The sequence below is a fragment of the Manis pentadactyla genome, chromosome 4 (assembly GCF_030020395.1).
Source record: "Manis pentadactyla isolate mManPen7 chromosome 4, mManPen7.hap1, whole genome shotgun sequence".
NCBI lineage: Eukaryota > Metazoa > Chordata > Mammalia > Pholidota > Manidae > Manis > Manis pentadactyla.
Genome location: NC_080022.1, coordinates 98,604,679 through 98,745,801, shown reverse-complemented (window position 1 = coordinate 98,745,801; position 141,123 = coordinate 98,604,679). Strand labels below are relative to the sequence as shown.

The window sequence follows — 141,123 nt, the reverse complement described above, 5'->3', positions numbered from 1 at the left end:
TAGTTTCTAAACCTCTTCATCATCCTTCAAACAGGAAAAAAAAGCAATCATGGTTTTAATGGATGTCTGGGCCATTAAAGTCATTGTGTAATTTTTATCTTTTCTTGCTCCTTTTGCCAGAAGACACGACAATATCCTCTGCAGTTAGTCAATTTCCTCTGTCTCTGACAAGCTGTGGGGTGCAATCCTGGGCCAGCCACCTTCCTTTTAGGACTCAGTTTCCTCATTTGGAAAGGAAGGAGTTGGTTCTTAAAGGTCCCTCATTCTGTGTTTCTCTCAAAGAAAACGTTAAGCTAGTTCTAGGACATGGATTATCATATACCATCCATTTGAAGGCACTTAATTGTAAGGCATATCATTATTTTCTATTTAACTAAGAAAAAAAAATCCTGCCAACTGAACTATGACACAACACCTTAACCATAACTCTGTGACCCAGGAATTAGTCACAGCACTCTCATGGCTTTGAAATGTGGGACAATTCTCCCTGCTTTCAATTGTATTCTTGATTTATCTTAGGTCATTCTTTTGTGTGTTTACCAGTAACAGACCATAACACAATTTTATTTGTGACTATTTTTTTCTTTTGTGAGTCCAATAAAACACTTGGTTCTTGTTGTTTGCAATGACATTTGGAATTGTGGTAATTTCTCCATTGACAAATACAAGCTTTACTAATATCAGATTCATGTTCCACTGTATCCCTGCCTCTGTAATACAGTAACTTTTCATTTCAGTGCCAAATGATAGTGTAATTTTTTTTGTTCTGTGTAAGAAGTATCCCACTTGATTTCAAAGAGATTTTAAAAATTGGGGGTGGAGTGGGGGGATGTGTATATTTCAGAATTGATTAACTGAGCTGTCTTGTTCACCTCCACTGGTGGGGATCTGGCACATAGTGCATGCTCAGTAAACATTCAGGTTTCTGAAGGACTGGAATGAAAGGGTGAATGAATAAACAAGCAGCAAATTGGCAATGCTGAAAAGACACCTCACTGCCTTCTTTCAGATTGTTTCTTACTATTTGGTGGCAAACTACCTTGCAGTTTTGAATCACCGGAGCTGGCTGGAATCATCAGCTTCCCAATCTTCACCTAGAACTTAGCATCTGGTTCACATTCCTTCCCCCACCCTCCCAACCCCACCTTATGCTTCTATCAAACGGACACTCCAGCGTCCATGTGGAACACTAATTCTGAAACAGGGACCACGGGCTTAGACAGAGTAGGGTGAGGACCTCTGGAAAAAGTAAGGCTGGATAATTACAGTCAGAACAATGTAACTACGTGCAAGGAAACCCCCTACCAAAACTCTGTGTTAAACATTAAGCTCTAGAGTCATTCTTCAGTGAGATCAGTTAATATTCCCCAGATAAAGAAGAGTAACACATGTTTTTATTTTGCTAATCATTTGTAGTCATGTGTAAGTTTCACCTTAGAATGCTAAAAGGCCCAGGCCTATGTGCTGTCTTTCCTCCTTCAGATCTGATGAGGTGATTTTGCAAACTGGGCAACTAATTTAGCATGCAGACCCAGCTGTAAACAACATAGTAACAGGCAGGAAGGATTCCACCTTAAAGATAAGATTGCATTTTAACACCCAGAAGTTTAACAAGTAACATTCTTAACTTACTCTTTAGCAAAAAGACAATACCTCAGCCCACCTTGGGGGCTGGGCAGGCAGCCTTTTATATGCTCCCAGACCACACCGCCAGTATCCCAAAGAAATCAAGGCAGGAAATTCCTTCTGTTAAGTCAATTTTTAATATTCAGAGACCACTTAACAAGTCCACACCCCTAAGCTTTTTTTTCACATTCCCAAATATCCTCAACTGCCTGTAAAACCCCTAGACAATGCACCACCACGGGCTCTCTTGTCCCCACCTGGCGAGCTGGGAGCTTTGTCTGTCCTCTCACTGTATCTCTCAATAAAAGTCTCCCTGGCTCTCCTACCTTGACTGTCTGCTAAGTTCATTCTTCGACTCTGCAAACAAGAACCCCAGCATCAATGCCACATGATCTTACATTTCCTTGACTCCTCAACACCAGTGACCTTGCCCTCTTATGCTCTCCAGCAGCCAATATTTCTTACTCGTCCTTCTATTTCAACCATTCTGTAACATTCCATCCTTGATGACTGACTTCCTTCTGCATTTGGGCACCCAGGTGACTATGAGCCATCAGGCAGATTCATTCGCTCCAGCTTCCACCACCGGTTCTCAAGCTGCTGTTAACCTGTTCCCACTGCCATTCTTCTCAACAACTCTGCCACCCTTTCTCTTTTCCCTCTTTCCCTCAGACCTTCAACACCTTCACTTGCAGCAAATCATCTTACTTTCTACTCTATAAGAAAATGAAAGCCATCAGTTTGGAACTCCCTGAGCTCCCTCCCCAGCACCTAAACACTAAAAACGCGAATTCTATCCTTTCTTCCTTCTCTCCTGTTTCAGAGTAACTCTTTATCCAGTTCACAACTAATCCCTCCACCTGGTCTCTGCCTCCTCCTCAGGAAACTCTTACTCCATTAATCATCCCCTCTAGCTCCTTTACTCCAAGCTTGCCTTTCACTTGATCCTCCCTGACAGCATGTAAATATTTTCATCTCTAATCTCCTTAAAAACAGTGTCCACCCTTCCCCACACTGCTCTCTCTTAGCTCTCACTTTTTCTCCCTCCTTCAAAGCCAAGTTTGAAAAGTCTACCATTATTTTTGTCTCCACTTTCACCTCCCATTCACTTGAAGTTCTACAGCAATCTGGCTAACATCCACCACGCCAATAAAATTGGTCTGCAAGGTCGTTACTCACCTCCATGTGGCCTAACCCTGTCTCACTTTACCTCTCTACAGTACTTCACTGTGGGGCATCTCTCTCCTTGATATTTCTTCCCCTTGGTTTTTGTGATACCAATCTCCCCCTCCTTTATTTGTGTTATTCTTTGATCAAACAGAAGAAGCTACTGTCTTTGGCTTTTTTGCTCTCCCAACCTACTTAGGAACTCTCTGGTGGTTTTCAATCAAATATACTATTTCAGCTCCCACATGTGACCCTCAGCCCAAGTCCATCCCAAATGTGTCCAACTCAAACTTCTCTCCATATTAATGATAACAGGGCTCGATTAAACTCATCACCTCCCACCCCTCAAACTACTTCTCACCTGCCTCAGTGATCAACATCACCATCTACATAGCTGTCAAGCTGGAAATGTGGCCATGCCCTTGGACCTGTCCTTCCCCTGCCCATACATCTCATCAGTTACTTAGGCTTCTAAGAGTCTGCGTTCTACCATCGTTTCCACTGCTTCTACTTTAGTGAGCTCTTTATCATCTGTCACTCAGGTCATTATAGTGGTCTGCTAATTGCCGCTTCTCCAATTTCCCTGCAACACTCCTGCCAGAATTATCTTTCTAAAATGCAAATTGAGTCATGATTTTTTTCTGCTTAGAAATACTTCCATGGCTCCTCAGTAGCTCAAGATAAAAATTAAAACACCTTAACACCTAATCCTTCCTGTTGTGGCCCTGCCTACATCATAGGCCTGTATTCCACTAAGCACCCTAACACTTCCTTTTTTCTGATCATACTTGACTAATAAGCACAGGATGTTTCATGTCCCATATTTGGTTTCATATCACAGTTTTTGCTTATCTAACATTTTTTCAATTCCATGAAGACAGTATAACTCTTAATGACATATTTCAAGCAAATATATTTTATGTACAAAGAATAATATAGTAACCACATTGATACATGATAGCTTTAAATCATGCATTTTAACTGTTGTATGTTATTCCATTGTATAAACATCCCACAATCTATTTATCTGTTCTTTTACTTCCAAATTTTTGCTATTTTGAAAAAACAAACACATTTGAACAGAATCTCTTACATACATGTAAAGGAGGGTTTTAGGATACCTTCCTGTGAATCACATTCTTATGAATGGAGTATTGGATTATAGGTATCTTCAAAATGACCAGTTCTTGCCCTTACTCTCTGCAGTGCCAGGCAATGTTCTAGGCACTGCAGATTATGCCTGTGAACAAAAGGAAGTCCTTATTCTCATGGAATTTACATTCTAATGGTGGAGGAAAGACAAATAAGCTGTATGCACACAACCTCCCACATCCTCACTAACACTCAGACCTTTCTTCTTAATTTGACTAATCTGGCAGGTATAAAGTGATACCTGGTTATGTTAATTTATCTCTAATTACTAATACACTTGACCATTTTTCTTACATTTATTCACCAGTTTTAGTGTTTCTTTTTGTAAAGCATCTGTTCATATATTTTGTGCATATTTCCTCTGTCAAGTTATCTTATTCTCAATAATTTATGAGATTTATTCTTCATAATGCTAATTAGGGGGGCTATACACTGTAAATATATACTGCTAGCTGCTGACTTAACTTTTTGCTTTAAATCTTTTTGTTGTAAAGAAGTCTTAATTTTAATATCTGAAATGTATCGACCTGGGCCTTTAGGATTTCTATCTTTTTGTAGTCTATTTTTAAAATAATTTCTTTTCCCAAGGTCATAAAAGTATTCTTCTATATTTTCTTCTTGAAGTTTAAAGTTGATCTTAGACATTCAGGAGTCTAATCCACCTAGATTTAATTTTTGTACATGGTATACAGTAACTGTAATCTTATTTTATGCTTCTTTGTAGAACCCAATTGCATTAACCCCATATCTTGACTGATTTGCAATGCCACCCACTTGTCATAGGTAAATTTCCATGTGTGTTTGGGACAGTGTGTGGGCTCTCCCTTCTGTTTCATTGGTTATTCACCTATCCCTTGGTCAACCTCACACTATCATAGTTGTTATTGATTTGTAACTTGATATGTAGTGGCATAAGTTCTTCCAACCTTGTTTTTCTTTGAAATTGTGTTCCTATTTATGGCCTTCTGAATGTTCTACTTTCTGAATTTAGGTTGAGCTTATCAATTGCCATTCAAAAACACAAAATAAAACAAAATGAAACAACACTCAGATTTTAATCAGAATTGCCCTGAATTTATAAATTACCTTGTGAAGAATTGACATCTGTATTGACTCTTCCTTTCTCAAAACATAGTACCTCTCAGTAGTTGCCTGATCTTATTGTCTTCCAGTATGGTATTATAGCTGTTTCCACAACTGTCTTACATATCTTTGGTTAAATTCAGTCCTTTTTATTTTTTTCAATTTTTTTGCTGCTAGGCAACATCATTTTCTTTTTGCAGTTTCTACTTATTTGTTTCTCCTATATGGTAACACAACTGATCTTTGCATTTTGATTTTATTTCTGTGATTTTGCAGAACTCTCTTATATTAATAGTTTGTAGATTGTTCATATAATCACATTGATTGTGAATAACAACAGTTGGTTTCCTCCTCTCAAATCCTTACATATTTAATTTCTTTTTATCCTATGGCTGCTTACGAGGCCATGTCATACTCAGTTTGGTAGCCATCTTGTCTTATTCTTGATTTTAAAGGGAATGCTTCTAACAAACATTAACCACTAAGTACATTAAGTATATTGTTTGCTGTAAATTTTGAGTGGACACCCTTTATCAACTTAAGGAAGTTCTTTCTATAATGAATTTGCTAAGAATTTTTACCCTGAATTAAATTTTACCAAATGTTTTCTCTGCACCCAGTGAGATGATTATCTTTTCTCCTTTTATATACACACATACATAGTGAAGTACATTAGTAACTTTTCTAATGTAATATTATTGTATTCCAGGATAAACCCAAACAGATCATAAATATTAATTGTAATGCATTGCTGGGTTTTAATTTTCCACTGTTTTGTTCAGGATTTTTACATCTGCATTTATGAGAAATTGGTCTATAATCTTCCTTTCCCATCTGTCCTAATCTGGTTTTGATATCAAAATTCTGCCAGCATCATAAAATGAGTTGTGGTCATTCTTTCATTTCATATTCTCTGAAATAGATTGTGCAAGGTTATGATTATGTTTTTCTTACATTTAGAACAGAATTTGCTTAAAAACCCTTTTGGCCCTTGTGTATTTTGTTTTGTTTTTGTAAGCAGATTTTAAACTACCAATTCAAAAATAGCTGTAGCTCTTTAATTAGATTTTCTATTTCTTCTTGAGTTAGTTTTGGCACATTTCATTTCTCTAGGGAACTGACCATTTCATATAAGTTTTCAAATTTAGTTGCCTGCAGTTTATAACATTCTCTCATCTTTAAAAAGTTGTCTTATTTTTTTAAAATTCTATCATATACACAGTGATTTTTCCCTTTTAATCTGTCAATTTTATTGGTGTTTTCCAAGCACCAGCTTTTTGTTTTCTTGATCATTTCTGCTGTAATTTTGTTTTCTATTTAATTAATTTTAATATTATTTATCTTCTTCTACTTTCTTTGTGTGTATGCTGTTGCTCCTTTTTCCTGTGTTCTATGTTGGATACATAGCTCATCAATTTCCTGTCTTTTTTTATTTTCCAGGTAAGTATTTTAAAGCTTTTGAAAATTTTTCTCTGTTATTTCTCTGAAGCTTTTGTTACACAAATTTTGAAATATATTTTATTATTTAGCTATTATCTAATTTTAGTTTTGATTTTTTTCTTTGACCTAATATAGATATGCTTTATTCCTAGCATTATTTAGAAGTGTTTTTAAATTTCCCAATTTATGGAAATTAAAGTGTTTTACAGATCACAGAACGTGCTCTATATAATACTGATTTGTTGTTGTGAGATGGAGGCATGATGTAATCAGAATCCTGGATCCTTCTATCTTTCCACTCCAACATCCTAACACATGACTTTCATCACATACCTTTTTTATATTTCTCACTGATTACAGTAAAACGGTTTGCATATAGCAGCTGTTGAGTGCAATCTATGGTTTTAACATACTATACTGCATAAGAAGGAATTAACAACCCAAATTCAGTAATCATAGAATTTGTCATGAATCACACCCCCTCTGTTCTCATCTCTCTCTCAGACAGAGTTCTCGATTGGCCACGGGAAGCCGGGGTTCTATCCCATGTCCCAGCTCAGGACCTACGGGTTACCTCCAACAGTGGGCACTTAGGAAATATTTCTCAAATTAAAGAATGCATAATTAGAAAGGAATGAGTACTCCCAGCATACTGATCTTCCCAAACCAGAAGTGGATGGCAAATGTCACAAACAGTAGTTCAGGGTTCTTACTAAAGAGATTGGAACTAGAACAAGGCGGCTTACAGTACAGCAGAAGCGTCACGGACTGCACAGTCTTGGGGGAACAATTTAAGGAAAATTAATTTCTAAACAACTTTCTGGAAACCTCTAAAGCATATCTATTCATGAGGCTTCTGGCTGACCTGTCACACATGATTTTTCCATTGTTCACAACATAAGCAGTGTCTCTCTACTTAGGACAACAGCAATCCCACACCCGATATTGTCCACAAAGCAAATCTAGATAGTTGAGCCAAAGGCCCGTGGATGCTGGGGAGTGGGAGGATGAAATTTAGGGCAAATAATTTGGATTGTATTCGGTGGTGCTTGTCTGTCCTGTGACTGCACCTTTCCACCTTTGGCCGAGTCAACATAACTTGGGTGCGGCTGTTTATAAATATTCCCAAAGGGCAATGACGATTCTTTTGGACTCCTGAACACACCATGTCCCTTGTGGGGGAACCCAGGGGTGTGTGTCCAGGCCTCTCCATGAAGCACTGTTTCCTTCCCACTGTCGCTTTTGTAATGGCCTTATTCTCTGAGTCTGAGCTTTGACAGCAGCACCTCCGCGGAATTTTTCCACAGCAGCTCTTGGATTTCTGCCCCACCCCCTCCCTCCTGCACGCCCCCATTTCCTCTTTTCTCTGTTTTGGTTCTGTGTGGCTCTTGGTAAAGTGGCTGAAAAGTAACAAACCCAAAATACCTAAGTAACAAATGAGTCACCACATTTCAACAGCAGAGCTCTGAAGATCAGCCGGTGTGTTGGGGGGTAAATAGCAGAGGAGGTGGCGGCCCAGAGAGACAGGGAGAAGGAAAAAAATAGAAACAAAATGAACAAGTTGGCAGAGGTGGCTGACAGCAGCTGAGTGGGCCGAGGGGGCAGGGAACGTGGTTGGCTTGCGAAGGTGAGATCAGCACTGAGACTTGTCACACCCTTGCTGACTCAGGCTAATCGCAGGCCCCTCAGGAGCTGCTAACACTGGGCTGTCTAGTAAAACTCAGCTGGACAAGTCACCTGACTGCTCTCCCCTTCTGTTCACAAGTTCTGAGTCCTAGGGCCTGGAATTCTTGTTCAGGTCGCTGCAAGGCCGCTAAGCAGGAACACAATGATATTGCTCCAGGGCCATTCCCTTTCTGGTCATATGGTATCTCGGTGACAAGAGTTAGGACATAACTTAAATTACTTCTTTGTACTTTTCTGTTTGTTGGGATATTTTAGGAATGCATCATTTTTCCATTATCTCTTGAAGGATAATAGAGGAGGTCGACGGCCAGCTCCAGGCAGCACTGGAGGTGAATGTGGGGTGCAGTGAAGGCTGTGGCCCTGCTCAGAGACCCAGGGACCCTGCTCCAGCACAGTCAGCTTGGCCTAGAAGCCACTGAGCATGTGTGCTGGTAGCTTAGGACATGACTCCTGCTTTTTATTCTTTTCTCTTTTCAGAGTAAAAAAGAGGTAGAGTAGGCTGAGCCCTTGGAACATGTCAGATGGTCTAATTTCACGGAGATCTGCCTGGCCAGCCCACAGTTCTTCTTTGAAGACATTTAAACTGGCACAAGAAGCCAGAAAGAAAAAACACATATGCAAGGAACAAGAACCAAGAGGCATCCAGGGCTGTTAATATGGTCTTGCTGCCAGGAGAGTCTTTTGAAAAAGAAAAAAATTTAAAAACATCACCTGAGATAGGCAATGTCAGGTTGTGAGGATGACAGGATTTGTTCACAAGCTGCCTGGTTCTCATTTTAGGTCAAAACCAGGAAGTTTGGGGACTAGCTCAAAAACAGAGGAAAACAAAATAAGTTGATTTGGGTTTTTAAGCCTGCAGCAGCGTTCCACTTCACTTGACCTGGGAGTGAGGGCTGTTCTCAGCCTTTGGTCTCATATCTCCTACTGCCCTCCACCCCTATCCCGCATGAGTGCACAATCAGATGCCATGACTGGAAAGAGCAAAACTTCATCTCAAGAGGTGTTGGGGAGGGAGACTCAGTGCTAACAAGGCTTGGCAGCTACACCCCCTGTAAAGAAAGACCAGAACCCAAGATTTGATCAAGGCAAACTTTCTGATTCCCACTAAGTTCCTCAAAGATGCTGTGTCTGCCCACTGTGACTTACACCCAGGACAGCCACTGGTGAATTATTGAAAATCCTCTTTGGAAATGATTTATAAAAATCATCTCAGGGAAGTCCAAATTCTTAGCATCAGAAGTCTTCATTTCAACATAGTTTTTAAGATGATATAAACAATATATGCTTGTTGTAAAAATAAAAGTAGAAATAAAAAATTAGCCACAGTTACAACCCTCAATATGTTAACATTTTACTGTATTTCTTTCCAGTCCTTTTATAGACATAGATTTATTCTTTTAATACAGTTGCTCTCATTCTGTACCTAGAATTTTGTATACTTCTTTTTGCTGAATATACCTTACTCTTTTTCTCTGGTATCATATGGAAAATTATGTAACCATAATTATTAATGGTTGACTAATAATCCATAGTTAATTTAATCATCCCTATGTTTTAGACATTACATTTGTTTCTAGCTTCTAAAACTGTAAGTCTTTATTTAATTCATGTACAAACTTTGGAGATTTTCACATCAGCCTATCACTTAGCCACATGATAAATCATACCAATATCTGAATTGGGAACCTGAGAGCTTCAGGAGGAACTTGTAGGACCGATGATATGCGGACACTACCAGTTAAGACTTCTTGGTGGCTCTAGCCCCTCTTGAGCTATAAGACTCATGGATTTCTGACAGGAGTCTGGAAGGCATAGAAATGGCTTAAGGCAATGTCACCAGTGTCTAGCAGGTGACTAGTACATTTCCCTCTCAAATGTGACCCACAAGTTCCATCTCTAGCCCAATATTTTAAAGCATCCTGGAAAGAAAAGATAATATTTTCAATGAGTGAAAAGAACAGTAAACTAAATGACAGGGGCTACACTTTCTGTGATAAAGCTGAGGATATATAAACTTTTAAAATATTTATAAAGTTATGTCACTCTCTTATTATGATTTCTTATTGGAACATTCTGATTTATTCTGGGCTTCCCTGGTAGGGGCACTTACTGGAGAGGTATGTTTTGAGCTGCAGAGTTAGGGCAGACAAACCAGAGAGAGTTGGCACCAGGTTGGGCAGAGTCAGCTATCAGCATAATTCATTATTTGCCAAATAGCTCATGCTTGTATGGCTGTCATTAAATATCTCATGCAACTGCTGTTTTCTTTCAAAGACAAGTCCTATGTCATACAGAGCACACTTCCCAAACATAATGGAGAATGTACTCCATGCCAAGCACTTCTTAGTAATTATTCATATAAGAATCTCAACAACCCAGAGTTAAGTACTCTCTTCTCCATTTTGCATAGGAGGCAATTATTTTCTTGTTGTTGAAGTACAGTTGATATACAACATTATATTGGTTGAAGATGCCCACAACATAATGATTGAACAACCATATACACCACTAAATGTTCACCACAGTAAGTACAGTTACCATCTATCACCATACAAAGATATTATAATATTATTGACTATATTCCCTATGCTCTACTTTCATCCCCATGATTATTTTGCAATTGAAAGTTAGAACTTCTTTATCCTCTTCACCTATTTCATCTACTTCCCCTGCCCCCAGCCTTATGGCAACTGCTAGTTGTTCACATATGAGGCAATTAAACCACAGAAAAGTAAAATAACTTGCTACTTGCCCAAGCAGAAATGACTAAAAAATGTTTGAGCCAGGATTAGAACCCAGGGCTGACATCAGTCCGGTTTTGTACTGTATCATGCTGCCTGCCTTGTTAAATATAAAAAGTAAACATGCTTACAATAAAAAATGAATTCATATTTACTGATTAAAGGTGGGGCTTTCTCTGAGATCCAGAAGTCACCATTATGGTCTGGCAGGATCTCTTGAAAGGCCCTAAGGACAACCCACGAAGATTATAGGGGTCAACCAAGTCAGCTGTGGGTAAGCTCCTCCATGCGTTAGTCCTGAAAACCCATGGAGGCTCTGGTAACAGGAGGCCATAGGGAGCTTCCACCTCCCATTTTCTCCAAGGCCAGTTCTTGGGACAGATTATGGTTGATGGAAATGGAAACTTGGTTTACTGTACTTTTTAACATGTGTGTAATAAAATGATTAGATCATAACATAAGTTTTGCCACTAGTCTTGAGTTTTGTGAAGTCAGGGACCATATTTGTCTTCTTCATTGCTATATTCCCTCTCCTAATAGGGTGCTTAGTTCACAGTGGATGCTCATAAAAATGGTGAATGAATGAATGAAAATAATATCAAGTCTGGGCTAAAGGTGTGGGCTGGGGTTAAGGATGGTTTGTGATTATCTCCCCAGGTATAGATGTGTTTCTTAGGCTGTGTAGTTTGAATTGAGGTGGCCCAAATCAGGATTAGTAGGGTGCATGTGCAATCAATTTCCATATTTTTAATTTCCATAATAAACTCTTGGTCATAAGTGTGAAGCCATCTGGCATGGGAAATGAAGGGCTTCCCTTTCTCCTGCCCTTGCAGCATGCAGTGAAGATGAACTTTACCTTTTTGTGTTCTCCTCAGTTCCTCAATCCAACTGGATTTATGATAGGCTTAGGGAGAGAATCCCTCCTACAGAGAGGGCTTACATCATCCTGCTTTTTCCCAAAAGGGAAAATTTGGGCTGAAAGTGTACATTAAGCAATTAATATTGTGCCCAAGAAACAAAAGCAAGAGCATTACAAGTGGATTTTGTCATAATCCCACATCTCCCAAATGTGTGAACTCCAGGGAAGTCCAGATCCCCAGCAGGAACCCATCTGTTATATTTCTAGTGTGATACTCTTCTGTTTATATTTGCTCATTTCTCTCACAGAGTGCCAGGAAAGAAAAAAGTGATATTTAAAAAATTCATCTGCTAGTATTTATGCAAACACATTTCTCTCCAAGTGTGGGTTGAGCAACGTGAGTAAAGCAGATGCAAATGCCTCCAACAGGCCACAGTATAACTTTATTGTAAAGAAGGAAGAAATATATATGCCTAGGAGGTCCAAAGGTCAGATGACAGGAATTATCCTCTAACCAGCTGCACTTGACAGGGAGAATTTCTGGGTCTTGAGCCCCAAATTTGGAGGCTCATTTGAACCTGTCAACGAATCTATTGGGCTTCTCCTATGCATTAGCCAGTTAGGGGATTATAAAAGCTTAAGATTCCTGGTTGAGGACATAATGGTAAATAACTACAAGACAGCATGTTACTGACATAAGGAGAAAAGGGAAGAAATATTGGTTGAACCTTAGTTATATGCCAAACTCTTTGCTAAGTGTTTCTTATGCATTATCTCAGTTAATTCTGACAGCCATCCTATAATATTATCATCCTCATTTCCCTGACCAAGCCTCACAGTGATATAATTTGCTCGACATCATACGACTCAGGCTTTCTAGTTTGAACATCCATGCTCTTCCCCTATATCACCCATAAGAGGCTTCTAAAGCTTAAAATCTAATGTTATGTATGTTTGGAATCTAAATAGCTAACAGCTGTTGAATGCTTACTGTGAAATAGGCAAAAGTCTAAGTTCTTTATATAGGTTAACATATTTAAACTTTGTAATTACCCTATGAGGTAGACACTGCTATTATCCCATTTTAAGGATGGGGAAACTGAGTTTACACATAAATAAAGTTGTCCAAATCACAGGCAACCAATAGAACCCAGTCTGGATCTTGAGTCCCTGCATTTAAAAATGCACTGCACCATACTGTCTCTCCCTTGAGGAGCACATGTAAGCACATTATAGAATCCCTGCTCCCCTGCAACCACCTTAAGCTGATGTAATGGGGACAGTATTCAGGAAGCACAATACAGTAGTGCCCCCTTATCTGTAGTTTCAGTTACTGCGGTCAGCTATGGTCCAGAAGCAGATGATCCTCCTGACATGTTGTCAGTAGTAGCCTCACACTACAACACAGTACCTATATCATCCCCCTTACTTCACCTCATCATGTAGGGATTTCATCATTCTATTTTATCATTGGTTATTGTTGTTAATCTTCTTATGTAATTTGTAAATTAAGTGTTATCATAGGTAAGCACATATAAGAGAAAACACAGTATGTTCAGGGTTCCATACTATCCATAGTTTCAGGCACCCACTGGGGATCCTGCAATGTATCCCCATGGATAAGAGGGGGCTACTGTACTTCAGTTTCTCTCTAACCCTGTCTTCTGGCAGCCCACATCCCAGAGGTCTTGCCTGGAGGGCTAAAGCCTCAGGCAGGTCAGGACTTTACAACAAGCTTGAGAAAAATGAACTGGGTAATCTGCACCCTTTAGAAGTTCAAGAAACAAGTGCTCTGATTTTAGAGTTTCCCACATAGTATAAAAAGAATATTCTTCTGCCTATGATAGAGGCTAGCAGACCTTGTTCCCCAGCCCAGTGCTAGGAGATAGAGCAGATGGCTACCTGGCAGGCCCAGAATCCCCTTGTTTTCTCCCATCTTCTCCTCTTCAGGTCTCTGCCTGAAGGGGAGAATGAAATGAATTAAGAGATTGTCAAGGGCAGGAGCGCCCCTTTCCCATTCCCCATGAAATCCCTTGTTAGGGCAGCACATTTAAGAGGGAAGAGAGTTGGGTGAGGGAGAGCGCAGTCTCAAAACCACAGCACCATTAGCAGAGAAGCAAGCAGGAGGAGGGAGGGATCTGAAAGGCTGAGCCTTAACCCAACAGGCAGCGAGTTAAACCTAATGAAACAGTTTAAATAATTGAATGACTAAGTTTTAAAACATATTGAACTAAAATTAGAGCTTTTTTCTTTTTGCTACCCAGCAGGTGCAGGCTCATAAGGGATATCAGAGTGATTTAGTGAAAGAAGAAACTATGTTCTCTTTACACATCTGAGTTCTCTTTACACATCTGAATAGAGTGAGTAATCTTGCCATCCTGGTTTACATATGGATGGGTAAGCAGATGTTAGTTTCAGCCTTGCAACCAACAGCAGAGGCTCCTGTCCTCTCGCTCATTCCCTCTCCATAGCAGCAAAGGGGGATCCCCAAGACCTTTCTTTGAAAAGCTGTTCTCTCCCCCACTGAGGTCCCCATACATATATTTAGACAATGCAAGAAACACATTCGTGAACCCCACCCTGCCTCTTGTTGGTGAGGTAGATGATGTGAGATCCTTTGTGTCTTGGGAGCAAATTTCAGCCACTTTCTATTGCTTTGAGTGTCCAGATGAGAAAGACCATCCTAGCTTACCATTGCCCCTCATTCCCACCACAAGAGGAAGAGGCTGAGGACCAGCTGAGAAGAAGGAAAGAGTGAAACAAGCCTGTGCAATGAGGGACTGAGGAATTGAAGTCTCAGCAGGCTCCTCTTGCAGTCTAAACAGTATGTGGGCATAGGACCAGTGCCTTATGGGGCAGAAGGCTTGTATCTCTCTGGAAATGGAAAATGAGAAAAGAAGAATCTTCTTCTCCAAGTACAGAAATGATCCTTCCTGTCTATGTGTAATCTTCCCTGATGACGGGCAGCAGAAGGTGCAGCTGATAGTTGCCCAGGTTTGGAAGTTCAAATTCCAGTTTTGCTACTTCCTTCCTGTGTAACTTCAGGCAAGTTACTTAACTTCCCTGTACATTTCCTCTGTACTTCCATCTGTAAAACAGAAAATAATGGTACTTTCCTCATAGGATTGTTGGGGGGTTTAAAAACTCATATAGAGCCTAAAGAACAGTTACTGACACATAGTAAGTGCTCAATAAATTCAGCTGTAATTATTTTTATGACAAAGATAAGAGGACGATTTTGAAGATCCTCTAGTTAAGGTTTCCCTATGTGTATTGACAAGTGATTAAGGGTAAATTCTAATTGGGTTTTTCAGTAAACAAGGCATAAAATATCTCCCTCCACAGGCTGGTCACCCTTCACAAGCACCTGCACCCCATACCCTGGAAAGAAAGGTGTTCATTCAGTGACTTAGGACTTTTAGCCAAACAGGGTTTTGAAACAAGTTTGACATCCTGATCGCTAAGGAGACAGTCTGATAAGCATGTTGTGTAAGAAGACAGCACCTGACTACCACCCTTTCGTCCTGTAGGCTGTGCTCAGGGTCAAGTCAGTCTTCATTTAAAATGGACACTTCAGCATGATAACAATATTTATGGAAAGAAGGTGGTCAGGAAACCCTGGGTTTTCAATTCTGGCCTCATGCTTCCTAACTTCAAGAACCTAAGAGATTAGGTCTTTAAAAATGGGATCAATAATAATACCTATATAGTAGGTTCTTGTGAGGGAGAATTAAGTTATTTATATAAAGTGACCAGCATACATTTGGCACTCAATAAATATCAGTGCCTACTCCCTCTTTCCCCCTTCTGCTGAAAGACAGAGCTGGACCACTCTGTGGGAAGGGGGCCTCCATCGAATGATGTGTCACTGTATTTTTCTCCCACTTTTCTTTGGCAAGAGATCATGAAGATGGGAGGCAACACGCACTGTTGTAACCTTTCCTACCTCATGGAAATCCTTCATCTTTCTCTTCTAGCACTGTAAAAAAATTATCAAAGTCCAGTTGATATCAAATTATCCGGCTATTCTAAAGACCATCTGGCTCAACCTAAGAATAAATGTCCTGTTGATCTCTATTGACAGTGGAAACAAATAAGGCCTCAATAAAATCTTCCCTCACATGGCCCCTTTCCAAAGCTTACAGGATGTGTGCAACACCCAAGGGGGCAGGACAAGTGAGGCTGGGGGTCAGGCTTAGCCAAGGAATTGTGATGCTTCGTTATCAAGGGAGGAGGCACTACAAAGCCTGCCAACTTCTTATCAGTTTTAAGGACAAAACTGAGGCTCCAATCCAATCCCCTCTAGTTATATTAATTCACAAGCACAGAGCCCTCCTTCCCTGCTATGATCCATTCAAGCACCCAACCATTAAAGTCACCAAGGCTTCACCTTACCTCTGTACAACCCCACTGCCAGAGAGCTTATCTGAGATGAAGCAGGAGCCAAGAACCTGGGGCCCCTTGGACAGGAGTCATCTCAGCTGCTGACACACACACACAAGTGCTGACATTGGAAAGCACCACTACTGAATCAAAAAGCCACTTCCCAGAGATGACAGAAGTGCTCAAGGCTTGGTTCCTGGAATCCCACTGGTTTGGTTCAGAACCCTGAAGCCTTCCGTGCCTCAATTTCCCAGAATGTGGGAAGGGTAATGATAACAAAAGAAAACTGCTACCTACTGCCCAACCTGTCATCACTCTACATGTGAATGAGTTGACCAACTTTGGAACGCTGTGAAAATTAATTAGTATTTACTGTGCATTCTGAGATGAAAGGTGCCCAAATGAGGCAGAGCTGAGAGATGCTGCAGGGTGTTAGCTGGGATGCAATGAAGATTTGACAGGCTGTTCCTTCAGCTTGCAAATTGAACTTTGATTTTTGTAAACAATTTTAGATCATTATTTTATTTTTTTCCTTTGTAAAATGCTTTCACCTCCCCTCTTCCCAGTTTGAGGCATGAACAGTTGTGTTGGAATACAAAACCTACTCCTCCCAGTTGAACTGCTCAGGACTGCAATTTTTAAAAAACAGTGACTGTCTTTTAGATTTTTCTTAATTGCAGGTCAACTAAGGAGATCTAGCTTCTTTTTTTCTTTTCTTCTCTTTTTAAGAAAAATAAGTAAAAAATCTGTCAGATTGAGAGTCTATGAGATTGTCTTCAGCTTTTGCCCTAAAAGTTGTCTTTCCCTCCAGTTACGTCTTCAAATGAGATTCATTTCAGACTCATTTTGGAAATGTAGATATTTATTTGCTCCCGGGAAAGTTAGGCTTTGCCTTTCCACTCAGACTTCAAGAGCATGAAAGAAAAGATTGCAATGCTCATTTGCAATCCACTATGCCCGACCTCTGATGTAAAAAATGCAAAGCAGGCTAGAGTGGGCCTTGGCTTCTGTGCTGAGAAGAGCAGCGTGAAGAGGAGGAAGTGGGAAGAGGCTCTGTGGCTGCGGTGGAGACTCTGTCAGCAAAGGTAGCACCTACAGACTGAAGCAGGCAGCCAACGAGCATGTGTCTAGCACTCCACAGTGAAACTGCCCTATCAGTCAATACCAGGGACTGGCCAGCCAAGTTTTTGCATGCTGTCTGCGCTCCTAAGTACCCTCAGTGACACAGACATCCTTTGAAGTCAGGCGGCTGCTTCTTGTAGGACTAACACCTCTGCCTCATTCTCCCCTCCTCACGTTCCCCTTCACTGCCGTGCTTTCATCCACATTCTTCTTGGAGGCCCCTGTTACATACAAGTTCTACTTGAATTCAATCCCCAGTGGCCAGGATGTGCACACTTTAGTTTATACCCTTAAAAACAAAACCAAAGTGAAAATAAAATCGTCATCTAAATAAACAAAATTGAGTCCCCACTCCTAACATAGTTTTGATTTTTGTTTTGTTTACGATGTTAAGTTTTCTACCCACTTCCCATCTTGCTTTGTTATCTGCCTTTTTAGTGTCTTTTTCATTCTTCCTCGTTTGGGGCTAGCTCATTGACAACCATCCCAAACAATGCCTGGGTGGTGAAGTCCCACTCTTCTAAATTCATCCTCAAAACAATTATTTAGTTAAAACAGTCTTGGGCCCTCTATCAGGAGGGATCAGCAATGTGCTTTGAAAGATCCAGGCCTATCACCTCTCTGAACATATCTAGGACCATGTTTACATCTATTTCTGTGGCAGTCAGACTTGTCTGACTCTCTGATTCCCATACTGTTAGATTGCTTTGGGCTGAGATGAAGACTGGCTGCCAGAAATTCAAGTAGAAGTTCAATATTCCATTGAACCTCAGAGAGAAGACTGTCATGGATTTTTACCTGCCAATAACCAGAAACCACAGGACTGAAGTCATTTCCAAGATTCAGGATTTGCTGAGTGGTCCTTATAACTAAAGCCAATAGAAAAAGGTGGCACCCCAAACCAGCCTATCGTATTTTGTTTTGTTTTGTTTTGTTTTGTTTGAGAAAGAAACCAAAGCTTTGGTAAAGGACAGGGACAGTGTTATTGGGTCCCCAGGGCCTAATGGTCTCAAAAAATATTTACTGAGGTCATTTGATTCCTCTGAGGGGTAATCATACATGATTTTCCAATCATTTCAGTCTTGAACTGTGCTTAGAGGGTAAATCTGTGTTTTAGATGACAACCAGGTAGGTAATGGATTATGGGCAGACTAAATCATTAATTTTACAAAATGTGGTAAAGAGGAGAGGAGCAACTGGAGGCTGAGCCTCCCACCTCCCACATGCTTAGAAGTAATTGATTAGTCCACTGAATATTTGTTGAAGATGTTTCTCTCTAAAAAGTTGAGGGGAAAAAAGGAGGATACAAAGTGGTCACCAAGATGGCGAGAAACCCATATGCTTTTATAGGCAAAACTCGTGGCAAAAAGAGAGAAGAAAACTGGGCAATAGGATTGGCCTGTGTCTCAGAGGTCATGTCAGCAGTCCCCAGGTCACAGCTTTCACTTGCTCAGAATGCAGATGGCTCAAGGCGGCGCAGCTGTGGGCAGCAGGGCTTCAGCTACAAAAGCTGGCTGGTGAGAGAAAATCAAAATAATCCCCATTAAGTTCCCATTATCTTAAAAATTAGAAACCCTAATAAGAGGCTTCCAGATCAAGCAAAGCTGCGGGAGAGCACCTCTGATGGATGCTGTCCTCTGTGAGGATGTCACTGTCACCATGGGAGAGCTGAGTGCTCAAGTGCAGCAGGACAGTTTCCCTGGAGGCAGCCAAGATTGATTAGGCACCCCAGGACATGGAGGCCATGAGGAAGGGAGAGAGGCAGCTTGGAAGCAAGGCTAGCACCCTGAGGAGACCCTTGGCCTGCCGGGTGATTTTCTTGAGCCCTGCATTGTGTCAGTTGTTCCTCAGATACTCTGAATAGATTTAACTTTGAAGGCCCCAGTTTCTTTTAAGGGTGCTTCTTAAAAACAGGTAAAATGCTCTGCAGAGGACTCCCTCACCTCTGTTTCTCAAACTGTGTTCTCATTGTATGAGAAGAAGGTAGCTGGGAACGCTTATTCGCCTGAATGAGCAACCATGGAACCACTCCTCTCACAGACGTGGCAAATAGCTTCCAGTGTTTTCTGTCCAAACACACATCTCCACACCAGCTCTGCATCACATCTTGGCGCTGCACAGCCCAGGAGGAGCACGTCATCTCGTGGCACTGAGCCAAGAGCGTGCCCAGCCGCACTTAGCACCATACAGAGAGTCTTTGCTCCGGGGCCTCCAAGCTCCCCTCCACCGCGCTTCTACTGGGGCAGAGAAGGAGATTTCAGGTGGCCAGTCACAGTGCTGTTATTATTACCCTGATATGTAGTAAATCTGCATGGTGCAATAAATTAAGGCAAGTCTCTGTTGTCACTTTACAGGCTGCCAATAGTTTTATTGTAACAGTCAGTTCGAAGATGTGAGTTTTCCTTTTTAGGCAGAGCAGAAGAAGCTGTGAAAGTTGAAGAGAGAACAAAAGGATACTTGAATGTAGTTTGCTAGACAGGTATTGCTCTTGAGCCCCTCATCAGGACGTCCAACATTTACCATTTTTGTTCTTAATGGTGTTAGGAAGTTTGAGGCCTGACAATGCCCACAAGAATTCACTTGAATTCATTTTCATATCATGCATCCACAGTCTGTGGAGCTGGCCAAACAAGACTTGAGTGTTTTCTTTTTGGTGGTAAACCTGAGCTGATTGCAAGATCACAAATTGGTACTAGAACTCACTAAAGTCAGTAATGAGCATTAGTGAGTTAGTGCACAGGCTGGAATTGTGATAATCTGTTCCTTTTGGCAAGTACAGCTCAGGGGGATAAAGACAGGAGCAGTGAGAAACCCTACAACTCCCAGCAGGATGATTCTGTACAATCCATTTCAGATGTCTGTCCAGAAGTACTCTTGCCCTGGCTTTTCTTCCTTACACCATGTACCTCAGTTCTTCAGGAGGCAAAGGAAGGGCTTGAGAAATGCTTCCTCTCTACTCTTTGCCAAGTTCAAAGCCTAAGCAAAGCCTTCAATCACATCTGCAGCATATCTGATACTTAATGAATTTGTTTTGTCAAGAGTCCAGGTAGGAAATTCTATTTCTAATCTCTGTTGCAGAATTCAGCCCTTACTCTTTTTTAACTCAAATGTTAGTCATTCAAGATTTCTTAACCATTGTCTTGCCAATGGATTTCAGCCCCGGGCAAGTTCACTATGTATTCAGTGTGACCAAAGAAATGACAGTACAACGTTCTTGGGGTGAAAGGGTTATACCCAACTTTATTTCCACTGTGGCAAGTCAATCAGTAAAATCTCGTTCACTCAGAGCAAGTCTGCATGCAACAAGTCCATCTTTGCCTCTGGGCCTTTCTACCCACACAGCTGTCCTCTAGGCCTCTGTCCTCGGTGCTGCCACCACTCCAGACTCTGCTCTGCTCTCCTACAGCCTTGCAGCCATGCCACTGTGTCACCCAGAGCACTGGGTAGAGCTCTTTACATAGAGTCAATAAGGATGCATTGCCCACACGTGTGTAGTGAGCTAGCCAACCAGGGCCAGGTGAGAATCCTGGCCACAGGAACCTTCATTTTATCCACAGCTGTGTAGTTCCAGAGCATCTCTTTTATCTTCTTCTGTCTCACCAGTGTCTGCTTTATATGTCATTGTATCCCCTGAACACTTATTAAGCTGTTGAGCACATAGTTGATACTCAATATATAAATATTGATTAACTGACTTTCAAATAGTTGTCTAGCCCATTCTACAACTAGCAGCTCTACTCCAGTTACCATCATCCTTGTATTGCCCTGCAAAACTATGCATTCCTTACAACCTTCCAGCCCAAAGCAACTGACTGGCTTGGCAATCCCCTTGGCAGGTCCTAATACTCATTCCTTCACTCTTCCCTAGATAATACTACACTCTTCTGCTTGAGTCTATTTATTAGCAGCAAACTCTAGGACAGGAAATTTCATTTTCTGAGTTTAAGTATGAATTCTATTTTTCTTTCCTATGTTTTTCCCCTAATACATTCTACCTCTGGTTAATCTGTAACAAGCCTAATCAGTACAAACTTTGGGAAAGCTGAGGTCATAATTTCTGAATCTGGTTTGAATTTGCAATTTGCTCCCTCAGCACAAAATTAATATTGTAAATTTGCTGGAAGTGTGTTTTCTACTTTCTGGTCTCGAACTATATCTTTTTTACACAAAAAGTTTGGTATCTGGTTCAACTAGTTATCAAAATGAAAAGGAAATTTTTACTCCTTTTTTGGCCTTTCCCTTATATCGCCACTTGCCCCCCCCCACCTCCCCCGCCTAGTACCTTCCACACACACACACACACACACACACACACCACAGTCACTGGAGATGGGAAAGATGAAGTCGTTGCTTGAATTCCACTTAGGTTGTATCATTGTTTGGAAGCTGTTGGTTCTCATCCAGATTCAGGCATGGAGAGCAAGGAGTTACTGTTTTAGCTCAGCCATATAAAGTAGCACAAACCCCAGGCTTTCATCCTTCTGTAGGGCTGCTCTAATATAAGGTCTTCTATGAATAAACAGATTCATACTTAAATTGAGCATGTATTTTGTTTCCAGTACTGTATTGTCCATTATATTATCTCAGTTAACTTAATTCTTGCCCTTTGAGGTAGTATTGATGTTTGCATTTTATAAATGAGGAAGCAAATGCTCAAAAGTATTAGGTGACTTGTGCTGAGTGGTAGAACCAGATTTTTAAATTCCAGATCTACTGTTCTTTACATTTCACTACATTTCCTTTTTGATTTGTAACTTTGTGCCAATAGAATCCTGTATGCAAGAACTAGAATTCTATGTACAAGGTGGTTGCTCTAACCTATAGAGCAAAGAAATCACATTACCACAAATAAAACTCTAACAAAATGCCATGCTTGAGCTGGCATTAGCTACTGAGTTTCATTTAATAAATACTCAAGTAATACTTTACTGAAGTTTACCCAAATTTCTCAGTGGAAATTTGAAACTTAGGACGTCTTCAAGACTGGGTCCAGATATTAGGCATCAAGGGAAGGAACAGGAAGCCTGATGATACTCTAAAATGTTGGTTGTGTGTTCCTTCATGCCATAGATAGTGGTTCTAAAAGTTTTGTTAATTTCACTGTTTTAAACAAAATTGAAAATACCATAAAAATAGGGGGGAAAAATAATTTCTCCACCTAGACTTTTTTTAAAGGCGCTCGGATTCATAACATCAATTAAAAAATTTTTTTTAGTAAATAGCCATTTATCTTTCCTAATAAATGTAGCTAATATTTTTTCAGCCTTTTTGATGTTAGTTACCATTATATATATATATATTTTTAAATTTTTTATTAAGATATGATATACACTCTTATGAAGGTTTCACATGAAAAAACAATGTGGTTACTACATTTACCCATATTATCAGGTCCCCACCCACACCCCAATGCAGTCACTGTCCATAAGTGCAGCAAGATGCCACAGATCCACTATGTGCCTTCTCTGTGATACACTGTTCTCCCTGTGATCCCCCACACCATGTGTACTAAACATAATGCCCCTCAATCCCCTTCTCCCTCCCTCCCCACCCGCCCTCCCACACCCCTCCCCTTTGGTAACCACTAGTTCCTTCTTGGAGTCTCTGAGTCTGCTGCTATTTTGTTCCTTCAGTTTTTCTTCATTGTTATACTCCACAAATAAGGGAAATCATGTCTTTCTCCACCTGGCTTATTTCACTGAGCATAATGTCCTCCAGCTCCAACCATGTTGTTGCAAATGGTAGGATCTGTTTCTTATGACCGAATAGTATTCCATTGTGTATATGTACCACTTCTTCTTTATCCATTCATCTACTGATGGACACTTAGGTTGCTTCCATATCTTGGCTATTGTGAAAAGTGCTGCGATAAACATAGGGGTGCATATGTCTTTTTGAATCTGAGAACTTGTATTCTTTGGGTAAATTCCAAGGAGTGGGATTCCCTGGTCAAATGGTATTTCTATTTTTAGTTTTTCAAAGAACCTCCATATTGCTTTCCACAATGGTTGAACTAGCTTACATTCCCACCAGCAGTGTAGGAGGGTTCCCCTTTCTCTGCATCCTCACCAGCACTTGTTGTTCTTAGTCTTTTGTATGGTGGCCATCCTTACTGGTGTGAGGTGATATCTCATTGTGGTTTTAATTTGAATCTCCCTGATGATTAGTGATGTGGAGCATCTTTTCATGTGTCTGTTGACCATCTGAATTTCTTCTTTGGAGAACTGTCTCTTCATATCCTCTGCCCATTTGTTTATTGGGTTATTAGCTTTTTGGGTGTTGAGGTATGTAAGTTCTTTATATAATTTGGATGTTAACCCCTTGTCGGATATGTCATTTACAAATATACTCTCCCATCCTGTAGGATGCCTTTTTTTGTTGATGATGTCCTTACCATTATATTTTTTTATGTGTTATTTAAGCTTCACAACTCTCTGATGTTATGCTCTCCTCATTTTAAACACAGAAAAATTGAGGCTTGGAAAGGTGAGTAATGTGTCCAAGGTCACACAGCTGGTAAGTGGCAGGGTCAGAATTTGAACTTACACAGTACAATTCTGGAGTCTACATGTTTCACCACACTTAGAGTTGCCTGATAAAATATAGGACACCCAGTTAAACCTAAATTTCAGATAAACAAACCCCAAATATCGCATGGAGCATATTTATACTAAAAACATATTTGTTGTTTGTCTAAAATTCAAATTTAGCTGTATATCTTGTACTTCAATTTGCAAAATCTAGCAACCCAAGCCACCCTATATTATCTTCTATAAATTCATATGCCTCTATATATTCAGGTGGCTTCTTTTGAGGTTTACATATGCTTGAGTTTTGTCACATAATAAATGATGTTAATTCATATCCACAAAGCTAGGGCAAGCCCTCTTGGATTCCTTTTCCCTCTATTTATTGAAGGCTGGGTTGGTCTGGGGACAGTTTTCTTGGTAGCACAGTGCAAGCTTTTCTCTTCTGATGAGAAAGAATTTCACTTCCTGTTGGCATATTCTGGCCTTCCTCCTACATTGGGCTTTCTCTTCAATGGTCAGCAGTGTCCTGCCTGGTGCTCATCCTTATCCAACTTCCTTGTTGCAGAAATCCTTGATTCTTTCTTGGAGTTGCACAGCTGCTTGCTTGAGTAACCGCTTTCTTACAGATGACAATCTTTGCAGAAGGAAATGAAAAAGAATAAGCTGGCTACAGCTTAGCAGAAAGGGACCCTGCATATAAAGTCTGTCATATAAAACATATAAATAGGCAACATACACAGCACTGACCAAACAACTCTTAATTACTTGTGCATTCTCCACTCTATTGCACTTACTGCAATGCACAGCATGCAACCACCAACCGGCCTTCTTTCACCACCCATATAATCTGAGCTGAAGAAATAGTAACTTCTTTTAATTGCTACCTCAAAGACAAAAGTATTGTAGCCCAGATCACAATGCATTAAAAAATAAATATAAAGGGACTTTGGAATTAGCTGGTCTTTATTATCTTTTCATAATGTGAATAATTGAAAAGTGACTATGTATTTACAAGCCTGGATAGTAGGAGAATTGTCTCTATAGTCAAAATTTTGAAAAATTTCAATCCACTTGAATTTTTATGGACCCCCCAATGATAAACAATATTTATCATTATGCATAAAAACAACATTTTGTCATTATATGCTAGGCTCTATGAAAAGCACTTTATATACCTAATCTGACTGCTTAATTTTTGCCAAAACTCTATGAAATTTTGTACTTTTATTAGTACTATGTCCAAGAAAAGAACACTGTGGCTGCAAGAGATTAAGTAATTTGTCCAAGGTTACATAATTAGTAAATGGCAAAACCTTCATTTAAACCTATATAGACTCACTCCAGAGACCATATGCCTAATTACTGGGCAACAACACCCCCATAGCATAAGATAGGTAGATATAGCTTCTGTGGTGAAAAAGCAGGTTTAGTTTTTTGGGTTTTTTTGTTTTTATTTCAAATTTTTTGTTGACTCTTTCACTCCAAAGGTATGAAGTATTCTCTTTCTGAGAAAGAGAATATCCAGGAGAAGAAGAGGCTGGGTGGCAAATAGTCAAAATGGTTAAGATTAAATTAGATGATTTATTAAATTTATCTTTAATAAATAATTAAATTAAATTAATAGCAAGACTGAGTCACAAAGAAACAGAAAATCTGAACAGACCAATTACCAGTAAGGAGATTGAATCAGTAATCAAAAACTGCCCCCAAAACAAAATTCCAGGACCAGACAGAGTCACTGGTGAATTCTACCAATATTCTAGAAGAATTAATACCAGTCCTTCTCAAACTCTTCCAAAAAATAGGAGGGAACGCTTCTAAAGTCATTCTATGAGGCCAATATTACCCTGATACCAAAATCAGAAAAGGACACCAAAAAAAAAAAAAACGAAAATTGCAGCCTAATATCCTTGCTGAACATAGATGCTAATATTCTCAACAAAATATTAGCAAATTGAGATCAAGTAAGATTCATTCCATGGATGTGAGGCTGGTTCAACATCCATGTATCAGTCAATGTGATATACCACATTAACAAAATGAAGGATAAAAATCATATGATCATCTCAACAGATGCAGAAAAGTATTTGACAAAATTCAACATCCATTTATGATAAAAACTTTCAACAAAGTGGTTATAGAGGGAACATACCTCAACATAATAAAAGGCATTTCTGACAAGCCCACAGCTAACATTATACTCAATAGTGAAAATCTGAAAGCTTCTTTGCTAAGATCAGGAGCAAGAAAAGGACACCCACTCCACCACTTTTATTCAACATTATACTGGAATCCTTAGCCATAGCAATCAGACAAGAAAAAGCAATAAAAGGCATCCAAATTGGGAAGGAGAGATAAACTGTCTTTATTTGCAGATGACATATTAATGCCATAAAAAGATAGCTAGGAATGAATTTAACTAAGGAAGTGAAAGACCTATATACTGAAAACTACAACATTAAGGAAAGAAATTAAAGAAGACACAAATAAAATGGAAAGATATTTCAGACACATGGACTGGAAGAATTAATATTGTTAAAATGTCCATACTACCCAAAGCAACCTACAGATTAAATACAATCCCTATCAAAAATTCCAATGGCATTTTTCACAGAAATAGAACAAACAATCCTAAGATTTGTGTGGAGACCCTGAATAGGCAATGTAATCTTGAGAAAGGAGTACAAAGCTGGAGGCATCATGCTCCTTGACTTCAAACTCTATTACAAAGTTATAGTAATTAAAACAGTCTATTATTGGCTTAAAAACAGACACCTAGATAAGTGGAACAGGACAGAGAGCCCAGAAACTAACCCACACATATATGGTCAATTAATTTACAACAAAGAAACCAAGAATATGCAGTGGGAAAAGGAAAATCTCTTTAATGAATGGTGTTGGGGAAACTGGACAGCCACATACAAAAAATGATATTGGAGCATTATCTTACGTCAAATACAAAATTAACACAAAATGGATTAAAAACTTGAACATAAAACCTGAAACCATAAAACTCCTAGAAGAAAACATAGATGGCTTTCTTGGCGTAGATCTTGGTGACAATTTTTAAAATCTGGCACCAAATGTGAGGGCAACAAAAGCAAAATTAAACAAACGAGACTATACCAAATGAAAAAGCTTCTGCACAGCAAAGGAAACCATCAACATAATAAAAAGGTAACCTACCGAATGGGAGAAAATATTTGCAAATCATGTATCTGGTAAGGGGTTAATATCTAAAATACATAAAGAACTCAAACAATATAAGAGCAACAAAACAAATAATCAGATTAAAAAGTGGACAGATCTGAACATTTTTCCAACAACATACAGATGGCCAATAGGTATATGAAAAGATGTTCAAAGTCATTCATTGTCAGAGAAATGTAGGCAAAACCACAGTGAGATATCACCTCACACATGTTAGAAAGGTGTTATCAGAAAGACAAGAAATAACAAGTGTTTACAAGAATGTGGAGAAAAGGGAACCTTTGTACACTGTTGGTGGGAATGTAAATTGGAGTAACCACTATGGAGAACAGTGTGGAGGGTCCTTAAAAAATTAAAAATAGAACTATGATAAGACCCAGTAATTCCACTTCTGGATATTTATCCAAAAAAAACAAAAACACTAACTTCAAAACATATCTGCACCCCTATGTTTATTGTAACACTATTTACAATAGCCAAGATATGGAAACAACCTAAATGTCCATCAAAGGATAAGTGGATAAAGAAAAGGTGGTACACACATACACATACTGGGATATTATTCATCCATGAAAAGGAATGAAACCTTATCATTTGCAACAACATGGATGGGCCTTGAGGGCATTATGATAAGTGAACTAAGTCAGACAGGGAAAGACAAGTATCAAATAATCTCGTATATGGAATCTAAACAAGCAAACAAAACTAAGCACATAGATACAGGGATCAGACTGGTAATTGCCAGCGGCAGGGAATGGAGAGGGGTGGGAGAAATGGGTGAAGGGGGTTAAAAGGTTAAAAAAAAATTAGATGTTATGTGACTAGTACACAGCTCATACCACAAGTGACTCACCACATGAACTGGACAACACTGGTCCTGGTCTATGCCCTGCTGTACTAGACAAGTCTACTGATCACTACTTTTACGTCACAGCAATGTCAAATTGCCACAGAAGAATCTAAATGCTTACTCTCACTTTTTGTACTTTCTTAAGGTCAATTGGTGCTGTGGACTGAATGCTTGTGTCCCCCCAAAATTCATGTATTGAAATCCTAACTCCCAAAGATAATGGTACTAGGAGGTGGGGACTAGGAAGTGCTTAGGGCAGGAGGAGGGAGCCTTCATGAATGAGACTGGTGCCCTAGTAAAAGAGACTCGAGAGAGATCCCTAGCCCCTTCCACCAGGTGAGGAGTCAGCAGGAAGACACCACTATGACCCAGAAAGTAGGCCCTATCCAGAACATGACCATGCTGACAGTTTGGTCTCAGACTTTAAGCTCCTAGAACTGTTGAGAAAAAAATTTTTGTTGTTTATTAGCAACACAGTCTGTGGTATTTTGTTATAGCAGCCCAAACAGACTCAACAATTGGTAATAAACAATTCATTGATGGCACCAGTCTGAACCACACTTTGAATAGCACTAATATAGAAAAGATCAGCTTAGCAGGTAATTAGTTAAAATATACAAGTATGCTAATGAATTAGATGGTTGACTTATATTTTTTCTCTGTCTCTCCACAGCGCGCACACACACACACACACACACACACACACACACACACACACACTCCTGAAATATTTATTGAGAACCTACTATATGCCTGGTACTTTTCTAGGCTCTGGGAATATAGTAATGAAGAAACCAATCAATTCCCTGTTCTCAAGAAATTTAAATACTAATTCAACCAATGGTTTGGTTTGGCACCCTAAAATCTGGGTTCCAGTTTGAGATCTTGCCAATTAATAGCTCTGTGCTTTTGGGCAATTCAGTTAATCTCTTTGAGCAAGTTTTCCCCTCTGCAAAATGCAACTTATACCTACTTTAATGATGTTGTTGGTAAGATTAAATTAGGTATGGTAGAATCATTTTGAAAACTGTAATATGACAGACCAATATCAGGTCATAGTTTAGCTGTGTGTCCTTCCTGAAGACAGGGACCATTATCTTTCTGATCTCTGTATCCTCAGCAACAAGCATAAGTGGGTGGCAAGCAGTGAGCACTTGGTTAAGGTTGCTTGAATAAATGTGTGTTAGGTAAGGTATATGTATGTGAGGCATATTTTTTATGTAAAATATTATAGCTGCTCTTCAAATACTTAAAATCACTACACCAATAAAAGGATATTAGGTATTGCAGGGCATAGCATATGTAATTCTACACTTGGGTTATAGGTTTCTAAGAGTCTGAGGTCTAAAAATACATTTTCTAAATGATTATTAGATGGAAGCCTCTGTTATTGATTTCTATCACAACGTGAATGCTTCTTAAAGGCCTTTTCCGTAACTTGACCCTCAGAGTAGCTATGCTGGTCCTGTCAGTTCCAAGCATACCCACACTCTCTAGGATTACACACTAGGACTGAGTTATGTAAGTACCCTAAGTCTGGGAAGCATTTGGAAATTATCAGCAAACAGTAACATGAAAAGAAATATAGTGTGTTTCTCTTCAAAAGTTTGAATCTCATTTTTCTGCCTCTGATGCCACCATAGCACCTGTGAAAAAGCTTGCAGTGAAGGGGGACAAAAGAAAGAAGCAGGTTCTGCAGTTTACTCTTGACTACACCCACCCTGTAGAAGATGGAATCATGGAAGCTGCCAATTTTGGGTAGTTTCTTCAGGAGAAAAACAAAGTTAAGGAAAAGCTGGGAATCTCAGAGGACAGGTAACCAGTGACAGGAGCAAGAGCAAGAATCTTCTAATTTTGGACATGTCTTTTTCCAAAAAGTATTTGAAATATCTCACCAAGAAATATTTGAAGAAGAACCGACATGATTGGCTGCACCTAGTTGCTAACAGCAAAGAGAGTTACAAACTGCATTACTTCCAGTTTTAGATGAGCATTAAAACTCATTTATTCAGAACATTTCTCATGAGTTCTTGAATAAAACTTGGCAACAAAAAAAGAAGTTTGAGTCTCATATTAGGAAATTGCATGATTTTGTTTTTGTTTTAGTGTTAAATTCAGTTTATTAATTTCAATGATGAAAGCTATCAGAATACCTTCCTGAAAATTATTTTTTCCTAGAAAACAAGAAAGGCAAATCAGTATTGTCCCAGCGTAGCCATAGATGCCATGGCAGTCAAGCCTCTCTGTAGGTGGGGACAGTCCATTAGTTGGTGAAGTCACGCTCTGGATCTGCAGGATTATAATCTGTATCATCTTCATCCTCCTCCAGCTCCAGTCATCCATTTTCTGGAACAAAGACTCATCTACCTCTACATTGTTTCCAGCATCCTCTAAGAGCTGGATATCAGATGTGTCAAGATTATGGTCTGTTTCAAAAACTTTTCCACTTAATTTACTTTTCCTGCTCGTTCTTCTGATTTCATTTATTTATTTTTAATTTCCAAGAGATCTGCATCAGCTTAATACCATCAACTGGTCTTTCAACTTAACGAAATTCTCAGTTGTAACAGGAGTGCCATGAAATAATTGCTTTTTGGCCTCTGCTTCTTTTTCTTTTTGTTTTCCTCAGGGTATGAAGACATTGTCTTTGAGGACTAGTGATAGTCCTCTCTCATTAGAGAGAGGCATGACTGTTCAGATTCCATGAAAGTGTATAAGTCACTTCAGTGGCTAGTTGAGAAGTATCTTGTGTATTTATAAGGTACAAGATATACTGCAAGGGGCACTATCTTAATTATAATATAGTGATCTGCAAAAAGTGGTATGTTGTAACAGGAATAAAATGAATACACAAAATATAGGACAAGACAGCATATAAGTGCCACAGGTGAGGTAAAAACAGAAATCGTGGGATTTCAGAAGAGAGTCAAAGTCAGAAAAGATTCCAGGTAGGAGCTCCAATATGAGACAGGCCTTCAAGGATTTCAACAGATTTGGGGTTTGGAAGAGGGGATCAGAGACACTGTTCCAGGCAGAGACAATTTAGGAAAACTAGTTGGGTCCTTTGTAAAAGGTTGGTAGGAATTACGGCAAGTAGTTTAATTTTGCTTGAGATCCAGCTCTCCATAAGTAAGAGTGCAGTGCAAGGTAAGGCTGGAAAAATGAGAGGGGGACACATAACAGGGCAAATGCCAGATTAAATAGTTTGTGTCTGACTTGACAGGGAGCTACTACTAATTTTTAATATAGGGTGGAGTTGTGATCTGGCCACTGCTTTAGAGAGATGGTACTGGGAAGAACACCAGATGGACTGAAGGGAAAGCAACTAAGCAAAAGACCAAATAGGAGGCTACAGCAAAGGTCTAGACTAGAGGTGGTCAGTATCTGACCTAGGGGAGGGGCAATGGAGCTACAGAGAAAGGGACAGATGGAAGAGATATTGTGTAGAAAGGATCTATACTGTGTGCCCAATATAGTAACTCCCAGCCACATGGGGCTATTTAAATTTAAATTCATTAAAATTGGATTTAAAAGCTGGTTCTTCAGTCATATAAGCCACCTTTCAAGTGCTCAGTAGCCACATGTGACTAATACATTGGACTATGCAGATAAAGAACATTTCCATCATGGCAGAATGTTCTGTTGAACAATGCAGTGCTACACTTTGAGGACTCAGTGGATGAAAGGATGGGGAAGACAAATTAAAGGCAGCTAAAGTTTGGTGGTCGAGTAACTCAGAAAGGTAGTACCTTGAGCAGAAAAGGGCAATTCAGGAGGAGGAGGACGGGTTGAGGAGGAGTTACGTCTAGTAGGAAAGATGTCTTTTAGTTTCTGTCCAATGCCGGGCAGGGTAAATTGTCTGCACAAATGTTCAGGAGTCTGCAGGGAAAGGAAAGGGCAGGTAAAGCAGAACACCCAGCGGGCTCTCCCGAGGCTTGTAAAGGGGCCCTGAAGGATCTCGTGGGCTTATCCCCTCCTGCACTCAGTCTCTCCCCAGCTTTCACAACTCACTCAGCCTCTCCCAGACCGATGGCTCACTCAGTGCCAAGAGAGCCAGAGCCTGAGGGCTTTGCTGTTTCTTCAGCTCCATGGGCCTGTTTGCACCCTATATTCTCAGATACCTTGACTTCCTCTCTCCCAGCTGCCTTGCTCACCCTTTCCCATACTCGATTCTTGGAAAGTCTCCTTGCCCCACTTATTTGATTGCTTCCTCTTGAACTATTCTTTCCCATAGGGACCACCAAACCATGGACCCCATGACTTTTCTTTACTTGCTTTCTCTTCCTTCCCAGCTTAGATTCCAAGATCTATCACTACAATCACTCCCTGGCATACATCCTCCCCCTCTCACAGACTTTCTTCAGCAAAACCCAGCCTTGGTAAAATCCAACTTTCAACCCTCAAGCAATGGCATGTGGCTGGAGAAAAACCACACAAACTTGCTGAATGGTCTCACTTTAAGTATAGGACCAACTCTGGAGGGCTCTCAGCTTTTGTCCATACTACACTTCTCCAGTAACTGTTCCACCCTTCAAGGGAATTCTTTCTCACCTCCTATCTCCTTTACTAGCCAATAGCTCCTCCCACTCCTAGCTTTTTCTTGTGTGAAGGAAAGCACACAGCCCAGATCTACCTCTTCCAACCCAGTGAGGCATATGCAGTACCCAGTGCACTCTGGGAAAGGTATGTGTGTGTGGTATGGTGCATAGGACTGCTAAAAGGCACCAGTCCTCCAGGTGCAGCAATTAGAAAAGGTGCCCTTCTTCCAGGCTGATGTGGCCTTACAGCTTGGTTGGCAGAACTCCTGGACTTCAGCTGGATTTCAGCTCCCACCAGCCCCCTTCCACTCCTTGGTGGCCTGAGCATGCCACCACCAAATATACCACCTGACCTACCTGCACTTGCACCCACAGACTTTGCCTTCTCTCCAAAAAATAGGGTGACCTTACTATCCTTGTTACTATCCAAGGTCAACTCCTTCACTTCTGTGCTAGGTCCCATTGCTTCTCACCTCCCCAAGGACAATCTTTCTCCAGTGTTTCCTCTTATCTGCTGCACCATCTCCTCATCTCTATAAAGGATCATTCCAGCATACCAACATGAGCAAACATCTCCTTTTAAAATACCTCCCTTGGTCCCAAGTACTCCTCTGGCTACTGCTTGTTTCTCAGTTGCTTTTTACAGGAAAACTCAAGAGCTGTTTAGACTTACTATAAACACTCTCTTCCTCACCTCCCATTCTCTTGTTAACACATCCTTATCATATTTTCTCCCCTGACTCCACTGCAACTACTTTTGTCAAGACTTCAGCAAGCTTCCTCAGGCCAAATCTGGTATTCAAACTCTCAGTATTCAATTCATTTATTTCAGCAGTATTTGGTCACTCCTACCTTCCTAAAATAATTCTCTTTTCTTCCAATACCCCACCCTCTCCTGGTGTTCCTTCTACCAAACTGGTAGCTCATTTTCTATTAGTCTCTAAGTGTTAGAGCTCCTTAGTCCTTTCCTCCAGGTATTCTCCCTCCCTAAGTAATTCTATGTATATCGAAGGCTTAAAAAGCCTCTATGTGCTGGGAATCCCAAATTTATATCTTTAGACTCATATACCCAATGGTTTACTTAACATCTCCACTTGATGTATGTAACACATACAAAACAGAACTCCTGATTTCCCTAACCCCAAATGTTTTTGAGTCTTTCCCCATCTCATTAAATGGTACCACCATTAACCCATCCTTCAGGCCCTGAAGCTAAGAATCATCCATGATCTTTTGGTTCCTTCACACACTCTTGGTCAAATCCATTCCGATTAAAAATGTATCCAAATAGCCCTCCTCTGTATGTATCTCACCCCTTCTCTGATGCCATCTTATTCCAAGCTACCACAAACAGCCCCTAACTTACTGGTTTCCCTGGGAACATCTATGCTACCCTACTGTGTATTTCACACATATTAGTAAGAATAACTTTTAAAAGTGTGAATCACTTCTACTCACCCTCCCATGGCTTTTTATTGCTATTATAACTGCTCATAGGATCAGGCAACTTCCCACCTCTCTGCCCAACTGCTGCTGCTCTCTGGCCATCTGACTATTCAGCCATACTTATCTTTTGTTCCTGCAACAAGTCAGGCGTATTCCCACCTTTGAGCTCGTGGCTGATTTTCTTTCAGGTTGGAAAGGCTGCCCTCCTCCCCAGGTATTTGCTAGGCTCATTCCTTTGTAGCATATGTGTATGCACTCGCAGGCAATATCTGACTGGCTATAAAGTCATTATATTCCTGGCTCTTATTTTTTCTCACAACACTTCACACTACCTGAAATTTCGGTTTACTTGTTGTCTGTGTTCTCTCCCACCCCGTAAGAATACAAGCTCCACGAGGGCTTTTGCTTGCACATGACTTTATCCCCTGTGCCTAGAACAGTGCTTGGCACCTATTAGGTGCTCAATTAGTACGTGTCGAATGGTATCATTCCCTCCAAAATTCTGTTCTTCCTGAATCTTCGGACGCTTCCTCCTTTCACTTCCTGCCTTAAGCACCTTTCTCCGTCCTCCGCAAAGCCGCAATCCCCCACTCTCCTCTAACGTTCTTAGCTCTCCCAACTCTCTACTCCGCCGTTGCTTTAAACCGACTCCCGCAAGCCGCGGGGAAGGCGGGGCCAAAACCTCGCCGGTGCCGACCCGGAGGGGCGGAGCGGAGCCAGGGGGCAGGGCCTGCGTGCTGCGTGCGTGCGCGTTCTGGAGGCGCCGCCGCCGCTGCTCCCGAGGCCGCCGCCGCTCTCGAGGCTGCTGCCGCCGCCGCCGCCACCGCCGCCGCCGCGCAGAGCCGGAGCAGTAGCCACGGCTGAGAGGAGGGAGGCGGAGGAGGAGGAGGCGGAGGAGGCGCCGGACCCGGGGGGTGAGTGAGGGGCGGGAGCGAGCCCGCTCCAGGGAGAGCGGGGGGCGCGGGTCTGCCGCGCCGGGGTTGAGGCGGCTCAAGTCGCCGGTCAGTCCCCTGGCTCCCCCTTCCTCCTCCGCGTTCCCGGTGTCCGGGGCGGCGGCCTGGGGGCCTGGCCGGCGGGAGGGGCCAGGGCTCGGGGAGGCCCGCCGCCGCCTCCAGGGCCGGAGCCAACCACGCCCGCGGACCGAGCCGGTCGACTGTGGCTGGGCCTGCGGGAGACGGACGGGAGGGGCCCAGGCCGGCTGTGGGAGAGAAAGAGGACATTGTGTCCCCCACCCTCCAACTCCCGGAGGTGCCATGGCACAAGCCCATTTCCCTCGCCATCTCCCCGGACACAGTGCCCTCGGCCCTCAGTGCCTGAGTGGTATAAATTGGACGTCGCTGCCTTTTTCCTCTTGCTTGCCCCCAGGCTAGGGTCAGATTTTCAAATCCAGCCCTCCCTTTGGGGGGCACACGAAGAGGGGGTTGGACGGTTGGGTGAATTTCCGACCTCCCTCCTCTGCTAGAGAGGTGAGGATAGACGGAGGGTTGCCCTCTCTGTGTGCACTTCTGTCAGGGTTCAGGGTTTCCTTTTTCTTCCTTTATTACCCCTACTGTATAGGGCCGACATCTCTACAATCCACCTCTCAGCCCCTTTCCCGCCCTCCTTCCCCGTGTCTTCCTTACCATGCCATGTGTTCGCTTTTTCGGCGTTGCTTTTCTTGCGTCCTCTTCTTCCCTGAATTTTGTTAGGGAAGAGGTCATCGTGTGATTCTTCCTTCAAATGGGGCTGGGAGGAGTGTCGCTTGCCCCCACTCAGGAAGTTAAGGACAGTGTCTTCAGCTGAATTGTGTAATTCACTGCTATGGGGAGAAGATGAGAGGAAGACATTTGTACCTAAAAAATGGTATCTCCCAGGGCTAAGAACCAGAGTTTAGGGGATCTTTTGACCTCGTTGAAAAAGAACTAGTGTTGAGGAGTTACGTATTCCTTTTTGAGAGGGAAGATAGTTTTGTCACTGCTTTGGAGAGAGAAGGGTGTAAGAAATGAAAGGCAATAACAGGGCAGGAGGTTAATGGGCCATAGCCTTACAGGTGGCCACAGTTTTTTGCTTCCTGGGTGTGGGATGATGATTCTTCTGTTTTTATTACAGTTAAAGTATCAGCTCTTAGTTTTAACATGGGGCTCCTACCTTCACAAGAATGCTGAATGTCAGTCTCAGAAGGGATGCTGCTGGAAACAGGATTTGGAAACTTTCTTTGGGTTTCCTGTCAGTGTGTGGGGGTGGGCATGCGCATGTGTAATTTTTCTTTTCTTTTGATGTAATTGATATCTGCGATTATTTTGACATTATAAGCACTACATCTGGCTGTGGGCTCCTTTACTACGATTTCCTTTAACGCTTTCTGTTTTGAAATTAAATTTGTGTTGGTTGAAATTCTTAGTCTGGGGTTTCAGTGAATCTTATTTGTTTAGTATTTTATGTACTACAAAATACAGTTATGTGTAAGGTGTGAGGATCATACAGCACCTGGCGTACAGTAAGCACTTGAGACTTCTTGAATGAGTTGTAAGATTCCAAAGATGTGTCTAGATATTATGTCTTCCATCCTTTTGAGAGAGATATCATATTAGAATATTACATTTGCCTTCTAATATATAAAACAGTAATTTTTAACCTTCTCTAGGCCACTGACACCTTTGAGATTATAATGAAATATATAGACTCTCCCCAGAAAAAAAAAACAGGCATTTATGCCCCAAATTTTGCATTCAGTTTCAGAGATCCTCTGAAGCCAGTCATGGATACCTATCTCAAGAGTAAACTGGAATCCCTGAGTGTTATTTGGTGTCATGTTAGAACTATTCAAAAGCCTTTATTCACTTTCTGTGCGGCCTAGAAATGACAGTGTTTATACTTACAGACTAAACCTGGGGTCTTTAGGAACAAGATTTAAGAATGATTGTTATTACAGTTTTATGGTGAAAAGTCCTAAATAACTTTTGCCAGTCAGTTTTAAACTAATACATCATGGCTTTCAAGGAAATAAGATTGTTAGAGTCACTTTGGGCAGCTTAAAATCATAATCATGACTAATTTATGACTTTTATTGTACAAACTTCTTAGCGATATGTCTTGTACTTGAAAATGTTCACAAATCAAGCTTTTCATTTTTCCTGTTCCCTTCTCAGCTTTGTTCATATGTATGGTTTTTCATGTAGTTAATAATTATTTTATCAACATTCAGTATTAATTCAACAAGTGCTGTTTGAATGCCTATTATGTGAATAAGACAAAGTCCATGCTCTTACAGAGCTGCTATTCTAATAAGGAGAGATGGGCCATAACCAAATAAATACCGACTATGTCAGATGATAAGAGCTATGCGGAAGAGTGAAGTAGGGTGAGGGGATAGAAACAGTGGCAGGAAAGACATGTGGCTGGAGCAGAGACCTGTAAGAAGCGTGTGCTCTCTTGGGGAAGAAGATTACAGGCAGAGAGGACTGCAAGTGCAAAGGCCCGTCTGTGTATTTGGCCTTTTTGGGAACAAGTAGGAGGCCGGTAAGCAAGAAGGAAAGCAAGAGTTTGGGGTTAGAGTAGCTGAGGCCACAATAAGACCTTCTAGGCCATGGTAAGAACTTTGGGTTTTACTTTGAATGAGATGGGAAACTATTTTGGAGGGTTTCCAGTAGAAGAGAGAATTCTTTCTGACTTGTTTGTGAGAATTATTCTGGCTGCTGTGGTGAAATCAACTTCTGGGGGTGGGTTTAGAGGCAAAAGTGGAAGTAGGAAGACCAATTAGTAGGTTGATCTCCTTTTTCAGTGGTTGCAAAATAATCCATCTACCTGCTGTTGGGCAAATACATAGTTTCCTTTTCCCCCATTAAAATAATGAAATGAACACTTGTGTATAGAACGTTTTCTTTCTTTTGGAATATTTCCTTGGGATTAATTTCCAGAAAAAGGACTACTGAATCAAAGTATATGAGTATACTTGTCTTGGTGCATCCATGAATTCCTTCAAAGATTCGGTTTTACTATTTAAAGTGACAGCCACAGTTGTTCTTGTTTCATGGCAAGTCACTTGCATTGAGTATTATTTAATACTTTAAAAAATAATATGAGCTATTAAAAGAGATATTTTAGATTGTTGTATTTTTCAGTAGCTTGGATTTAGAGTTCATATGTTAGCTCACCTCTCCAATATTTGACAACAGGGTGCCAATTTTCTTGGAGATACAGAGATGAACTAAACAGGGTGTCTGCCCTCAGGGAGTTATACATTCCATTATAATTGTAATCTAATAGTTAAATAACTTTGAATCTTGCCAGTGTTTACTGTTACCAATGAACTTTGTTAGTATATAGTTGGTGATCTTTTATATAAAAAAGGCATTCTAATTAAGCACCTAGTTTTTCATATTGATAGTTCCTATTCTCTTACTTACAAAAGAATTTTTTAATGGTATCTGCAGTTTGATTTTTGTGTTGTATGTCTTCAGACTCTTACAGCTCTGTCAGCCCCATGTTTTCTTCTTTGCAATAAATTATGCAACTAGTCCTTAGTTGAGGACTCTCACAGTTGCATTTTTAAATTGTTGTAATTCTTTATAGTTATTCAAAACACAGACTGTTTCTGTTAAATAAAGTCAGCATTTCATCTTTGAAATCTTAGTTTATTAGGGAGGTTGATATCAGTCTGTTTTGATAGAAGTTATACCACTTTGAGAGCATTACTCAGAATTTCTGGATCTGAAATCTAGACGACTTGATCTGATGTGAGTGGGGAACTCCAACATCTATAAAGTGAGTTGAACTAATTGAGTTAGGTGCAGTCACCTAGCACTCACTGTCTGACACATGCTAGGGACCCAGCAAATGTTCACCGAACCTTTTAGATAACCCTCTAAGCTCCCAGTTCTAAAATACTCTTATAAGTTCAATTAAAATATCTCATATAAAGTGTTTATGTTATGGTGAGTTTAAAATTGTGAACATAAACTTCTTCATAATGTTCCTTTTCAAATTAAACTCATCAGTTTTAAAAAGATTTATGGCATATTTCCAAGTTATATTCTGCTCATTCTGATGTCATATATTGCTGTATGACTTAATGCCAAATTCACATCTTGTGGAAATGATTAGTGTTAAACAAAAATATTGAACTTTCATATATTACTGAGACAGATGAAGCATTCTTCCTTTGATTTTGTGCATGAAATTTGGAGATTACAAGTGGTAGTTTTATGTGCTTTTTGGTCTTTCGTTTACAGAGATAATATTGGCCCGTTAAGGTTTTAAATTTTTGTAATAGTGGTTATGAGTTTGCAATGAATTATTCACACATTCTCTCTCCAATTCCCTTTGCAGAGTTTTGAGATGACTCATTAAGAAGGCAGTTTGTTTCAAAGTTAAATGAACCAGATGAATATTGAACCTTATAAGCTTATCCTGGTGTTCTGATCAACAAAACAGTTTAACAGAGAACTGTGCCATGCTCTCATTTCTGCTTGAAAATAGGCCTTTTAAAAGAGGTGTACATGCATGAACCAATAAAAACAGGAAATTGTGTGTGATGATTAAGGTGGAGTTGAAACAAGAAATAGTGTACTTGTTTAAAAACAATCCTTTAAATGTTATTTTCATAAGTATGTGTTATACACATGGAGGATTAAATACATGCTATGAAATTAACTTCAATCATTAGACAAGTTAATGGCTTTTTTTTAGGTACTAATGACTTATTTATTTAGGCTATATAAATTTAGGTTAGATAAATCTGGAAGAAAAAACTTCTTTGCATATCCAATTTTCCCAGATAGAGATAGTTTCCTATCTGTATTTAGTTCACATTGATAGATAGTGGTTCAAAGTGTGTAGTGGTAAAGTTAACCAAATTTGGAATTAAATATGTAATTCTATGTTTGGTTTCAGGATATATTTAAATTAGGGCATATTTCATAAGAATAGGAATATACTAAACTATACACTGTAACTGATAAAAGACACTGGTGGATTAATCAAAACTTGAAGTGCCTTACTTTGAACAAGGTAGTTATATATAACATTCATGGTTATTTGCAGTGGTATGTTATTCTCACTTGTTCTGGTTGTAAAAAAATAACTGCTCAGCATAGAACTGTGGTTTAGTTATCAATGACAAAAGTATAAAGTATATGCTTTATATAAAAGTATAAAGAACTGGGTACAACAGGGTTTTTTGGACAAATCCCAAACGCAGCTTGTAAGATTCTAAGTTAGTAATAGGTAATTCTCTCTTATTGCAAACTGAACATTTCAGATCTGTCAGATGTGTAATCTGGAGAGTATAAATAAATTCACTTTATTTTCAGTGGTACTTTAAAATTCATTTATAAATAGGATCATTCTGTTCTAGACAAGTTGTCTGTATTACAGAACACCAAGCAAGCAACCGTAACTTACTTTAGCAATTGAAACTTAACACTAATCTTTGGATTTTATGTAGCTTTCAGTATCTAGCCCAAATCATTGATGTCTTTTGACCTACCTTTAAAAAAACTCCATTGTATGCTTGTGACAGTGTTGCCTAATTTCATTAATAGATTTCAGATTCAGTCATTGAACAGAAGTTTGAGCAACCCACTATTAGGCTCTGATGGAAACTGAGATGTGAGACTATAGTTTCTACTTTAAGGAATTTGTAGTTTAGTAATTTATTTTGCTTGCCAGAACCTGACATATGTTCTATAAATAAATGTTGCGTTTTCATGGTAGAGTAAAAATAGAATGATACTAATTTTCTAAGTAAAATCAATGTGGTATTTTAAACTCTTAGTTCCTCAACAACTGTTTCTGTGGTCTTACTTTCTAGTAGCTTTTTAGTATTAGAGCAAACCAGTTTTCCAGTTGCTTAAAATACAGTAAAGTAAGAATTGTTTGGTCTACTGCCTATCTTCAGGCCAAGGCTTTTTTTTTTTTTTGCAAATTACTTTTCTTCGTATATGCCACATTGTAGAGAAGTTTTTTCCTGTTTCAGCTAGCAATTTTAATTGTGTTTAATGTGAGAAGTTTTTTGGGGGGTGGGGTGGGCAAAACAGCTTAAATTTTTTTCTACACTGATTAAATCATCCTTTGACACTAAAGTTAACTATTCGCTAGAGCAGTTTTCTCCCACTCCAAACCTAACTATGATGTGCTTATAAAGCAACAACAGTATATTTTGTCAATTTGAAAAATGAGAATAGTTTTACTGGATTTTCCTTTTTATGTGTTTTGAATTAGGATTAATTGGATATTTTTAAATCTCAACAGACATAAATAAAACAGTTCATTTAACTGTGGTGCTTTCTGATGGAGCATTGGCTGACTTCTAGCTAGTGAGCCTTGTGCGATTTCATGGATACTACAGAGTTTTGGATGAAATTTTTCGCACCGTCTAATAAAAGTAAGCAGTGAGCATAATAAGAACTAGAAACAAGTTTGATGTTTTCTTTGCACTAAGAAATGTAGTTTCTATTCCAAGTAATATGTCCTTGTTAGGCTCAGGATCATTTTCAGTGGTAATAACTGCTTAAACATTTTTTTCCTATGGGAAGTCATTCAAATTTTATTGTGACAAATTTTGAAAAGAACATAATGTAAAGAAGAAACTGAAAATCACCTGTAAACCCATCACCCAGAGATATTACTACTGACATTTTAATGTACATTTTTCTAGTTCTGTACAGATTTTTAGATTTTTTAAAAATTAGAATTTTACTTTTATATATACTGTTTGACTCCTCCTTTTTTCTCTGAACAGGAGATCGGTCTCCTAGTGTGGGACTCTAGGTTAATTTTTTATAATACTATTTTAAACAACATTGGAACAAACATTTTTGTACATTTATCTTTGAGTGCATCTCTGTTTGTTTTTTTTTTCTTCTTTAGGATAGATTCCCAGAAGTGGGATAACTGGATCAGAGGGTGGTTACCCTGTATAAGAAGAGTGTGTGTTTCACTGCACCTTCAGTGGCATTGAGTAGGTCAGTTCTTACACTCTTGCCACTTTGTAGGTATCTATTACAGTTCTTGGGTGGTAGTCGCAACATCCTCATATTATGTAATAATATCTAAAAATATCATAATGTGCGATTAGTAATTACCAGTCATCTTTTAAAAAGTTGGTTGTAATGAAAAAATTCTTTGAAAATATTTTAGGTAAAAGTAATCTTTATGACAAAAAAGACATTCCCTATGCTGCAGTTTGAGCATTGTTCTTTTATTAGGAAAAAAAATCACTTGAATGTTCTCCCTTTCCTAAAGTGACAAACATGAGAAAGTTTATTCTCTATTACATAGGTGTAAATATGTAAAACTAAATTATTTCCCGTAGATAGTTCATATTTAAACACACACACACAATCTCTCTCTATGTCTCTCTCTTTCTCTCTCTCTTTCCCCATTAATGTTTAGAGCATTGGCTCTAGAGTCAGGCAGCCTGGGTTCAAATCTTTGCTTTGCCACTTACTAAATACATGAGTTGAGGCAACTTGGTGAGTATAGAACATGAGGTCACTTAGTAGATATACTATTCAGTGTTTCTGAATTTCGGCTTACTCATCTTTAAAAGGAGAATAGCATCTACTTCATAGGGTTGTTGAGATTAAAAATACAGTGTAAGATTGCATGGCACATCATGGGTATTTAAGAAAAGATAGTGCTTGTATGTGTGTGTGTGTGTGTGTGTGTGTGTGTGCCAGTTTTGGGGATGAGCCAGGAGATATCATTTGTGTCCTTATTTACTTGAATAAATGCAGAGATGCAAGAGGTAGTGAGCAGTGGCAGCTGGAGGGGAGTTGTAGACATTCTTTATGGTAGAAATGGCATGAGCCAAGAAAGTTTAGGACAAGTTGAGGACAGGAGATTGATTGACAGAAGCCGAGGCTTGTAAAATTAGAAAATATGACAATAAGGGCATAAAGATTGATTGGGGCTAGACTTTGGAAGTCACTGAATGCCAGGTTGAGAAGTATGGACTATCAGGAACATAGTAAGTTTTGATATGAAGAAAATGACCTGATGAGAGCACTCATCTTTTGGAAGATGAATCTGACTACAGAGTATAGAAGGAATTGAAGAAGAAAGAGACTGAAGACAGGAAGGCTGGTTTAATAACACGGGCAAGACAAGATCTTAGGGTTTAAAGGAAAACAAGAGGGAAGGTTTTAGGAGGAATTGTTGGGCATCGCTGTTGTGAACATCTCTGGATATTCAAGTGTACCCAATTTGGAGATGAAATTCTAAAGAGTCTGAAATCTAAGGGATAGCTGCATGGAATTAGACACAACCTCTGGGAGAAGCTAGGGCTCAGTATACTTTGGTGGTTACTATTTTAAAAAAAAAACAAAACTGAAGGGTTAAAGATTCCTGTTATTTCATCAGTGAAAAGCTTATGTTTATGCTATTCTTTGACAAATTTATAGTTTACGGGAGAAATTTTGTTTAGCATTTTGAGTTCTTAGTCAATAGGGAATCCTCACTTTCAGACATATTTCTGGAGATATTATCTTAAAATACTTCACTGTTAAGGTGGAATTCTTCTGCATGTCTTTACGGCATTTGTTAATGCAACTGGACTTTAGAAACATCAGTTGTGTGAGCACAAGTGATCAAAAATAACGAGACTTCTTGTTAAGTAGCTTAGAGTATCGATGGCAGTGAAATACGGAACTGTGAAAAATAGGGAAGAGTATATGATCTTTAAAAGTAAATACTTTTAGTACTTTTCTCCCTTTCACCTTAATTCTTTAATTTAAAAAATGAGTTTGCAAATGCCATTCTTAGTCATTTTGGTACCTAACTCTAGCTCTATGCTAATTATAGTTTCCACTTGGCTGAGTAATATGTAAGCAAGTTAGCCTAAGGATTGATACTAGTATTTCTTTTGACTGTAAGTAAATTCACTTGAGTTGTGAATTCTCTGCTTACTCTCTTCGTTTAATACTGCCAGCTGAGAAATGAAATATTTTCTAAACTCAGAAATAAAGTCCTTATTATTGGTTATTTTTATTCAGATCTCTTCCCTTTAAACGTATCCTTGAAAATATTTTTAAATTAATAAGCAAATGTAGAACATAGTATTGGGGATTGTGTGGGTGTTACTTTTTACAAATACTGTGTTTTTCTTATGTGAGATATCAGAAGCCCAGATCTGGTCAATTGAATGGTGTTTTGTTTACTAAAGAGACCTCCCATATTCAGAACAATGACTAATGTCACAAACTATTAAGATTCTAGTTGAATCTCTTTTGAATTGGTTTGAAGATATTTCTGTTTGTATAAACAGAAATGAGAACTATAATCATTCTCCTAGGAGTGATCCCTCTTACCCTTCTCTCAAACTTCTCAGCCATAACTGAGAACAGGGTCTTTCCTGGTTTAGGCCCTTCTGGCACCGTCACTATGGTGGCACCTGTGGCCTTATCACTCTATAAGTCTTACATTCTTAGAAGCTTGCTTGCATCTTGACAGGAAAAATAAGTTATTAGATTAAATGACTAGCAGCTTATGGTATACTATTTTAAGAAAATTCACAATTTTATATTCCATTTATACCTCAGTAAGGCTGAAATAAGAAAAATTCATTCAGTTTTTATATGAGGTGACAAATGAAGTGTGAAACATGAATAGGCTTTCATATCATTCTATCCCAAAGGATTGAAGTAAAAGAAAAGAAAGCCCCCTGGTTGACTGGAATATTGTATACATTTTTCTTATTCTTTTTATCAAAAGAAAGGGGGGAGTTTCTTATCCTTGTGAAGAAGCAACTTTGAATGCCTAGTTAAGTTCCTGACTAAGAAATTAGAGTCCTTCCCCCCAAATAATCTTAAATAGCTTGGCTAATTATCCAACAAATGTTTATTGAGTGATTATTGGGTTCCTGGTACTGTCCTAGAAACTGGGGGTAGAGCAGTGAATAAAACTCAGTGTCATGGAGCTCTTTATATTAGTAGGGTTTAGTGGTTGTGGAGATACAGTAAACCAATAAATGAACAAGATAATCTCAGAGATCACAAATGCCATGAAGAAGCTTTAACAGGATGAAATGACAGACAGTTATGGAAAGGTTTACACTGAGGAGGAAAAGCTCCCTGAGGTGATGTTATTTAATCTGAGACCTGAATGACAGAACAAGACATGTCACAATCTGTAAGAAGAGTAAAGCTGGCAGAGGGTCCAGTTGGTACAAAAATGTTGAAGTGGGAAACAGTTTGTCATGTTTGAGAAGGCATTGTGGTAAGCTGAGAAGAGACTGGTAGGTGAGACTGACAAGGCACAAATTATCTAAGTCTTTGGTGAGGGGTTTGGATTTGTTTTTATAAATACAAAGGGAAAACATAGGATATCACTACCTGTGTCTACTGCAGTACAAAGTACAAAGTAGGTAATCAGTAAATATTCATATTTTGCATACATGCAAACAATGAATGAGTGAATGACAGATTGCCTCTATCTCTGTAATCCTTTCTTCAGTGAAGCATACCATTTTTCTTATGAGTCTAGAGAGTTCAGAAATAATCACCCCACCTTTTTTCTCTACAAAATTCTTCCTCTCCCCAGAATAAGTTTTAAGGTACTTAAATCACACAGTAAAAATCCTGAGGAGGGAAGTAAAGACCCAAAACTTGGAAAGTGATTTTAACTGAGTAGTGTAATGTTTTCATCTTAAAAAAAAAAAAAAACGGCTTTAGACCCTTGTATTCACACTCAAGATAGCATCTTCTTTTGGTCCTAACTGTATCTCTTAATTTTTTTAAAACTATTTAAAACTTTACTGTAGTTTTCTGACATGAAGTGGTGGAACAGTAGTAGTCAAAATGTTTATGTAGCCAACATTAGTTGTCCACCTAATAATCTACAACAGTGTCAGTGGGGCTGGGGGAGTATGTATTTGTTTCTGTCTTCAATTAGTACCTCAGAGTGTTTTGTTTGTTGTTCAGTTATATGAACTGATGATTCTGGGGCATTTAATGATTAGCAGGGTTGAAAAAAATACATAATAAGGTGTTTTTTCCCCAACTGATGTAAATATCCAGGCAAAATAGTAGGAGATCTCTAAATTACATAGTTCTAAAGTTTCTAATCCTTCAACTGAATTAATATCTTAATAAGTTTAAGTTTAGAGTTCTTTTAAATGAATATGTAATAGGAATGGATTCCTAAGGGATGAAGTAAGTACAGATAATCTAGAGATTGAAACTGTTGTAGTGGAAGGTTCCAAAAGGAAAGGATTATGATACAAGATTTACCAAGGGGCATGGGTAACACATGGAAGTTGCTGTGCTTGACTGGAAAGAAAATTTATTTTCACAAAAAGAGAAATGAAGTGGATGAAATGAGGCCTATAAGAAGATAAGTTAATGTTAAACAGATAGAACATTTTAGATACAGTGTTCTTGGGGGCCTTCAGAGAGGGTATTAGAAATCTCACAATTTGTGGCAGTATCATCACATCACTACTTCATTAAGCATGAGATCTGTTTCAGTTTGAGTTGGGAAAACAGTAAACATAAAATGAAGAGGTTTGTTTTGTGAAGAAGAAACATTTTAAAATTTGTTTCTACTTATCTGAGACTAAGGTTATAAATGACAGGTCTGTAAAAGATAATTTCATGTGATACTTTCGTTCTTGATGTCCTCCAGGTGCTCTTTTATTTTTTCCTGTTAGATTTCTGTATGACAGCTTTTAGATTGCACTGTTGTATCCTGCTGCTCTCCATTCTAATCATATAATCGGTTTAATAATGACATATATAACCCCCTGGTATGAAATCATGCTTTAGAAAATAGTTTTGCATATGAAGTATAAATATCAATTTGCCCTATAGATGTGGTATATCTAAAAATTGACATGGGTGAAACTTTGATAATTTAACTTGTATAAGAATGTCAGATTAATTTAGGAAAAAAATTGGCAAGTGAACTTGGAAGGTGAATTTTATATCTCAGACCCACCTTTATTTAGATTTTCAGATATTAGACTGTTTTTACAGTGTTTCTTTTACATGCACCTGATAAATCTGTAACTTAAGTAACTCAGCATTGGTCAGCTAGTATACCCTTTTTAAAGAAAGTTGAAAGTTTCTGTGCCTTTTGAGTATTGAGTTTCACACTTAAGACAAACTCCATGGTAAAACATCCCCTTGAATTTTAAATAAATGTTTAGTAACTTCTCACTAGGACTCAAATTTTTGTTGTAATTTTTACATTAGAATACGACAGCATTATAATTTAAAAACCAGCTAAAATCTGCAGCTGAAACCATGGGGGTAGGGGGATTTAGATGATGTAGTCATTCTTTTATGCCCATTCTGCTTTAGACTTGGACTACTGTCATTAGTAGATCAGGCTTGAGATTGTGTCACCATTCAGTGCCATCTGCTTGCATGTATAGTAAACAGTAGGCCTTAGACACTCGTTATAAAGAATCATTGCTTTGTCGTGTTCTTAGCTGGCTCTGCTTAGGTTCAGGTACACTGGTCTGAGCTTGTGTCTACAGTGTGTCACAGTTTTGATCTTTTGCAACCATAACACTTCCATAGCCATGTGTTTAATGTCTTCTGTATGTTGATGTGCTGAGTGAGGGTGGACATGTAAAGTTTTTTAGTAAAGAAGATGCCTGTTAAATAGTAAAACCACTATTGCCTATTAAAAATGCCTATTAAATCAATAAAATTTAAAAATGATTTTTAAAACACATTCAAATACTGTACTTTTAAAAGGGAGAAATTCTTTATATGAAGCACCCACCATCTCTTCTCCAACTATGGTTAATTTTCAGTTTCTTGACCTATTTGTTTAGTCCTATAATAAGCCAAAGTGTTCTGTATAAAATCAATCATATAATTGCATTTGTCTGCACTATTTTTAAAAACTGCTGTATTATTAAGGGAGAAAAGCAGATTACCAGTTTTACATACCATGATTTCAGCTGTTACTTCTAAAAAATGTCTATTTATATGTTGAATATAGGCTAAAAGGAAACACTAAAAGGACCCCAAGTTGTTATCTTGAAGTTGGGATTACAGGTGATTTTTTTTTTCTCTTTACACCTTTTATTTTCTGACTTTTATACATTGCTCATATATTTTATAATTAGAAAATGAAAGTTGTAAAATTAATTCATTATAGAATATAAGATTAAATTTAATAATAAAAGTTTTAAAGATGGAAGATTCTGAGGGGATAGTGAGTTAAAGGTTTTAATGAATTAATAAACAGGATGCATTCCTCAGGTGGAATTGTGTGTAATGATAAAATCTGTACTTTAAAACAAAAACAAGCAAAATTAAGTTGTCTTTTTCTGGATGTAAGGAGTGAGAGAAATGGGAAAAGTGTTGTACTACTCAGGTAATGACTTAGAAAACTTTTGTTTGATTCTTCTAATTCAGGTTGCCTCATTCACATTCATTTATATATTGTTTTATAAATAATTGTTTAATTACAAAATTTAAACTTATTTATATAAATGATATGCCAAATTTCACTTTGAATATTTGGTCATTTAATGATGTATTTGTGGTCAGTAGGCAAAACACCTGGTGAACATTTGCATCTTTATTTCTCAGTTTTTTCATCTGTAAAATGGAAAAAGAACAGCACCTATTTCTTACACATATTGGAGGATTAAATAAGTATGTCTGGCATACAAAAAGCACTTAAATATTTTGCTGCCATTATTATCACTACCATCAGCACTTGGTATTGATGTCTGTAAGAAATTGGAGTAGATCATAGGAACTAGAGCAATTCTTACACTTTGTATCCATTTTTTTGACTAATCCCATATATTCTTTTTTTTATTTATTTAAGGTATCATCGATATACAATATTATGTAGTTTTCACATGAGCAGCATTATGGTTTCAACATACACCCATATTATCAAATCCTCCCCCACACCATTGCAACCACTGTCCATCAGTCTAGTAAAATCCTATTACTTGTCTTTCCCAAAATCAGCACCTGGTTTTTTTCTTTTTCTTTTTCTTTTTCTTTTTTTTTATTTTGGTGTCATTAATCTACAATTACATGAAGAATATTATGTTTACTAGCCTCCCCCCTTCACCAAGTCCCCCCCACAAACCCCATTACAGTCACTGTCCATCTGGTTTTTAACAGAATCTTAATCTAGTGTTTTTGCTGGATTCAAGCAGGTTTCTTTATAGAAAATCATCAATCATTGCAAAAGAATTATGCTTTTTTTCACTTTGAGAGTTTACTAGGGAATATCTAATACATATGAGTGATTTTTATAGCAGAATAATAGAAATTACTTAATTTGCTGAAAATAGGAGATGGGACATATAATGATTTTTATACATGGGATGGAAATACAACCAAGCATTTAGAATGGATGAATCTCATTTAAATATATCAATATAGGTAAATCCTAATACAATGATTTTCAAGGAAAACAGGAATTTGTAAAAAAAAAAAAGCATGGGACCATATTCAGTATTTTAAGGAATATGTGTGTGTGACTACATATACATACACATAAAGTTTAAATTATTATTTATTTTTATGATATCATTAATATACAATCACATGAGTAATGTGGTTACTAGATTCCTGCCATTATCAAGTCCCCACCACATACTCCATTACAGTCACTGTCCATCAGCATAGTAAGATATGCTATAGAGTCACTACTTGTCTTCTCTGTGTTATACTGCCTTCCTCGTGCCCACCTCCCTCCGTCCCCCCCACCCCCACTACATTATGTGTGCTAATCATAATTCCCCTTAATCCCCTTATCCCTCCCTTCCCACCCACCCTCCCCAGTCCCTTTCCCTTTGGTAACTGTTAGTCCATTCTTGGGTTCCGTGAGTCTGCTGCAGTTTTCTTCCTTCAGTTTTTGCTTTGTTGTTATACTCCACAAATGAGGGAAATCATTTGGTACTTGTCTTTCTCCACCTGGCTTACTTCACTGAGCGTACTCTCCAGTTCCATCCATGTTGTTGCAAATGGTAGGATTTGTTTTCTTCTTATGGCTGAATAATATTCCATTGTGTATATGTACCACTTCTTCTTTATCCATTCATCTACTGATGGACACTTAGGTTGCTTCCATAGGTGATCTACAGTATTATATTGGTTTCAAGTATACAATGTAGTGATTCAGCAATTAACCCCAACTAGTGTGGTTACTATCTGTCAACATAGAAAGATGTTACCAAAAAAAAAAAAAAGCAATATGATACCATATTTAGTATTTTAAGGGATATGTGAATACATACACATATACATAAAGTTTAAATTATTATTTTTTAATTGAAGTATAGTTGATCTACAATATTATATTGGTTTCAGGTATACAACATAGTGATTCAACAATTAACCCCAACTAGTGTAGTTACTGTCAACATAGAAAGATGTTACACAACTATTGACTATTTATATTCTCTATGCTGTATACTTTGGTTTTCAAAGTAAAAACATTTTTAGTTTTTAAAACGAAACACTAATTTTGAGGCAGTTTTACCTTTAAATTTAATTGCTCACACCATTACTAAAATCTTTAAATATTGATTATGATCTTTGTAACTATGTTTATATGAACTAACTTTATTTTTTAAGACATGCTCTTAAGTGAGACTTCCAAATGCTTTTACTGTTCAAATGCTCTAGTTTATCTTATGAAAAATCTCTCCTGAGAGTATTATACTCAACACTAGGATGAAGACTAACATAATAAATATAATAGGTGATCTTCAGTACCTAGGCAGTTAAGACAGCACTATTTTCTAAGAGTGGCCTCTCTTAGGGTTGAGTTGTCACCGCAGCGAGCCTAGACTCAGCACAGAGGTTCACCTTGCTTTGGGTTATGGTTCTTCATCTAGTGAAGTGAAAACCAACTGTTTTCTTTTGTGGTAGTGGTCATCCTTTTACATGGTATGTCTAAAAAAATTAACTTCTCAAATAATTTGGTCTGTTGAGGCTAACCACTTAACCAAGTTGCAGATTTTATTCTCTGGTGCAAAATTTAACTTAAAAACTTTGTGAATGGGCTTGAAGCTAGGCCCTTCCTGCAGAATCACAGCAGCAAACTAGTGACAGCCTGTACTTGAGCATTAACTCATGATGACTTTAGACCTGTGGCCAAACCTGTGTGATTGCTTGGATACTGCCTTACCATTCCCATTGGCGTGCTGATTTGTTTTCTGAAGCCATATCAGAGACTTCAAATTCATTTAAATGAATAATCCATGTAAGGAGTATATTTGATTTTAACCAAATGTTGTCTGAGATTATTGTAAATGATAATAAAAATCAGAATGTGTGATAAACATTTGTGTTTTTAAAACTACAAAGTATTTCCATTTTATTATTTTTCATTATTTAAAATATTTTCCCCGTACAGTAAATATTGTGATAAATTAGTACCAGTAAGACTTTAGTAATAGCTGTCTGGTGGAAAAGATTCTTAATAGGTTTGTTAGAATATACATCTCCACTGCACATAGAAGTTGGGAGATTTTGTTTTGTACTTGACAAAAAGCAAACTTTTCAGGAAAGCATCAAGTAATTTTTACTGGCTCTTTATATAATAATTTTCCTATTCAAAGTATAATTAAAGTAATCCTTGAATATTCCTTTAGTCACAACTTTAAAAAAAATATTGTGATTTTTACCTGAACAGGTAATACATTATAAAAAGTAATAAAGGTTAACTTAAAAAAATACAGATCAACTAAAAAATACCAGATAAGGCAAAAATAGTAGTTACCAATTTGCTATGTATCCTTATAGAAAATTTCCTGTGTGAACATACATATATGCATATGTAGAAATAGTTTTGTTTTCATACCTGCTTTTTTTTTTTTTTTTTAAGTTTTCGGATGTAGAGGTGAGACACGGAGACTAGAAATGTTCTCTACTAACCTGCTGTGATACCAAATCAAAATTTCATTCTTAAAAGACAAATTTTGGCAAGTTCTCCCATGTCTACCTTTGCTCCTCACCTATATTCTTTTCTTTTAATCACCACTCCTTTTGAGAGGAAAGAAGTATGTGTGGTGGGTCTCAACTCTGGTTTGGCTGTATTTTAGAATTAACTCAGGAGCTTTGAGAAATAACCCACATCCTGGCACTACCATAGACAGATTCTTATTTTTTTTTTTTTTTCAGTTTAACCAAAACACATTTATTACATCTTTGAAACATACTTCTGTGGGTCAGGAATATGGGAACAGCTGAACTGGTTCTCTGCTTAAGGTCTCACCAGGCATAGTTAAGGTGTCAGCTGGGATGAGATTTTCTTTTTTTTTGCTATCATAAATCTACAATTACATGAAGAACACTATGTTTAACAGGCTCCCCCCTCACCAAGTGCCCCCCCCCACCCCACTACAGTCACTGTCCATCAGCGTAGCAAGATGCTGTATAATCACCACCTGTCTTCTCTGTGTTGCACATCCCTCCCCGTGCAGCCCCCAACACTATACAGGCTAATCGTAATGCCCCCTTCCTTCTTCCCCGCCCTTATCCCTCCCTTCCCACCCATCATCCCCAGTCCCTTTCCCTTTGGTAACTGTTAGTCCATTCTTGGGTTCATAGACAGATTCTTATTAATTGGTCATGATGAGGCAAGACGTGGAAGGAGAATATGCTTTATCTTAGCTTGCACTTAGAGGCTTGCTTGAGATTCTGAGTTCAGGTGTGGGTTGGGAGAAGGCAATGATTAAATCCAAGGGGGCATATTCCTTAGTTTCCTGCCTTCAAGAAGGAAGACAGGCATAGGTGTCTTTGTGATCTTTCAAATTTTCTAAGGAATGGTCTGCCACAAACTTCTTCATTTATTCTAGTGTTGGTTCATCATAGAGTTTGTAATACTTTAATTCTAAGGAAAATCAGTATCATTAATGGGGTGCAGATTAGATAGACAAGATAAATGATAAAGCAGTATAGTGTTGTGGTTAGCCACACAGATACTAGAGCCAAACTGCCTGGATTGTAATCCTGGTTCTGTAATTTATGTCCATTGAGCTTGGACAAGTTTGTTTTAGCCTCTCTGCCTCATCTATAAAGTGGGGATAATATTCCCCACCTCGTAGAAATGTTGTGAAGATTTAAAATATTAATATATGTAAAGTACTCAAAATAGTATTTTATACATGGTGGTAACTACTCAATAGGTAATAGTAAATTTATTTCTTTTCTTGTATTCTCTTTCCTAACATTTCCTACCCTTTTCTTGATCAATCCTCCTGAAGATAAGCTTTTGCTTTCTCTGATAAACTAGAGCAGGGGTCAGCAAACTTTTTTTGTAAAGGACTAGATAATAAATATTTTAGGTCATATGGTTTCTGTTGCAATACTCTACTATTGTAGGGCAAAAGCATTCATAGACTGTAAGTAAACAAATGAACATGGCTGTGTCCGCTTGATTCGGACATTGACATTCTAATTTCAAATTTGAATTTCGACTGTGTAATTTTTACATGTCACGAAGTACTATATTTCTTTTGTTTGGAAAATCATTTAAGAATATAAAAACAATTGTTTATAAACCACACAGAAGTAAGCTGTGGACCAGATTTGACGTGTGGGTCATAGTTTGGTGATTCCTGAACTAGAGTAAAGGAACCTGCACATTCTAACAACTGTTTCAGACACCCTTTCTTTCTTTTAAGCATACTGTCATTCTTTAATTTCCCTGTACTTTGGAGGAATCCACAAAATTAGTTCTATTGCCATCAGATTTAGTATTTAAAAATCTGCACACTGCACTGATCTTTAACTGTTAGCACATGTGTTAAACAGTGAACTCCTGTGGACTTTTTTCCTCTTGGTGACATATAGGCATATTTAATGTTCTTTGGTTGTAAGTGACAGAAACAGACTTTCTTGTTCTCAGCACCAGCACGTAGTAGGTGTTTTTGCATTGGGATTCTCCAGAGAGTAGGATGTGTATATGCGCACACACACACACGCATTTTATTATGTATATATATATTTGTGTGTGTGTGTGTGTGTGTGTGTGTGAAGAGTTTTGCCTTTAAGGGCTTTCAGCTGATTGGATAAGGCCCCCCCACACACACATTATTTTACTTAAAGTCAATTGATTATAGATGTTAACTATATTTATATAATACCTCCACAAAAACACCTAGATTAGTGTTTGTTTGAATAACTGGGTGCCATAGCCTAGCAAGTTGACTCATGTAACTAACCATCACATAGTTCAATATTTTTCCAATAAAAAGATGAGCAAATGGCTAAAATGGTTAAGTTAAGCAGAAGAAAAGTTATTTATATGAAGGATGTTGAGTAACAGAATTTAAGTAAAAAATGAACCAGGGAAGTTTGCAAGGGTAGCAGGCACAAATAGTGTCTTTAGTGTACTGCAATCAGAATGAATCACAGCTCTAACTGTTTCCATCTTCACATCCTTCTACTCAAGATTCAGCTTCTTAGGAAATTCAGCCTGATTGGCCTAGCTTGAGTTTGAGTGACATGTCTCTTTTGCTCACAGAGGGTGGCACACCTTGTTTGATATTCCCACCAAAACTTCAGTGAGGGAGACAAGGGTTATTTCCCTGTGGTCAGATAATACACCAAAAGGAGTAGGAAGGAATACTAGACATACAAAAATAACAAATACCCACTTCACCAACTCTTGATGTATGTCCATATAGAGGGGCAGCTGGTGAGGCTGACATGGAAAAGGGCCAGATCATGGAGGACTTTACAAGCCCTGATAATGAGCTTGGGCCATATCCTCTAGAATAATAAGCTTTTTGGGGATCGTAGATCCCATTGAGAATTTGAAATTTTTAGACCAAATTTTGGGCCCTCTTCCTCTCTTCAGAAAAATCATACTTAATGCTTTAGAAAGGGTTTGTTTTCTTTTATTTTTTTCATAGTGTTCCAAGAGATTCTTGTACCTCTATGGTCGGTGGGAAGAGGGCCTAGTCTCTTAACCCAAAAGGTTAAGAGCCCATAGGGAGAGGGTATAATATATACTATTTAAGGATTTTAGGTAGGGGAACCACAGTAGAGTTGCATTTTAAGGAAATCATCTTGGCTTATATTGGAGAATGGAGTCTAGGGATACAAGCCTAGAGGCTAAAAACAGTCATCACATCTCCTCCCTCAGCTTCTGATATTTGCATTTTGCTGAATCTCCTTAATCCCTTTGATTGCTCATGGAAGGATTTGGTTAAGAGATAATGAGGGCCTTAATTAACACGGTGGTAATAGGGATGGAAAAGGGTGAACAATTTCAAGAAATATTTAGATAAAATCCACAGAGCTAGCTTGGCTGTTGATTATGTATGGGAACAGAGTCAAGTATGGCTTACATGTTTCTAGCTTGAATGACAAAATTGCAGCGGGAATTAGTAGAGGGAGGGTGGAAGGGTCAGCCTTTATATAAGGAGGAACTTTATCCTGAGTGGGATTTGAAGAAAAAAGATGATAGTGACTGGGCTTGATAAGTTCATCAAGGAGGGAAAGGAATGAGAGAGGAAGTAGGGCAAAGATTGATAAAAGAATTGATGTGTGCAGTATTGGGGGCCCAGGTGAAATTTCAGCCCAGAAGTTTATAGTAGTGACATCAGTTACATAATGGTATTTTCCCCAGCAATGGAGAGAGATTTTAAGATACATTCATGGTTGATGTTGTTGTACTGGCTGATTCTGTGGGCAACACAGGAATGCATGGAATCGAAGGATCTTTGCAAAGAATAACTTAAATAAAGATGGTCGTAATGATATAGAGCAAACATATGGAACCCTTACTGTGTGCAAGACGCATTTATAAGTGTGCTTTAAAGATACTAACTCATTTACTCAAATTAACTCTGTGAAGTAGGCACTGTTACCCCCGTGGTGAACCTGAGGCACAAAGAGGCTGAGACGTGCCTGGTATGCAGAGCAAGTAAGTGACAGAGCCGGACTTGAGACCCAGGAAGTTAGGTCCCAAAGTCTTTGCTCGATGCTGCACTGATGATCGCCCTTGGAGTCAGAGAGGAGAGGAGGTGATGGGCTGGGAGATGGTGAACAGATCAGGGTGTGAAGTTTCAGTGAGTGGAAAACTGGTACTGGGTGGTTTTCCTCAAATCTTTCTTTTTTGTTTACCAGTTGTTTTTTGTTAAGGTATTATTGATATACACTCTTATGAAGGCTTCACATGAAAAAACAATGTGGTTACTACATTTACCCATAATATCAAGTCCCCACCCATACCCCAATGCAGTCACTGTCTATCAGTGTAGTAAGATGCCGCAGATTCCCTATTTGCTTTCTCTGTTCTATACTGTCTTCCCCATGAACCCCCACACCATGTGTACTAAACATAGTACCCCTCAATCCCCTTCTCCCTTCCTCCCCACCCGCCCTCCCACACCCCTCCCCTTTGGTAACCACTAGTTCCTTCTTGGAGTCTCTGAGTCTGCTGCTATTTTGTTCCTTCAGTTCTGCTTCGTTGTTATACTCCACAAATGATGGAAATCATTTGGCACTTGTCTTTCTCCACCTGGCTTATTTCACTGAGCATAATGTCCTCCAGCTCCATCCATGTTGTTGCAAATGGTAGGATCTGTTTCTTTCTTATGGCTGAGTAGTATTCCATTGTGTGTATGTACCACTTTTTCTTTATCCATTCATCTACTGATGGACACTTAGGTTGCTTCCACATCTTGGCTATTATTGTAAATAGTGCTGCAATAAACATAGGGGTGCATATATCTTTTTGAATCTGAGAACTTGTATTCTTTGGGTAAATTCCAAGGAGTGGGATTCTGGGGTCAAATGGTATTTCTATTTTTAGTTTTTTGAGGAACCTCCATACAGCTTTCCACAATGGTTGAATTAGCTTACATTCCCACCAGCAGTGTAGGAGGGTTCCCCTTTCTCTGCATCCTCACCAGCACTTGTTGTTCTTAGTCTTTTGTATGGTGGCCATCCTTACTGGTGTGAGGTGATACCTCATTGTGGTTTTACTTTGCATTTCCCTGATGATCACTAATGTGGAGCATCTTTTCATGTGTCTATTGGCCATTGAATTTCTTCTTTGGAGAACTGTCCATATCCTCTGCCCATTTGTTAATCTGGTTATTTGCATTTTGGGTGTTGAGGCATGTAAGTTCTTTATATATTTTGCATGTTAACCCCTTGTCAGGTATGTCATTTACAAATATATTCTCCCATACTGTAGGATGCCTTTTTGTTCTGTTGATGATGTCCTTTGCCGTACAGGAACGTTTTAGTTTGATGTAGTCCCATGAGTTCATTTTTGCTTTTGTTTCCCTTGCTCGAGGAGATGCATTCAGGAAGAAGTTGCTCATGCTTAAATTCAGGAGATTTTTGCCTATGTTGTCTTCTAAGAGTTTTATGGTTTCATGACTTACATTCAGGTCTTTGATCCATTTCGAGTTTACTTTTGTGTGTGGGGTTAAACAATAATCCAGTTTCATTCTCTTGCATGTAGCTGCCCAGTATTGCCAACACTACCTGCTGAAGAGGCTGTCATTTCCCCATTGTATGTCCATGGCTTCTTATCATATATTAATTGACCATATGTGGTTGGGTTTATATCAGGGCTCTCTTGTCTGTTCCATTGGTCTATGGGTCTGTTCTTGTGCCAGTACCAAATTGTCTTGATTACTGTGGCTTTGTAGTAGAGCTTGAAGTTGGGGAGCATAATTGCCCCTGCTTTATTCTTCCTTCTCAGGATTGCTTTGGCTATTTCAGGGTCTTTTGTGGTTCCGTATGAATGTTAGAACGATTTTCTCTAGTTCATTTAAGAATGCTATTGGTATTTTGATAGGAATTGCATTGAATCTGTAGATTGCTTTAGGCAGGATGGCCATTTTGACAATATTAATTCTTCCTATCCATGAGCATGGGATGTGTTTCCATTGATTGGTATCTTCTTTTAATTTCTCTCATGAGTGTCTTGTAGTTTTCAGAGTATAGGTCTTTCAGTTCCTTTGTTAGGTTTATTCCTATGAGTTTTATTCTTTTTGATGCAACTGTGAATGAAATTGTTTTCCTGATTTCTCTCTCTGGTAGTTCATTGTTACTGTATAGGAATGTCACAGATTTCTCTGTATTAATTTTGTATCCTGCAACTTTGCTAAATTCAGATATTAGATCTAGTAGCTTTGGAGTGGATTCTTTAGGGTTTTTTATGTACAGTATCAATTCATCTGCAAAAAGGAACAGTTTAACTTCTTCCTTGACAATCTGGATGCCTTTTATTTCTCTGTGTTGTCTGATTGCCGTGGCCGGAACCTCCAGAACTATGTTGAATACAAGTGGGGAGAGTGGGCATTGTCTTGTTCCTGATCTTAAAGGAAAAGCTTTCAGCTTCTCACTGTTTAGTATAATGTTGGCTGTGGGTTTGTCATATATGGCCTTTATTATGTTGAGGTACTTGCCCTCTAAACCCATTTGGTTGAGAGTTTTTATCATGAATGGATGTTGAATTTTGTCGAATGCTTTCTCAGCATCTATGGAGATGATCATGTGGTTTCTGTCCTTTTTGTTGATGTGGAGTATGATGTTGATGGATTTTCCAGTGTTGTACCATCCTTGCATCCCTGGAATAAATCCTACTTGATCATGATGGATGATCTTTTTGATGTATTTTTGAATTCTGTTCGCTAATATTTTGTTGAGTATTTTTGCATCTATGTTCATCAGGGATATTGGTCTGTAATTTTCTTTTTTTGTGGTGTCTTTGCCTGGTTTTGGTATTAGAGTGATGCTGGCCTCATAGAATGACTTTGGAAGTATTCCCTCTTCTATTTTTTGGAAAACTTTGAGGAGGATGGGTTTTAGGTCTTCACTAAATGTTTGACAAAATTCAGTGGTGAAGCCATCTGGCCTAGGACTTTTGTTCTTAGGCAGGTTTTTGCTAACCAGTTCAATTTCATTGCTGTTCAGATTTTCTGTTTCTTTCTGGGTCAGCCTTGGAAGGTTTTTTATGTATTTTTCTAGAACGTTGTCCATTTTTTCTAGGTTATCCAGTTTGTTAGCATATAATTTTTTGTAGTATTCTCTTGTATTTCTGTGGTGTCCGTAGTGATTTTTCCTTTCTCATTTCTGATTCTGTTTATGTGAGTAGACTCTCTTTTTTTCTTGGTAAGTCTGGCTAGGGGTTTATCTATTTTGTTTATTTTCTTGAAGAACCAGCTCTTGCTTTCATTGATTCTTTCTGTTGTTTTATTCTTCTCGATTTTATTTATTTCTGCTCTAATCCTTATTATGTCCCTCCTTCTACTGACTTTGGGCCTCATTTGTTCTTCATTTTCTAGTTTTGTTAATTGTGAGTTTAGACTACTCATATGCGATTGTTCTTCTTTCCTGAGGTAGGCCTGTATTGCAATGTACTTTCCTCTTAGCACGGCCTTCACTATGTCCCGCAGATTTTTGCGGTGTTCAAATATTGTCATTTGTCTCCATATATTGCTTGATCTCTGTTTTTATTTGGTCATTGATCCATTGGTTATTTAGGAGCATGTTGTGAAGCCTCCATGGGTTTGTGGGATTTTTCATGTTCTTTGCATAATTTATTTCTAGTTTCATACCTTTGCCTTCTGAGAAACTGCTTGGTACAATTTCAGTCTTTTTGAAATTACCGAGGCTTTTTTTGTGGCCTAGTATATGATCTGTTCTTGAATATGTTCCATATGCGCTTGAGGAGAATGTGTATTCTGCTGGTTTTGGGTGTAGAATTCTATAGATGTCCGTTAGGTCCATCTGTTCTAATGTGCTGTTTAGTGCCTCTGTCTCCTTACTTATTTTCTTTCTGGTTGATCTTTCCTTCAGAGTGAGTCACGTTTTGAAGTCTCCTAGAATAAATGCATTGCATTCTATTTCCCCTTTTAATTCTGTTAGTATTTGTTTCACATATGTAGGTGCTCCTGTGTTGAGCGCATAGGTATTTATAACGGTTATATCTTCTTGTTGGATTGACCGTTTTATCACTATGTAATGTCCTTCTTTGTCTCTTGTGACTTTTTTTGTTTTGAAGTCTATTTTGTCTGATACAAGTACTGCAACTCCTGCTTTTTTCTCCCTATTAGTTGCATGAAGTATCTTTTTCCATCCCTTCACTTTTAGTCCATGTAAGTCTTTGGGTTTAAAGTGATTCTCTTCTAGACAGCACATAGATGGGTCTTGTTTTTTTATACATTCAGTGACTCTATGTTTTTTGATTGGTGCATTCAGACCATTTAATTTAGGGTGATTATAGATAGGTCTGTACTTATTGCCATTGCAGGCTTTGGATTCGTGCTTACCAGAGGGTCAAGTTTAACTTCCTTACTATCTAAGATTTAACTTATTTCATATAATATGCTATTACAAACAAAATCTAAAGGTTTTTTTTTTCCTCCTTTTTATTCCTCCTCCATTCTTTATATATTAGCTATCATATTCTGTAGTCTTTGTCTATCCCTTGATTGACTTTGGGGATAGTTAACTTAATTTTGCATTTCCTTTGTAATTAGCTGTTCTACTTCCTTTGCTGTGGTTTTATTACCTCTGGTGACAGCTATTCAACCTTAGGAACACTTCCATCTATAGCAGTCCCTCCAAAATACACTGTAGAGATGGTTTGTGGGAGGTAAGTTCTCTCAGCTTTTGCTTATCTGGAAATTTTTTAATCCCTCCTTCAAATTTAAGTGATAATCTTGCCGGATAAAGTAACCTTGGTTCAAGGCCCTTCTGCTTCATTGCATTAAATACATCATGCCACTCCCTTCTGGCCTCTAAGGTTTCTGCTGAGAAGTCTGATGATAGCCTGATGGGCTTTCCTTTGTATGTGATCTTATTTCTCTCTCTGGCTGCTTTTAATAGTCTGTCCTTATCCTTTATCTCTGCCATTTTAATTACTATATGTCTTGGTGTTGTTTTCCTTGGGTCCCTTGTGTTGGGAGATCTGTGGATCTCCATGGCCTGAGAGACTATCTCCTTCCCCAGATTGATGAAGTTTTCAGCAATGACCTCCTCAAAGACACTTTCTATCCCTTTTTCTCTCTTCTTCTGGTACCCCTATAATACAAATATTGTTCCATTTGGATTGATCACACAGTTCTCTCAACATTCTTTCAGTCTTGGAGATCCTTTTTTCTCTGCGCCTCAGCTTCTTTGTATTCCTCTTCTCTAGTTTTATTTCATTTGTTGTCTCCTCCACTGTATCTAATCTGCTTTTAATACCCTCCACTGTGCTCTTCAGCAATTGTATCTCCAACCTGAATTCATTCCTGAGTTCTTAATATCTTTCCGTACCTCCATGAGCATGTTAATGATTTTTATTTTGAACTCCCTTTAAGGAATATTCATTAGGTCGATGTCATTTAAATCTTTCTCAGGAGTTGTATTAATAATTTTACTTTGATCCAGGTTCCTTTGGTGTTTCATATTTGTATATGGTGCCCTCTAGTGTCCACAGGCTCTACTCTTTGGAGCTGCTCAGCCCCTGAAGCAGTGTCAGTGGTCGCAAGGGAGCGGTATTGGTGCCTGGTGGGAGGAAAGAGCTGTTTCCTGCTTCCCGGCTGCTATGCCTGTCTCCACTGCCTGAACCAGTGGGCGGAGCACACAGGTATAAGCCTCTATGCTTTGCGTTTGTAGTTGCTATAGACAGATCTTCCCTCTGACTGGCCTAACGCCAGAGTAGTGTTTGCTGGTTTGCGAGCCAGGTGGGGCTGGCTGCAAGAAAGGTGCAGTAGGCTGTGTATCACAGAGGGGGTCTTTGGAGCTGTGTAGCCAGCCAGGGAGCTGGAGCACCTGAGATCGTGAAAGCTCCCAAGCTGCTGGGCAGAGTGAACCCAGACAATTTTGTCTAACTGTCCTTTCTCCTGAGCAGTAAGCTCTGTACAATCCTTGCCCCTTTAGCAGCCCTCTTGCTGAGGGCTTCCTTGTTAGGAAGTCTCTCAGACTGCCCACCTTTCTTTTGTGCCAGAGCAGCCAGATATGGATCCCTGCCTTCCACAAGCTGCTGGAATCTCCGTCTCTCCCGGAATTCTGCCTGTCTTAGCTTTCCAATCCCCTAATCACGGGAGTACCATGCAAGCACCATGAAATGTAGGTTTGTGCTGCTAGAGCAGATCTCCGGAGTTAGGTATTCAGCAGTCTCAGGCCTCCACTCTCTCCCTGCTCCGTTTCTCTTCCTCCCGCCCGGTGAGCTGGGGTGGGGGAAGGGCTTGGGTCCCTCTGGGCCACAGCTTTGTTACATTACCCTGTTCTATGAGGTCTGCTCTTTTCTCCAGGTGTATGGAGTCTGGCACAGCCCTCTTTCCTGCTGCTCTTTCAGGATTAGTTGTATCAATTATATTTTCATATTATATGTGGTTTTAGGAGGAAGCCTCTGTCTCACCTCTCATGCTGCCATCTTTAATCCTCTCTCCAAGGATTCTCTTTCTTCGGGTGGTTTTTTATTTGACTGTAAATATTTTATCCCAGTTAACAAGCTTAGGCCAAATCTGGGCCTCAAAGTAAGCACTTTGTATGTTTGTAAATAATTATAATACTTATTTCTTCTTGATTGTTTTCTTTTAACTAATGTGAAGTTAAGTTGGTAAATTATCAACAGAAGATTCTAGTAATTTATTTTGAAGAACCTTGCTAATTATGTGAGTCCAAAGTATTAGACTCAAGTAAAATGTCAAGAGTCAGTAATTTTATCATTTATTTGTATGTAGCACTTTCCACATTTCACAATTTGTATATGCTGTTTGTTCTGATACTTTCATACACACCAAAGGATTAAGATAGGTCTAGATACTGAGAAGTTTGTCCTTATCAATGTTAATGTGTACCAGTGTTGTAGACTGTCAGTCTTTTAGTCTGTATTGTATTGAGAATTACTCTTCAGTGAAAATAGCTAGTATACTTGGAGCCTAGAACTAATTCTACATAGAAATTCCTCTATAGTCATTATATCCTAAGGTATATTAACAAAGTCACTGCTTAACTGTGATATAATTTGTTTACTTGTGATTGCTTGAAATTTCATATATCATGGGAGTAATTCTTTTTTTTGACAATCTCAAGATTGTTGTTATACCCACATATTTTGTTTTTATAATTTTAATTATTTTATTAAACACTGTTTCTTTGGCAGTGGTTCCAGCAGTTACTAATTATGAAATCCTCAACCCCCACTAGTGCAGTTACTACTGTCTATCAAACTTAGGAAGATGTTACAGAATCATTGTATAACCTCATTATGTATTAGATCTTGCATTAATCTATACATAGGTAAAGTTGGAAATAGGGAAAGCAGGGGTGATATTAGTTGGTTATGCTGAGAGAAAGTGGGTAGACCTGGAGATATTTTCCTGGTAATCATTTCTGCCAACAATATTTATGCACTCCTACATTGCAGCAAGGACTCAGCACATATCAACCACAGTGACTTAGATTTAAAGTCATTGATTGGAATGGGCTTTCTTAAAATAATTCAGCCACTGTAAGCAAATGTGGCTTAATTTTGAACTTCAAAGAATTAGATAGAAGCTGAAATTAGAGTGAGAACACATGATGTGTTATCTCACCCTTTCCTTCATCTGTTGTGTAGTCTTCTGGTCATTAACTACTATTTATCAGTTTTGTAGTATTTGAGTATGGAAAGAAATTGAGATGAAGTGCACATCTGGACAAAATTTTGTCTTTTTCTTGTATTTGGGTTTTTTTTCTTTTTACTGTAGGAACTGCAAATAAACATCATTTAGGAAGACAGCATAGGTTTAGGTTAAGAACATGGGTGCTGGAGGCTTGTTTCCTGAATTACCATTCCAGCTATGCAAATTACTGTCTGTGACTTACAGTAAGATAATTTTCTTAGCTTTACTTAATTTAGCTATAATATAAATGATAATACTCCTACATTATGGTCATGCAAATCAAATGGTATGGTCTGTATGCATAGTTAGCATGGAATAGTAGATATTATCATTGTTTTATTACCCCTTTTCTGTTGATCAGAACTTCACTACTGATTCCAACTTGAGTTTTTGAGATTACTATTTGGTTCCTTTTGAAATTTTAGCAGACAGTTTAGGAGTACTTAAAGGAGTATTTAGTACATAATTCCCTTTAGCTAGAATAAGCTAAAGATGCAAAAGATGAATATTGTTTTAGACTCCTAAGACCTGAGGAACAGTTCTGAATACTTTTATTTTCTTAGTTAATCTTTATGTCATTCAGAGTAAGACTAGTTTGTGCTGATTTCTCTTATTCTGTTAGAAAACCTTAAAAATTAATCAGGACCATAGAGTTCATTGATATCATTAGGAAAAATACTTGTTATAACTATGAAGATCCTATAAATAGACCTCTCGTTTATACTTATTTTAATAGTGAAAACTTCCTTTGGTTTAGAATTCTCCCAAAATATCTAATATTATTTGTAGAGTACTTTTTACAAACTTACATAAACTTTGTCTCATTTGATCTTCACAATTCTGTGAAAAAGGACAGATGGAATCCCTTCTATTGTTAAATGAGAATTCTGGACTTTGAAGAAGTTCATTGATTTGCCCAGAGATAAATAGCTTATTATGTCTGCTATCTCTTACATTAGTTTGCATTCTTCTCTATCAAAGAGCTTCTATGTAGAATCAATTCCTTCTATATGATCAACCTGTAATTTCCAGAATGTAAAACTCAAATTGTTGAAATTACTAGATTTTCACATTTGCCAGAAGTATGTACCTTTTGCTTGATTTTTTTAATCTACATATCAAGCTCAGAGGAACACATTATTTTCTGCCATATTTGTATAATTTTAATCTTATTTGTAGCTTGAGGATTTAGAGATATTTGATTCATAAGTATGTCCTTAAAGTACATTTGGTGCCTGAAAGTAATTTTAATGAGCTAATTGACTCTAAATATAATTATGATGCAGAGGGCATTATGAAAGATTTTTTTCATTGATTCTTATGATAATCTTGGGCTGCTCGATTTCAAAAGAAAGATGACATTTTACTGTTAGTAATCATTTAAAAAATAGTATGCTTTAATTATGTAAATATCTATAGGGAGATACTTTTTTTTTTAATTGAGGACAGTTTTTATGCAGGAAGTTCAGTTCAAGTATTTAGAACTTCTGCTCCTGTATTCATGGGCTCTGTGCAAATCACTATGAAGGAATTAGTCCTTATGTTGGTTCAACAAGATTGATATTGATAGAGAAGGCAAGGCTAATTATGAATCAGTCAGAGTAGAAGTTACCAAACTACTATCTAAAGGCCTGTTTTTGTATGGATCTCAAGCTAGGCATTTGCTTTTGTTGTTTAAAAAACAAACAAAAAACAGAGGAGACTAACATAGACCATATGTGGCCCACAAAGTGTAAAATATTTGCTCTCTGGCCCTTTGCAGAAAAATTTGCAGACTATGAATTAGAGAAATACGTATCACATAAAATGTAACCGGAGACATTAGGAAATACAAATCAAAACCACAAGTGAGATACTGTTGTATACCCACTAGGAAAGCTGTACTCAAAAATGGACATTAACAAGTGTTAACAAGGATGCAGAGAGATTAGAACTCTCATACATTGCTAGTGCAACTGTAAAATTGTACAGCTGCTGTAGAAAACAATTTGTCAGTTCCTCAAAAAGTTAAACACAGAGTTACCATATGACCCAGCAGTTCCACTCTAGGTATTTACCCAAGAGAATTGAAAAGATATTCACATAAAAACTTGTACATTATCCACAAACTTTGTTAGTCTTAATAGCCAAGAAGTAGAAAAAGCTCAAATATCCATCAGTTGATGAATAAACAAAATGTAGTATAGTCTTACAGTTAGTAGAATATTATTCAGCCATAAAAAGAAATGAAGTACTGATACATGCTACAACATGGATGAACCTTGAAAAACATTATGATAAGCCACATCTGAAAGCTCACACATTCTTTTATTTCATTTATAGAAATGTCTAGAATTGTCAAATCCATAGAGACAAAAAGTAGATGGATTGTTGCCAGAGGCTGGGGGAAAGAAGGAAATGGGGAATGACTGGCTACTAATGAGTACAGAGTTTCTTTTTAGGGCTATGAAAATGTTATGGAGTTATATAGTGGTGCTGGTGTACAATCTTGTGAGTGCAGTTTAAATCACTGAATTGTACACTTTAAAATGGTGAATTATCTTAACAAGAGAAAATATAACCAGAGACTGTTTTTATTAAATAAGTAATGAGAGACCAGGTAAAGAAGAGAAGACTACAGGCCTGTGTTAATGGATTTAACTTTGATATTGGGGCTTGAAATGCACCCCAAAGGGCATGGAGGATTGGAATAGAAAAAGAGGAAGTGGGTATGTGTCATTACAGATCTCAGGAAGGGGTATAAACCAAGGTATTGGTGTTTGACAGAAGAGGAAGAAGTGGCAAGACGTAAGAGGAAGAGAGACAGCTGAGTCTCTCATTTTTAATGGGACTTCTAAACTGGCACTAATTTGGACTTCTTAACTAATTTGTCCTGCTAGGGGTCATGCTCTGTGCTATCATTTTCATGGAATAAATTATATATTCTTTCAGCCTAAGGCAGGAGTTTTTTAATTCCGGCCAGAAAGCAAGAGCCAAACAGCTGTCTGTCATGATGCTTTTAATGGGTCATTGTAAGGATTTTAGTTCTCAGTATATGCTTTGAGGAATTTGCTACTATCTTTTTTGTTTTGCTTTTAACCAATTTTAAGTCATTCAAAGTATCTGTCTGATTTTTTTTTGTTACTCAGAATAAAAGTTCTTAATAATACTGTTCCTTATACTTTACACTTTATAAAGTTCTTTCACATGTATTGCCTCATTTAATCCTCTTACACTCCTATGAGATAGATGATCATCGTATCATTCCCATTTTAAACATAAAAGCGGTAGTATGACAGAGTGATTAGGAGCCAGGATGGGGGCACTAAGGTCAACCGAGATTCAAATCCTGGTTCTGCCGTTTACTGATTGGGGGCAAGTTTTGAGTTATTTAAACTCTCTAGGTCTTTTGTTTTCTCTTGTGTAAAGTGTTAATTATAGTATCATAGAGTTGTATTTAAATAAATAGACAAAAATACAACTCTTAGACTCATGCTTGGCCCTAAGTGTTATACTGTTATTTAAAGGTCATTAGAATTGAGTGCAAGGTTAAGTCCAAAATTTTCTAATTGATAAGCAGTAGAGCCAGCACTTAATTAAGGTGTTCTGAATCCAAGTCCTATTTTTCTTGTTGCTTTTACCAGATTTTATTATACATATATTTATTGGATATACATTTGCAAACCTTTTAAGCTTTCATTTAAATGGAGACCAGTGAACCAGATATTAATAACACTAGTCTTTCTGACTTCCTTACAATAGAGCTTTCATTCCTAAACCCCATCTTTTTGCTTTAATCCACTGATATCCACAGTTATAAACCAGATTATGAACTATGAAGGAAAAATGACAAAGGAAACATTGATATAACATAATTAACAAAAATGAACTTGAGTATGATAACATAAATAATTAAAAGCAAATAATGCCTATGGGAGGTGCCTGGAGTAATCAAAAGGTGTCTGTCCTTAATAAATAGAGCAGACTGATTGATAGGAAAGCAACTTTTTTCAAAGACAAGTAAGAAAAGAATAGTCAGTTCACCAAAGAAAAAAGATGTGACTGATAAATATTTAAAAAACAGATTAACCTCACCAGTTAATCAAAGAAGTTTAAAGTAGGATAATACATTTTTGGTGATACAGTTGACAAAATAACATTCAGGTTGAAATAAGAAAATTTAAGTTGAACTTCCATGCTGTTAGAGATACTGTGAAATGGCATCCATATATTCCTGATGGGAATATAAATTGATAAAACTATTAATAATCTCCGTGAAGAACCTTAAAAATGTTCCTGACCTTACATCTAGTAGTCCCATTTAAGAATGTAATCCAGAATAAAAAATGATAACTGGATAAAAATTTATGCATAAAGATTTACTGCAGCATTATCTATAATAACAGAAAACATTTGGATATACCCAGCAAAAATTAAATCATCATACATTTATTGCAGTAGTGTTTGTTAAGGAATTTTATTAAAAATTTTAATGACCTTGGAAAAAGATGAGATTATGTTTGGGGTGGGGGAAGCAAGATTCAAAATTGCAACACTGTAACCTCTAGTGTCAAGCAGTAATGTAGTCTTGAAAATAAATGGTTCATTCTGGACATTAACTGAGTAGCTCTTAAAAGTGTTTGATATACTGAACTTCTACCTGCTGTAAAAATAAATAAAACCTCTTTTTAACCCAAATTCTCTTTCCCTTGTAGTGGTGGCCATCACTTTCTCTTCTTTAAGCAAACTTGAAAAATTGTCTACAGTGCTGTTACCCATTTCTCACCTCCCAGTTTTTCTTGAACCTAATAAGGCTTTTTTGTTCCTAGGTATTCCACTGAAATGAGCTCACCTAGTCTCCAGTGACCTCCAGTGGTTAGGTCTCAGTCCTCATCTTGATTTCTCAGCAGCATTTAACAGTTGATTACTACTTCCTCTTCTTTGAAATATTTTTTCACTCTGTTCCAAGAAACCACACATGTGGTTTTCCCTTACCTACTGGCTGCTGCTGCTTGTCCTCCTTTACTTGCTCTTCTACCTATGATTATTTTAACAATTAATATGGTGAATTATGTATTTTTTTAATTGTGATGAAGTACATCTAACAAAATTACCATTGTAATCATTTTTAAGTGTATATTTCAGTAGCATTAAGTACATTCACATTTTTGCAAAACTGTTAACCGCTATCCATGTCCAGAATTTATTTCATCTTCCCAAACCGAAACTCTGTACGCATTAAACTGTGACTCCCCATTTCTCCCTCCCCCCATCCTCTGGCAACCACCTTTCTACTTTGTATCTCATGAAATTGCCTGTTGACTACTCTCATTACTTGTCCTTTTGTGACTGCTTGTTTCACTTAACAATGTTCTCAAGGTTCATGCATGTTGTAGCATGTGTCAGAATTTCCTTCTTTTTTAAAGCCGAAAAATACTCCATTATGTGTATATGTGTACATGCAGACCATGTTTTGTTTATCCATTCATCTGTTGGTAGATACTTGGGTTACTTCCACTTTGCAGCTGTCACAATACTCTACTCTGAATGTGGGTGTGACAGGTATCTCTTTGAGTCTCTATGCTTTCAGTTCTCTTGGGTAGGTACTAACAAGTGGAATTGTTGGATTATATGATAAGTCTATTTGTGATCTTTGGAGGAACTACCATATGGTGTTCCACACTCCCATCAACAGTGCACAAGGTTCCAATTTCTCCAACACTTGTTATTTTCTGGTTGCTGTGTTTGTTTTGGTAATAACTGCCCTAATGGATGTGAAATGGTATTTCATTATGGTTTTGATTTGCATTTCCCTAACGATGAGCATCTTTTCATGTACTTACTGGCCACTTGTATATCTTCAGAGAAATATCTATTCAAGCCTTCATTTCATTCTTTAACTGGGTGGTTTGTTTTTGTTGTTGAGTTTAGAAGTTTTTAACATACTATGGATATTCATCTTTACCAGTTACATGCTTTGCAAATGGTTTCTCCCATTCCATTGGCTGCCATTTTATACAACTAGTTTTTCCTTTGATTCACAGAGGTTTAAAATTTTGATGTAGTCTAATTTATTTTTACTTTGTTGTCTATATGCTTTTGAGGTTATATCCAATAAATCCTTGCCAAATCCAATGTCATAAAACTTTCCTCTGTGTTTTCTTTTTTCTTTTTTTTTTTTAAAATCTCATCCTTTTTAAAATTATTCTGCTACCTGAGCACTAACATACAGCCTTGGGAGAGAACAAAGCTTTTTTTAAATTTATTTTTGTATCATTAATCTACAATTAAATGAGGAACATTATGTTTACTAGACACCCCCCATCATCAAGTCCCTCCCACATACCCCATTACAGTCACTGTCCATCAGTGTAGTAAGATGCTATAGAATCACTACTTGTCTTCTTTGTGTTGTACAGCCCTCCCCGTGACCCCCCCCCTACATTATGTCTGCTAATAGTAATGCCACTTTTTTCCCCCTTATCCCTCCCTTCCCACCCATCCTCCCCAGTCCCTTTCCCTTTGATAACTGTTAGTCTATTCTTGGGTTCTCTGAGTCTGCTGCTGTTTTGTTCCTTCAGTTTTTTTCTTTGTTCATATATTCCACAGATGAGTGAAATCATTTGATACTTGTCTTTTTCCGCCTGGCTTATTTCACTGAGCATAATACCCTCCAGCTCCATCCATGTTGTTGCAAATGGTAGGATTTGTTTTCTTCTTATGGCTGAATAATATTCCATATGTATATATGTATATATATGTACCACATCTTCTTTATCCATTCATCTACTGATGGACACTTAGGTTGCTTCCATTTCTTGGCTATTGTAAATAGTGCTGTGATAAATATAGGGGTGCATATGTCTTTTTGAAACTGGGCTGCTGCATTCTTAGGGTAAATTCCTAGGAGTGGAATTCCTGGGTCAAATGGTATTTCTCTTTTTTAGTTTTTTGACGAACCTCCATACTGCTTTCCACAATGGATGAACTAATTTACATTCCCACCAGCAGTGTAGGAGGGTTCCCCTTCCTCCAAAACCTCACCAACATTTGTTGTTGTTTGTCTTTTGGATGGTGGCCATCCTTACTGGTGTGAGGTGATATCTCGTTGGGGTTTTAATTTGCATTTCCCTGATGATTAGTGATGTGGAGCATCTTTTCATGTGTCTATTGACCATCTGAATTTCTTCTTTGGTGAAGTGTATTTTCAGATCCTGTGCCCATTTTTTAATTGGATTATTTGCTTTTTGTTTGTTGAGGTGCGTGAGCTCTTTATATATTTTGGCTGTCAACCCTTTATCGGATCTGTCTCTGTGTTTTCTTTTAAGAGCTTTATAGTTTTGCTCTTACTTTAGGTCTTTGATTGATTTTGAATTAATTTTTGCATATAAGGTAAAGTAAAATCCAACTTAATTATTTTGCATGTGAATACCCAGTTTTCCCAGTTCTGTTTGTTGAAAAGACTGTCCTTTCCTCATAAATGGTATTAGCATCCTTGTTGAAAATGATTTGACCATTTTTGTAAGGCTTTATTATTTCTGGGCTCTCTATTCTACTCATGTTATATTTACATTTTCATTCTGTCCAAAATACTGATTTCCCTTTTAATTTCCTTTTTGAATGATGGATTATTTAGAGGTATGTTGTTTGGTTTCCAGATTTGGGGGGATTTTCTTGATGTCTTTCTGTTACTGATTTCTAAGTTAATTCCATTATGGACAGAAAACATACTCCATATGATTTAAATTTATTGATATTATGGTGTGTCTTGGTAAATATCCCATATGCACTTGAAAATAATTTGTATTTTGTTGTTGAGTGAAGTATTCCATAAATAGCAATTATATCCAATTGATTGACAGTATTGTTCAGTTCAACTATATCCTTACTGATTTTCTGCCTTCTGGGTCTGTCAATTACTGATAAAGGGTTGTTGAAGTCTCCAGCTATAATAATAAATTCATCTGTTTCTCCTTGCTGTTATATCAGTTTTTACCTCACGTATTTTGATTCTCTGCCAGGCACATGCACATTAACGATTATTATGTCTCTTGGAGAATTGACCCCTTTATCATTATGTAATGCCTCTCTTTATCCCTGATAACTTTCCCTTGCTCTGAAGTCTACTTTGTCTGAAATTAATGTAGCTAGTCCAGTTTTCTTTTGATTAGTGTTAGCATGGTAAATCTTGTTCTGTCCCTTTACTTTTAATCTATCTAGGTCTTTATATTTACAGTCGGTTTCTTGTAGACATGTAGTTGGAACTGGATTTTTTTGATCTGCTCTCACAGTCTTTTTTTTTTTTTTTTTAGTTGGTGTATTTAGACCATTGATACATAATTTCTAATATAGTTGGATTAAAAGCTACCATAGTTGTTACTGTTTTTTTATTCATTGCTCTTGTTCTTTGTTTCTTTTTTTTTACTACCTTCTGGTTTTAATTAAATGTTTTATATGATTTCATTTTTTTCTTCTTGCCATATCAATTCTTTTTTTAAAAAGTGGTTTCCTTTGAATTTAAATACACATTTATAACTAATTGAGGTTCACTTTCATATAATACTCTACCACTTTAAAGATAGTACAAGTACTTTAAGAGTATTCCCAGTTTGTCTCACCAATCTCTTGTGACATTGCTGTCATTCATTCACTTATCCATAAGCTGTAATCACCTAATACAGTGTTGCTATTATTATTTTAAACTCTTAGATTAATCAAGGATAAGAAAAATAAAAGATTTAATTTTCCTGTATGTATTCATAGTTAGATCCAATTTTCTGACCTAAATTGTTTCCCTTCTTTCTAAAAAACTTAACATTTCTTGTAGGGCAGGTCTACTGGTGACAAGTTCCCTGAATTTTTGTTTATCTGGGATAACCTGTGTTTCTACTTTATTTGAAGGATACTTTCATTGGATATAAAATTATAGCTTGTTTGGTTTTTTCTTTCAACACTAAATATTTCACTTCACTGTCTTCATGCTTGTGTAACTTCTGAAGAGAAGTCTGATATAATTCTCATCCTTGCTCTTATAGTAAGGTGTTTTTTTCCCCTCTGGCTTCTTTTAACATTTTCTCTTTTTTTAAAAAAATTTTCTGTGGTTTGATTAGGTGTAGATTTTGGGTATTTGTCCTGCTTGATGTTCTCTGAGCATCTTAGATCTGGGGTTTATTGTCTGTCATCTGTTTAATATCAGGAATCTTTTGTCTCCCAACTCCTCAGTCCTTTTAACTCTATCCTCAAAATGTATCTGGAAGATAATTAATTCCTACCACTTCTACAGTTACTATGTCGATGTTATCATCTTTTGGGTTGTTTCATTTGCCTTCAAATGGTTCTTCCTGCCTCTACCCCTTGACCTCCTCCTTTGAAGTTTCACCATGTACCAGCAGGAGATCTGTTTAAAATTTCAGTGAAAACTTGTCATCCTTTGCTGAAGACCATCCATTGACTTCCCATCTCATACCAAGTAAAAGTCAGAGTCCTCACTATGGCCTAAAAGGCCATATTTAACTGATCTCTTATCTACTAATCACCTCCTCTTTGCCCTCTAGCTAGGGTTCCCTCCTTTCTCTTTATGGAAGTCCCAGACATCTCTGGGCTTTTACATTTCTTTCATAGATCTGCATAACTCGCTTTTCTAATGTCCCATCACCTTTAGGTCTTTGCTCAAATGTTACTTTTTTTCAAATTATAAATCTGCATGCTTGGTGAGCTAACTATCTTCTTTTCTTGCTTTATTTTTTTCTAAAACACTTTACTAGTTGATCTGTGACTGTCCAGAGAGGGCATAGCACATTGGAGAAAATTAAAGAAAGCCTGTTTGGCTAGAGTGGGAGTTGGGGACCAAACTGTGTAGACCCTTGTAGGCTGTGCTTACATTTTTGGTCTTTATCTGTAAGGGCAGTGGAAAAATCATTGAAGTAACTTAACTGGAGGATGTAAGGAGGTTCACTAACATGATTACATTTATCTTTTTATAAAGATAATTCCAGCTTTATTGTGGGATTAAAAAAGATTGGAGGAGGATAAATGGATGTGAGGAGTCCAGACAAAAGGTTTATTGCAGTGATCAGGTGTAAACTGATGGGTAGCCTAGTATACTAGGGTTGGTGGCCATACAAAAATAATGATTGAAACTGTTGATTCTTATGAAGAAATCCATTTGTAAACATATGTGGTCAGCAGTTCATAACTCCCAATTGCCAGATTAAGGTCTCCCATTTATAGAATTTCCATTTGGTTCCACTGTGAGAAAATAAAATTGTTCATCCAATGTAATTCTTTTAAATAAATCATAGAAATTCTATAAATCATTAATCATGTCTCTTTTTGTATATTTCTTAGGATTAGGTATAAAAATCAAAGAATCCTAATTAAGTTATTTATCTTTATTTAATGGCTGATTTTGAGATGTAATCATATTTATTCATCTCATGAACTCAAGGCTTTAAATAATTTTTTTACTCTATTTTTCCTGACCTTTTTCTTCTCAAAAATTAAGAAGTTGATTAGGAGACTAAGGGCCTCAACAGGATTTATTTTAAACACAAAAGGGTCTGTGCTTGTGTTATTTCTTGTCACAAAGCCAGTAATCTCCGGCAGTAGAAACCTCTGTAGAACTTTAGCATTCATGAGAATTGGAAACTCATGGTACTCTAACAATGGGTTTGAAGTTCTTAAAGCAAACAGACTAATAAAGTAGGATCCTAACAGTAGTTTTCTGATGTGGCAATATTTTCATCAAACCAAAATACTGATCCTGTATTTGTTTTCACTTTAGGAGGGAAAAAGCATTCAACATCTCCCATGTTTTAGACATTTCATATGTATTAAAGATACGTTTAATTAAAAGAAATTAATTTCTTTAAGAAATTAATTATCAGAAATTATCAGAAACTGAGGTATCTTAATCTACTTTGTTTTGTTAATGAGGAAATTGCATATTAATGAGAGCAAATAACTTGCTCAGGCTCACACAATTTATAAGAGCTTGGTTTGGGATCCAGATTACCAGCAACAGATCTTTATTTTTGACCAGGGGCTTTTAATTTGGGTTTCTTGGTCCCTACGTACCATATGTGTTTATGGTTTTTAGAAGAACTATGGACCCTTTATCTCAGTGAGGTTCAGAATCAATAAGTTTTATTATGCTGCCTCCTGATTTGGGTTCCGAACCTGACAATGCTGTCTATTCTTGTTTTATATTACCTTTCCACATTCTTCTCGAAATACCAGCAGCACTCTAGTTACATCAGTAAAGCAGTGATGTTAGTCGTTATTTTTTAGTGGATAATATTTGCCAGATTCTGTGCTAAGTGCTATATATGCATTATTTCATTATCTTAGCAGCAGTGTTGCCGAACTATATCCCTTATTTAAGATTATTCTTCTTTCTTAAATCCTATCCCCATTTCTTACTGTCCCAACTGGTCTCCCTGCTCCAATTTCTCATTCCTTTGTTCTACCTACACAATTCTCATAGATATTTTTTTTTTTCTAATTTCCCTTCAGATTCTCTGCAAACACCGTAGGTGGCTTTCTCCCACTGATAGGAAGGTTTCAGGTTTGTAGCATCTCACACAGGGACTGTGGTAGCTTGCTAGTTTACTCTTTAAACCACTTCTGTATTCATTCCTTTCCCCCAAACCCTTCACTGTAAATGCTCAAGCCACCTAGACTTTTTTAAAATCGTTTTTCATTAGACTCTTTATTCTCTTGAAACTGCCTTTTTTCATGGAATTCCATGTCTATAATATTCTCTCTACCCCTCCCTGCTTCCTCTGCCTGATCTTCAAGAAATACTGAAGACATAACAGTAAAAAAATCTCCCTTCTTCCCATGTCCCCTCATTCCTTGGTATCCTTCCAAAGGTATTCTATGCATCATCAAGTTCCAGTGTACATAAATGAGTAGAGGCAAATTAGCATGTTGGTTAGAGTATGAGCTCTGGAGTCAGGCTGCCTGAGTTGGGGTTGTGGCTTCTCTTCCCGATGTGTGGCTTGGGCAAATTACTAGTTCCTACCTCATAAGCTTTTTGTGAGGACCTCTTACATCACTGTGTAGCATGTGGTAATCTCAGTAGTGTAAAGTATTATTATTGTTGTATTGTTGTTATATAACAAAGCATAATGCATTGAAAAGAGAATATTTAAAATCAGGAGACATTGACCTTAAATACAGTCTTCTGGTTTCTTTGCACCGAAGTCATTTAAGCCAAGTTAAACCTTGTATGGTTTCCTCCTCTTTATAATGGAGATAATGATACACAGTTTTGATTTTGGTGAGCTGAAATATATAAAGAAAAGAGCTTTGTAAATGATAAGATGTCATGTAAAGTTTCGTTGCTGTTGGTCACATCATTTTACTTTGCCTTCCAGGAAATATCATTGCATTTCAGCTGGTTATAAGTGAAGTAGTCTTTAAAGAATAATGATCTCAGAAATATGATGAGAGTTATGCAGTTTTGCTTTAGAAATTATTCTAATTCATACTTTTTCATCAGCTATGGCTTGCTTTCGGGTTCGTCTTCAATTTTAAAATTATGATTATATAGTTTATATGTCAGTGCCATTAAGGGACAAATGTTAGAGTAAAATAAATACTTCTATTTATGGAAATGTATCAAGATTCTACAATTGATATACTTAGCTATATAGTTAGCATAAATTAGTAAACCTAATTTAGTAAATCCTTAAAGAAAAAAATTTTTTAGTCAGCTTAGAAAGTATTCATCACTGCCTATAAAATTTTCTTCTTCATGGTTTACAAATGTCTTATTTGCCTGTGATGGTAACAGTGCCTAAAGAATATTCATTTTACTAAGTAGATAGTAATACATGTGAAAAGCAGGCTCCTTTGATGTACTTTTTGATGATTTACTATGTTACCAAAACAGGATAGGCATTCATTCTCTTTGACAGCTGAAGAGCACATGTCATACCCAGAGACACAGAGTACAGGATATTTTTGGCTGTTGTGATATTCTTCCTTCTGTTAATTAGAGGCATACCCAGTATTCAACATTTAGGAGGAAAAATTTAGTCAGAAGTTAGTGGTGGTAAAGCAGGATTCTAACCGAGCACTGTGGATCCTATGTTCAGGCTTTTAAACATTTCACTATACTGCTTATGAGAAAGAGAATGAGACTATAAAAAAATTACCAATAGCTTTGGCTCCTCCCAACCCCCAAAAGGAACTTCTAGAAAGAAAAAATGTAAATAAAAGTTTTTAACTCAATGAATTGGTATAACAACAGATTAGACTAGAGAATTAGTGAACTGAAGCATGATCTGAAAAATAAATTAACCAAAATAAAGAGGCAGGGGTGGAAAACAGGTAAGAGAAGAAAAGACATCTGGAAAACAGTGGCAGAAATGGCTTGTTTTTCTTGATTCCTTTCTCCTTCTAAGTAATGGCTCTATTAGTCGGATGATTTGTAGTCCAGCTACAGCTTCCATTTCTCTGCCTTTCTGATTGTGAGGTTTCAGCAATTTGGAGTTAAGTGGAAGTTATGTGCTCATAACCTTATCGGTTATTCCTACAAGAAGAAAGGAATACGCCCTTTCCTTCCTCTTTCTTCCTTCCCATGGACTGGAATATGGACATGGTAGTGAACTATTTTTAGCTTTGTGAAAGAGGACAATACTCTAAGGATGACAGAGCAGAAAGATGTAAGTGCTTAGCTCTGTGAGACTGCTAACATGCCCAACCAGCCCTGGAATATCCTTTTCTACTGTCATGTGAGAGGGAAAAGAATGAATTTGTTTAAGCCACTGTAGGGTCTTTTATTTATTACAGCAGCTAGGTCTTCTAACTAATACAAGAAGAGCATGAGAAGATCCAACAGTTATGTAAGCAGAATCCAAATGTGAAGAAAAGTCAAGTACAAATAATACTTGAAGAGGTTATGATTGAGAATTTATAAACTGCAAAAAGACACAAATTCAAGAAGTTAAATCCTAAGCAGGATAGGTAAAAATCTAAACCTAAACACTTCATGGTCTAATTTGAACACAGACTTTAAAAATAGATGCGGAAGACAGATTACTTCAAAAGATCTGCAATTAGGCTGATTTATTGAAAGGAAAAATGGAAACCAAAAGATAAGAGAATAATAACTACAGTGTGTGAAGAGTAACTAACTATTGAAACTAAAATATCTTTCAAGGGTGTAAGTAACATGAAATTTTCAGGTAAGTAAAAACAGATTTTACCACCAATAGAACATCACTAAGACAAATTCGAAAAGGTTACATGTTAGATAGAAGGAAAGTGGTTCTCAATGGAGTGTCTGAGATAAAAATCAGAAATAAGACTGAAATTAAAGAGCCAAGTATCCAATCTAAATTAAGAAAAGAAAAGAATAAAGAAAGGAAGGAAAAATAGACATAAAAGCAGAAATCAAATATAAAGCAAGCCTACAATGAAAGATCAGCAAAGCCAAAATTGGTAAGAGAAAAAGACTAATAAAATTAACAAACCATAAGATTGATAGGGAGGACATAAATATACATTAAGAATGAAAAAGGAGATATCACTACAGATGCTACAGAGATTATTATACAAGAGAGGAAAGAATGCTCAGCTAGGACAATTTTGTTTAGGGAATAATAACTTCAAGTGATAGATTATTGTATGTGTTGTAATAATTATATTAAGCCTCTCAAGACCACCTGTCAAACTTGCCAAAAATTTACTCCTGAATAAATAAGAGGGTTGGTTTAAATATTTTAATCCTTCACTTGAATTTTTAGAGAATTTCATGTGCAATGAATGGGATAATTTTCTCAGTCGTACTTTACTAAATTTTGGCAAACATTTGGGGATAACTGATGGGTCGGTTTTTAAAACAATAGAATTTGTGTTCCTTTTAATACATGAAGAAGTGGGAAATATTTAGTTAAGGAAATGTAAGAACTTAAAAAATTGTAGAAACCTTATGCTTTTAAAAGTGTTTTTTAAAAAGTGTTGCTATTAAGGTTTTGATGTGCCAAAAATTAATGGCTCAATACTGAGAATGATTTATATTTTAATGTTTTATTTCTCTTTTTTTTTAAATACTGTCATCAGCTCTGTAGTATATATTAATACTGTTAAACTGAGGTAAGCAGTGTGCTTAGAGAAGATGTTATTTACCCAGGCAAGTTCCTTATTTTTATGGAGGAGCAGTAGCAAATAATAGTAGTGGTAGTACTTTGTGGATAGCACTTGGAAGCACACTGTTCTAAACTAATAAATAAGAAGGTCCTAGGTTGACAGACATCAGCAGACTTAGGGAGCAACTAGTACAGATTATAGCAAACTCCCAGAGGATTTTTTTATGGGGGGATGGGGAGAGAAGGGAATGAAATTGATCGATTATCTGGCAAGTTTGGGTGAAAATTACATTGATAAATAATTCTAGAAAAAGCACAAGTCATACCAAAAAAAAAAATCTTAATATACTACTTTGCTGTGTGTTAAGAGATCTAAAATTCTCATCTACCATAACAGCAATATCTAAAACTAAAAACTAAAAGATAGTATAGTAAGTAGTATTATATCTTACTTAGAAATATGGAGGGAAACACTCAAATAGAAGTTGCTGTTGCAGGTTAAGATGATATAGTGATTGTTCTTTTTTGTTATAAGCCTTTTAGTACGAGACAGTAAGAAATAAAACTTTTGCAGAGGAGACTAGAATGATTACAGAATTTGAAACTCATTTAAAAAGGAAATAGAACTGCCTAATGAAAAAGAGGATAATGGGGGGGGTTCCTGTCTTTAAATATTTGAAGGAGTATAAACTGAAAGAATAATTCTCTTTATATTCTATTTAGCATCAAAGAGCAGAGACCCAATAAGAGGTCACTACCAAGAAACAAGAGTGTAAAGAATGTTCTGACAATTAGGTTACCCAGAAATGGAATGGACTGTTCTGTTACGGTAGAGTTCAGATGGCCGGATGACCATATCTAGAGATATTTTTAGAGTGAATTGCCACAAAAGAAACGCTGTAGTTCAGGCATTCTGTTGTTGAATATTGACTTCATGATTGAAGACAAGAAAAGACAAAACCAGCTCTTCCCATAAGGCGTTCAAAGATTTGCTACATTTAAGTTTAAGTGTATTTTCTAAGTCTTATATTTGTCATAATAGACTTCATAACCTTATTGGTTTTAGCATTTGTGGTTTGCAGAATTAGGATTTAGGAGGATTTCTTTTTATTGTATAGGGACTAATGTTTTATTCCTATTATCGTTTGTTTATATTTCTTTCCTGTTGTTTAATTTTCGTTTTCTAACTCTGGTTTAATTGACCAGGTTTTCTTTGCCCATTTTTCCTCTGGTGATTTTAAGTTATATATAATCTAATTGTTGACATTATGTTTTTCACATGTATAGATTTATATTTTTTTCAATGTGTAGAAAAAGATTCAATATCTTTATTCTTTTTCCAAGCAAGAGAAAACTTTAATGTGCCTTTATTTTCCTTCCTGACTCCTCCCAAACCAAAATGTTGAGATAACCATGGAGATTTATTTCCAGATTTTTATACATATTTTAAAATGATAATCAGATATCTAACTATAATTTTTACTGACTTATTTGCTTGCCATGATTTCTTATTCTTACACCTTTCTATTTCTTACGTCATTTCCTTTTTTTTTTTGTTGGGAGTACCAATTCCTGTAATTTTTGACATGTATTTTTGTTACCATTTAATTCAAATTGTTTACTTTCCATCTTGATTTCTTCTTTGACCCATGTATTTAGAATTGTGTTGCTTAACTTATAAACATTTTGAGATTATGTAGTTAAATTTTTCTATTGATTTCTAGTTTAATTGCATTATGGTTAGAATATACACTGATTTCAGTCCTTTGAAATTTGTTGAAACCTAGTTTATGGCCCAGCACAGTCTGTTCTACTGAATGACTCATGTGCACTTGAAAAGAAATGTCTAATTTGCAGTTGTTGGATGTGGTGTTCTATATATGTCCGTTGGGTTAAGTTGATTCATTATTTGGTCAAATCTATATATCCTTTCTGATTTTATCTTCCTTCTCTATCAGTAACTGAGTTAATCAATCATGAATGTGTATTTGCTAGTCTTCCCTTTAGTTCTGTCAACTTTTGCTTTATATATTTTGCCTTGTACTTTAATTTTCATTTTCTTCCTATTAAATACTTGTAATTACTGATGTATTTGCATTGTCTGGCATCTTTCCATTTATTTTCAGTTTGTTCTGTGTTCCTTTATGTTTCCTTTCTTCTTTCTGTTTTTTAGTTATCAAACCATTCCAACATGTAGTAGTTTAAAACAATAACTATGTTTTATCATTTACAGTTTCTTAAATATGAATGAGGGATTGGCCCACCTGGCCTCTGAGGGTGGATCTAGCTTAAGGTCTCTCAGTGTGTTGCAGTCCGAAGGTGGCTATCTGGGATCATCTTCAAGGTTTCCTTGTTCCTGGGTCTGGGAGGAATGCAACAGCAATATTCCTCAGGCAAGTCTGTCTCTATGGTCTCTCCAAAGTGGCCCCTTCAGGGCAGCCTGACAGCTCTGGGCCCAACCCAAAGGCATGGCTCCCAAAAGAGAGGCCCGGAGGAAGCTCTGGCCACCCACTTCTAGTTTCAGAAGTCAGATGACATCACTTCTGGAAAGTTCCTTTTATTATATATTTGGTTCTTCTTTTCTCTTCTGGACTCCTATCAGATAACTGGTAGAACTTTGGGATTTACCCTTCTTACCTCTTTGTTTCATGCATTCCATCTCTGTACTGTCCTTTTTGGGTGGGTTCACTGTACTGGTTCACTAACTTGCTTGTCAGCTGTATCCAATTTTCTCTACAGCCCATCTACTGAACTTTTTATTTGGTAGTCATATTTTTATTTCTTAAGTCTTCAGTGTATCTTTTACATAAGACTTGATAATTTCTCAAGTTTTCTTTAAAGATAGTACATTTACTTTTATAGTCTTTCATAGACCCTCTTAACTCTGTTTTCTTTGGTTTTTGTTTTTCTGTTTATTGAATTTATTCCCTCTCTTAGTTTTCCTCAAATAAGTGATTAATTTTGAGAGTCCCCCTTGGCCTCCTCTCTTTACAGGAGCCTGTCTCCTTTCATTGTGAGAAGGGGTAGGAAGTGCTTATTGGGCTAAGTGTAGTGTACCTGGTCATAGAGTGAAGACTGATTTATAAACTTCAGTATGTGTGATCACTTTATGTACATCCTCCCCCACAACTTACTAATCTTAAGACAAGTGGAGAAAAAGGATTAAGGAGAGCCTCTCAATGAAATAATAGTGTGATTTCATGTTAGAAAAAACATTGACTTTCCATTATGATATACTATGAAGGACACAGTTCTTTTAGAAAGTTGAATCTTACCAAGATTTCCATATTTACTTAACAACCACCCCCACCCTACTCCCAGCATGTTCTGGTTAGCTGTTAGTTTTAAAATATTCATGGCTTCTGTAAATATTTAAATATAACCAATAATATAACTGCTTGTTAAGAAACTACCTGTAGTGTTCCTTAATGTGGAAACAATTTTCTCCAAAATTTCTTGTCAACTCAATTTCCTTTAGTGAATTCTGTTTTGTAGGTTCAGTTGTGCAGGAGAAACTATGTCATCTTATAATTAATTAGTTTACATATTGAAAAACAGAAACAACAAAATTGGGATCAGTTTGTGTCACAAAAACAAGTTCTGTTATTTTGTGAAATTTAGTAGTAGTTTTCCTAAAGGAAGAATGAAAAAATTGTTATAACTTGGACCATAATGATAGGGACTCAAGACTGACTTAAAATTTAAACATAGTGTAATGTTTATCCTAGTCCTCCTTATTTGTCAGGGAATCTTAACCGGAGTGAGAAATTGGAAGTGCAGGGCACAAGAGATTTCCATAAAAAGGCATGGGATTTGCTTGGAAGAACATAGTGGTTTTCTAACTTGGCAGTTAAGAGTTAGAACTAACCCCTTTAAAAATAAAATATTAATCCTTATTCCTTATTGGGTATTTGTGTATGTGTGTGTTTTCATATCTAAGCTCTATTATTCTTGAGTTTACATGTGTGTGTATGTATACACATTCATAACCCATGGTATTTTTTAAGTGTAAAGAAAAGAATTTTCTATACATGCAGTATATGTGAAAAATGGTTTTGGAACTTGATTATCTTACCACTTTAGTTCAGGAACAGGAGCCAAATACTTTTCTTGTTGTAGAATAACCAAAGTAATTTGGCTATGCCTGAGTGTTTTCCCCCAAATGCTTTCACCCTCAGAGGCAGTTTGGGGAGTATACATGGGCCTGCTATATGAGGCTTTCCCCTCAAAAGATACACATTTTTGGATTAGAGAGATGATGAAGTCATATCTTGCTAAAATAACAGCAATCCCCAGATTAAAAATCATTAGGGCCCAGGAAAGGGGGTTACAGTCATGAGGATCTGTCTGGATAAAATACATGCTCTTGTGTTTAACAGTTTGTTTTCTGTTTTGGTTTTTTTTTCGCATAGAAATGATAGGACCACTTAATAAAGGTAGAGGCATAGGATGATTAATATCTAGCACAGACTTCTACCATCTCACTTTTTCTCAGGTTTCCTGTCCATCTACAGAGTAAAATACACTTGTTTCTCGGGGTTCAGTTCTTAGCTTTATTCTGTTTTCAGTGGATTAATTCTCCTTGGTTGATCTCATCTGCTATGGTTTCAGTCACTACCATCTCTTATAACAACTCTGAAGTCTTATACCTCTAGCCCATTGGTTTCTACCAAGCTTCCAGACTTGTCTTTTCGAGAATTTCATATAATTGGAATCATGTAGTATTCACTGCTGTCATCAGTTATCTTTCCAGAATATACATTTAACTATATTACTTTTTAAAAAATCACTGCTTTTCTCCCCATTGCCTACTAAATAAAATCTAAATTCACAGTATATTGTAGTTATTTATTGATTTCTCTATTGGCTCTGTGAGAATGGGAAACATACTTTTCATTTTTGTGTCCTGGTCTTTAGTATTGAATTGGTACTTGGGAGATATTGTGTAAATGTTTGGCTCAGAACAACAATCATATTTGTCATCATGTCTGTTGCATAGTCTACTAATTTATCTTTACTACATTTCTCAGTCAGTTTGGGTTGCTATAATAAATTACCATAGATGGGGTGACTTAAACAACAAATTTATTTCTCACAATTCTGGAGTCTAGAAAGTCCTGGGTCAGGGCATTGGCAGATGAGGTGTCTGGTGAGGACCTGCCTCCTAGGCTGTAGGTGGTTGTCTTGTAAGCTCACGTGGCAGAGATCAGAGAGAAACAAGCTCATGGGACCCTTAAAAGAGCACTAATCCCATTTATGAGGGCTCACCATTGTGACCTCATCTAATTCTAATTACCTTACAAATGTCCCACTTCTTAATACCATCACATCGTAGTAAGGGTTTCAACATAAGATTTTGTGGAGGACACATTCAGTTCATAACACTATATATTAACTGGTGTTTTTCCCATTAATTTTTCTTAAATCGTTTATTGAGCTACAATTTACATGTAATAAAATGTACCTATTTTAAATGTACAGTTCAGTAAGTTTTCATAAATGTACACATGCATATAACCACCACCACTGCAATCAAGGTACAGATCATTTCCATCACCCAAAAAGTGCCTTTTGTAGTCCATCACTCGTGGGCAGCCCCACCCTGCCCTGTGACTGGACCCAAGCAGCTTTCTGGCACTATAACTCACTTTTGTCTTTTTGAGAATTTCATGTAAGTGGAATCATGTGCTGTACACTGCTGTGTATGGCTTATTTTGCTGAGCATATTTTTGAGATTCATTCATGTTACATCCATCAGTGGTTCATTCTTTTTTGTTACGAATGGTATTCCAGTAACTGGATTTACCACAGTTTATTTATCCATTCACTTCTTAGTGGATACTTGGGTTGTTTCTAGATTTGGGCTGTTATGAACAAAGATAAGAGTTGAAGTTCTTTTTTTCCCAGCTTGACTTGTTGAAAAGACTCTCTTTTACACTTAAAATTACTTTTGTTCTTTGTATTATTGATCCTTTCCTGTAACAGATTAACCCAAATCTTAACTGGCTTAAAACAATAATATTCATTACTGTTTCTTAGTTTCTGTGAATCAGAGATTTGGGAGTGGCTTGGCTGGGAGATTTTGGCTCATTGGTCTCATGAGGCTGCAGTCCTCTGAATTAAGGCTTGACTAAAATGGTAAGATAATCCTTTGAAGGTAGCTCACTCACCTGGTTGGCAAGTTGGTGCTAGCTATTGATAGGAGGCCTCAGTTCCTCTTCAGATAGGCCTCTCTGAAGGGCTGGTTAAGTGTCCTCATGGCATGGTGAGTGGCTTCCCTTAGAGGGAATTATTCCAGAGACCATGGTACAAGCTGCAATGCCTTTTTAAGAGCTAATCACAAAATCACATATTGACACTTCTGCCATATTTGGTTGGTCACATGACTGATCTTGATTCATTGTGGGAGGAAACTATACCAGGATATGAATACTGAGGGAACAACACAAGTTATGAATATCAGGCGGCCAGGATCACTAGGGGCCATGTTGGACGATAGGTATCACAGTCCCTCTGTCGAAAATGAACTAGACATTTATGCATGGTTTTACTTTCAGACATAATTTGGTTCCACTGATCTTATATTTGTCCTTATGCCAATACAATACTGTTTTTATTACTGTAGCTTTATAGTATGAGTTGAAATCAGGTAGTGTAAGACTTTTTCTTTTTCAAAACTGTATTAGCATTGCTAATTTTGCATTTTGATATAGGTGTTAAAGTCATCTTGTCAATTTCTACAAAAAAGAAACCTGATTGGGATTGCACTGAATCTGTAGATCAACTTGGAGAGAATTGACATCTTAACAATAATATGGGCATATCTTAATTGTAGTATGGCATAGCTCTCTCAATTTCTCTCAGCTGTGTTTTGTACTTTTAGTATACAAGTCTTGCACATATTTTGTTAAATTCATCTCTTAAGTGTTTTATTTCTTATTGGATGCTATTGTAAATGGCATTTTAAAAATATCATTTTTCAGTTGTTCTTTACCAGTACAGTTGACCCTTGAACAACATGGGGGTTAAACAGTCAAATCCGTGTATAATTTCTGACTCTCCAAAACTTAACTACTAGTAGCTTCCTGTTGACCAGGAACTTTACCAATGACATTAACAGTTGATTAATACGTATTTTTTTATTTTTTATGTACTATTTACTGTATTCTTACAATAAAGCTAGAGAAAAGAGATTTCTAAAGAATGTTCCAAAAGAATGTTCAAACTGGCACAAATCCCCACAGAATTTTCCAATACATTTGTTGAAAAAAATCTGTATAATTGGACCTATGTTGTTCAAGGGTCAACTATCTAGAAATAAATAAAATTGCTGTATTTTTCTTAATCAACCTTTTATCCTGAAGCCTTGTTAAATTCACTGTTTAATCTGCTTTTTTATTTATTCTTTAGGGTTTTCAACATGCAGGAGGATGTTATCTGTGAATAAAGACAGTTTACTTCTTCCTTTTACATAGGCTAGAGCCAGTTATACCTGGATTAGTACAATGTTGAATAAAAGTCATAAGAGTGGACACATTGGTAGAAGAAAAAGAAAAACCATATGATACCAAGAGATGCAGAACATGTATTTAAAAAATCCAGCATCCATTTCCAAGAACCCATATAAACGAAAGCTCTTAGAAAAAAGGGTATAAAGAAGACCTGAAACCAGAAAGTTTGAGAACAGTCTCAAACTATCTGCTTAGAATACTAACTGCTTAGAATAGGTAAGGATTTATAATTAGGGTTCCCAACAGTTCTATAGAAAAAAAATTACACATCTTTGTTTTTCACTTAACTCTAAATGAAATTTAATGTTTCTATTCTGAAGGCAGGCAATAAACCACACAGTAATATTAGCAGCTACTGTGACTTTGTCATCAATAAATGTTACTTGTAACTTTTCTTGTATCGTTAGTTAAAGTTTGTTTTTTGAAGACAAAATATTTGTTAGGTCTTGCTTTTTTTTATCTTGCCTTCGAATTGGAATAAATGATTTACACTTAATGTAATGATGTGGTTGCCTTTTAATTCTGCTACCCTATTTGTTTTGTATTTTTCCCATCTTTTCTTTGCTCTGTTTGTTTGCATTTTTTCCTGCTTTATATTTTGGATGAAGTGAAATTTTTTTTAGTGTGTCATTGTATCTCAGCTATTGGCTTATTAGCTCTGCCTCTTATTTTTTTCCAGTAGTTGCTCTAGGATTTACAATATGCATCTTTAACATTGATAATTTACCTTTACATAATATTATACTACTCCAGATATAATGTAAGAACCTTGAACAATATATTTCCATCTCCCTGTTTTTACTTGTGGTATTACTGTAATATATTTTATTTATACATATGTGGTACATTGCTGTTCTTTTTGCTTTAAGTGGGCAAAAGAAATCTTGTAGATTTACTGTCACCATTTCTGGTATTTGTATTCCTTTAGTAATCTTTATTCCTTTATGTAGAGTCAGGTTTCCATCTATTATCATTTTCTTTTACCTGAGGAAACTTCTTTTGCTGTTTTTTTTTTCATCTTAAGTGAACTTCCTCCTTCCCACCCCCGCTTTTCTATCTACTACTTCTTTTTTTAATCTGAAAAAACTTTATTTCACTTTCATTTTGAAAGGATACATTCATTGTCTTTACTATTCTAAGCTGACCATTTTTTTTTTCTTTAAGCATTTTAGAGATGTTTTGTTTTCTTCTGTCTAGCATAGCTTCTTGAGAATCTGTATATATTTTAGTTCTTTTATATCTATAAACTTTTTCCTTTAGCTTCTTGTAAGATTTCTTTTTGACATTTTTTCGGGAATTTGATTATTGTGCTTTGTACTTTTCCTTGTATTCATACTGAGGAGAGGGCTTATTGAGTTTCTTAGATCTGTGGAGTTATAATTTATTTATCAAATTAGGAAAACATTTTGTTATTTATTCAAACACTCCACCCCTGAATTCCAGTTACACATATATTAGTCTTCTTGATAGCTTGATATTATCCTGTGATTCCCTAATTTCTTTTCTTTTTTCCTCTTCTCCTTTCACCCTCCCCCTGTCCTGTCTCCCCTCCTCCTTTACCCTCTTTATCTCCTTTTTTTCTACCAGCATCTCAGTTCCTCTGAAATTTCCTTCTGCAGTATTTAGTATACTATTGATCCTACCCAGTGATATTTCCATTTCAGATATTGTTTTTGAGCACCAGAAGTTCATTTCTGTGGGTTTTTTTTTTTATGTCTGCTATTTCTTTACCTCATTATATTTTCCTTTGAGTCCTTGGACATATTTATAGTAGCAGTTTAGGGTCCTATTGTCTAATTCCATTATCTCATTTCTGGAACTTTTTCAGTTGACTCATTTCACCCTGGTTTTAGGTCTGTTTTCTTCACATGTCTGTTATTTTTTTATTGGGTGTTGTGGACATCTTCAATTTTATATTGTTGAATGATGGGTCTTTTTTTTTTTTTTTTTTTAAAGGATTTGGACTTTATTCTGACAGGCAGTTAAATTACTTTTTGAATTGACTCCATCCTTGTAAGGTTTGTTTTTAAGCTCTGTTAGGAAGTAAATAGAGTATTTTTCACTGTAGGGCTTCTTTACCTCTGCTATTAAAGTATGAATTTTCTGGGGTTTCAAGTGAATTACCTTGTTTTTCAACAAGGAAGACTTCTCTGCTCAGAATCCCAATATTTCTCAGCTCTCTGGGAATTGTTCAGTTTGTAGATCCCAATTCTTTGCCTTACCTCTTGGAATTTCATCTTGCATGCCCAGCATAGTGTTTGACCACAGACTCAAGCAGACCCCTGTGTAGATTTCTGGAATTTTCTGTGCATAACTCCCTCTTCTCTGATACATTTATAGTCTCTACTTGAGTTCTTTACTGCACCACAATCTGAAAAGTGCCTTCTGGCAGAAAGCCAAGACAGTTGTAGGTCTCACTTCATTTACTTCCATCTCTCAGAAATCATAGTCTTATACTGCATATTGCCCAGTGTCTGAAAACAGTTGTTTCATTTATTTTACCTGGTATTTTAGCTGTTTACTGTGAGATGGATAGTCCATTCCTGCATATTCCACCATGGCCATTGGAAATTCTTTCCTGTCTTTTTACCTTTTAGGATAAACATGGAGATAAGAAATTAAGTTTATACTCCTTTTTTTCCCTCTCTCTAGCAATTTGGGCTTTATGGAGTATATTACTAATATCTACTTTTAGATTTTTAACAGTTTCACTCATAGTCTCCCATTCAATTCCCAATAATTTTTGAGGCACTATTTTACATGGTTCAACTATAATACAATAATGAACAAAATCCTGTAGAATTATGATATTTTAAGCAAGTGAAATAACATGTACATTATATTAAAGCTCACGAGTGAACTTTACAAAAATGTACATAAATTCTTTAAATAATAGCTTCATAAAGAATTGCATTCATGATTACAGTTATAAAACAACTACTTAATCATATTATTTTCTAACCACTCTTAGAAGTAACATGAATAGGTTAATAATTGATACTTAGTCAAAGAACATCTTTAATGAGTTAAAATGTCTAGCATAGTCCTATAAACTTATGTTAAAATCTGCATGGTTTTGCTGTGTAGCCTCTGTCTTCACTTTGATAGTCTTAAGGAAAAAAGCAAACAAAAAAACAAAATCTCATTATTTCATGTATCAGTTGTACATTATTAGACTATTCTTAGTACATTTATTAATCTTTGATTTTTTTTTTTTACCTTCTTTAGATTGTCAGTATTTAAACAGACCACATCATGCGTGAGTACAAGCTAGTGGTCCTTGGTTCAGGAGGCGTGGGGAAGTCTGCACTGGTAAGTTAGCCACCTAACTATAATTAATTAGTATAAAACAGGAAGAAAATTGATATTTGCTTGCTTTCTAGTCACTAAATAGAAAAAGTGGCGGTATTTTTTTATATGCCTAGTATCTGGCCCACAGGGGACAGAGATTCATTCAGTAACTACAGGTGGTGTAGTTTATAATGGTGGCTCATTCATTCTTTCATTTACCAATTATTTATTGGCTACTTAATATATGTCAAGCACTAGTGTTTGTGATTCAGAGAGGAATAAGATTGTTCTCATTTTTAAGGAACTTACATTCCAGTGAAGAGAACTGATTAATATGCATACTAGTGGAGTAATTTCTACTCTGTTCCCATCTCAAACAAAGTAGAATGAAGGTTATATTCTTTATACATGCTGTATTTAGTAAATACTTTTTGAGCTTCTACAATGTCAGACTCTAGGGTTATAACTGGACAAAAAGTCAGAGTTCCTCATAGAGCTTACATTTTAGAGTAGAAAATATAATAAATAACAGAGGACTACTTAGTTATAATTGTGGGAGAGATACTTGTATTATAATTTGTGAAGAAAAGGACAGATTATTAAAACAAAACCTAGGACATGTGAACCTAAATTAGCATTTGAACAGCTGAGAGAGAAAGGTCACAGTTGTTGGGGCAGGACTGAACAGGTAGAAGAATACAGGGAAATAAGACGAGAGATAGGACCCAGATCATGACTTGAACACCATCTAAGAACTTGGAACTTATACCTAATGGCAGTGAGAAGCCACTGAAGGTAGGGGTTTTTTTTGGAGGGGAGGGTGGTACAATTGGTTGTATGTCTTCAGTGGAGCAGTTTGCTATGTATAATTTGGGAGAGAGGTAGAGTAGATGTGGAGTGCAAGTTGGAGGTTAATGCAGTACACCATATTATTGTTTGTAGAAACTTAATTTAAGGCCATGACAGTGAAGAGAAAAGTAGATGTTTTGAGAATTAAATAGGGGACAGAACTGACAAAACTTCATGCTGGATTGTTGTGAGGACTAGGAGAAAAGGAGCTGTCAAAGTTGAGTCCCAGATTTCTAGTGGAGCTAGTAAGTAGAAGGGAAACATTGGAGAATAAGCAGGTTCAATCAAGAGTTGAAGTCAAGAATCATGCCAAATTTGGTATGTTTTTGAGATGCATTCAAGTATATACATAAAATAAATAATTGGATTCTCCAGGTAATAGCATAAAAGAGAGACCTGTGATATGATTTGGGGCAGGGCACCATAAATAAATATATCAATGGTATTTAATTTCATGAGAATTACATTATTGTTAGTGTAAATAGTATCTCTAGCGAATGTTTGAGATTATCTGTCATTTTAAATGCATGTAACTTTTCAATTCAGCAAGTCCCTTTTTGGAAGTGCATTCCACATACAAGTTCACATGTACAGAATAACATAGCCAAGGGTATATCCATTGCAACATTCTTTGCAGTGGCAAGAGTTTGGAAACAATGTAAATGCCTATCAGTAAACACTACTTAAATAAGTTTTTAGTACTTCTTTTGAGCAGAATAGTATATAAACATTAAAAAGAACACAGTAGCTCTGTGCATACTGATAGTAATGATATCCAAGATGTATTATTTAGAGGGGAAAAGAGGTACCAAACAGTGTAGACTGTATTTGTGTTTTATAAAAAAGGAAGGATGAGAGGAGATATTATAAAATGCATAGACTATCCCTACAAGATCAAATAAACTACAGATAATGTATCAGTTACTTTCTTGGGAATGGAACTGGGTAGCTGGAAACAAAATTCATAGGTAGGTTTAATTACCACTGCATACTCTTACCTCTTTTACATTTTTCCCTGTGTCCATGAATTACCTTTTCAAAAATAAAATAACTAAAAATAAAATCAACAGAAATAAATTAAGTTTTCTAGTGAGAGACTAGAAAAGAAGAGAAGAACTCAGGACTGAGCTCTGAGTACATCTTAACTTTTAAAGTTGGTAGGAATGAAGGATCCAACATAGAAGAATATATCTTGTATTTGAATATAAAAAATATATCTTTATATATTTCTGACTGCTCAGAAATAAAGTAGAGGAAGAGATGGTCTGGGAATATGGTGGTAGCTGGACTTGGTAAAAGCTGCTTCAGTGCCTTGATGGTGCCATAACCATCCTGGGGTGGAGCTGAGGAAATGGAACCACTATTGTAGACAGTTGAAGAAGTTTGAGTATGAGAGGGAACAGAAAAAGAGGCAGAAGCTGGAGGGATCATGGAGTTAAGGGAGGAGTGTGTTCTGTATTTATTTTAGGGAGGGAGGTAGACTATGTTTGTATGCTGGAGGCAATATTCCACTGGAGACAAAAATGATGATAGAGGAAGGAAATAATTGTTACAGATATCAAAAGTTCAGAAATAACAGAAGTAAAAACAGTGACTCACCAAAGTAGTAATTAGTAAAAGTTTGTTGTGCACACAACAAAGGCAGTTTGCAAACCAGGATCAGTCTAACTAAACAGGCTCAGGAGTACATTGTTACTAAGCAGCTCATATATTGAGAAAGCAGTGACTGTTTCTTCCTCATAGTGACTGGTTACAATATTAGAATGTTCTTAAATGAATAAGGAATTGGTCTTTGGTTACCTCTTATCAGCCTTGGGAAGCAGTTTAAGTTTTGTTTATTAATTTTAGAGGCATAAACAAGAAATGACTCAGTTTAAGTTAGCCTTGCTATTAAGGTAAGTTAAACTTTGTATCACTAACCTGGTTTTGTCTGCTCATGTTTTTCAAGGCTGGTCTCCGTTTGTTTTTCATTTTAGCACATAAAAGACAGTAGGTGAGGAAGAAACAAAAGGATACAGTAGGAAAACTAAAGGAATAAAATGAAAGTCTATATGAATGAATGAGATGTGCCTGAGAACTGAAGGCATGAGATTCAGAGATGTAATGAAAGAGCCTTTAGTAAGAAAGGAGTGAGAAGTGGGATTTTCATTTTTGCAAGTCTGTTTAACAGCTGGCCTGTAGAAAACACTTGGGTTCTCATATCTACTTCTGCATCCAGTTTCTTGCTATAGCATATGTTATATACCCTTTAGAAAACTCCACTGAGAATTTCTGAGAGTGTGTGTCATTGTGTTATAATTAGGAAAATAGTTGTTTTCTGATCCTTTGCCCTCAACCATATTTTGGGAACCTCTGCTCTAGTCTAACACATATTAGGGTTTTTCATTTTCATATTTAAATTATATGTAGTACTTAAAGACGAGATCATTTAAATCCTTGATGAAAATAGTGTTTAAAGTTTTTGGTGTGATTATATTCTAAGTTTCCTTTGAAAAAGGAGCTTAGGAAGAAAAAGAAGCTTGAAGTTTCCTATATTAGAATTAATCTGTTCGGCTCAAGCTAAAATAGTGCATAAGATATTCCTCTGAGTGATTTAAGTGTAGATGAGTTCAGTCCACATTCTTTTTTTTTTGAGAGGGCATCTCTCATATTTATTGATCAAATGGTTGTTAACAACAATAAAATTCTGTATAGGGGACTCAATGCACAATCATTAATCAACCCCAAGCCTAATTCTCAACAGTCTCCAATCTTCTGAAGCATAATGAACAAGTTCTTACATGGTGAACAGTGCAAGGGCAGTCATATCAAAGAAACTTTCAGTTTTGATCACGCATCATGAACTATGAACAATCAAGTCAGATATGATATCCATTTGATTTTTATACTTGATTTATATGTGAATCCCACATTTCTCCCGAATTTTTTTTTTTTTTTACTAAAATGCTGAAGTGGTAGGTAGATGCAAGATAAAGGTAGAAAACATAATTTAGTGCTGTAAGAGGGCAAATGTAGATGATCAGGTGTGTGCATATAGACTAAGTATTAATCCAAGCTAGACAAGGGCAACAAAACATCCACAGATGCAGAAGATTTCTCTCAAAACAGGGGTGGTGAGGTTCTAAGCCTCACCTCTGTTGATCCCCAATTTCTCACCTGATGGCCCCCCTGCGGCTGTGCCTGTCTTAGGTTGTTCCTCCCTTGAGGAGTCTTACCCGTCTCTGGCTAACCAGTCATCTTCCGGGGCCATACAGGGAAATGTAAAGTTGGTAAGTGAGAGAGAAGCAATATTGTTTGAAAAGGTTAGCTTTTTACTTTTTTGCAGATTTATGCCCTGTGGCTTCTATGCCCAGCATTTGTCTTGAGGTATCTTTACCACTTGGAAGAATTATGATACTTGGTAATTTCGATATGAGGCATGAATTCTACTTAGGGGTTGTAATTATGAAGGAAGAAGAGAAGCTATAGAAGTAGCAGACGGAAGAAAACTTGGGAAGATTGATTATTTCTTTGACGTATCTTCTTGTAGTGTAACATAAGCGTGTATAGGTTTTAAATTACTAATTAAATTGCGTGCACACATTAAAATAATAGGAATACAGCTACATAACCAAAGCAGACCTACAATTACCAGCCATATCCAGTGAAACCAAGAAAACCAGTTAGGCACCCGAGGCATTTGTGAGAGCTTATCAATGATATGATGGATATTGTCTAACTGAATTTGAATAGTTTGAGAAAAATCAGACAAATTAAAACAACACATTCCTGGGAACTGTTCACATCCCATATGTTCTTTTAACAGTAGATAGTCTATAGTTGCAAGATTTTGGAGTGCTGCAACTTGCACTTCTCCTAATTCTTGGTTGAGTTCCGACTGTATAGATCCAGTCAAATTTGTTCTTTTACTGTATGCACAGGCCAGCTTAGATATCTCCGTCTTCATTCCAATGGCAAGTCCAGGAACCGGTGGGATGAATGCAGCTACAGCTGCAACAGCACCAGGATCTTTGTTGAAGCTTTTTGATAATCATCTTCTGGAATGACTCTTGCAGAGAATGTTGATGTTGGAAGTTCTTCTTCATATCGTATCTTAATTCGTTTTCTGGGTAGCCAAATTAGGCTTTGATCCTCTGTATAAACACAAACAAACCCTTTGCCCACACTTTGATATGCCCTTTATACCACTGTGAAGAACTTATTGGAGATCACCACACAGGAACTGCTTTTTTTTTTTTTTTAAGATAAAGGAATATTATCAGAAAAATGTACTTCCATAGCTGATCATCTGACACCCTTTAAATGATCAAAATTAAGGATATTTAAAGCATGCATTAATCAGTGATTTGCAGTTAGTTATATCCTATCAGGGAGTAATTAATCCCCCTTTTCTTTCTTTTTTGTTTTTTTGTTTTTTTGTTATCATTAATCTACAATTACATGAAGAACATTATGTTTACTAGGCTCTCCCCTATACCAGGTCCCCCACTACAAACCCCTTACAGTCACTGTCCATCAGCATCGCAAAATGTTGTAGAATCACTACTTGTCTTCTCTGTGTTGTACAGCCCTACCCTTTCTCCCACCCTGCCCATTATGCATGCTAATCATAATACCCCCTTTCTTCTTCCCCCCCCTTATCCCTTCCTACCCACCCATCCTCCCCAGTCCCTTTCCCTTTGGTACCTGTTAGTCCATTCTTGGGTTCTGTGATTCTGCTGCTGTTTTGTTCCTTCAGTTTTTCCTTTGTTCTTATACTCCACAGATGAGTGAAATCATTTGGTATTTCTCTTTCTCCGCTTGGCTTATTTCACTGAGCATAATACCCTCTAGCCCTATCCATGTTGTTGCAAATGGTAGGATTTGTTTTTTTCTTATAACTGAATAATATTCCATTGTGTATATGTACCACATCTTCTTTATCCATTCATCTACTGATGGACACTTAGGTTGCTTCCAATTCTTGGCTATTGTAAATAGTGCTGCGATAAACATAGGGGTGCATCTGTCTTTTTCAAACTTGAGTGCTGCATTCTTAGGGTAGATTCCTAGGAGTGGAATTCCTGGGTCAAATGGTAAGTCTATTTTGAGCATTTTGAGGAACCTCCATACTGCTTTCCACAATGGTTGAACTAATTTACATTCCCACCAGCAGTGTAGGAGGGTTCCCCTTTCTCCACAACCTCACCAACATTTGTTGTTGTTTGTCTTTTGGATGGTAGCCATACTTACTGCTGTGAGGTGATACCTCATTGTGGTTTTAATTTGCATTTCTCTGATAATTAGCGATGTGGAAAATCTTTTCATGTGTCTGTTGGCCATCTGTCTTTCTTTTTTGGAGAACTGTCTGTTCAGTTCCTCCGCCCATTTTTTAGTTGGATTATTTGTTTTTTGTTTGTTGAGGTGGGTGAGCTCTTTATATATTTTGGAGGTCAAGCCTTTATTGGATCTGTCATTTACAAATATATTCTCCCATACTGTAGGTACCTTTTTGTTCTATTGATGGTGTCCTTTGCTGTACAGAAGCTTTTCAGCTTAATATAGTCCCACTTGTTCATTTTTGCTTTTGTTTTCCTTGCCTGGGGAGATATGTTCAAGAAGAGGTCACTCATGTTTATGTCTAAGAGGTTTTTGCCTATGTTTTTTTCTAAGAGTTTTATGGTTTCATGACTTACATTCAGGTCTTTGATCCATTTTGAATTTACTTTTGTGTATGGGGTTAGACAATGGTCCATTTTCATTCTCCTACATGTAGCTGTACAGTTTTGCCAGCACCATCTGTTGAAGAGACTGTCATTTCACCATTGTATGTCCATGGCTCCTTTATCAAATATTAATTGACCATATATGTTTGGATTAATGTCTGGAGTCTCTAATATGTTCCACTGGTCTGTGGCTCTGTTCTTGTGCCAGTACCAAATTGTCTTGATTACTGTGGCTTTATAGTAGAGCTTGAAGTTGGGGAGTGAGATCCCCCCTACTTTATTCTTCTTTCTCAGTATTGCTTTGGCTATTCAGGGTCTTTGGTGTTTCCATATGAATTTTTGAACTGTTTGTTCCAGTTCGTTGAAGAATGTTGCTGGTAATTTGATAGGGATTGCATCGAATCTGTATATTGCTTTGGGCAGGATGGCCATTTTGACAATATTAATTCTCCCTAGCCACGAGCATGGGAGGAATTTCCATTTGTTAGTGTCCCCTTTAATTTCTCTTAAGAGTGACTTGTAGTTTTCAGGGTATAGGTCTTTCACGTCTTTGGTTAGGTTTATTCCTAGGCATTTTATTCTTTTTGATGCAATTGTGAATGGAGTTGTTTTCCTGATTTCTCTTTCTATTGGTTCATTGTTAGTGTATAGGAAAGCCACAGATTTCTGTGTGTTAATTTTGTATCCTGCAACTTTGCTGTATTCCGATATCAGTTCTAGTAATTTAGGAGTGGAGTCTTTAGGGTTTTTTATGTACAATAGTGACAGTTTAACTTCTTCTTTACCAATCTGGATTCCTTGTATTTCTTTGTTTTGTCTGATTGCTGTGGCTAGGACCTCCAGTACTATATTAAATAACAGTGGGGAGAGTGGGCATCCCTGTCTTGTTCCCAATCTCAGAGGAAAAGCTTTCAGCTTCTCGCTGTTCAGTATAATGTTGGCTGTGGGTTTATCATATATGGCCTTTATTATGTTGAGGTACTTGCCCTCTATACCCATTTTGCTGAGAGTTTTTATCATGAATGGATGTTGAATTTTGTGAAATGCTATTTCAGCATCTATGGAGATGATCATGTGGTTTTTGTCTTTCTTTTTTTTGATGTGGTGGATGATGTTGATGGATTTTCGAATGTTGAACCATCCTTGCATCCCTGGGATGAATCCCACTTGGTCATGGTGTATGATCCTTTTGATATATTTTTGAATTCAGTTTGCTAATATTTTATTAAGTATTTTTGCATCTACATTCATCAGGGATATTGGTCTGTAATTTTCTTTTTGGTGGGGTCTTTGCCTAGTTTTGGTATTAGGGTGATGTTGGCTTCATAGAATGAGTTTGGGAGTATTCCCTCCTCTTGTATTTTTTGGAAAACTTTAAGGAGAATGGGTATTATGTCTTCTCTGTGTGTCTGATAAAATTCCGAGGTAAATCCTTCCGGCCCGGGGGTTTTGTTCTTGGGTAGTTTTTTGATTACCGTTTCAATTTCTTTGCTCCTAATTGGTTTGTTTAACTTTTGCGTTTCTTCCTTGGTCAGTCTTGGAAGGTTGTATTTTTCTAGGAAGTTGTCCATTTCTTCTAGGTTTTCCAGCTTGTTGGCATATAGGTTTTCATAGTAGTCTTTAATAATTCTTTGTATTTCTGTGTATTCTGTCGTTATTTTTCCATTCTCATTTCTGATTCTGTTGATTTGTGTTGATTCTCTTATTCTCTTAATAAGTTTGGCTAGAGGCTTATCTATTTTGTTTATTTTCTCAAAGAACTAGCTCTTGGTTTAATTGATTTTTTTCTATTATTTTATTCTTCTCAATTTTGTTTATTTCTTCTCTGATCTTTATTATGTCCCTCCTTCTGCTGACTTTAGGCCTCATTTGTTCTTCTTTTTCCAGTTTCGATAAACTGTTTATTTCTTCTCTCATCTTTATTATGTCCCTCCTTCTGCTGACTTTAGGCCTCATTTGTTCTTCTTTTTCCAGTTTCTATTTTAAAGCTGTCCAAGAAATACTTCACACCCATCTTCTGTACTTCTTTTCATTTGCTGAATGATAAAATACCTAGTTTCTAGTCTGTGCTTATAGAAGTCTTACAGATAAAGGTAGATAAATCTGAAAAAGATGATTAGGCAGAGTTCCAATGAAAATGTTAGACAATTCATTTGGGATTGTTCTTCCTTCTTCAAGTGTGCCTGTATCGCTATATACTTTCCTTTAAGACTGCTTTTGCTGTGTCCCACAGAAGTTGGGGCTTTGTGTTGTTGTTGTCATTTGTTTCCATATATTCCTTGATCTCTATTTTAATTTGTTCGTTGATCCATTGATTATTTAGGAGCATGTTGTTAAGCCTCCATGTGTTTGTGAGCCTTTTTTATTTTCTTTGTAGAATTTATTTCTAGTTTTATACCTTTGTGGTCTGAGAAGTTGGTTGGTAGGATTTCAATATTTTGGAATTTACTGAGGCTCTTTTTGTGAGCTAGTGTGTGGTCTATTCTGGAGAATGTTCCATGTGCACTTGAGAAGAATGTATATCCTGTTGCTTTTGGATGTAGAGTTCTATAGATGTCTATTAGGTCCATCTGTTCTAGTGTGTTCAGTGCCTCTGTGTCCTTACTTATTTTCTGCCCAGTGGATCTATCCTTTGGGGTGAGTGGCATGTTGAAGTCTCCTAAAATGAATGCATTGCATTCTATTTCCCCCTTTAGTTCTGTTAGTATTTGTTTCACATATGCTGGTGCTCCTGTGTTGGGTCCATATATATATTTAGAATGGTTGTATCCTCTTGTTGGACTGAGCCCTTTATCATTATGTAATGTCCTTCTTTATCTCTTGTTACTTTCTTTGTTTTGAATTCTATTTTGTCTGATATTAGTACTGCAACTCCTGCTTTCTTCTCTCTGTTGTTCGCCTGAAATATGTTTTTCCATACCTTGACTTTTAGTCTGTGCATGTCTTTGTGTTTGAGGTGAGTTTCTTGTAAGCAGCATATAGATGGGTCTTGCTTTTTTATCCATTCTATTACTCTGTGTCTTTTGATTGGTGCATTCAGTCCATTTACATTTAGGGTGACTATTGAAAGATATGTACTTATTGCCATTGCAGGCTTTAGATTCGTGGTTACCAAAGGTGCAAGGTTAGCCTCTTTAGTATCTTACTGCCCAACTTAGCTCGCTTATTGAGCTGTTATATACACTGTCTGGAGATTCTTTTCTTCTCTCCCTTCTTATTCCTCCTCCTCCATTCTTTATATGTTGTTTGTTTCCTTCTGTTCTCTTTCGTGTTTCCTCTAACTGCTTTTAGTGGGTAGTTGATTTTATTTTTTGCCTTTAGTTAGTATTTGGTTGGTCTGCTTTCTTTGCTGTGATTTTATTTTCTCTGGTGACATCTGTTTAGTCTTAGGATTACCCCCGTCTAGAACAGTCCCTCTAAAATACCCTGTAGAGGTGGTTTGTGGGAGGCAAATTCCCTCAACTTTTGCTTTTCTGGGAATTGTTTAATCCCTCCTTCATATTTAAATGATAATCGTGCTGGATACAGTATTCTTGGTTCAAGGCCCTTCTGTTTCATTGCATTAAATATATCATGCCATTCTCTTCTGGCCTGTAAGGTTTCTGTTGAGAAGTCTGATGATAGCCTGATGGGTTTTCCTTTATAGGTGACCTTTTTCTCTCTAGCTGCCTTTAAAACTCTTTCCTTGTCCTTGATCTTTGCCATTTTAATTATTATGTGTCTTGGTGTTGTCCTCCTTGGGTCCTTTCTGTTGGGAGTTCTGTGTATTTCCGTGGTCTGTTCGATTATTTCCTCTCCCAGTTTGGGGAAGTTTACAGCAATTATTTCTTCAAAGACACTTTCTATCCCTTTTTCTCTCTGTTCTTCTTTTGGTACCCCTATAATACGTATATTGTGCCTTTTTGATTGGTCACACAGTTCTCTTAATATTGTTTCTTTCCTGGAGATCCTTTTATCTCTCTCTGTGTCAGCTTCTATGCATTCCTGTTCTCTGGTTTCTATTCCATCAATGGCCTCTTGCATCTTATCCATTTTGCTTATAAATCCTTCCAGAATTTGTTTAACTTCTGTAATCTCCCTCCAGACTTCATCCCTTAGCTCTTGTATATTTCTCTGCATCTCCGTCAGCATGTTTATGATTTTTATTTTAAATTCTTGTTCAGGAAGACTGGTTAGGTCTGTCTCCTTCTCAGTTGTTGACTCTGTTATCTTGGTCTGCCTGAAATTTTGCCTTTTCATGGCAATAGAGATAGTTTGCAGAGCTGGCACGAGTGACGGCTGGAAGAACTTTCCTTCTTGTTGGTTTGTGGCCTTCCTCTCCTGGGAGAACAGCGACCTCTAATGGCTTGTGCTGGGCAGCTGCACACAGACAGGGCTTCTGCTTCCTGCCCGGCTGCTATGGAGTTTATCTCTGCTGTTGCTGTGGGCGTGGCCTGCCTTGGGTTGCTGCTCTGATATGGTGGAGCCACATTGGAGGGGGAGCGGCCGGGAGGCTATTTATCTCCATGAGGGGCCTCCGTGCTCCCTGCTGCCCAGGGGGTTAGAGTGCCCAGAGTTCCCCAGATTCTCTGCTTCTGGATTAAGTGTCCCAGGATGCTTCTGTCCAGCAGTGGAGTTCCTGTCCCTTTAAGACTTCCAAAAAGCACTCGCTTTTCTTTGTCCCCAGGGCACTGGCCTCAGGTACCCGCTCACAGGTCTTACTGTCCTGTTTCCCTAGTATCCAGGACCCCACTCATGCACTTCTGCGCTCTGGTCCGGATGGCTAGGGCTGGGTGTTTAGCAGTCCTGGGCTCCCTCTCACTCCCCACTCCAACTCCTCTCCTCCTGCCTGGAGCTGGGGTGTGGGACGCTCAGGTCCCGCCGGTCTGGGGCTTGTATCTTACCCACTTCGCGAGGCGCTGGGTTCTCGCAGGTGTGGATGTGGTCTGGATTTTGTCCTGTGTCTTCTGGTCTCTCTTCTAGGAAGAGTCGTCTTTTTTGTATTTTCATAAATATATATGGTTTTGGGAGGAGATTTCCGCTGCTCTACTCACACCGCCATCTTGGCTCCACCCCCTCAGTCCACATTTTTACCCTTGATTTAGGCAACAATATACCAGACTCTATTTTAAAGCTGTCCAAGAAATAGTTCACACCCATCTTCTGTATTTCTTTTCATTTGCTGAATGATAAAATACCTAGTTTCTAGTCTGTGCTTACAGAGGTCTTACAGATAAAGGTAGATAAATCTGAAAAAGATGATTAGGCAGAGTTGCAATGAAAAGAGCAAGGCTTTGGAATCAGTAAGGTGTACCTTTGAATCTCAGCTGACAATGGGAAAAATAACTACTTCTGGGGTGAACATAAAATTTTATAAATTCAATACATTTATTGTCTTTTCTTCTCTTCCCCACAGTTAGAGAAAGACTGTTTCAAGAAACTTTTTAAAGTTTAGAATTTTTTGTCTCTCTCTTTTGAGGGCATGAGGTAAAAGATACTATAGATACATAAAGGGGTAAAAAGGGACTTAAAATATAATATCCATTTTTTAATGAAGTAGAATATGTGTCTTTATTTTTATTTCCATTGCATTTTAAAAATTGATATAGTAATTATATCTTTACAATATTTTGTGAGGTTAAGTAACATTCAAGAGGGGTTGGTTTTTATTTTAAGTCCTTAACTTTTCTCTGCCTTTTTTTTTCTAGACAGTTCAGTTTGTTCAGGGAATTTTTGTTGAAAAATATGACCCAACGATAGAAGATTCCTACAGAAAGGTAAAATGTGAAACATGTTTACAAATAATTGTTTATGACTTTAAAACTTGATCCATTGCTTTTTAAAATTATCTTGAGAAATGATACAAATATTCTGTTTCTGTTTTTAAAAGTTTCAGCACAATACAATATTGCTCATAGAACATTACTTAGCTATAGAGAGCTCCATGTTCTGTTACTGATTAGTAATCTGTTTTTTTACTCATTTTCCTGGTGGGGAATTTTTTTAAATGTAGACAAATTGCATATGAATAGTAGGTATATTTTTGATGACTCTTTCTGTGAACTAAAATTAAGATCACTTTTATAGTTGAAGTTATCCAGTAACTGAAAATTTTATTTTTGTTTAGTTATAACTTTGAAGAGAAATTTCACCTTTAGACTACAAAAAATAAGTTAGTTAGCTTCTGTATGATACTATAATGATAGATACATGTCATTATACATTTGTCCCAACCTATAGACTTACAACACCAAGAGTGAAGCCATAATGTAAACTGTGGACTTTGCATAACAATGATGTGTCACTGTAGGTTCATTGATTCTAACCAACCTTCCACTCTGATATGGGTTGCTGGTCTGGTATGAGGAAGCTAGTGGGGAACAGGGGAAGGGTCTATGAGAACTCTATATTTTCTGCTCAGTTTTGCTGTGAATCTAAATCCAGTCTAAAAGTAAAACTTATTTAAAAGGTAAAATTAAATAGTTGGTCATGACAAAAAATACTATTATATTTCATTATAAAACTAGCTAGAATTACAGAGAATTTTCATGATTTTATTTCCCAAGTATGTTATGGGAGAAAAAAGAGTATTACAAGAAAGACTAGTAGCCAACAATATACAAAAAGGTATGTAAAAAGTTAAGAAATTAAACCTACCTTTCAACAAATAAGAAAAGAGTGTCTTGTTTTACAGTTTACTCGTAATAGTACTGTAGCTTTTCTTAAATTCATCAAACCATACTGGCAGGGCAGTTTCCTTATTGGAAATAAAATTTGGCTTTAGATACATGAGAAACTAGAGACCTAATTTATTATTCCTTGAACACGCCCACTTACAGCTTGTACAGGTTATCACATTAGTCCCAGAAGTGGTGGGACAGAGAGTTTGTGGCACTTACAGTGGTGCTTCTCATCCATCCCTGATCTGACACACAAGTAGAGTTTAAAATAGTCCTTAGGTTAATATGTTTATTTCATAAGACAGTGTTGAATTACTGAAATTTCCCCAAAGTAAGTTGGTTAAAGCTTTAACTACAAATGGAGATCTGTACCTAAAATGCTGAAGATTTATCACTTAATCCCTTTATTAAAAGTTTGCCACATAGTTAATAATTCATACTTTCTTTAGGCCAACCTTTCCTTCTTCATAAAACACAGAAAATAGAGTGCAGTGTATAAAATTTCACCTTATATACACAGCTTTTCCAAAGAAGTCCTTTTTTTAAAAAGTCTTGAAGACTATATGAGTTCAATGTTACTCATTTTAGTGCCTCTTTATCTCTTATATTAAAATTTTCCTATGTATTAAATTGGGGTCATATTTCAGTAACACTTTAACAACTTGAATGTGGTAAGTTAGCAAAATTTCCTTTACCCCAAAATTGTGTTTGCTAATTTATTTTGAGCTATTTAATACTGTTGTGTTTTCTTTGAAGATAATATAACTATACATATTTATACTTTTTTGTTTAGTTATAACTTTGAGGAGAAATTTCACCTTTAGACTACAAAAAATAAGTTATTTTTATACCTGTTACTTCATATTTATTTTTTTGTTACTGTAATTTTTCTTAAATTGCAAAATATGACCCCTTGCCTTCCAATAATAACAAAAATCATTACTCGGTTTACAGTGGTCAGAAAATATCTAAACTCAGCATGAACAGTCCTCGCTTCTATAATATTAATAGAACATGCTTGAGACCTGTCCTTCATTGTAGTACCAAGTTAAGCCTCAACTAATACAACGAACTCCTGGAGAAAGGCTTTGTAGTTGTTTAGTAGGTACTTTGAGTGCAGAGGTTGGACGAAAACTGACATTTTAATGTTACTCTTTCATTTTTCCTCTCCCCCCACTACCCCAACAGCAAGTTGAAGTAGATTGCCAACAGTGTATGCTTGAAATTCTGGATACAGCAGGAACAGTAAGGATGTTTTCTCTCTTTTTTTTTTGATAGATTTTAATTTGTGAACAGGTTTGGTCATCTGAATAATTCCTCTGCATAAAAGTAATTATTCTGGTTAAGAACAAATTCTTTAAATGTAGAGCTTTTCTTAAATTTTCTTATGTACATGACACCATCTATGATGTACTTCAATGGCCACAGATCCCTATTAAATTGTATGTTGAGTTTCTCCTCCCTGTATTAAGGTAAGGATTATGCTATTACTGCTTTAAAAAAATATTCTAAATCCAGAATTTTAGTTAAGATAGGGGTTTCTCTGGATTTAAATAAGACTCTCTCTTAGCACCATAGTCATTCTTTTTTATTAGAATTGGTTTTGATTTTTATTAGCATTTTAACATCTCAAGGGGCTGGTGACAAATACATGTTCTCTGACAAAAATCTTAAGGACTATTTTGAGCCTCATTTTTCTTATCTTTAAATGAGTATAATGAATGACATTAGGACATCGTACAACAGTTGTAATGATCAAATGAGGTGATGGTAAATCACTTTGCACAATGCCTGTTAAGTAGTCTGAGCTCCAAGTATTTGCTTTTATTTTCATAATCTTCCTTTGTCAGCGTCTTTATTATTTTGTTGCTAATTACTGATGATTTGAAGTTAACACTGCCACAAAAAATGCATACATCAAGTGATTTTTTTCTTTCTTTTTTTTCTCATAGATACCTAGATAGATGGATAGACAGACAACTCTATTACATAATTCCCAGCTTTAAAATAGATGTTATTCTTAAATGTTATAAGTTGTTTAAAATTCAACACAAATTTTTTCCTATAATTTTATAAATGATGATAAAGTTTCAGATAGTTCAAAAAATTACAAGCAGACGAGACCAATTACAGCACTAATTATACTATAGTATTTTCATTCTTCTGTGAGAAAGTAACTCTTGGTTCCAAAAGGAAGCTTTGGATCATTGGAACTACATCTTTTTTCTATCAGCTGAATCAAGAACTCTCCCCCTCTTGTCACTCTACCCCCCAGTTTTCTTAGCTTCTAAATCAGTTAAACCCCTTTCTTCTCAGAGACCCCAGCAGGTAAAAACCATACTTTCTACTTGTTCCTTTCACCAGCCTTCACAAGTGTGAGCGCATCCCTTCTTCCTCTTGGCCAAATTAAGAAAGTTCTTCTTTACTGCATAGATCTTTCCTTGTGCTCTCAGTTATCTTGTACTTCTCCTATCCTTAGGCTCAACACACTGTTGTAATTGCCTGTTGGCTTATCTCTCTGTCCCTAGTGCCTTACATAAAGCTTAGTTGATGTTCCTTCATCTTTTCCCAGATCACTCCCTACTTGAAGATTTTTGCTCACTCTTTCCAACACTGCTTCAGTCAGAATTCTTGGTGGTTTTAGTGACCAAATAGAATCTGTACAGGTATTACAGATGATCAGCAGCTTGCCCCTCTTTGTTCCTTGACCTCCATCCTGCTTCAGCCATTCACACCTATGCTCTTAACCAAGGCTATGTGATTACAATACCTATAATACCATCCCAATCTCATTTTCAGGCAGCCCACTCTATTCACTATCTCATGTTTTTCCATCTCACTTCCTTTCATACCCTTCAACTTGACTGAAACTTGGAGTACATTTAGCATAGCATCTTTGAATATACCTCATATCTTCAGCTACACTTCACATATGTTCAAGCCCATCAGTCACCTGCAGGATATCCTCTACTCCCTTGACTTTTTACCAGCTTTTAATGTAGTTGATCACTGCCCTCATATGTAAAAATGTTACTAATTTGGCTTCCAGGAAATAACCCTTGCTTGGTTTTCTCCCTGTATCACTGGTTACTCTGAAGTTTCCTGATTCATCTTCAACTCCTCAACCTCTCAGTGGTGGAGGACTTCAGGGTTCAGTACTTGGACTTCTCTTTTCTAACACTATCTTGGAGGTCATCTTTAGTAGCATCAAAATGATTTAATTAGGATCTATACATAAAAAGTAAATACATATAATTTTTCTAAGTCACACAAAAGCAAATTATGGTGGTTAAGATTTCCCTACTAATTCTGCAGTTCATTGTCATTGTTTCTAGTCATGTTATTAGGGAACAGGAATATTAATCTCACTGAGTTTCTAGAAACTATGTACCATCTTATGTTTCCTGTCATGATAGCATGTAAATTTAAAAATTCAGTAGTTCATTTGTGATTATTCTGACTTAACTTGTTCCACTATACATTCAAGAAATAATATTTATGATTTCATATTTTTCACTATAGGAGCAATTTACAGCAATGAGGGATTTGTATATGAAGAATGGCCAAGGGTTTGCACTAGTATATTCTATTACAGCTCAGTCCACGTTTAATGACTTACAGGACCTGAGGGAACAGATTTTACGGGTTAAAGACACAGAAGATGTGAGTATTTTTCTCTCTGTATGCTATATTGCCATCTCTCTTGGGAAAATAAAGTGTATCTCTGCCAGTAGAGGGTTTGAAGGCTATCTGCCACATACCTAAAAGAGCCGTTGGGACCAAAAAATTTTTTGAACTTTCTAAATATACCTGCAGATTACATGCTGAGATTTCTAGAAAAGTAGGACATACGTGGTAAAGTGCTCATTGTGCTGTGTGGGTAGTAAGTGCAATAGAGAAAAAAGAGGCATTAGTACTTGGTAGAAGTGGGACTGAAGCTTTGAAAGGTGGTAGTTACGTCAGAAACAGTGTTCAAAGAACATTATTAAGAACCATAATGGTATGTTCCTCTCTCTTAAATTCATTGGTATAGTTCTAACAGTTTAGTCCTTTGAATTATGTTAAAGATTTTAATTACTGGGGGTTTTTTTTAGTATTTTTAGTATTCTTATCTTACTTGAACAGCATTGTTGTGCCTTATTGCAAAGGTGAAATGTATATTACATGTTCATTTCAGTTTTGGGCTGCAGAGAGAATTCTTTTTCAGTTGTGTAAATCAGTATATATATTTTCATTTGTACCTTTCTGTTTTTGTGTGTTCCCTCTCATTATTAATGGGAACATAATGCACCTGCTTAGGACCTTAACTTTGGGTAATATCGTAGGCGGAAGGGATTTATACTGCATGACTCATGACCACTGTAACCTAATGAATAGTTCTCTTCCTTCCCATGACTAATTTATCTAAGAGAGTTCTGTTTTCATGGGCAATTACATGCAGATCACTAAACTCTTGTAATGTTAACTTCTTTATCCCATAAAAACTAAAAAACATTAAGTTGTAGATGCCTAGTATGTTTCATCTAACTCATAATTGCTATTTAGGTACAAGATCCACCATGTCCCTTAAATTCTTTCTTTTATATAGTATCCCTCACCTCACAAATGACTGACTTTGTTCTCTGGACACCTTTTAACTGAGGATGTTATACAGTTTGTTAATGACCTGCTTTATTGGAAGTATGTATTTGTGGATGGACATAGGCATTTCTGGTATGAAGAGAAAGGGAAGACATAGCTACTTTGTGGTTCTATTTTTATTGTTAGTCCTTCTTAACATTTCACCTAAAGTGGTCTTTAGAAAATGATGTCACATGCACAAGTAGAGCTTGTTACTATGTTTGTCTTGTCACTACTTTTGGTGATTGTTGGACCATTGAAATGAAGCATTTAAACCACAGTTAGGCCTGAGGAGTAGATATTCTTTGTATGGTAGGAAGTTCTTTTTCTTCACAATTTTCTACTTGGAATTCAGATGTTAATAGTAGTACACATGATAAGTTTGAGATTATATAGTATTCTTAAAATACTAGAGCATATCAGTATGGTAGGATCTCGTCCATATTTTTTGTCTCTTCCACCTTCTCTTTAACCTCCCCATCTACTTCCTTCCCCTTCTTAAAGCACTTGGTGAAGCAGATAATCCTAACAAACTCACTCCTGTTGGTGGCAGGTAGTGACTTATTATAAGGAGCTAAGTAACAAGTATGCTAGTGCTCATTTTATGTTTTTTCCTTCCCACAGGTTCCAATGATTTTGGTGGGCAATAAATGTGACCTGGAAGATGAACGAGTAGTTGGAAAAGAACAGGGTCAGAATTTAGCAAGACAGTGGTGTAACTGTGCCTTTTTAGAATCTTCTGCAAAGTCAAAGATCAATGTTAACGAGGTAACCTACAATTGCTTGACAACACAAACAATGCTTTTTTAGTTCCCTTTCAAGTTAACAGCCAAAAATAAGTTTGGTTAAGAAGAACTTTTTTTCTTTTAGGCTATTTTGATTCTATGGAAAACACTAACTCCTTGAAACCATATTCCTTCACTTCCATAGAATCATTCTGTTGGCTGTAATGAGGACGTTAGTATTTCCCATATTGGTAAAAAGGATGTTAAAAAATATGTTTAAAGTCCTGCTAAGCCTGTAAATGATATGCCAGAAAGTGGTGTGTGAAAATTGTCACATTACCTTTACATTATAACAATTACCTATGCAGTTGGATATAAATAGGTTTAAAGTCAAGTAAAAGAAAAGAAAAATCAAAGTAGTTATTATAGCGAGCTTCTGTTACACAGAAAGGTATTACCTCAAAGATAGCACAGAATTGGGTGTTTTAAGTCCTGCTTCCCTTTGGTTCATGACTCACAGGGACAAATCTGTGTGAGTGTGGACATTAAACTGTAATTCACTTTGTCTTTTTAGGCCTGATACAGCAGGTGCACAAGGCTTTTTTTGTCTGTGACTTCAGCCCTCCACTATCTTGAGAGCATAGCTGTGGACAGGAATGCTTAACAAGTAAGCTCCTGCCTGAGTGTAAAGGACCAATAGTTTACTGAATCCCCATTAGTGCAGTCCCCAACTGTCACCACCACCCAGGCAAAAACTTAAGACAGGACCTTTGCTTTTGTTAATTTTAATGTATACCTTTTTTTTTTTTTAACAGAACAGGCTGCTTTCTTTTCTTGGTAGTGCAGAAGTATTCACTTTGCTGGTATACATGCCATTTGTGGCATCATAGGTAATCAGTCAGCATTCAGCTTACTTACTGCATGGATGAGAGTTAACAGAGTCATGTGTTTCTTTTTGCCATTCCTTTCAGACCTGTGGTTCTTTAGGTCACTTTTCCTTGACCAGTATGGTTGTAAGATACTGTTTCACTTTTAAAATGAACAAATTACTTTATACATCTGGCAGGCAAAAAATTTAAGCTTGCTGCAAATCCTCTGTTTTACAAATAATCAAAAATGTCAGAGCTTGCTTCTTTTAAATAAAAAGCAATTTTAGTAAGTATGTAAAATTAAGAAATTCATAAACTTCATTTATTTAGTAATATGTATTGTGTGCTAGTGTGTCTGGCACTGTGTTTGGCACTGGGGTAACAGTCATCCACACAGACACTATTCTGCCCTCAAGGGTTTTCATCCTAGTGGGGAACAAGTCCTGCTGAGATCTTCAATAATAATTATTTCTTATTCATTACCAAGTAAATGAAAGGAAATATAATATGTCCTGGCTTTAGCATTCTCTGATGTGGAATTATAATTTCATAGATGTTATTTTTTAAAAATGTAACTAATCATAAAATTTTAATTTTTAGTACTGTCTTTAAAAAAGGATAACTTCACAATAATGCATTAGGATTGGTAAATGAAGTTGGCTAGGGGAACAGTAGTGCAAGGTCACCATCTGCAGGAGGATTGGTTTTAGGGATCTGATTCTTGCTGTCCTCGTCCTCACCCTCACTGCTATGTACCCATCAAGTTTGTAGGGCTCAGCTGGAGCTGGATTGGACCAGGATCCATATTTCACTGGAAAATATTCCTTATCTTGTAGTTGTAAACATTACATGTTTGTGGGAGCTGAGATGCTATTAAACCTCTGTCTGGGTTGTTGTCTCCAATGCAGCAGAGCTGTATGTTCACAGCAGTCTTGAACTTTTGACATGAGGCCGTGTAAAACAAAAAGACAAAACAATAAAACAGAATGAAATACATTAGCTACTTAAGATTCCAAAGAATCTACTCTCTTGGAAGATATACAGACTTTATGTTAGGAATTCTTAAGACTGTAATAATTTGAGTTTCTTTTTATAGTGTGTTAATCCATCTACAGACTTCCTTTGATAGTTAATAGTCTCAAACAGCTAATTCCATGCAAACATTTTCTGAATGCCTGAACTTAGATGGATCATACTATCACAGGATTCAACTCTTGGACTCAAATTTAAAATCGTACAGGTACATACTGTTGGCTAAATAGCCCTTTAATTCTCTGATATCTGTTTTAGAGCATATATACACACACACACATACATGTATATTTTTTTTACCCATACTATTTTTGCTATGTTCTGAAAGTAGTACATAACTATACCAGAGTCAAATCAGTCTTAATCAACAATTAATTGCTCTTTGTTGAGGCTGGAATAATAATAATTGGAATCAGAACATCCCAACTGAGGAATGGCAGAGAGATTGAGAAACTATTCTGTGTTCCCTTTAGATTTTTCTGTAGTTCAGAGAGATGAGGAAGAACCTAGGCTGAGGACTTACAGCATATCTAACCAAATACTGTAGTTCGAACTTGCCCTCATCACTGAACCAGCTGCTGTTGTGAGGTAGGCAATGTTTGCCAAAGAAATTGTTGAGGATAATACTACAAAATCATTTACCATTTGATACTACAAAATCAGTTACCATTCTGTTTAGTACCAGAAACCTGCAAGTGGCTAACATGAGGAAATATGTGCTTTGATTAATTTACTGTTTAGTTTATTCTTCTATTATTTTTCATTTTATAGCTTATGCATTGAGGCTAGGGAACTACTAAGAACTTGTTTGTGGAGCATATTCAGTTCTTGAAGGGCTTTGGAGTTCTGATGCAGACTGCCATTTTGTTGGTAAATTCTGTATTTTCAGCTCTCTTAGAAATAAGATAATAGAGTTAAATGGTTTAAAAACTGTGAGGGGGGGAGGATGAAGCAGAAAGAAAAGATTATAAATGAATTACCTTTGTAGGTTTGGTGTAAATTGCTCTTTTTTTATTTTACAATTTAGCCTTATATTCTTAGGACCATTTAAAAAAGTAAACAAAGGTCTTTTTATCTGAGTACCATCTTAAAGAAATATAGACCAATAATTTTAAAAATATTTTACCTTTAAAACTTACTGAAAAGATGTAAGAACAATAAAAAGGATTTCTGTTTACCCTTCATTCAGACTTATCCATTATTGACATGTGTGTCACATGTTTGCATATCATACTCCTTTACTCCTGAATACAGTAGCGTATGTATCTTTAGATCAAAGATGTTTTCTTAGACAACCACATACAATTATTAAAAATCAGGAGAATTGGTATTGACAAAGTCATGTTTGGTGCATATTCAAATTTGCCAGTTGTCACCTCAGTGCCTCTAAGAGCTAGAATATTTTGATACACTTTTACAAAGCACTGTTTATTGCAGATGAATAATAGTAAGGGGCTTCTGTGATATTTGTTTCCATTCCAGGTCATTTGTAAAAGAATTTGCATTTCATATCAGAGAACCAAATTCAGCTAATCTGTTTCATGTTCCAATACTTTGGCATATTTAATACTATGAAACTATATATAAACATCATAATTAAAATAATCTGCTTCTGTGAAATAAGTAGTAGTATATTTTTGTCTTTGATACCTTGCATTTTCATCCAAAATGAATCTAAAAGATTTATTAACAGATACTATTTTTCACTTTAAATCAGCATTCTCAAACTTTTTCTATCTTTTACTTTAACCAAAATTAACATCACCAAAAAGGAGCTAACAAAAACCATGTGCTTTTTTTTTTTTTTACATGTAGTATCTTGAGAGGAACACAATACCTGTTTTGTCCTATTCCAGTCAAAATGTGTAACATCAATCTAATCATGAAGAAATATCAGACAACCCAGTTTGAGGGAAATTCTATAAAATTACCCTTCATTATTTTTCTGAAGTAACAATGTCATGAAAGATGACAGCTGAGAAACTGTTCTAGATTTTAAAAGATTAAAGTGGCAGGAAATTAAAAATTAAAGTGACAGCAGTATGTGATCCTGGATGGATTGGTTTTGGTTGTGTTTAGGGGGTTATTATAAAGGACATTACTGGGATAACTGAAAAAATTGCACTGTAGTTGGTGCAAAACAGTGTATCAATGCTTACTTGAATGTGATAACTATTTAATATAGTTATGTAAGAAAATATCCTTGTTCTTGGTAATGTATACTAAGCTATTAAGGGACCTGTATGCAACCACTCTCAAATGGTTTACAGAGGGAGAGAGAGACAGAGTGCCTGTGTATGTGTGTGGAGAGAGAGATGGTAAAGTACATGTGGCAAAATGTTACAGATTGGTCAGTCTGGCTAATAATATATACAGATTCTTGGTGGTGTTCTTGCAACTTTTCTTTACGTTTGAAGTTTTTAAAAAGTTAAATGTGATTCAAGTTGAACATTAATTATTCCCTTAATAATTAGGTTTTGAAGCATAGAAGATGCCGTGAGAAATATAATTTCACTAGCTTATTTTTTGCTACTAATTGTTTTTCCTAATTTGTTACTGAATATCTAAAAGCAAGTATATTTTTGTCACTCTAAATAGGCAGGTCCTGCTTTACCCTGACTGTGGGTCAGCTGGTACTTCTAAAAAACCTGCTAATAGCAAAATACAGATCAAAGAACAGAATAATATTTAATAGAACCAAGATGTTTTATGGAACAAGGTCTCAAATATCAGTTAAATAAGTGACTGTTTTCTGTTTTTATTTAGATATTTTATGACCTGGTCAGACAGATAAATAGAAAAACACCAGTGGAAAAGAAGAAGCCTAAAAAGAAATCATGTCTGCTGCTTTAGACCCACAGTAAGCAGCAGCTCTGAGCCAGGTAAGGTGCTAAAAGCAAAACAAATGCCTTTTTCAGCCTGGTCTTTGGGGCTTTCCACGACCTCCACCACTCCTCATGTTGGGGTATTTCCAGACTTCTGTAACTTACAGATTGATAGATAACTTGTAGGTTTGTTCATCTGTTGGTATTTGCCTCTCTCCATACAAGATGCTGAGCTGTCTGAGAGCAAGGACCATGTCTGTTTTGCTCACCACTGTGTCCCCAGGGCCTGGTACAAAATGGCTATTTAGAAAACAGTGGTCAGTCACTTCCAAGTTCATGCCAAACTGAAGTAGAACAGTGTTTCATGTGAAACAAAAGGGCTAAAATGCACATCTGATGAATTATTTCAAAGTGAACACACCCATATATATCAGTAATAGTCATTCCTGCCCAAATGCAACACCTGCTCTGATTTCCTAACACCACAGATTAGTTTTGCCTCATCTTGAACTTAACATAAACAAAAACACAATGTATTGTTTTATGTCTGGCTTCTTTCACTCAAAAATATGTTTTGGGAATTATCCTTCTTGCATGTAGCAGTAGTTTTTATTATATGATTATTCTAGCAGTATATTTATATATTCTGCTACTGGTGGACATTTGGGTTCTTTTGGGGAACTAGTATGGGAAATTCTATGCACATTATTATACAAGTCTCTGAATATATGCATGCATTTCTGTTTGGTCTGTATCTAGGAATGGAGTGGCCAGATTTTTACTATGTATAGTGACAGAAGATAACCACTAAAAAGGTTTTTCAAAGTAGTTGTACCAGTTTACACACCTACCAGCAGTTTATGAGTTCCACATTCTCCCCAAATTTTGTATGGTCAGTCTAAAACTTGAGCCATTCATTCCCCTGGATGTGTGGTGGTATGTCAGTGTTATTTGGATAGTCATTTTCTCTCAGGTATAAGTTGACTTCTTTGAAATGTTTCTCTGCAGGCTTCTAAGTAGTAGTTGACTTTAAGTACCACTTACATTTTCATTAAGAGAACCCATTGGAGAGAAATTAGTGGCAACATTGAAGCTGCCTATCAAGTGAGGCCCTGTGAGGCCATTTGTTTGTTTTTCTTTAATTGTATGTTTAAATCCTCTGAACAGTTTCTACTTATCTTCATCAGCTCTGTAAATAATACCATGAAAGAATATTTTCATGGAGTGGCATTTTAAGATGTAATATGATGCTGATTATATAAAAATTACTAAACTTGGTACAGTTACAGTGAAGTCGGCTCTTCCCACCTGAGAGTTGGTTGCAACAACTCTTGTTAAGTCTCCTGGGTCCAGTTAGTAGATTACCTCTTCCTGAGCACAAGATTAACTAATATGTGCTTCCTTAGAGAGACAATGGATCTCTCTCTTAAGGGAAACAACTGAGTAATTGTGCCCTATTCTAAATGAAGGTAGGGAGAAAATGGGCAGAAAGGAGAAAAGGGCATGGAATTGTCTCTGGTAGCTGGATTTAAGAAAGACAGTTTCTGGCCAACTGGTTGCTTTAGGCTTTCAGTGAAATGTTGATTCAATAACTATAAATCATCAGTTCCTGAAAGTGATTATTGTTAAAATTGCCAGTGTTTGCATTTTCTAGGTAAGGGTGCAGAGGTAAAGAAAATTACTCCATTCCCATTCTGAAATATATTATTTGACACACTTATAGTTGACTGGCTCATTGATACTATTACCTTAGTTGACCCTAGTTTAACTTCCAATTCTCAGAAAATGCCCTTTTAGCTTATTTTTAAAGGAAGAAGTGCCATCTCCTGGCCTATTGTGAAAATTCCATCATATACATCCTACATTGTATCATAATAACATGTTCACCTTAGAGGAGAGAAATCTTGGCCTAGATCTAGAAATAAGACTTTCATCCTGGTTGCATATGTTCTTAGGCTTTGATATGTAATTCATCTTACAATAATATATTCATTAAATTAACATGATCTCAACGGATGTTTGATAATACCCAATAAAAGAACACTTAACAATTAGAATATTTTGCAGAGCATTTTGTTGTGATTATAGTCTTGAAGTGCCATATTGATCCTGTTTAAAAAGAGGTGTAGTATAAACTTAAATAGCAATTATGAATGTTTTCAGTAATTGTACATGAACCTTGAGGACAGCTTATCTAGCCTTAGCCTTTAGGCAAAATTGTATTTAAACCTATTACTCTGTCTAGTGTGTCCCACTTTTAAAGGCCTAGGAGAGAAATTCATCTTCAGGAAATTCTCTCTTTAACATAATTCTTTTCTGCCAAGCAGTAAGACCAACTTTGAGACTTCTGCCCTTGAAAATGGGGTTCATCTCTTTCTGTATCATCTCTTATCCTAACCTGTACTAGAAGTAGTAATCCTAAAATAACAAGCACAAAATGGTTGAATAAAGAATTTCCTGTGGAAAGTTTATGCAGGCAGGTGCCGTTTCCTTAGTGGAAAAGGAACTATTAAAAATGTGATACTGGGATAGAAATGCCTCTTTACAGACAGGACTGTCAGACATACTGTGAAACACTGGAATGAAACTATTTTTAAAACATTTTTAAAAAGAGTTTAAAATAGCCCTGCTACTGTAGCTCCTATAATTTAGGTTTCTAGTAACGATCAGCCAAAATCATTGTTTCTTTCTGTGTTATTGGATATCTACTTGTTTACTACCATCTCCTGACATTAAAAGATTAACCATGTATATATCTATATCTATTCAATATTCTAGATTACAGGAATGAAGAACTGTTGCCTAATTGGAAAGTGCCAGCATTCCAGACTTCAAAAAATACATCTGAAGAGGCTTCTCCTGTTTTATATATTATGTGAAGAATTTAGATCTTATATTGGTTTGCACAAGTTCCTGGAGAAAAAAAATTGCTCTGTGTATATCTCTTGGAAAATAAGACAATAGTATTTCTCCTTTGCAATAGCAATTATAACAGATGTGAAAATAAATATACTTGACTCTAATATGATTATACAAAAGAGCATGGATGCATTTCAAATGTTAGATATTGCTACTATAATCAAATGATTTCATATTGACCTTTTTATCATGATTCCTCCCTGTCAAGCACTAAAAGTTGAACCATTATACTTTATATCTGTAATGATATAGATTATGAAATTTCCCCTCAAACTCATTGCAGCAGATAACTTTTTTGAGTCATTGACTTCATTTTATATTTAAAAAATTATAAAATATCATTCTGTCATATTCTAATTAAAATTGTTTGTGCATAATGCTTTGGAAAAATGGGTCTTTTATAGGAAAAAAACCTGGGATAACTGATTTCTATGGCTTTCAAAGCTAAAATATATAATATACTAAACCAACTCTAATATTGCTTCTTGTGTTTTACTGTCAGATTAAATTACAGCTTTTATGGATAATTAAATTTTAGTACATTTTCATTTGGTTTGTGTGTTTTTGTTATTGTTTATAGATTAAAGGCCTTTATTTTATAATGACCACATCATTTTAAATGCAATGGTAGCTCCTTTCTGCCTGGTACTTGCAGAACACTTGGCATTAAACCCCTAGGTAATGGTGATTTTTTTAAGAGCAGGTCTTGTACTTTCTGTTCTAGACATATTTATTCCTCCTGTACAGTAAAATACATCAGACTACATAGAATAGTTTTGTATATTCTCTCTTGATTTTAAATATTGTATATTATTGAATAAAATATTCCACTGTGTATTATTTTTATATGTAAGAAGATAAGTTTAATACTGTATCAGGGTTTAACTTTTACTATTTCAAATCTTCCACAGCTTGTAATTTCATCAAGGGAATCCTTTTGTCATTTTTAATTTGTTGGAAGTCCACCAATGAAATGTATGTAGAACTTTTCCTATTTGCTTTATAATAGATTGAAGAACTTGAGAGAAGTGGGTGAAAGTGAAGAAGCACACCCAGGATGTGTCAATTGCTTTTGCTTCAACTATATATGAAGCAGTACTAGTATGGAAAAGATTGCTAAGTTAAAAGTTTAGCTGGTTATGGAGTGGTGCTTTTCTTTTCCTTCCCAGTCTTTTTCCACTTTCAGAAAAATGGGGCTCAAATAGGGCATGGACCTAGGGTGATATGACTTATGTATTCTCTATAGAATTGGAGCAAAACTTAATTAAGTGCTGGAGAAGGAAAGAAACAAGCTTAGGAAACCCTGTGCCTTGTCCCTGAGTACTAAGGAGGAGACCAGTCATAGAAAGTCTAAATCATTGCTCAGGAGTCTAGATACTGTCTTAGTGTAACCAGGTGTGAAGTAGTATTCATGCCTGGCTGAGACTTGCCAGGAGTGTGGTCAGCCCTTCAATTATAAAGTGAAATTTCAAAATCAGATTTCAGATGTAAGCTCTGACCAACCTGAGAACATGTTACAGTATTGTAAAAAAAATTTGGAAATTGTATTCTTTTGAGTTTCTAATAAACTTAGTTACCTAATACTTACCTTCTACTGATCCAGTTATACATATGTCTGGGATTGAGGGGTCAAAAATCAAATAAATTGAATAATTTTTTTTTTAAGTGAAGCATTAGGGCCAGTCTGCAGGTTAGGGTGGCATATTTAAGGTCCTCTAAAGTCATTCCGCTTTAAAACTTAACTTGTCTCAATCATTTCTTTGGACTTAAAATCACAGACAAACATCTCACAAATGAGTGAAAATTTCTAAATATTACCTGTTACATAGATTGTGTGGTTATTTACCAGACTAAGTAGAAATCATTAAATGAGAATAACTCCAAGTTACAATCTGTTCAACTATTAACATAAACTTGGTGTCCTGTATTTCAGAACATAGTAGAGAAAGATGACAGGTACTGGATTCCTTTGCTGCATCTCACATAGTCCACTTGGGATCAAGGTGGAACTGAGGAAAGATGCCCTTGTGCCACACAGTAGTATATAGATCAAGACCTGCTGAAATCAGAGATAGGCATTGTTATCTCAAGGAAATCTGCCATTGCTGAGCAAGATGGAAGGGTATCCTGTTGGAACATGTGAATTGTGTGCTTCTGGATTGCCCGTGTGAACTCTATAGGGCACGTTCCAGAGGGGAGGGTACCTGAGATGAGATGTATTTTTATAGCTGAAAAATATATATCTGAGAATTGACACCATCTTGGTATTTGTGGCTATTGAAAGTATAATAGCTTTGGGTATGTGAGTTATATAGAATTTAAAGGAGGCTCGTTTGCTTTTCTTTCCACTAAAACACAGATTATTTTAATGGCTTACTTGTGCTCCCAATCTAATTGTAGAAATTAACAGTAAGTACATAATTGAACTGTAATTTTATCCTCCACCAGGGGGAGCTTCAGTATCAATTAACACTTCTACAAACAGTGACCTAAGAGTATGTATTCAAACCGCCTATTCTACAACCACTGTCTACAAACACTGTGTTCCTCACAGGGGCATAAAGGCCTTCCCTCAATAGTTTGTAATCGGACATACACAAAATTCATCAGAGAATGAATAATACTGTAATTTACTGAACTGTGCCTGCAGCGTGAGTTCTTAGGAATCTTCATAGAAGTATGAATATTGGTGTTACTCTTCCCCTACAACTTTGAACTAATCTCTGTTTGGCATCTTGATCAGCCATCATAACTAGCCACCTTTTACTCCTCTGAAAAAGCTGCTGCTTTGAAGTTAGAACATACTTGAAAAAAGGTCCTTGAAAGATTCTGATCTTTATTTTATTTACTAACTTAATTAAAGCAGGTTACTGGATCTGGAGCTCTTTATCTCACATTTGAACATTCTTCATTTTCTGGACCTGCCCAATTACCAGTATTTTGCCTCATTTTTCCTGTTGGTACATGTTTATTTGTCCATGTATCTAATTTTTGTTTTCAGAACTGAGGGACAGAAAAATAATGATTACCTCAGTATTTTCCTTTGTAAGCAATCACGGTAGAATGTTGAAGACACAAAATATGCTCTTATAAATTATATGTGTGTGGTGAAACCAAAGTGTGAGAAAATATCATGTATTCGGAGGAAGGAATGACATTTAAATAACCTTTCATTTTATTAGGGTCTTATGCCCATTTAAGGTGCTGCTTAAATGTGTGTGAGAGTAGCCCATCTTGACTCAGCTGCAAACTTAAAAGGGCAGGGTGGTTTGTGTGCTTGTCCAGGATCTGGAAAGAACCCATCTTGTGGGGAGGGAAATGAATGTGAGCTTTGAGGCAGTCTAACCACCCAGCTTCTAGCATTTTTATTCCCCCAAAATGTAAAAAATGCAAATCATTCTTGAAAATGTAGTACAGACATTGCAGTGAACATGGCTTATTCTTACAATTTCATCTGCAATGTGTTGAATGTGCAGTCCATTTAATGCCATGTCTTGCTTAAATATTCTTGTTGAGAACAGCTGGAGAGTTGAACTGGGTGCCTACTTTTGTTTTCTGGGAAGGATGCTGTTTTGCAGACCTTAACAATAGCTTTAAAAGGGAATTGGGGAATGCAGGTTCTTTGGCTTATTAAGCAGCAGCTTCCTGTCGTTCAGGGCCCAAGGTGTGACATACATTTCCTGCTAATTGCTTCTCTTAAGAAACATGGGCTTGGCTGTTCCTCTTGAGGAAAAACCTTAATAAACCTTCCCATTTTAAGCAGTGATGTGTCTCTTATTTTGAGCTGTTGTTTTCAATGCATTTTTTTAAGCTTAACCATGTGCAAGTTCTTGTGCTTATTTACTTTTAACCATGTAAAAGTTCTTGTAAGTCATACAAAGCAGAAAAGGCATAATCCTTATGAACCTGTAATAAATATTTAATGTGCTTCTCCCGTATGTCAGGTGCTGAGCCGCATATTGGGGATACAGCAGTGAATAATAGAAAACAAAATCCTTTCCCTCATGGAGGTTTTGGCAGGTGACAAGACAAATGCATGCATGTGTAATGAGTCCTGTGGAGAAGAGTTAAGCAGTGTGAAGGGCTAGGCCTGTCAGGCAGGAGGAGAGTTGTGGTAGTAGGTCAAAGGTTTAGGTCTCACTGAAGTTGCTATTGGCATAAATATTTGAAATGCAGCCCATACAACTGCTTGGAGGAAAGAATGGCCTGTGTAGCAGGAAGTGTCTGTGCAGATGCCATACGGTGGACATGTGCTTGGCATGTTGGGGCTAGCAAGGAGGCCAATGTGGCTGGGGCAGAGTGAGCAAGGGGGAGAGTAGTAGGAAACAGCAGAGAGAGAGAGTGGGGTTGGGCAAGGGGCAAATTTCCTAAAGCATTTACTAAGAGACCCATGAGAGGGGTGTAAGTAAGGGATATAAAATGATCTGAGTCAGCCTACCACCAGGAATAGTCTGGCTGTTGAGTTGAAAATAGCCTATAGACAGGCAAGGATGGAAGCAGAGACCAGTTAGAAGACTGGATGATCAAGTGTGAAAGTGGAGCCAAAAGGGTTTCCTGACAAATGCCGGATGGGGGAGAGGAGTCAAAGGTGACTCCAAAAATGTTGGCCAGTAAGATAATGAGGATCATGACAGGAGAAGGTTTGGAAGGAGAACAGGGAGTGGATCAGAGCCCCACTTGGAACATACAGAAAACATGAGAAGCATGTCAGATTCTAGAGATGTACAGTAGGCAATTGGATATGGGTCTGGAATTCAGGAAAGAGGTCTGGACAGATTTACATTTAATATTTAAAAACAACTAAATAGGATCGCTAGAGTTGAGTATAGATAGAGAAGAGGTCCAGGCACTCCCTCCTGAGGTTGGAAGACGAGTGTGGAAGTCACTGGGGACACTGACAGGCTGTCAGTGGAGTGGGGACGCCAGTGTCTGGTAGGTGGAGGGGAGACAGGACATCCAGCCTGGACTGCTCTGTTGGGAGAAACAGCTCATGTTTGGTGCTGATGGGAGTGATCCATCCACCAAGAGGAAAACTGAGTAGGCTGATGAACAGGATCTAGTGTACAAGTTCAGCCGGCTCCAGCTGGGAAGGCGTAGTGGCAGAGGGAAGACGGAGTGTCTGGACATAGAAACTGGTAGGTCACAAAGAACTAAAAAAAAGTGCCATAAAAAAGTTTTAAACACAGTATGAGACAGAAGGGGCAGATACTTTCTGTTCTGAGTGATCTGAAATGTTCAGAGAGTGGAGTTGGAACTAGGCATGAAAGGTAGAATTTCAGCAGGTGAGAAGGGGGAGGTTATGGGCATATTTCAGGGAAAAGCAAGTGTAGAAAACAAACAAGTTTCCTAGTTTTATTTGGTGTTTATGTGGAAGGGTTAGGCTAGAAAAGTAGATAGGGGCCAAATCCTGACAGGCCTTGGAACAAGAAATAGTCTAGTAAGTTGAGCCAGGTAAATAACAGCTAGCAGTCATCTAGGTGAGGTGTGGAGGGGGCAGCCGTGGGAAATGCCAAAACTAATGAGGATGAAAATCACAATGTTAAAAGTTGTAACTTGGAGGGGTGCGGGGGGGTGATGTGTTCCCAGCCCCGGGCAAATAAACCAGGGAAACGTGTGAAGCTGAAATCAGTCAAAGGGAAAAATAAAGTGGGAGAAGCCTTTTATTGCTTACAAGAAGTCTGCTCCCACTCGCTCATGTCTCTTCCCATCCTGGCTGGACTAAGGGGAGAACAGCTTCTCTCCACCCCTTGTAAACACCTATTGATATGAAGATGGACTAAGGCCAGGCAAGAGATTCTGGAAATATTGCAGTTTTACCCACAGATTACTCTCATGGACTCTGATGGTCCCCCTTTCCCTAAAGAAGATGGTCTCTGAGGCATATGGTGATCTTTCCAAACAAAAGTTTAGAAGAGAACCAGCATTGATTCTTTGGCGCTGGATTGAAGTTGAAAAATCTCGTGTTTCAGTTCTGTTTATCGCTGCTGCTCCTGACAGGACTCTGCTCCCCTCAGATCTTTCAGCACCAACTGGTCCTGGAAATAAGGGGCTAGGCACTGCAGTGAATATTAGTTCGCACCTTCACCCTCCCAAGTTTTCCTCTCTACTGTTACTACATAGCAGGCAATGGCAGCCTCTCTGGCCCTCCTGCCTACCGACTGCCAAGGCTCTTCTTGCTGCACCCCTGTTCAGTAGGTGCCAACTGTCCCACCAAGGTCCCATGATTCAGGCCTTCCCTTTGTGGCTGAGAGGAAGGACACAGGCCACACTTCTGTAGGCCCTGTCCACCTGGCCCTTTGCTCCACTGGTGTCTCTCCAGTTGAATGGGTTGCAGAGTTTGAAGGAACTATCAGGATTAAGGGGATGCTAAACATGAAGTCTTCCCATTTTGGAAAGCAGGCCTTGGAATTGTGGAGCTGGACCCTGGGCCCTGCCTCCCTTCCCTGAGAGAAGTTTTAAGATATTTGATTCCTATACTCCCAGCAGGGTCCTGAAGCTAAGGTCAGACCTTTGGAATTTGGGCTCTTCAAATCACTGACGCAGTCAGTGCCTAGCCTCTTTTTTCCTAGGATATAAATTGACTTTCTGAACAGATGCTTGGAACCTTGGATCGGGGTTTCTAACACCTGCTTAAGTCAGTCTGGCCCAGGGCTCCGTACGGTAAGGAGCAAGCTCTAAGGCAGTTGTGCGGCAGTCAAGGTGGAGGCTTTGAATGAGTACTTGGAGGCCATCCGGGACAAAGTTACCAGCCTCGGCACTTTTGCTCAGGGAGCTGAGTCAATGCAGAGAATTTCAGATGCTAAACTTACCCCTTCTGGGGAACCTCTGCTGCTTTGTTTTGCTTTAAAAAAATTTTTTTAATGCCTAGTAATCCTCCCCTTTCCCACCACTTCCACACAAATGACTAAATGTGTGCTGCCTCGCTGGCAGCTCAGTGCCTGGAAGACAATGCCTGGAGTGTGGCCAGTTACTGGGTCTGGAGGTAGGGAAGGGGCTGAACACCCAACTCTCAACTTCCTTCCCTGTTGCACCACCCTGACCCTCGATAATCACAATGAGGGAAAGAGAATGTAGCAGACTCAATGTCCCCAGGAGGGGTGGGGGTTCTTGGCAAAGCAGGTTGGGAGAAACTCCTAGGACAGAGTAAGGCCGAGGCCAGATGTTGCCAAAAAGAAGTCAGGAAGGCTGTGGAGAAGGAGCAAGCAGAAAGGGTGAAAACTTGGAGATTGAGTGAGGTGATTCCAGAGTGCAAGTCGGGATCCACTTGGGACTGAGCAGGCATGGGAGAGAAGTGGCTGTGATCATTCAAAGGACCTGAGCTGTGGGCAGCCTGCATTATATAGAATTTGCCTGGGAAGCTAGGGCGGAGAAGCCAAAGCAATACGCCAGGGGCAGAGGGCACTGCCCAACAACTTACAGAGTGAGGCTGGGAGTGGAGACATTGTGCTCCTGAAACTGATTTAGCTGGAGCTCTCTCTTCTCCCAGAAAGTGGGCTGAAGAGTAGCATGTTCAGTGGGCCTTGGGAGGCTGCTGAGGAGTTGTTGACTACAAGTGTCACATAAACTAGGAGACACAGGAGTCTGGCTCAGCTGAGGGTGTATTCAGGAGTGGAGGTCACGTTGAGGGCCCTGTGTTCCGTCCATACTGGAGACACAGATGTATGAGTAGTTGCTACCCTGGAGGTGCTTGCACTCTAGAGAGGAAGATAAATGTGCACAAGAGGGACTTACAAAGTAAGTGCTGTGGTTGGGTACAGCCTCTGGGGAGGCTCCACAGAAGACATGCCCTTTCAACTGCAGAGTGAAAGATGAGTAAAAGTCAGCCAGCCTGCAGCACTGGGAAAACAAAGTCCCCAGGGAACAGCAGGTGCAAAGACCTAAAGGCATTCAGAACCTGAGCTTGGAGCCCTTAATTGGCTTATCTCCGGGCGGGTACAGTGGGGGATGAGAAATGCCCAGAAATAAAGCTGACCACATTTGGGGTGTCTAATTGGGCAAGACTAGGCCTCCAGACTCCCAGGGAAGTGAGGATGAAGTCACAGGATCTTGAAGACATTTCCTTCACTTCCTCCTCTGTTCTTCCAGACCCACAGCAGCATTTCCTTGCAGGCTCCAGCCTCCAGGTAGGAAGACAGGAGGCAGGGGACTCCGGAAGAAGCCCAGCAGGAAGGGGAAAGCAGCCAGGGTGAGCACCTAGCAGAGTGGACAAAACCAGGAAACAAAGCCTGTGTCTTCCCTTGGATGGAGATAACTTCCCCACAAACTAACACCCCCAAGAAGCAGAAGGCAGCCTCAGACTGGGTGTCAGAGGTGCCTGCTGGGCCTGAACCACCCCTCCTCGGCCAGATACGGAAAGTAGGGGGTGTCTGTCTCAGAGGGGAGAGAGTAGAAGGAGGGGCAGTGGGTCGTGGTCAGGTGAGGGGGCATTCGAAGCATGTGGGAGATTGCTTTTGGCAGTAACTTCTATGTCTCTGGAAGGGGGCGGTCATCTTGAAGGACGTGCCCACAAGGGCTTACGAAGAGTGGATTCTTTGGAATGGAAGCCAGGGAGTGCAGCAGCTGCGGCCTGACACCTGGTAAAGAGTGGGAGGTTCTGCTCCCGCCTCTCTCCAGGGCCTGGCCTAGATGCAGGGAGAAGGCCAAGTGTAAGGTGAATGTCATGGCCCCTTGTCAGATTATTACTGCCCCACGTGCTGTGTTGAGGAATAGGTGTCCAGAGGAAGGCTCTGTCCCCTCATTGTTCCTTGGAGGCCTCTCTCTAACCAGGAACATAAAGAAGCTCTCAGCACTGGGGTGGGTGGACGGAACACTTACAGGGGGAGGAATAAAGAGGAGGGTCTAGTGGGGGACAAGCATGTGGGCTTTGTTTTGTGGAAGTTGGCAAGGATGACTTAATTGTGGTGCCCACACAAGCAAGCAAGTAGGTCTGTGTGTCTGTGTGTGTCTGTGCATATGCCAGAACTTGAGGGTGTATGTCCGAGGCTTGGAGGTGGTGGGCAGTGGGATATGTCCAGACTGTCTGAAGGACACAGGGAGATGAGCAGGAAATAAGGACTCTGTCAAATTCAGAGGAAATCTGGGAAAGAGGTTTCATTACCCTGTTTGTTTTAAGGTTGGGTGGACGGGGCAGAAGGGAGGCAGGAGACATCCTAATAACAGCACCAAGGGGGGATCCCAGTCTGAGATCCTTATGCCCCTGTCCTGTACCTCCAGGGTCTGCTCAGCCCCTGGCCTGTTGCCCTTCCTCTGGCAGCAGGGCCTGAGCCCCAAGACCTCTTGTTGCGGGTGGGCTTCACGAACACTCCCTGCACCACGCCTCCCACCCCATCCAGAGGGAATGGATTCTAGGACAGCCACAGCATCTATAGGCCACTAGTCCCTAGGGAGGTGCAGGGAGAGGGGGTTGTGGGGCAGGGACTCTAGCAACTAAGACCTTAAAGGGTCAAGGAAGCAGATCAGTGGCCTGAGTCTTCTCAAAACCATCAGAACTTGGCTCATTCAACTCTGGTCCCTGCCAGGAATGTGAGGGCCCTGAGGGTGACTGTGAGGGAGGACCGTGGTGCAGGAGTGGTGGGCCACTGGAGTCCATCGTCAAGCAGTGGGTCAGCTCAGCCATGCTGCTGGCCCCTGCATACCCACCCCCAACATACACCCACGCACGTACCATCCTTCCATGGAGAAGTGCACATTGTTTGCCATTTGGCAAATAACAGCCCATTGGGTAGTATTTTTACAGTGTAGAAAAGCATGTTCACATCTATTGTCTTCTCTGATCCTTGCTACAATCCTGTCAGGTAATAGGACTACTATACATTTTTAACAGAAAAAAACAAGACTCAGAGAAAGCCTCTTATTTATTTATTTATTTTAGCAAGTTTTTTTAACCCTGGGTCACATAGCGCCTAAACTGAAGGGCAGGTGGTCCAATATATATTGAGCTTCTGCTGTGTGCTAGATACTGTGTGTTATGTCCTTTAAATCTCATGGCAGCCCTGCATTATCCCTGTATCACAGATGAGAAAAATGAGACTCAGAGAGGTCAAGCAGCATGCTCAAGCTTACACAGTGACAGAACTGGGCCTCATATCCTGTTTGGCTCCAAATGTAGTGCCCATGCCATGGTGCTGGCAGAAGTGCCCAAACTGCCGTAGTTGGGGAAGCCCCCTGAAGTGGACAGAAAGCTGGGGACTGGCTCCTGCTCCCCAGAGACAGGCTGTGCTTTTGCTTTTGTGGAGGCCCTGTAGGAAATGGTGTGGCTTGGGAAAGAGGAGCCCTCTTCCCCACGGGGCTCTGGAGAGGGGAGCAGGGGGGTGCTGAACCAGGTCTCTCTTCCTCAGAGCCTGTTCGGGTTCAGGTCTCAACGTGATGAGTGGGTGCAGGGGAGGTGCTTGAGGGAGAGGGGCCTGTGCTCTCTGGGAAAGAGGGGTCCCAAGTTGGCCAGGTTGGAAAGAGAGAGGAGGGAGACCAGGCAGGCTCACTGGCCATCCCCAGCAGAGACTCTTCTGGCTCCTACTCATGGTGAGGAACATCTACAGACACTCTCTGGCCACAGAGCCACAGAGAAGCAGGTGGGGCCCTGAGCAGATGCCTGGGCCAATTAGGGGGTCCTTGTACCTGTCAGGGAAGCGGGCCAGGTGTGAGGTGTGCGCCCCATGCCAGGGAGGGTTTTAAATGAGCTACCAGCTTATTTGCATGTCCTAATTAACCATAAAATGAGCCCCAGGGGCAGAATTAAGCTGTCAATTTCTCTCTGCTTGCTTCTACTACCTTCTTCTGCATACAGCTCCCCACCACTACATTTTCTGGCATTGTTTAGGCCCCAGGCCTTCCCAGTCCCCACTTCTCTCAGTTTCAGTAAATAGTCTCCATCATTGTCCGAGCAGGGGCTCAGAAGGGGAGGAAGAAAAGGAAAAATTATGGGAGGTGTATGAGCAGGCCATAATCTTTCATTAGCAAAGCATGACATAGTGATGGGGTGGTACAACAGCCCTGTTAAGACCCAGGCAAAATTCCCCCACCGGAGAGTTGGCATTCCACTAATGATCCTTGCAAGGGTAATACAGGAGGGACAGGTTTTGTTGTTCCCTTTGACTTGGCTTTGGAGCAGAGACAGACAACTTGTGTGGTAGTGTGAAAAGCACAAGACTGGAAGTCAGTTTGAATTATTTCAGTCCTAGCTCTGCCCCTGTGACCCTAAGTGAAATGCTTAACTTCTCTGAGCTTTTCCATGTAAAATAAGAGTAACAGCAGCCACTTCCAGAGTGTGGTGAGAAGGAAATAAGAACGCAAAGATGGCAGTGCCCGACATCTGTGACTGATGTTGGCAGCAAATTTCACACCGCTAATTGTTCTGTTGTGGCCCAGGTTAAAGTGAGTTTTCATTCCCTTGCATTCCTTCTGGCTAACGAGTGGGTTAAGAGTCACTTCTTTCTTCCCGCTGGACCCAGTGTGTCAGGAATTGGGTCCTTTTCATTGCTCTGTTCTTAGTTCCTATCAAAATGCTTGGCACTGGGAGGTGTTCATAAGGTTTTGTCCATTTGGTCTGAATTGCCATGACTGGTCCACAAAACAGATGAGTTACAGATGAATGACCAAAAGGTGACATGGATTCCTGTAGAATCATTCCCATCTTGGAGCTGGTGCCTTCTTGAGTAATTGCTGTATGGCTTCACCACCACCCACCAGCAAATGACTCCCTCTTCTCCGAACTCAGCAGTTCAGGTGGAATCTTCACACATTCTACACACACATGCACACATGACTGCCACCAAAGGCAGTCACAGCCAGTGGGCCTTCCCCCAGGACCAGAGTGTCACAGTCTTGTGGGGAGGCATGAAGGATGGCAGGGGCCTGCTCTTCCAGAAAGGGCTAGCTCAGCTGGCAAACTCCCAGAACTCCAGGGAGAGAAGAAAGGACAGGGGTTTTGGAGCCAGAGGATCCTCTGTTTCAGGTCCTGGTTCTTTCATTGGCTGCTAGCCTGATCTGGGCAACTTACATGACCCTTACGAGCCTCCACTGATTTACCAAGGACAGTATCTTCTAGGGTCATTTTGAAGTTTAAGACATGTCGTAAACACTGCCTGGCAAACAGCAAGGGTTCAAAAAAATTACTGCCTTTTCTCTTGTACCTTTCTCCACGAACACTAAACATCTACCATTTGATTGCCTGGAAAATTAAGTTACTCTAACCACCCCCCACTCAGGTTAAGGAGCTGCTCGCTCTAAGCCCCCTCCCTCCATCGTCCCCGGGGAGGTCCAGGCTGCAGGAAGAGCCTTTCTTCTTATTTTTCTTCTCCAATGTGCTACTAATGCTTTGAGGGCAGGAAGGCGGCCTTTAATTGCAGCTGTCACCCTCTGTCAGGCAGAGGGGAGGTTGGCGGGCGGCTGCGAGGGGAGGAGGGAGTGCTGCCTGCGCGGGGTCGGCCCAAACGCCTTCGGCCCCCTGGCGGCGGCCCCTGCCGGGATGGGCGAGAACGGCAGCTCCCGGGGCCGTGCGCGCCGGGCCACGAGGCCAGGCGGCTTAGGAGCGGCCCCAGGCGCGGGAGCTTGGGGCTGCCCCGCCGTCCCGACCCGGGAAAGGGGACCGAAAGCTGCCCAGCTGGGAGGGAGCCCACCGGATGGAACTGGAATTTTAAAATGCGTGCGAATTTCTTCTGGGCTTGCCTTCGCGTTATTGAAAGACACAGGTTCATCCGTCCCGGGTTCAACGCTGGAGACGTGCTGGGAAAGGAGGGTGAGACTCCAGGACTCAGTGAGCACTGGCCTGGTCCGCCTCATGCCTGCGGCGTGGTCCTGGGTAGGGGTCGTATCCCGGCTTGCTTCCTCATCGGGAAAATGGGGATAATACCTGCCTTCCGTGGCCACTTACCAAGGAGATAATGGCTATGAAAAGGCCTTCAGACTTTAAAGTGCTAAACAAATATATTATCTTTCCTGTGCTTTTGGAAAGACATGGGTTTCCCCAAGTATTTCTTATACATACTCATTCAGCTCATTTCTCAGGATCCAGGTATGGGCTGAAATCTCAAAGGCAACAGGAAGAGGTGGGGTGGAAATTTGCCCCCTGCTGATGACTGGGGTTTAATACCTGTGCCTGGAGCAGTGCTTTGCCAGGGAAGCAAACAGTTATAAGGTTGGGGACATGAGAGATGAGGTCTTTACTGGGGGCCTCTCTGGGGAGCCTGCAGCACCCTAATCCATACAGAATGTTTGACTGAGGTCTTTGGGAGCAGCGAAGGAATGTCAAAAGGATTACCTAGTCTCTGACCCCTGGCCCCTCCCCAGCTGTCACCTCCAGCCCAAAGTGAGCACCACACACACACACACACACACACTCTCACTCTCTCCATCCAGGAGCCCACCTCCCCCACTGGCCAGTCTGGCCACAGATTCTTCCGACCACAAGCCTGTCTGCCCTGGTCCAGATACTCTTGTCGCTTCTCCCTCCTTTCTGGAGGAAAGGAACTCGGAATTGGGCTTTTGAAAGCCATATCGCCCACCTGCCCTCTTTCCAGGGGTCTCAGCACTGGGACCTGGCCCTTTGGGGGTCAGTCAACTGTCTGTTTCTATGATTCAGACCCAAACAGCTGTGTTAATATCAAAGCCAGAGGGTGAGGGTTCCAGAGCCTTGGGGCAACTTGTGGAAGGATTACCCCCCTGTGTGCGCTCTGCTGTGCCCTGGAAAGAGAAACGTCCAAAGCCTTTGGAATGGCTCCGCTTCTTGGCCTTCTGCGAGCGTGCTGCTCGGGGCTCTGAGGCTGTGGGTGTCACCCAGCCTGGTTTCTCCTTCAGCAGCCGGTCACGGTCAGGCCGCACACTACGCAGGAACTTCTTGAAGATGTTTGCCGTGAGGGCGAACCTGCGGCCCAGCTCCTGGGGCTGGCCCTTCTCTCCTTTAGGCTCCTCCGCAGTCTCACCCTTCTCCCCACCCTTCTCCAGTTCTGGCAAGTCCAGCCAGTTCCCCACCAGGTCCGCGAAAATGTTGTCACCTAACACCAGAGGTTGTCGATTCCTGCCCCGGGACATCAACGTGGATGTCCAGTCGTCGGGTTCTGCCGGCTCTGGCCCCTGCTGGGCACAGCTGTGGTGCTGTGGCAGCTGTGTCCTGGGCAGGGCGGCCAGACCCCTCCCACAGGCACTCCTATGGGAGGGACACTTGGCGTTGCTGCCAAGAGAAGGTTGGTTGGAAGGGGAGCAGGCCATAGGCCTGGCAGGACCTCTTCCCCTATCCCAGCAAGTGGACTCAGGCTGTGTTCGGGGGCTTTCAGGGCAGCCTGGGGCAGGCCCCCTCCCAGAGATCTCCAGCTGTTCCAGTGCTGTCTGCACCTGTAGAAGCTTCAGCTCTTGCAGCGCTCCCATCATGCAGTTCATCTGGTCTTGTAAACCATCACCCACTTCCTTCATGGACATCTGCAGGGGACAGACAGCACAGGGCTCGTGAGCCAAGGGGGGGCTGGGGGAGGGGCTGCCCTCACTGCCCTGCCCCTAGCCCCCCCCACCCTGCCACACACACATTCAGGGGCATTCCAGCCTGCCAGTGACCCCACCTCTGTTAAACCTAGTACAGTGCAGATCAGAGCTGGGAGAGGAGGAATGTTAACACTCATATGGCTGGGTAAAGGAAATAATATTAATGGCAGCTAACTTGCAGAGGCAAGCACTCTCCTCAGCAACATAGCTACATATATGTATATATATGCATATATATAAATCCATATTTAATCTCACCAACTACTTTATGAGGCAGTGACATTGTTCCCATTTTACAGATGAGGAAACAGATGAGGCTCACGGTAAGTTGCTTGAGATTGCATAGACAGTAAGAGGTGGTGCTGAGATCAGTTTGAGGGCACACAGAGTTGCGGTGGCCATCTTTGTCTTTCTGTGTGACTGTGCCCTCTTTTCCCCTGAGTCTGAGATGAAGATGACAAGGACAGTAACAGTTTGTGGGCATTTACGGTGTAATAGGAATTGAGCAAGGTACTCTAGGCACATCATCCCATTTAACCTTTATGTAAACCTTGCGAGGTTGCTATTATTGTTCTCATTTTAACAAGTGAGTTAACCAGCCTGGGGTGAAGTACCTTGTCTGAGGTCACACACCTTGTATTGTGGGAACTCAAACACAGGACATCTCCTCCAAGTGCTGTAGTCTGAACCACCAAGCATTGCCTCAGGATGTCTGGGCGGTGGGGCTGGGTGTTAGGGCTCCTCTGACCTCCACAGGGCAGTGGAGAAGGGCTAAAAGGGATGTTTGAGGAAGAGGAGCACTCAGATTCCCTAAGAGAAAGGGTAGGCCTGGGGTTTCCTTTCACTCCTGTTCACATCTGGCTGGTCGGCAGAGAGATAAGGAGGCCATGAGGCTCCTGTTTGCAGAAACCCAGCTCTTCCCAGCCCTCTCTCTCTTCCAGACACCTGTCCTCTGTCAGCTGCTCTCAGACTTGGCTCCAGGGCTCTTCCTGCCCCCTCAGCCCAGTTGGCTCTGGTGGCCCAGCCAAGAGCAGGGACACTGGGGGCCAGCTCCCCAGTCCCTTTGTGGGTGTCTAAGGCCCGAGTCCCAGGTGCCAGCTGGAAGGGGCTGAGAGACTGACTTGGGTGAGGGCCGAGTTTGGAGGCTGGGCAGGGGGTGCTTCGTCTGATAACATTCACGAGGTTCCCATCCCCGGGCCCAAGCTGCCATGGTCCTGCCAGCTCCCTCTCAAGATCTGCTCATGTTACCAACAGTAAACCTTATGTGAGGGGACCATCTGTTTCTTCCACCCCTCAGAGACCACAGGATCATCTTACCTCCAAGCCTTGGCCTAATGCACAGAGCTAAGCCCACAGGGTGGAGGCAAGGAGGGACTTGGAGGGCAGGCACTGACCCTCTCAGGCTTCCAAGTCAAACCCTCCCCTGCCAAGCCCGGCCCTGTGGGGAGGTTGGGGGCCAGTCCAGGCTCTCCTGAGCCAGTAGCACAGCAGACAACTGACTGTCCCTCAAGGCAAGGAGGCCTTTGCTGAGTGTGGGACTGGCCACACCCTGCTCCTTCCCCAAGACAGGGCCAGAGGAAGTGGTGGTTAGGGACCTTGGGCAAGCACACTCCATTTGAGCTGTGGCAGCAGGAGCCACAGCCTGTGCCTGCCAATGGCCCCTAGCTCTGACCTCTTTGGCTTCCACCCCCTGTCCTTTCAGAGGCAGCTCAGCCGCAGCTGGGAAGACCCAGAGCAGGGTCAAAGGAGACTCTAAGCCCCAAACCACACTCCTCAAGGTCCCTTCCCAGCAAACTGCTTCTCTGACTTCTCTATTTCAGCCTCTTCCCTCAAACTACTTTCCTTGTCTCCCCAACCTGGAACCTCAGTGTCATTTTTGGCTTTTCCACCCAGTCACCGTGTTTCTGTCCCGATATCTCAGGTCTGCCTTTCCATCTCCTGGAGGGCTGCAGAAGCTGCCTCAAAGCCTTCCAGCCACCAGGTCAGTCTTCCCAACACACACCCCTGACCATGTCACTTGCCATGCAGATTTTCTCTGCTCCCATATGCGCACTCCATGTTCTGGTCAGAACCTCTTCTGTGATATGTAAAATATTCTTCCCTGTAGTCCTGCTACTCATATACCCACCCCAGCTCCTCCACACATTCCAGTGCTCAGTCACTCATGACATATTTTCTGAGCATCTGCTTGAGTGCAGGGACCAATCTATACATTATGTCTCCCCAAAACCAAGCTAGCACCTCACACTTGCTATATACCCATGAAACACATATTGAGTACCACTGAATAATCTAAATCTTCCCTCCAGACTGCTCATTACACAGGGAGAAAGGGGAAGGCACAGTTCTTAAGGTTTCAATTCACCAAGAAGCAAGGAGTCTGAGCTTGCTTGCAGGCTTCCTTCCAGAAGGCTGAACACAGTCCAGGTCAGAGGCAGTGGGAGGAATGAAATAACCCCATTCAATCTCTTCCAGAATGGAAAAATCCTTAAGAAATCATGCTGACATTTTGTACCATTTTCCAGTGAGAATGAATGTGTGGGTATGTATGAATTCAGGGCTGTCCATAAAACAGAGGTCCCATTTAAGTAAACAGGAGCTAAAATTACACCCATATGGAAAATGATATTCTGTATGGGTTAAGATCTTAGGTACGGGAGACAAATGGAATAAGGTTCAAATCCCAGTTCTGCCATATAATAGCTGTGTGATCTGGGCAGGTTATTTAAATTCTGTTTTTTAATTTCTCCATTCTTTAAATTGGGAATAAGAGTTCCTGCCTGGTACAGCTTTGGACAGATTGGCCTAGAGGTGATTTTGGCTATCTTAATTAAAGACTCCCTAAGAACTTCCAAACATTTCTTCCTCAGTGAACCTTAACATGGAGTAAAGACAGGACTTCACTCAAACCTAGTCTGGCCAAGGGGAAATGCATCCCTTGTCCTGTCCCTTCTCTCCCATGCCCACCGCACACACAGGAAGGAGAGGGGAAGGAAAGGGAAGCCTCAGCATCTCTCGTCCACTCATGCCGGCTGATGGGTCAGCCAGGGGGTGCTGACTTAAAGGGGGAGAAGACAGCTGTGAGAGGGAGAAGGGAAGACGGAAGCAGAGTGTGGGAAACGGGAGGGCGAGGAAGAGGGGAGACAGTGGTATCAGCTGGGTTTTGACTGAGAGGCGAGCTGCCTTTCCCAGCCCCAAAGGCGATGATGTCACCAAGGAGAAAGAGCCAGAGGGCAAATCGCTGTCTTCATGCAGGGCGTGAGACCTTCTCACATCCCAGGGCTTCTCTGCTTCAGGAACCCACGAGGGGGAAGAGGGGGCAGTTTAGGGTGGGAGCAAAGGAGAAGGGTCTCATAGAGAAAATCCCCAGCTAGAAATCACCACCATTAAAACCCATTCCCCAGCCTGTAGGAGGCTGAGTTCCTCTCGGCCTCCCAGTGCCTCAGAGCCAAAGGCCCTTCCTCAGGACAGGACAAAATCATACCCAACTTGCCCTCCAGGGTCAGTGGGAAAAGTCGTAAAGAGGGTTTGCTGGGTCCTGATTGGTTGGAGTGAGAACAGAGTTAACAGCCCTATCCCTCTTTCTGTACTCATCACATACACACTCAGGGCTAACCAGCTCCACCAAGCATAATACCCATAGTAAGCTCATCCCAGACACTGTTGTGAGAATCCTTTCTGAGGAAGGCCATGAAAGGTCTCTTCACCCTCCCTGCATCCACTCCCCACCCCACAGTCCATCTCCCGCCCCCTAGCATCTCCTGGGCCTAAAAACATTTCATTCTAAAAATGTTCATGTCGAACTTTAGTCTCTCCCACAGCCGTTTAAACCAGCTCCTGGCTTCACTGCTGCAGGAGAGCTGGACAGCCACAGGGGACCCTCCAAGTGTTTGTAAAGAGCTACATGCTGTAGTCTGGAGACCTGGCCTGGACCCCTTGCTGACAAATAGTCACATGACATTGGTCAGCCCCACCTACCTTCTGTGCTTCATATTCTGACTGTAAAATGATAACCCCTCACATGTGTGTAGCACTTGGCCTTTCCTCTACATTGCCTTATCTGAGCCCCAAAATTACCCTGGGAGGCTGGCTAGGCAGGTGGAGTTAGCCCCACTTTATGCATTAGGAAACGGGATCTGAGAGGTGTGTTTCCCATACATTCTTCCCTAGACTTCTTTCATGATTTTCACCATATACATATGACCTAGTCTCCTATTTACTATTTAAATATAACTTTATATAAATAAAAACTTAGGTGAAATGTATACATTGCCATAAACAAATGGAAACTGTGTGTGTGTGTGTGTGTGTGTGTGTGTGTGTGTGTATGACTAAAAGTATTTCCTCTGCATATCACCTAATGCCACCTTGAGCACTTCCAGTGGGAACACTGAGCTACTGCCTGAGGCTCTTATAGGACGTATTCTTATAGGAGGACTGGGGCCCCAAGCCTAGCCCTCTTACTCCAGGCCTGTGTGCTTCCCATGCAATCATAATCTGACTTCTCAGCCTCAAAGGATTTTTTGTTGAGAAGAAACCAGGGTAGTCAGTGGGATGTGTAAAAGGGCATTACCATTATAAAGAGAGGAAGAGTACAAAGTCTTGGAGGTGCTCGAAGACCCAATTCATTTCATTTCTACTGCAGGCACCTCTTCACTGAATCATCTGAAGAGGAAAGAACTGCCTGCCTGGGGCTGTACAGGGAAATGCTGCTGGGAAGCCAAACCCTACCATCCTGGACCTCCAGCCCAGAGCCCTGAAGGGGGTAGTGTGGGGTCAGCTCTCCATGGACAGCATGCTCCCCCTTGGCATTCACTGGCCCTTTGTGGTGTGGGAGGAGAGGGGATGGGAAAGTGTGACACCAGCATCCTCGGCAACCTTCCCAAGCCTCTCCTAGGCCCCAACTGATCCCACAGCTGTGCCCTCCATCCATCCATCTCACGCCCTCTTCCAGCTCAGCCAGAATCCTTTGACACAGACTCTAGCTTTGCCCATGGACTTGGCAGCGTGCCCTGCCTTGCTGCCCCCACTCCCTTTACTCACAAGATCCCCACAGTTCCTTTCAGCCCCTCTGGAAGCTAGAAGGAGGTGTGAGGCCGGAAATGGGGAGAGCCTCACTTTTGCCAAGCAGCCCATTCTCCAGCTCAGTGAATAGGGACCTTTACAGCTCCCTGTTCTTGGCTGGAACCCTCAACAGGAAGGTGAAGTAGAAACTGTGCCAAGAGCTGGAGGAGGGAGGAGTGTAAAGAAAAGAGGAAGTGTGAGATGGATGAGCCCACTTTCCCAGCTGATCCATCTACTGGGGGCTCAGGCAAGAGGCAGACAGATGAAGAGGAGCCCGATCTGTCAGGGTTGCCTGCCTTTCAGCCTCTCCCAGCCCTTCCCTGACCATCTTTAGATACTCTCCACATCCATCAGTCAAGTTCCTTGGGCATCCACAGGACCTCAAGAAGTTACTTTTCTTTTCTCCTTTCTGGTTCAGGCCTTCATACTCTCCTGTGTGGACTCTTGTAATAACCTTCCTACTCATTCTCCTGTCTCAGTTTACCCCCTCCCCTCTCCTGCCCCCCATACTGCCTCCTAGGTTACAGCGCATGTCTCTGATCATGCTGCTCTGCAACGCACACAGAAAAGGTCAGACTCCAGCATGGCATTCAAGGATCCTCATCGTCTGCTCTCAACAACTCTTTCAGCCCTGCTGCTCACTATTTCTCTGCATATACCCTATGTTCTAGGCAGATTCGAGTAAGTCTTCAAACATCCCCACTAGGCAGCCTTTGAACATCCTCATTACTTCCATCTCTGTGCCTTTCGCTCATGTTTCATTATCTGCTGGGAATGCTATTTTTCTCCTGTTCGTGTCACTATCTATCCCTCAAGGTCTAGCTCAAATGCTACCTCTTCCATGAAGTTCTCCCTGATGCCCAGCTAGAGGTAATTTCTCCCTTCTCAGAGCACAGAAGTTGTGCCTCTCATATATACTAAGTGTCTTCTGTGTCTGTACTAGAGGTTTGCATACATGTACTGGTAAAGAGTGTATGTTCTACAGTCAGACTGGATGTGTTGGAATCCTAGCTCTGCTACTTATCAGCTCTATGACTTCGGCCACGCCACTTAACTTCCCCATGTCTCATTTATAAAATGGGAGTAATGGAAGTACAACTTCATAATGTTGCTTTGGCAATGAAATGACATAATACATTATATGCCTAGGATATCAGTAAATGTTAAGATAAATGTTATTATTGTCTTTCATATTAAACTGAGTTCCCTGAAGTCAGGATGAGTGTTTCCATACTTGTAACCATAGCACTAGTTCCTTATAAAGTACTTCAGTCATAGTATGAACTGAGTAAATGTGTTCTATGAATGAATGACTTGTGCACACCAGTCTGATCGGTCCATCATCAAGTTTACCAAGTGCCTACACACATCAGGTACTGTACTGTATGCTAAGGACATACAGTTGGGGAGGCACCATATGTAAATTGTAATTTGATATTGACAGTAGCTGTATAAAAGAGGTTATTTCTAAAGATCCATTTTACAGATGAGAAAACCAAGGCACAGAGAAGTTAAGTCATCTGTCAGGGTCACACGGAGCCAGGATTTGAGTTCAAGTTGTTCTAAACCCAAATCCTATGCTCCACACTCTTTCCACTGACCATACCACATCATCTAGTCCAAAGTCATCCTCACCTGAGATCTAAACTTCAAGGGAGGCCACAGTACAAGATCCTTTGCAAAAGCTTTTTTGGCCTCAAGAAATTTGCTCTTTTGCCCCCTGGGCCAAAGGCAGTCCCTACTGTATCTTCCCAGTCACCTTTCTTTCTCTTCCTTATTTTGCCTTTAGGCCCTGGTTTTCCACCATATACCAGAACCTCCTGAACTTCTGGCCTCTAGTGGCTAGGTAATTGTCTTCTGGGAATATCAAGTCGTTCCTGGACTGATAGAAGGACGTTTCCTGGACTGATAGAAGCTCCTCGGCTGTTTCACCATGCCTCAGCTAGGATGGACATTCCAGGAGCTGGCCTCCATCAGTCTCCTCCTCTTCCAGGATGCCTTCCCAGCCTGGCTGTCCTTAATGAGCCCCCATCACTCAGCCTTTAACACTCTATTTGCTTTACACTGATCTGAACTCACAAGGAATGCCCTGTGAGCATTTGACATCTGCTGCCTCTGTGTGCCTGTATCTACCCCATTTGTTGGAAGCCCTCAAGGGAGCAGTGGGTAAGGAACAGCTGGTCCCAAGGCCTGTGTTTCATGCAGGGCTCCTCTTTGGCTGCCAGAGGGGAGACAGAGATGTTCCCTGCTGCGTAGCTGTAGTACTGAGCCCCTTATCCTAGTGAAGAAGTGTGTCAGCTGCTGCTACTCTCCTGCCACATTTCATCCCTGAAATATGATCTCTGTCCCCTTCCAGGCACGGGGAAAGAGCCAGTTCTCTAGACATCAGCCCAATTGAGCCAGGATCCCCAAACCCTCAACTTCCCCCAAATGCTCACTTGTTATAGTATAAACTATGCTTCAGGACATTAGGAAATTCTACTACTTTGGTTTTCAGGAACAGACTGTTGTCTAGATTTTCTGGGGCAAGGACAGGGCCAAGATGCAGGAGTGGAGTGCAGAACACCCTTGACAAAGATAATTTCACAACCTATTAATGTTTTTTTTTAATGTTTTCTTTTCCAGCATATTTAACCCAGTCCCTGCAAGATGCATGTTTTTTAAAGGGTATTAGTGGAATAAATGAATGTAGAACTTTACTAATATGACATGAACACCACTTCTGGGCATGTACTATGAATGTATATTGTAGGGCAAAGCCAGGCAACATACAGTCCTCTTGGGTGGCAGGGAAGATTCTGCCTGGGATGAACACACACACACACACACACACACACACACACCCTCTACCCCCACAAAGTCATGACACAGACTGGCTGTATGCCTTTCCCACCTTACTGCAGACTTGGGGTATAAACAGACCAACACCTTGTTATCTCACCACGACCAAGCTGCTTTGGATTCAGTCTCCAGAGTCCTTAGAGGAGCCAGCGCTGAGTCTGGGCTAACAGCTCTACTTTCTCTTTCACTCCCATTGGGAAAACTGAGGCCCTGAGATTTGGCTCAGCTACCTAAGCGTTGTGCTGAAGTGTCAGGGAGTGAACAAGACTCTAATAGCTCTGCCTGTCACTCGGCTCTGTCTCACTCTGGACAGACAGGCACTGGGGAGGGGGTGGAGCACCAGGGGTGGGGGGTGCAGAGTTCTCCCATCTGAGTGTCATTCTGGGCCCCAGGCCAGGCATGTGGCTTCCTCTCCAACAGAGTCAAAGGCTGAAGCTGCTCAGACAAAGGGCCAAATGAAAGCTAATGGGGAGCTCAGTGACTTCAGCCTCTCCCCTTCCTTCTCTCAGGGACTGGGGCTCAAGTCCTTGGCAGGAGAGGGTACAAATCAAGGCCTGGAGCTCAGCTCAGTGCAGATTCCTGTTTGTCTTTTTTATTCTCCTGGCATCCGATCTGTCTTCCTCCCCTCACCACCTCCCACCTAGGGTGCTGTAAAAAATGCAAATCAGTAGGATTTTAAAATTCAAGCCCATGCCAGAAACACCCACAAATCCTCTATTAAGGCAGATCGTGAGGTGGGTGGTGTGGTCCCAGATTCCAAGCATAAAAAGAGGATTCTATGAGATTCTTTTCTCAGCATGGGCCTTGGGCTTCAGACATTATATGTTAACAACCTTGACCTTTCTTTGTCCTATTGGACAATCAGGAAATCAGAATTGTGTAAGTGTGGGCTGGAACCAGCCATCCCAAACTGACAACAGACACATGTGAAAACGTGTATGGGAAGGGACATGATGGAGATTCTTCTGTCCCTCACCTATGGAGCATGTCCGTGGGTAACTTTCCCATGTGAGTGTCACCACAAAAATGGCTTCAAGAGGAAGTGCCAGAGAAGTGACCATTGACCTGAGAAGACAGGCCCTGGAGGGGGACAGACAGAAAGAGTCCAGGGCGACTTGACCAGGAAGCGTGAATGAGGACACCTGCTGCTTCAAGAACCCCCTCCCGCTAAGCTGGCCCCTAATTAGCTGCCAAGTTGCCTTCCCAGTGCGAGAAGTGCAGTTTGCAGGCAGGAGAGTGGGAGAGGCTGTCATGGAATCTGGAGAGCCATGAAATAGCACTTTCTGGATCCAGATCTGCTGCTGTGAGCCTGGGTGCCCCTGGCTCTGAAAAGTAAGAAGAAAGAGGACGGGAGAAAAGTGAGACGGAGAAGAGGTCGACTTGCAGGAGACGCAAACGAAGAGACACAAAAAGAGGCAGGGGAGAAGACACGAGAGCGAGCCTGGCTGACAGGGATGGGCATGGAGGCCGGGTGGGGGAACGTGCATAATATGTCTGAATTCTGATGGGAGAAGGAACAAACAAGGTGTCGGGTAGGGTAAGGGCGAGTAGGTATAGGTAGTCTGAGAACCAACCAGGCACCCCTCCCCCCACTGGAGTGATTTACTCCCCCCAGACTAAGCTACTTCTCCCGGCCCCTGCACACCCGGCCTCCGCACGCTCCCTCCGCACTCTCCAAGTCCAGACCTGACATCTGGCTGGGCCTCCGCAGCTCCCGCTCGCGATCTGCCAGGCGGCGTCCCTCCTCCCGCGCAGGGCCCTCCCCCGCCATTACAGCTGCCAGCCCCCTCCCTGCTGGCAGACAAGCCCGGGCAGACAGTCGGCCAAGCCTGCCCCCGCAGCCGCGCCAGCTCTGCCAAACCCGAGAGCTGGGGGCCCCAGAGGGTGCCAGCTCCCCTCGAGCGAGCAGTCCCCGACTGACCTCCTGCCCCGGTCAGGGATCCGGCCCGCGCACCCTCCTCCCGGAGCCCCGCGCGTTCCGGGTACCCAGAGCAGCGCTGGCGTCCGGGCACCCGCGCGTCCCGCTCTTTCCGTGCGGGAGCCTGAGTCCCACTCCGGCTTCGTGTCTGCCCATCTCGGGGTGCGTCCTCTTTTCTCCCTTGGGTTCTGTCGGCACACTGCAGTCTAGGTTTGGTTTACTCGCTCAGTCTCTGTTACTTGTTCGCGTCTGCCTCACTCGCGTACAAATCTTCGCTCCAAGTTTCCTGGTGGACCCTCTCCCTTAGGCCAGGGCCCTCTGCCTGCCGACCCGCGTTATCCCCTGTCCTCTCTGGCCTTCCTGCACCCCGCGCACGTCCCTGCTCCCGGAGCCCAGGCGGAGGCCAGGTACCCGTCGGGGCGGAGCACCCTTCTTGCCCCCTGGCGCCTGCTCCGCTCTTACCAGCTCCTGTTTGAGGCGGCGCAAATAGCAGTCCATTTCCCTGCCCTTCTTCCTCATGCGCCCATTTGCCGGGCTCCGCTCCACCAGAGTCCCGGGGTGGGAACCGCGGTCCCACTGAAACCGCACGCTCTGCCAGGCGGCTAGAGCTCCGCGCCTCTCGCCGTGCGGAGCCGGGCCTCTGCTCCGAGGCCGGGACTTAGGGAGCTTTCCTGGCTGCTCACTGCGCGCTGTCCGTGCTGGGGGCGGAGGAAAAAGTGGGACAGCCTATGAGAATGCAAGGGGGATGCCTTCAGCCAATGAGAAAAGCGCACAGGGGGCGCGGGCTAGGCTGCCGCGGGTGGGCCCCGCGGCTGGTGTTTGCACCCGGCGAGGGCCGCCGCCGCTGGGGGGTGACCAAGGGGACCCTTGGTCCAGCCTGCGCGGCAGGCGTCACGCCAGACTGTACCGACGTCCCCCAACAAAGTACATGGCCCACTGGTCATAAAAAAAGAGCACCGTCTTAACCAGCGGGCACTGGTAGCGGCCTCAGTAAGAGGCTGAGGTGCCTTAGTGTCGGCCCGGTTTCCCATATTCGGTTCAGAAAAGGAACACCCTCCGCCCAAGAAGGCACTCAGGAGCTCCTTTGAACTTGGGGAGTATTCAAAAGTGTGGACTCTGAAAGTGTGAGTCCACCTTACCTTCTAGTACAGGGTGCTCCCAGCCTACCCCTCACCCGTGGAGCCCAGGAGCTGCTGGGTCCGTTATTTTACATAGAGGAATGGAGGCTCTACTGAATCCCGACAAGGCTGTAGGTCCCCTGAATCAGACAGGGTCCTTGAGCTCAAGAATGTATATGGCGGGAGGGGATGAGACAAACACGTGAAAAAAGTAAAAAATAAAATAAAATAAACACGGCAATGTCAGGTAGTTTTT

General features: G+C 39.2%; 2 protein-coding genes and 1 long non-coding RNA gene across 6 annotated transcripts; 1 reads left to right on the top strand and 2 right to left on the bottom strand.

Annotated features, from left to right (window-relative positions):
* The first annotated feature begins 34,589 nt into the window (after window positions 1-34,589).
* Window positions 34,590-117,040, top strand: RAP1A (RAP1A, member of RAS oncogene family). 4 transcript variants are annotated; one of them, XM_036928884.2, is made up of 9 exons: window positions 34,632-34,747; window positions 36,245-36,309; window positions 89,192-89,275; window positions 101,496-101,564; window positions 103,656-103,712; window positions 105,990-106,130; window positions 107,712-107,855; window positions 112,480-112,595; window positions 115,317-117,040. In XM_036928884.2, exons 3-8 carry the CDS (start codon window positions 89,219-89,221, stop codon window positions 112,564-112,566), a joined length of 555 nt encoding a protein of 184 aa, XP_036784779.1. In that variant the 5' UTR covers window positions 34,632-34,747; window positions 36,245-36,309; window positions 89,192-89,218; the 3' UTR covers window positions 112,567-112,595; window positions 115,317-117,040. The 4 variants fall into 4 exon arrangements, with proteins under 4 accessions (XP_036784780.1, XP_036784779.1, XP_057356526.1 ...); XM_036928885.2 differs by lacking the exon at window positions 36,245-36,309 and having other exon boundaries at window positions 34,590-34,747; XM_057500543.1 differs by lacking the exons at window positions 34,632-34,747; window positions 36,245-36,309 and adding an exon at window positions 43,476-43,499.
* An 8,265-nt stretch (window positions 117,041-125,305) lies between these two features.
* INKA2 (inka box actin regulator 2) lies at window positions 125,306-140,447 on the bottom strand. The gene is made up of 2 exons (XM_036928889.2): window positions 140,212-140,447; window positions 125,306-129,866 (listed from the first exon to the last, which is right to left on the bottom strand). Exons 1-2 carry the CDS (start codon window positions 140,266-140,268, stop codon window positions 129,030-129,032), a joined length of 894 nt encoding a protein of 297 aa, XP_036784784.2. The 5' UTR covers window positions 140,269-140,447; the 3' UTR covers window positions 125,306-129,029.
* Window positions 137,711-140,191, bottom strand: LOC130683391 (uncharacterized). The gene is made up of 2 exons (XR_008997087.1): window positions 139,518-140,191; window positions 137,711-139,156 (listed from the first exon to the last, which is right to left on the bottom strand). It is a non-coding gene; the product is annotated as an uncharacterized LOC130683391 (long non-coding RNA).
* Window positions 140,448-141,123: the final 676 nt, after the last annotated feature.

Coding starts and splice junctions, on each gene's coding strand:
- RAP1A (XM_036928885.2), top strand. CDS start 89,219: ATGCGTGAGTACAAGCTAGTGGTCCTTGGTTCAGGAGGCGTGGGGAAG. Junction 106,131..107,711: donor GGGTTAAAGACACAGAAGAT/GTGAGTATTTTT, acceptor TCCTTCCCACAG/GTTCCAATGATTTTGGTGGG. Junction 107,856..112,479: donor CAAAGATCAATGTTAACGAG/GTAACCTACAAT, acceptor GTTTTTATTTAG/ATATTTTATGACCTGGTCAG.
- INKA2 (XM_036928889.2), bottom strand. CDS start 140,268: ATGAGGAAGAAGGGCAGGGAAATGGACTGCTATTTGCGCCGCCTCAAA. Junction 129,867..140,211: donor GCCGCCTCAAACAGGAGCTG/GTAAGAGCGGAG, acceptor TGTCCCCTGCAG/ATGTCCATGAAGGAAGTGGG.